Source organism: Euleptes europaea, chromosome 21, assembly GCF_029931775.1.
Source record: "Euleptes europaea isolate rEulEur1 chromosome 21, rEulEur1.hap1, whole genome shotgun sequence".
Lineage (NCBI taxonomy): Eukaryota > Metazoa > Chordata > Lepidosauria > Squamata > Sphaerodactylidae > Euleptes > Euleptes europaea.
The window spans coordinates 2,388,130-2,510,018 of record NC_079332.1 but is presented as its reverse complement, the minus strand read 5'-3'; the positions used below and the strand labels follow the sequence as shown (position 1 = coordinate 2,510,018).

The 121,889-nt window shown below is 47.1% G+C and overlaps 2 protein-coding genes and 1 non-coding gene across 3 annotated transcripts; 1 reads left to right on the top strand and 2 right to left on the bottom strand.

Annotated features, from left to right (window-relative positions):
* Positions 1–4,505: 4,505 nt before the first annotated feature.
* On the bottom strand, positions 4,506–35,160 carry LOC130492776 (ATP-binding cassette sub-family C member 6-like). Its single transcript, XM_056866561.1, has 32 exons — positions 35,113–35,160; positions 33,329–33,505; positions 32,681–32,806; positions 32,164–32,301; positions 30,946–31,068; positions 30,212–30,273; positions 29,980–30,111; positions 29,008–29,208; positions 27,625–27,802; positions 26,797–26,958; positions 25,911–26,003; positions 25,105–25,308; positions 24,879–25,025; positions 23,376–23,463; positions 22,438–22,507; positions 22,076–22,202; positions 20,759–20,935; positions 19,167–19,334; positions 18,357–18,537; positions 15,913–16,173; positions 15,483–15,793; positions 13,652–13,851; positions 12,566–12,692; positions 11,379–11,480; positions 10,482–10,628; positions 9,968–10,126; positions 9,609–9,775; positions 8,500–8,694; positions 7,398–7,500; positions 5,272–5,293; positions 4,793–5,010; positions 4,506–4,592 (listed from the first exon to the last, which is right to left on the bottom strand). The coding sequence occupies exons 1-32, from the start codon at positions 35,158–35,160 to the stop codon at positions 4,506–4,508; spliced, it is 4,701 nt and encodes a 1,566-aa protein (XP_056722539.1).
* Positions 23,150–23,221, bottom strand: TRNAS-UGA (transfer RNA serine (anticodon UGA)). Its single transcript has one exon. It is a non-coding gene; the product is annotated as a tRNA-Ser (tRNA).
* Positions 35,161–38,006: 2,846 nt separating the features above from the next.
* On the top strand, positions 38,007–67,938 carry NOMO1 (NODAL modulator 1). Its single transcript, XM_056866560.1, is given in 32 exon segments — positions 38,007–38,242; positions 38,244–38,328; positions 40,650–40,739; positions 41,224–41,269; positions 41,704–41,804; positions 41,917–42,023; positions 43,563–43,635; positions 44,090–44,242; positions 45,420–45,557; positions 46,812–46,901; positions 47,743–47,848; positions 48,627–48,777; positions 50,197–50,374; positions 50,858–50,999; positions 51,146–51,277; positions 51,663–51,799; positions 52,370–52,457; positions 52,726–52,789; positions 54,010–54,105; positions 54,441–54,650; positions 55,592–55,674; positions 56,789–56,948; positions 57,415–57,541; positions 59,142–59,255; positions 59,885–60,012; positions 60,151–60,292; positions 62,625–62,708; positions 63,629–63,739; positions 64,411–64,512; positions 64,975–65,094; positions 66,001–66,093; positions 67,774–67,938. Coding segments are annotated over 32 exon segments (3,819 nt in total). The 3' UTR covers positions 67,906–67,938.
* Positions 67,939–121,889: the final 53,951 nt, after the last annotated feature.

The window sequence follows — 121,889 nt, the reverse complement described above, 5'->3', positions numbered from 1 at the left end:
AGATTACCATATGAAAATGACCAACTGCCTGTATGGCTATTTAGTCTGGCACCACCCACAGCAGACTTTAAGGTGAGGGAAAATCAGCCACTCCATAAGATTAAAGGAAGCCTGAATTTAGGAAATTGGACTGTACACGTACACTGCCCCATGTAAACACCCACTGCTATATATATTACCAAGGAATCACAAGACAGCTGTTAACACATTTTACAGCCCACAAAGAACACAGTACGCAGCTTGAAAAGCCGATTTGTGCGATCTGATAATATCACAAGAACATGTATGTCCATAAGAATGAACAGCTTCGTTTTTTATTCTGCGGGATGAAGTCCTCTCGATCAAGTGGATCAATTAAAATATCTTTGTAGCTGTACTTTTGTGTGGGTTTTTTTTTTTTTTTTTGGGTCAGTAAGCAGCCTCCAATGAATTCAGAAAGGTATAACTCAGGTTAAGATTAAACACCGTTTTAAAAATTCCTAGTCATCTTCTTCGTCCCTTAACCATTCATTCCCTACTAGTGTTCAGAGAGGAACTGAGCACACTCCTCCTGCAAATTTCAGATGTCCTTCAGGATATTACAGTCCCAATACAACAGTTGAGAGAGGAACTGAGCACACTCCCCCTGCAAATTTCAGATGTCCTTCAGGATATTACAGTCCCAATACAACCACCTAACACTTTAAAAATCCCTCTCCTACACATGTACACACACAGATGTGTGTGTGTAAACTCACAGTTCCAATATGAAAGTGCACACTTTCTAGCTTCTGGACATGTGATGTAGTCAGCTACACCGTGCTTAAACGTTTTTTAACAGCAATTTAGTAAATTCAATTACAGTACAAATATTTGCTCCCCACCCATACATTTTGCTTCCAGGTACCATCTCTCCCTGTTATAAACAACTTTGAAAGTTCATTTGTTCATACTTTTTAACCTCTGCTCTATTTTTAGAAGTGTGCCCTTAAGAATTTAGAAGCCACATCACAATAATAAAAAAAGCTAGTTTTCCCAGCACATTCCAGTGTCTGACCTTGATCTCCAGACTTGTAAAAAACAGAATTTTAAAACAGCATCTTAAAGGCTCTTTCTAATTTTTCTTGGCCCTCTAATCCATACCCTAGTATCACACACCCCTCTCTCTCACCCACTCCCCCTTGCAATCTTCCCCTTAAACAGAATTCCGACTTTAATTTCCCTCCACGTATCTGAGGAAGTAGCAGCGGGTGTGAAAGCTCAGCCTGAAATAAGTCTTGGTCTTTGATGTGTCCCTTAAAAAAAAAAAAACACAACAGTGCAATCCCCAAAAATGTACTGCACAGTCCTAAAAAAACCTTACAGTGCAATCATTTCAATGGGGTTAGACAGGAGTAACTCTGCATAGTATTGCACAGCGCAGTCATAGACAAATATACAGTAAACAGAACGTCAAAAGAAATTTTAAGCATGACAGCAGCTTCCACCCCCCACCCCCCACCTAAACAAAACCTCTTCAAACTCAGGAAAGCAAATGAGCTATTTTCAGCACAATCCTATGCAGAGTTATTCCAGTCTACTGAAATGAACAGGCTTAAGACTGGAGCAACTCTCCCTAGGAATGCACTTCTGGACACCCCACAGTGCAGTCCTATGCAAAGTTATTTCAGTCTAAGTGCACTAAAATGAACAGGTGTAGACTGGAGCAACCCCTCTTAGGACAGCACTGTTGGACACCCCACAGAGCAACCCTATGCAGAGTTACTCCAGTCTAATTCCACTGGAATGAACAGGCTTAGACTGCCTATTGTACTGCTGGACGCCCCACAGCGCAGTCCTATGCAGGGCTACCCTAGTTTAAGTCAACTGGAATAACCAGGCTTAGACTGGTGCAACTCCTCTTAGGACTGTACTGCTGGACACCCCACAGGGCAGTCCTATGCAGAGTTACCCCAGTCTAAGTCCACTAAAATGACCAGGCTCAGACCGGAGCAACTCTCCCTAGGAATGCACTTTTGGACTCAACCACAGGGCAGCCCTATGCAGAGTTACTCCAGTCTAAGTCTACTGGAATGAACAGTCTTAAGACTGCCTATTGTACTGCTGGAAACCCCACAGCGCAGTCCTATGCAGAGGTACTCCAGTTTAGGTCCACTAAAACGACCAGGCTCAGACTGGTGCAACTCTCCCTAGGACCCAGGAACACACTTTTGGATGCCCCACAACGCAGTCCTATGCAGAGTTACCCCAGTCTAAGTCCACTAAAATGAGCAGGCTTAGAGTGGTGCTAACTCTCCCTAGGACCTAGGAATGCACTTCCCCAACGCAGTCCTATGCAGAGTTACCCCAGTCTAAGTCCACTAAAATGAGCAGGCTTAGAGTAGTGCAAACTCTCCCTAGGACCTAGGAATGCACTTCCCACAGCGCAGTCCTATGCAAAGTTACCCTAGTTTAAATCCACTAAAATGAGAAGGCTTAGTTAGAATGGAGCAACTCCCCTTAGGACTGTGTTGGACACCCCATAGGGCCGTCCTATTGCCGTGGTACCCCAGTCTAAGTGCACTGGAATGAACAGGCTCAGACTGGTGCAAACTCTCCCTAGGACCCAGGAACGCACTTCTGGACGCCCCACAACACAGCCCTATGCAGTCGCCCTCGTTTAAACCCACTAAAACGAGCAGGCTTAGACTGGTGCGACTCCTCTTAGGATTGTACTGCTGGACAACCCCACAGTGAAGGTCCTGTGCAGAGTTACTCCAGTCTAAGTCCGCTACAATAGCCAGGCTTGGACTGGAGCAATTCCCCTTAGGACTGTGTTGGACACCCCATAGGGCAGTCCTATGCCGTAGTACCCCAGTGTAAGTCCACTAGAATGAACAGGGTCAGAGTGGTGCAAACTCTCCCTAGGACCCAGGAACACGCCCCACAACGTCCTATGCAGAGTCGCCCTAGTTTAAACCCACTAAAAGGAGCAGGCTTAGACTGGTGTGACTCCTCTTAGGGTTGGTACTGCTGGACAACCCCACAGCGGAGGTCCTGTCTGCTACAATAACCAGGCTTAGGCTAGAGCAATTCCCCTTAGGACTGTGTTGGACACCCCATAGGGCCGTCCTATTGCCGTGGTACCCCAGTCTAAGTGCACTGGAATGAACAGGGTCAGAGTGGTGCAAACTCTCCCTAGGACCCAGGAACACGCCCCACAACGTCCTACGCAGAGTCGCCCTAGTTTAAACCCACTAAAACGAGCAGGCTTAGACTGGTGCGACTCCTCTTAGGGTTGGTACTGCTGGACAACGCCACAGTGGAGGCCCTGTGCAGAGTCACTCCAGTCTAAGTCTGCTACAATAACCAGGCTTGGACTGGAGCAATTCCCCTTAGGACTGTGTTGGACACCCCATAGGGCAGCCCCATGCAGTGGCACCCCAGTCTACTAAAACGAGCAAGCTCAGAGTGGTGCAAACTCTCCCTAGGACCCAGGAACACGCCCCACAACGTCCTATGCAGAGTCGCCCTAGTTTAAACCCACTAAAAGGAGCAGGCTTAGACTGGTGTGACTCCTCTTAGGGTTGGTACTGCTGGACAACCCCACAGCGGAGGTCCTGTCTGCTACAATAACCAGGCTTAGGCTAGAGCAATTCCCCTTAGGACTGTGTTGGACACCCCATAGGGCCGTCCTATTGCCGTGGTACCCCAGTCTAAGTGCACTGGAATGAACAGGGTCAGAGTGGTGCAAACTCTCCCTAGGACCCAGGAACACGCCCCACAACGTCCTACGCAGAGTCGCCCTAGTTTAAACCCACTAAAACGAGCAGGCTTAGACTGGTGCGACTCCTCTTAGGGTTGGTACTGCTGGACAACGCCACAGTGGAGGCCCTGTGCAGAGTCACTCCAGTCTAAGTCTGCTACAATAACCAGGCTTGGACTGGAGCAATTCCCCTTAGGACTGTGTTGGACACCCCATAGGGCAGCCCCATGCAGTGGCACCCCAGTCTACTAAAACGAGCAAGCTCAGAGTGGTGCAAACTCTCCCTAGGACCCAGGAACACGCCCCACAACGTCCTACACAGAGTCGCCCTAGTTTAAACCCACTAAAACGAGCAGGCTTAGACTGGTGTGACTCCTCTTAGGGTTGGTACTGCTGGACAACCCCACAGTGGAGGTCCTGTCTGCTACAATAACCAGGCTTAGGCTAGAGCAATTCCCCTTCGGAAATTGTGGGGGGGGGGGGCTTTCACGACTCCTCTTAGGGTTGGTACTGCTGGACAACCCCACAGTGGAGGCCCTGTGCAGAGTCACTCCAGTCTAAGTCTGCTACAATAACCAGGCGTAGGCTAGAGCAATCCCCCTTAGGTCTGTGTTGGACACCCCATAGGGCAGCCCCATGCAATGGCACCCCAGTCTACTAAAACGAGCAAGCTCAGAGTGGTGCAAACTCTCCCTAGGACCCAGGGACGCACTTCTGGACGCCCCACAACGCAGCCCTAGGCAGAGGCGCCCTCGTTTAAACCCCACTAAAACGAGCAGGCTTAGTTAGGCGGGTGCGGCTCCTCTCGGGGTTGGTACTGCTGGGCAACCCCACAGCGGAGGTCCTGTGCAGAGCCACCCCAGGCCCACTACAACGACCGGGCCCGGGCCCTGGGGGCTGCACAGCCCCCCGGGACCCTTCCCCTTTCCAAGCGCGTCCTTCTTTGCAAGAAAGGTATGGGGTGGGGCGGGGAGCGCATGGCCAAGGGGACCTCCCCACCCCTGGGGGAGGGGGGGACACCCAGTGGGCCTCTGTCCCGCCAACAGGCCCCTCCTCTGCTCTCCTCACCGCTCCGCATCCCGCCGCCGCCCCTTTGTTTTGCGCTCCACGCCCGCCGCCGCCTCCTCCTCCTTCTTCCGCCTCCTGGCTGCCGTCGAGGAGGGCGCCCTGTCGCGAAAGCGTCGTAAAAGAGTCGCAAAAGCGTCGCAAAAGCCCCCCCAAGATGGCGGCGCCCACCTCCCGCCCCTCCTCCTTCCGCCTCCTGGCTGCCGTCGAAGAGGGGGGCCCTGTCGTGAAAGTGTCGTGAAAGCGTCGTGAAAGCCCCCCAAGATGGCGGCGCCCATTTCCCGAGTTTAAAAGGCGGGGTTGTTGTTTGTTTCTTCTCCTTTTTCGGAGGCCGTTTGGCGCACGGGGGGGGGGGAGGTTTTTTTTTTTTGCCTTGCGTTTGCCCCCCTCTCTCTAGAGGGCAGCCGGGAAAGAGGAAGACCCCCCTCCCACAAGAGATGGACGGGCTCCATCTGACGGGCCCAAAACACAGGTATTTTTACCTGTGGCGCTATTAACTGTCCCCTGCGTACATGAACAGGTACAGGTTTCCCCTTTTAGACGTGACGCCCATGTAGATAAACGCGTGTCAAGAACCCCCCCCCCTTCCTCTCACTTTCTATTGACGTGTGGGTGGGTGTAATGAATGGTTTATTGGCATACAGCCTTAGGCGATTACATACATATCAACAATGCCACAAATATATAATAAAAGGAAAAACACTAGTGAACTGCCCGTATTATTGTATTAATCCCCAATGACAATAACACAGTAGGAGGTTGAGAGTTCGAAGCAGTTTGTTTATTAGGCCCAATAGACACACCGGGTGAGAACTGCCCCAAATGCGCAGGACAATTCACACACCCGAACAAAGGATTGCAACAACGTTTATAACTTCTGGTCAGGGGTGTTACAATTACGTAATTTAGTGCGTAGAGACACAAAGACCCAATAATGGACACATTTGGATTAACATAGTCTATCCGTGTGGTTTTGAGGCGTGGATTTAGGTGGCCATATGATCGCTCATGGAGAAACGAAACTTAACATTCTTATCTGACACTCCTAAATCACTGCCTTGGGCCTCATTAGGGCGGCTAGCTGTACCAGGCCTGCAAGGATGATCTCACTGGCACCTGATTCATAATGGCTGCTAGTTTATGCTAACTCAGTGATCACACAGGAGTGAATAGGAACCAAAGAATAATACTTGACCCCTTATACATGGGGTATTGCCATTATATATATGTGCAGAATGTGGTATTGTGCTCGATGCTAACCCTTATACCCCGGGCTTAGCATCTTTATAAGTGTGAGTATGCGGACTGAGTATAAAAGCATACATTTCCAATAATCATGAAGATTGTAGGCATTACACTAGGTTAATAAAATGCTGCGTGTGTGTGTGTTAAATGCCGTCAAGTCGCTTCCGACTCATTGTGACCCTATGAAGAAAGTCCTCCAAAATGTTCTATCTTTGACAGCCTTGCTCAGATCTTGCAGACTGAGGGCTGTGGCTTCCTTTATGGAGTCAGTCCATCTATTGACATAGTCTGCATAAAAGCACACAAACATTTCCTGAGTTTTCAGCATCCCGAAACGCCGCCGGCTTTCCTGTGCTTCGCTAGATTGTTATTTTGGTAACGGGAACTTCACATCTCAGCTACATCAAGGAAGCCGCGCCCCGCCCCCCTCCGTCTGCAAGACTGGAGCGAGGCTGTCCAAGACAGGACATTTTGGAGGACTGATTCATAGGGTTGCCATGAGTCGGAAGCGACTTGTTGGCACTTAACACACACACAACACAACTCTGCATAGGACTGCACTGTGGGGTGTCCAGCAGTCCTCCAAAATGTCCTGTCTTTGACAGCCTTGACCAAAATACGATAGTCATTTTAGCTTCTAGGGTCAGTTCAGGCTTGATTTGATCTATAACCCACTGATTTGTTTGTTTTTGGCAGTCCAGGATATCCGTAACCCTCTCCTCCAACACCACATTTCAAAGGAATCTATTTTCTTCCTATCAGCTTTCTTCACTGTCCAGCTTTCACACCCAAACATAGTAATAGGGAATACGATGGCATGAATTAATCTAGTAGCGCTGAAGCTCTACTGCACAGAAATTTAATGCGGCAGCCATTTTGTCGCTGCGCCCACCATGCCGCTCGAGAATTCCAAATGCACCCGCAGGCTCAAAAAGGCTGGGGACTATCCTGGCCAATGGCCATAACAATAAATGTAAAATGTAAGGCTGGGGTCCCCAACACAGATCTTCCTTTTTGCATGCAGGAATACTCCCACTAGACCTGAGCCCTTGAAATGTGGGCTAACTATCCACAGAAGCATTTGGCAAAGTTCACCCGTGGCCATACGGCACTGAGGGAGGGGCTGTGGCTCAGTGGCAGAGCATCTGCCTGGCATGCAGAAGGTCCCAGGTTCAATCCCCGGCATCTCCAGTTAAAGGGACCAGGCAAGGAGGTGATGTGAAAGACCTTTCTCTGCCTGAGACCCTGGAGAGCCGCTGCCGGTCTGAGTAGACAATACAATACTGGCTTTGATGGACCAAGGGTCTGGTTCAGTAGAAGGCAGCTTCATGTGTTCATGTGTGTGACCGGAGCTTGGTCATACCAGTCCTGATTCTTCAGCCATTCTGTAGAAAAGTCCTTTCTGGGCTATTAATGTCTCTGGCATATCAAATTCTTCCACCTGACCACTTTTCATCACTAGAATCCTGCAAATGTTAAAAAGAGGAATTTCAGTGTCAAGAGACATACCAGTCACTAGCAAGCCAAACATAGTTCTGGGAGCTTCTTCTCCCATAGATTCCCCCTCGGCCATGAGATCAGCCAATCAGGCCCTGCTACGAGTCCCAATTTCTTGTAGATGCTTGTTTATCTGAGGCTAGGAGCACAGGCTTTTTGGTGATGGCTCTAGCGAGGTAGAGTGCCCTCCCGCAGGGAAGCTTGCCTAACTTGATGTCTTGGCTCTTTCCAGAGATGAAGGCGTTTCTGATCTGCCAGACTTTTGAGAGAGCCGAAACGACACATTTTTACTGCCGATTTGTGATACTCGTTTTATTTGTAAGTTACAAGGCCCATTTAACTTTAAGCCGCTTCAGGGCTTTATTATCGTTTTGTTTAAATTTCTGTTAAACTTTAGTGGACTTCAGGATTTGGCTCTCATTTTCTTTTAAGCTGTTGACTGCCTTGGAGAGCCAGAGTGGTGTAGTGGTTAACAATGGTGTTTTGGAGCGGTGGACTCTGATGTGGAGAACTGGGTTTAATTCCCCGCTCCTCCACATGAGTGGCGGAGGCTAATCTGGTGAACTGGATTTGTTTCCCCACTCCTCCACATGAAGCCAGCTGGGTGACCCTGGGCTAGTCACTCTCTCTCAGCCCCACTACCTCACAGGGTGTCTGTTGTGGGGAGGGGAAGGTGATTGTAAGCCGGTTTGAGTCTCCCTTAAGTGGTAGAGAAAGTCGGCATATAAAAACCAACTCTTCTTCTTCTTGTTGTGTTTTATACTTCTTTAAACAAATAAATTGTTATTTTTATTACATATTTACCTGATATCTCCTCAGGACAGCATACATGGCAGTATATGCGTTGCCCCCACCCCAACCGCCATCGTCACAACAAACCTGCCAGGTGGGTTAGGATGACTGATAGTGGGGTTCGTGGCAACATCTCCCAAAAGGAATGCCGCAAACTCCCAATGTTAACATCCTACCTGTCATAGTCCATGAGGGTCTTGACCCGGTGGGCAACGGTCAGGACGGTGCATTCGCTGAACTGAGTCCTGACGGCGGACTGAATCAGCAGGTCCGTCTTGGGATCCACCGCGGCCGTGGCTTCATCGAGAACCAGGATTTGGGCTTTTCGAAGCAACGCCCGCGCCAGACAGATGAGCTGCCGCTGACCAACACTAAAGGGAGGACAGAGAGATGGTTCAAGGCTCCAGCATCGTGTGGATCATCGGCATCTTGCAAGGACTATTTTGACTAGTGAGGAAAGGCTGAGGGAGCTGGGGATGTTTAGTCTAGAAAAGAGGAGGTTGAAGAAGAAGAAGAGTTGGTTTTTATATGCCGACTTTCTCTACCACTTAAGGGAGACTCAAACCGGCTTACAATCACCTTCCCTTCCCCTCCCCACAACAGACACCCTGTGAGGTAGGTGGGGCTGAGAGAATGTGGCTAGCCCAAGGTCACCCAGCTGGCTTCGTGTGTAGGAGTGGGGAATCAAACCTGGTTCTCCAGATCAGACTCCACCGCTCCAAACCACCACTCTTAACCACTACACCACGCTGGCACTACACCACGCTAAGGGGGGACATGATTGATCTCTTTAAGTATTTGAAGGCCTGTCATTTAGAGGAGGGCAGGGAGCTGTTCCTGATGGCAGCAGAGAAGAGGACTCGCAATAATAAGTTTAAATTATGGGTGGAAAGGAACCAGCTGGATATTAGGGGAAAGTTTTTTAACAGTAAGAGTTGTTCAACAGTGGAATTGGCTACCTAGGGAGGTGGTGAGCTCCCCCTCACTGGCAGTCTTTAAGCAGAGGCTGGACAAGCACTTGTCGGGGATGCTCTAGGCTGATCCTGCATTGGGCAGGGGGTTGGAATAGATGGCCTCTATGGCCCCTTCCAACTCTATGATTCTATGAACTTCTATTCTATGGACTAAACACTCCCTTTCCCACTGCGTATCAGTTGTGGGAGGCAACAACAGGGGCATGTACTGGAGAACACTGACTTGGCCGCCCTCCGGAATCTCGATCAGCCCATAAGATCTGAAACCAGGAGACATGGGAGGGTTCCTTTTCTTCCTGCGTTTTGGGTACCTCAGATTTCCACCCCCTTCAGAACACTCATAGGCCAAACGGCCAGGCAGATCCAAAACAAAACTCTTGAGCAGGACCCGTTCCAAAGCCATCCAGATATCTTCGTCAGAGTACTCATTCAGAGGATCAAGGTTCATTCTGAGAGAACCTGGAAACAAGACCGGGTCCTGGAGAGAAGGGGGGAACAGAAAAGAAACTATCTACTGTTGGTTTTGTAAGTATACGAATCGAAAGGTGCTTTCTGAAATTAATTATCTTTGGCCAGGAGACCAACTAATCTCCAGCGTTAAGGGGTAAGATTGTTATCTAGGCAAGAAAGAACCTTTGGTTTCGCTGAACTTAGTAACCCAACTTCCTACCTGGGAGATAATGCTTATCTTGCTTCTCAGATCATGCAAACCTAACTGGGCAATGTTGACGCCATCGATAAAGATATCTCCCTCGGCTGCTTCCACTAGTCGGAGGAGGCCCATGGTCAGAGAGGATTTCCCAGCCCCTGTTCGTCCAGATATGCCAACCTAGGAAGGAAAAAGAAGTCTGAGAAGCAAGATCAGAGATGCTCTCGAGGCCTTTACAGTGGCGGCCCCTCATGTTACGGAATTGCCTTCTTGAGAGGACACGAGGAAAACAGCCATGCATGATTTTTCCAAAGCTGTTTAAGGGTGAACTTTTCAGGAATGCGGATGGTGGTGATGACTGGGATGCTTTTTGGCTAGTTGGCACTGTAGAATGGCTGCTCATATTGTTAATATTGCCTTTTACAAAACTGCTGAAAGTCTCATGGGGCCTGTGTTCGAAAGAAGCAACTTTTTCGACAGCATTTCCCTAGTAAATCTCCCAGAGCATGGTACAAGCCTGTATTACGGTACTTACTTTTTCTCGTCCATTGATCTTTATGCTGATATTCTTCAGAGATAACTCCAAGTCTGGCCTGTAGCGTAAGCTGAAGTCTTTAAATTCAATCGCTCCTTCAGTTGGCCAGTGCTCCATGAGAGAGTTGGTACCCAGAGTCCAAGGAGCCTGGATAATGTACAAAACCACATCTCGTATTCAGGAGACCGGAGGCCCACGTGGCCACAACCACAAAGCAGACAAAGATGGGCCACAGATGCAGGTGAAACTTTTGCTTGGGTCTTTTATCTGGTGGCACATGCGTGGTTTTTCTGCAGACCACAATGAGTCTTAAATATAGAGCGAAATCCTTTTTAATTAGGAACGCACCAGTCATTTCAAGCTGGTAAATTCCTAATTAAGCTGAAATAAAAGTGTGTGGGAGGAGGAGTAAAAGAAGAGTTGGTTTTTATATGCCGATTTTCTCTGCCACTTAAGGGAGACTCAAACCAGCTTACAATTGCCTTCCCTTCCCCTCCCCACAACAGACACCCCTGTGAGGTAGGTGGGGCTGAGAGAGCTCTAAGAGAGCTGTGACTAGCCCAAGGTCAACCAACAGGCTTCATGCGTGCAGAAGTGGGGAACAAAACCAGTTCACCAGATTAGCCTCTGCAGCTCACGTGGAGGAGCAGGGAATCAAACCCGGTTCTCCAGATCAGAGTCCCCAACTCTTTCACCACTTCCAACTACCCCCTCCCCAAAGTAACTTTTTGTGTGTTCAGTTATTATATACAAGCAGCGTCATTTAAAGTTTGGCCTTAATAAAAGCAATTTTGCTAAGCTTTCGATAGGGTAGGAAGTGGCTGCCGGAGGCCGTGCTTGCAAAAGGAGCTTGAATAACACGCTAGGTAGAAGAACTGGAGGTGGACGGCAGCTTACTTCTTTGGGTGTCTCGGCGTAATCTCTCAGCCTCTCCACCGACACAATGTTGTTCTCCATTTCGGCCAGGGAGCGCACCATCCAGTTCAAAATGCCCGTGACCTGGTAAAAGGAACGAGAAGCATAAGATGGGGCTCTAAATCCAGAAGCCACGGGAAGGTATTTTCTTAATGACACCCTCCAACACAGAAACAGACAGGCGACGCACGTATCACCATATGGAGGAGGGTGCCGAGTTGTTTTGCTTCCTCAGGAGGTGGTGGGCTCTCCTTCCCTGGAGGTTTTTAAGCAGAGGCTAGATGGCCATCTGTCAGCAATGCTGATTCTATGACCTTAGGCAGTTCATGAGAGGGAGGGCATCTTGGCCATCTTCTGGGCACTGGGTGTGTGTGTGTGGGAGGTAGTTGTGAAATTCCTGCATTGTGCAGGGGGTTGGACTAGGTGACCCCTGGTGGTACCTTCCAACTCTGTGATTCTATGATTCCATGGTAGATTAGTAGTTGTATTAATTACGAAACAATTAAAAGGCCTCTTGAAAATGGGAAAGATTGGAGGAACAGCTGGAAGCTTGAACACATGAACACGTGAAGTTGCCTTATAGTAGTATACCATGCTGGCTCTCCAGCACACAGGATGCTGGTCAACCATGATTGGATGCCTCAATGTGTAACTCAAGTTCAAAAAGCAGCTGGGGGGCAGGGGGGGCAGGTGGACTGCTGCTGGGACACCTACTTTTATTAGATTCTACAAAGGAATTTTGTTTTTGTTTTTTATTTTATTCAATTTCACACCCTTTCCCTTTCCGAACCAAGATGGGACAAAGGCAAGCTATAACGCATAATTAAAAAGGTAACGGTAGTCTCCTTTGCAAGCACTGGGTCATTCCTGACCCCTGGGGTGACATCACATCCCAACGTTTATTAGGCAGACTCTGTTTTATGGGGTGGTTTGCCGTTGCCTTCCCCAGTCGTCTTCCCCTTTACCCCCAGCAAGCTGGGTACTCATTTTACCAACCTCGGAAGGATGTAAGGCTGAGTCAACCTTGAGCCGGCGACCTGAAACCGACTTCTGTCGGGATCAAACTCAGGTCGTGAGCAGAGCTTTTGACTGCAGTACTGCAGCTGACCCCTCTGCGCCAGGGGGCTCCTAATGCATAATTACATGCAGGTTTTTTTTTTTTAAGTTACCTGAAGAGCGCAAGAAACGGAAAAGCCAACCATTCCCGGGCTGAGGTGCGGCTTGCTAGTCACAGCGAGCAGAGCTGCGAAAAGGATGAGGCCGTTCCCAAGGAACTCCACGTTTGTGGCGAGCCACCTGGAACGCAAGGATCACGGCGTTGGCGCTTTGCTGCCTTCCCAGTTTTTGGCTCTTCATCCTGGGGTCTTGAACGAAGCCGAGGCAGCAAAGAGATGAGGCCGCTCAAGTTCTGTCTAGCGATGGGCGCTCTGGGGGTGACGCCTTCCTGAAGCTTCACGCCATTCCTGAACTCAGGTTGGGCCCCCAGTGCTGAGGTCCGAAGGGGACCGGCGTTTTCAGAGGCCCAGAAACCAGCAACGGGCCCACCGTGCTAGAGTGAGACTACAGAAGGCCAGGAGGAACACAAGTTATGCCAACTCTGTGCCTAGGGTTGCCAACCACTAGGTGCTACCTGGAGATCTCCTGCTATTACAACTGACCTCCAGCCAACAGAGATCAGTGCACCCGGAGAAAATGGCTGCTTTGGCCATTGGTCCCTATGGCATTGAAGTCCCTCCCCTCCCCAAACCCCGCCCTTCTCAGGCTCTGCCCCAAAATCCTCCCGCCGATGGTGAAGAGGGACTTGGCAACCCTATCTATGCCTCTAACCTTTGGCCTCCAAGCACTCCATGCTGTTTCTGTGAAATTGGACACTTGGTCTAGGGTTGCCAGCTCCAGGTTGGGAAATACCTGGAGATGTTGGGGGTGGAGCCTGAAGAGGGTGGGGTTTGGGGAGGAGCCTCACCAGGGTATAATGCCATAGAGTCCACCTTCTGAAGCTGTTATTTCCTCCAGGCAAACTGATTTCTTGTCGCCTGGAAATGAGTTGCAATAGCAGGAGATCTCCAGCCACCACCTGGAGGTTGGCACCCCTGCCCTGGTTTGATCCCACATGGCTGCTCTTATGTTCTAAGGTAAGTGGTAAACATGACCACCAACTGCTCTGTGGAAGGGGGACTAAATAGAGAGATGCCTTCTAGCTGGCACCAACCCTATTCTCAAAAACCATCACCTTCTGAAACCGTGGCTTCGTCTACCTGTCAGCCACCACAGCGGGGAAGGCGGCCCTCTGGTTCTCATCCACCTGGGCATCGTTCCGCAAAATGAACCGCCGCTGGTCTCGGTATGCGCGGATGCTGCTGCTTCCTTGAAAGGTCTCCGCGATGTGGGAATAGACCGGGGAACGGCTGCGGGCTTCCAGGCGCTTGAGCTGGCAGGAGGTGGCGACGAAGAAGCTCTGGCGAAAGAGCGAAGCAAAGAAGCGCGGCCGAAGCTGAGGATCCATTCTTGTCGCAGGGCGGTGGGGCTTGGCTCGCGGGTACATCGGCCCTGGCCCACATTACTCAAACGGGGCACTAGCCCCTTGAAAAATGCAACAGCGTACATAAAGAACACATCTGGGATACTGGGCACAGGAAACAGTTTGTGGTACATTTTGGCCGACCCCCCTCCCTCCCTCCAAATACAACTATTTTAAATAAATAAAAACAATTGGGGTTTTTTGTTTTTTTTCCCATCAAGTCACAGCTGACTTATGGCGACCCCATAAGGTTTTCAAGGCAAGAGACATTCAGAGGTGGTTTGCCATTGCCTGCCTCCGCGTCACGACCCTGGTATTCCTTGGAGGTCTCCCATCCAAATACTAGCCAGGGTCAGGGCTGAGAGCGTGGGACTGGCCCAAGGTCACCCAGCAAGTTTCCACGGCACGAGTGGGGATTCGAACCCGGGCTTCCCAGATCCTAGCCCGACACTTTAACCACTACACCACGCTGGCTTTCTGAAACAATTGTCCTAGTTAACGAATGAGGAACTGAGGCAATGATCCCCACCGGCCCATATTCAAACCCGGGTTTCCACCTAACACAGTTGCTCTAAAATAGACAAATGAAACGACTCAGCTTAGTTCTAAGTTCTCATCTAAATCTTCACATTCCCGTCTTATTTTTTTTTTTTAAGGTTGCGCGGGTCCCAGGGACGCATCTTTACGATACCAATATCGGTACCGATTCCGCTGCCAGGAAAGAGGCCGAAAGCAGCTTTTCAACACCCTCGTCCGCCATCTCCTCAGGCGCCGCAGTCAGACACAGGCCCTGGGAGCTTCACATGAACACATGAAGCTGCCTTATACTGAATCAGACCCTGGGTCCGTCAAAGTCAGTATTGTCTACCCTGACCGGCAGCGGCTCTCCAAGGTCTCAGGTGGAGGCCTTTCACGTCACCCACTAGTCCCTTTAACTGGAGATGCCGGGTATTGAACCTGGGACCTTCTGCATGCCAAGCAGATGCTCTACCACTGAGCCATGGCCCCTCCCCACAGCATTGGCGCCTCACCCCACCGTGAGACAATTTTTGGCCAAACTTGTTCCCTTTTCAGAGGCCTGCCACAACAGTGAACCTGGTAAACCAAACAATAGTGCTGTATGCGTCAGCAATTTAAATCCAAAGAAACAGCACGAGGCTCCAATATACAAAGAATGCAATGCTATATTCCTCTCCTCTCCTACTGCGCATGACCTACCATTCAAGCAATCTGAGCTTCCCACCTCGTCCGTGCTTACTGCGCATGTCTTGTCCAACTGAGAGTTACATGCCTTTAGCTCCAATGGTTTGAACTTGTGTAATTGAACTTATGTAAGACTTGCTTGCTATCTTTCTTCCTTGGTTGAATCATTTGTTTAAGTTTTTGTGAATTAACTCCTGGCCTATGGTACAGTCTGTTTAGATATTACTGTGTAGGTGTCTTTGCATAATAATAACATTTTGTCTGAGTATATAGCATTGCATTCTTTGTATATTGGAGTCTCGTGCTGTTTCTCTGGATATAAACAACGGTGAACCTGGCAGCCTGGCTCTGGTGGTCTCTCGTACCTGGAGCACAGCGTACAAGGCGGTCAGGGGCACGATGGCCACCACAGCGACCGGGGTGGCCACGGTTATTGCGATGTAAATCTCCAGGAGCTGGAACAAAAACCCCAGCAAGGACTTCAGCTTGTCCGGGAGGACAGAATCGATGGCATCCATCTCTTTGGAGAAGCGGTTCAGCAGGTTGCCGGTGGGGGTCACCTCGAAGAACGCCATGGGTGACCGGACGACGTCCCGAAGGAGGTGCGCGAACAGCTTGCGGGATGCCATCGCCCCGGCCAGGAACACGGTGGCTGTCGACCCAAACTTGCCAAGGGCTGCAATGCAGGAGAAGAAGGAGAGTTGGTTTTTATACCCCACTTTTTCTCTACCTTTAAGGAACCTCAAAGTTACTGAAATATGGCGGGGTTTGCAGAGGAGGGAGAGCCACGCAAACCTTGAGCGGCGCCGAGGAAAAAGAAAACTCCCACGCGGAGCTGAGTGTGCCGCTGCGTTCCGTTGCAAACGGGGTCGTTGGCCCAGAGGCTTAGCCAGTAGCCGCGGCAAAATGAGGTGGCTTGCTGGCAGGCGAAGAGAAGCACAACGTAGGCCCACAAGAGGGAGCCCCCGGCTCGCAGGTAGCGGAGGTAGATGGAAGTCCTGACCTGGACCGAAGAAAGGGAGACTAGGATGACACAGACAACCAAAGTGTCCGACACTGTGAGTGAACAAAGCAAGAGACAAGACAGGAACCCCTGGCTCATTAGCAGTCGAACAGAAGTCAGTGTGGCATGTAGTGGCTGAGGAAGGAGAAGAGTTGGTTTTTAGATGCCGACTTTCTCTACCACTTAAGGAAGAATCAAACCAACCTACAGTCACCTTCCCTTCCCCTCCCCTCAACAGACACCCTGTGAGGTAGGTGGGGCTGAGAGAGCTCTAAGAGAGCGGTGACTAGCCCAAGGTCACCCAGCTGGCTTCATGTGTAGGAGTGGGGAAACCAACACCACATTAGCCTCCGCCACTCCTGTGGAGGAGTGGGGAATCGAACCTGGTTCTCCAGATCAGAGTCCACCGTTCCAAACCACCGCTCTTAACCACTACACCATGTGGGAACTAGCTGTGTTAGACTCTTGCCACATAGCAGCTGTTTTCTGCGTATAACTGTTGCGCCATGCTGGCATTCCTGGTACGGAGCAATGCTTAGGGCCTCGTTCCCTGTCCCCCCGAGTCTTGCAAGTGCAAAACACCTGAAGCAAGCTCAAAAACGTTGGGGACCCCTGATGGAGTACATTGTTTATGGCAATAAACAAAGAAAAAATTTCCACCTCCTGTAAGTGGGGGGGAAAGTCTGCAAAGTTACCCTGCCAGTTATTTCTCTCTCTGCTCCTGTCACCGGTTCTGTCATTTCCTCTGTTGGTTTGTATCCACCTCCTTCAAGCCTTCACGGAAACAACAAAAAGTTCGCTTAAGGTTGAAAACATGCATCGCGCTGCAACGCGAGGACCCTTCTTGTCGCACAATATAGTATCCTGCTGCTGGTTGCGCCAATTTATTATTCGGAAAACTTCACCCTTCTACCAAAATAACTCTCGATGCAGTTTACAAAATGTTACAAATGCGACCCCCCCAAAAAAACCCTACAAAACCTCCGCCCCGCCGATGCACACTTTAAAATCAGATGCACCAGACAGTACTACAAGCATCATAAAATTTGATTAAAATAAAGACAGCTTCCTGTTTCTCTGAAGAATGTTTTTTTAAAAGATGACGTTAAGTTTCCTCAGAAGAATACACACAACATTGTTGTATTGCAATATGCAACGTTCAAACCCGTTAATCGGTTAAAAGGCCCTTTTATCACCCCACAACCTAAACCGTAGCTTGTGGTTTTGGATTCAAGCCCCCATTCGCGGAATTCATCAAACCCAAATTCCTTCTCCTTTCCACATTGGACAGTATTTTTCTTCCTTTCTTTCACAGGACTCGTGCTCCTCTGCACCATAAGAATAAAAATATAAACAGGTACAAGGAAATCCCCTTCTGGGGTGCTTCTAGGCTGAGATGTCCTTTGGAGACCCGGTGTAATTTCTACTTACTCTGCAAGCTTTCTTTGATGGGTGACACGCCCCGGTGGGATCATCTCCTGACCGTTTCCTGCACCTGTTGGAATTAAGACCTTTCAAAACCAGCGAAGGGGCATGACTCACATTGGAACAGGTGATATCCAGGGGTTCCCCTCCTTCCACGGGAACGTGCCCATCTGTTGAGATTTTGTTCTCACTGCTTCGTAGCTACTAGAGGGAAGGGCCTTTTCTGCACTGGCACCCCTGTTAATAGAATTTCATCTCTAGACAGGATTGTTATGATAATCTTTTTGACACTAGCAGGGTTCTGGAGGTGGTAGAATGGGTTGTGCCATCCAGGTGAGGGGGGAGGAGGAGGAAGAAGAAGAGGAGGAAGAAGAAGAGGAGGAAGACGAAGACTAAGACAACGAAGAAGACGACGAAGAAGAAGAGTTGGTTTTTATATGCCGACTTTCTCTACCACTTAAGGGAGAATCAAACTGGCTTACCATCACCTTCCTTTCCCCTCCCCACAGCAGACACCCTGTGAGGTAGGTGGGGCTGAGAGAGCTCTAAGAGAGCTGTGACTAGCCCAAGGTCACCCAGCTGGTTTTGTGTGTAGGAATGGGGAAACAAATCCAGTTCGCCAGAGTAGCCACCGCCACTCATGTGGAGGAGTGGGGAATCAAACCCGGTTCTCCAGATCAGACTCCACCGCTCCAAACCACCACTCTTAACCACTACACCACGCTGCTCATCCACCACAAAATCACCCTTAATAAGCAGATCAGTCTCGGTACCTCTGAACCGAGAAGGTACAGAGGGTGACCTGCGATACCTTGCAAAGCCTGGTCCTCTTTCTCCTGGGTACCGTGCAACCTCAGGAATTGTGCAAAAGCTCCTTCTCTTTGCACAAGTTCTTGGTAGGTGCCAGTTTCGGAGATCTGTCCCTTCGCAATCACAATAACGTTATCCACTCGGGGCAAAAGGTGGACTGCATTCGTCACCAGAAGACGAGTCTGGGAGGAGAAGAAACAACCCCGATCGGTTTCATTAGGGCCACCAGAGCCTCCTCTTTAAATCTACTGTTCTATATTCATGGATGCATCTCTTTCAAGCTACCATATCTTCCTGTGTATCCAAAAAATATATATCTAAGGTTTAGCAAGTGGAGTGTCTGACACACCTCTGCTGGAAATAGGATGCTGGACTATTGGTTTGATGCAGCAGATCCATGCAATGTGAGCTCAGTATGGTGAGCAGAATTATGCCTCTTCCTCTAGCCAGGACTTGGATTCATAGAATCATACAGCTGGAAGGGATCACCAGGGTCATCTAGTCCAACCCCCTGCGCAATGCAGGAAACTCACAACTCCCTTCTCACTAGGGAGCACTAGGGATTCCCAAGAGGGAACAGCATGCAATACGACCTGTTGCATAGTTCAAATTGGCACATCAGTGCCCGGTAACCTTTAGCATAAGCAGTGGGCCAGATTCTGCCCAAATGTGATCTTCCGTGTGGCAGTGCCCTTTTCACAAGTCAAGCTCTGCTTTCTGCCTATTTGATTCGTAGGCTATACCGTGGAGCTTTCTGGACCCCTGAGGCAAAGGCAGCCATACTGGGCCACACGGGAGACTGCGTTCATACCTTGTCCTTCAGCAAGCCGTTGGGTCCGATAACCTGCTCGAAAATATGCTGCCCGACCTGGGCGTCCACAGCAGACAGCGAGTCATCCAGAAGGTAAATTGCAGCCTTCTTGTAAACGGCACGGGCCAGCCCCAGCCTCTGCTTCTGCCCGCCGGAAATATTTACGCCCTGAGAAGCCACGAGACGACAACGCATACACTTTGTCACAACATTCAGGTAGAATTAAGAGTTTTTCATACACAAAGCATAGAACCGATGGGTTGAATTTAAATTAATCTGCCTTAGGCAGATGATGAGAGGGAAAGCATCTTGGCCATCTTCTGGTCACTGGGGGTTTGGGGGGGGGAGGTAGTTGTGAATTTCCTGCATTGTGCAGGGGGTTGGACTAGATGACCCTGGTGGTCCCTTGCAACTCTATTTGAATAGTTTTCAGCTAAATATTAGGAAGAACTTCCTGACAGTTGGAGCAGGTCATCAGTGGAACAGGTTTCCTCAGGAGGTGGGGAGGGGCTGTGGCTCAGTGGTAGAGCATCTGCTTGGCATGCAGAAGGTCTCAGGTTCAATCCCCAGCATCTCCAGTTAAAGGGACTAGGCAAGTAGGTGGTGTGAAAGACCCCTGCCTGAGACCCTGGAGAGCCGCTGCCAGTCTGAGCAGACGATACTGGCTTTGATGGACCGAGGCTCTGATTCAGCATAAGGCAGCTTCATGTGTTCGTGGGTTCCTTCTTTGGAGGGTTTTAAGCAGAGGCCAGACGGCCATCTGACAGCAAGGCTGTTTCTGTGAAATTGGACAGATCATGAGAGGGAGGGCAAGAAGGGATGAGTTTGCGCTCAGCTCTTGTGGCCCTTTCTTGCATGCCCAGGGTAACGCCGATCGCCACTTTAGGGTTAGGGAGGAATTTTCCTCCAGGCCACATTGCCCGGGGATCCTGGAGGTTTTTGGCCTTGCCCTGGGCAGACAGTAGGAGTCACTGGGGGAGGAGGGGGATAGGGTTGCCAGGTCCCTCTTCCCCACCGGCAGGAGGTTTTTGGGGCGGAGCCTGAAGAGGGTTTGGGGAGGGGAGGGGCTTCAATGCCTTAGAGTCCAATTGCCAAAGCGGCCATTTTTCTCCAGGGGAACTGATCTCTAACAGTTGTAATAGCAGGAGATCTCCAGCTAGTACCTGGGGGTTGGCAACCCTAGGGGGGGAAGATAGTTGTGAATTTCCTGGGTTGTGCAGGGGGTTGGTCTAGATGACCCTGGAGGTCCCTTCCAGCTTTAGGTTTCTATGAAACTGCTGTTTTTTTCGCATTCCTCGTGTAAGCAAAAAAGAAGAGCTGGGCTGGAGGAGCTCAAAGGCACTTTGAGTGTTTTGTGCAAAAAAACCCCCTCTTTGCCTAGACTTTGTTTCCAGGCCATGCTTGTCCAATGCCTGTAGCACCTAAACGGAGGTAGAGGGAAGAAAGCAAACGTCTTCGGACATGGCAAGCCTCCCGCTTTTAAGAAAAAAAAGAGTCTTGTTCTGGACAAGCACCCAACAATCTGTGAAAGCCCCCCAAAGCACTGTCGAATTGTTTCATCTCCTGGTCAGTACACACAGCAAGCCACAAACCTTCTCTCCTATGACAGTTTGACTCCCGGCTGGGAAGCCCTCCAGGTCAGGAAGCAGGGCACAGGCTGCGATCACTTGGCTGTACCATTTCCTGTCCATCCCTCGTCCAAAAACAACATTGTCTTCCACGGAAGTGTTTTGTATCCAGGGCTCCTGGGGAACAAAAGCCACCGTGCCCTGGGAAAACAAGCAGAGACACGTGAACACATGAAACTACCTTATACTGAATCAGACTCTCAGTCCATCGAAGACAGTATTGTCTGCTCAGACTGGCAGCGGCTCTCCAGGGTCTCAGGCGGAGGTCTTTCACATCACCTACCTGCCTAGTCCCTTTAACTGGAGATGCTGGGAATTAAACCCGGGACCTTCTGTGTGCCAAGCAGTTGCTCTACCACTGAGCCACGGCCCCTCCCCACCAGCAGCAGCTCTCCAGGGTCTCAGGCAGAGGTGCCTGGTCCCTTTAACTGGAGCTGCTGGGGATTGAACCTGGGACCTTCTGCGTGCCAAGCAGATGCTCTACCACTGAGCCACAGCCCCTCCCCAAGATGTCCTCGGATGCAGAGAAGGATCAGCATGGCCAGGCCCAGAGGGAACGTGGATGCCTGCGGCGGGCTAGTCTGAGTTTTTAAACCAAATCTGGAAAAATAAAATCCTACTTGTTATGTGGAGATAGGGATTTAGGGCCAAAAAGACAAATAGATCAAATTGTGTCTGAATCTCCCCAGAAGCTAAAATGACTAAACTGAGGCTGTTGTATGAGAAGACAAGAGTCACTGGAAAAGACAATAATGCTAGGAAAAGTGGAAGGCAGCAGGAAAAGAGGAAGACCCAACAGGAGATGGATCGAATCTATAGGAAGCCACAGCCCTTAGTTTGCAAGACCTGAGCAAGGCTGTTAAAGACAGGATGTTTTGAAGGGCATTGATTCATAGGGTTGCCATAGGTCAGAGGCCACTGGATGGCGCTTAACAGAGACACACACACACTGACCCTCACAGCTAGCACACTAGGCTAATTTTTATCTATCTAGCCATTCAATTCCTATCCGGCCCTTTCCTTACAAAAGTTCGGCTCAGGGCGGATGACAATCCTAAAATCATACCATCGCATTAATTGAATAAATATCATAAAACGTACACAAAAAACACAACAACAAAGTAAAACCTAGGTTGATTGGAGACATGCCTACATTACTTAACAGATGGCGTCCTAGTAATAATTCTTTGATTGCCAATTCCTTGATAGACCAATGATCTGATGCAATGTTGTATGTATTTATGAGTGGGAAAGACTGCCCAGGACAGGAAAAGATTTTACCTTCAGCGCCACAGAGCCTTCTGTTCTCTGCAGCTCACCGAGTAAAGCTGAGAGTAAGGAGGATTTGCCCGCTCCTACTTGGCCAACCACAGCACAGAGGCTACCCTGGGGTACAGTCAAATTTATCCTGCAATAACAGTAACAATCAATATCCAGTGGGATTTTGGCACTTCACACCTATGGAAAGGATAATGGTGACAGACTGAAATTGTTGCCACTGATTTGCACCTTGTGTTGGGACAACTACAGACCTTGCCATTGCCTGGATTCACCCTAGGTGATCACCCATCAGCATGCTTTGATAATCAACGAAAATAGCAGGGAATTGTTTTCAAAGCTCCCCGTTGTACGCAACCATCTACCTTTTAAGGCAGGGAGGGCATTCTGTGCCCCAGCTGAAGGTTCCGTTCCTTACAACAACCGGAGCCTGTACTAAAGAGACAAAAGGCATACCCAGGAGCAGCACAGATTTTATTGTGCCGCTGCAATCATTCATTTACTACCTGTCAGTGTGGCGTAGTACCAAGAGTGTCGGACTAGGATCTGGGACTTCCAGGTTCACATGAACACATGAAGCTGACTTATACTGAATCAGACCCTCGGTCCATCAAAGTCAGTATTGTCTACTCAGATGGGCAGCGGCTCTCCAGGGTCTCAGGCAGAGGTCTTTCACATCACCTACCTACCTAGTCCCTTTAACTGGAGATGCCGGGGATTGAACCCGGGATCTTCTGCATGCCAAGCAGATGCTCTACCACTGAGCCATGGCCCCTCCCCACCAGTAGCAGCTCTCCAGGGTCGCAGGCAGAGGTCTTTCACATCACCTACTTGCCTGGTCCCTTTAACTGGAGATGCCGGGGACTGAACCTGGGACCATCTGCATGCCAAGCAGATGCTCTACCGCTGAGCCAAAGCCCCTTCCCAAAACAATTATAACATGAACACATGACGCTGCCTTATACTGAATCAGACCCCTGGTCCATCAAAGTCAGTATTGTCTGCTCAGACCTGCAGCGGCTCTCCAGGTCTCAGACTGAGGTCTTTCACATCACCTACTTGCCTAGTCCCTTTAACTGGAGATGCCAGGGATTGAACCTGGGACCTTCTGCATTCAAAGCAGATGCTCTACCACTGAGCCACAGCCCCTCCCCTAATCCCCAGTCTGCCATCATTTTGCATTTCTGGCACAGAGCACAAAATATTAGACGGCTACAGATAGACTCGAGAGCCAACAGCGGAATAGCTGGCACAGACGGCCTCTAAAATACAGAAGTCGACTTCTCCCCAAGCTGGTACTTACCGCAGTCTAAAGAATCACAATTCACTGCCGTTTGCTCCAGCTCTTCGAGGCAGAGAAAGGTGGCCAAACGTCTGAGGGAAACCTTGGCCTGGGATTAAATGCACAAAGATAAGCTTCGGCTGAAGGCCTACATATCGGGCTTTGTGGGAGCTTTAAACTCCCAGCGCTTTGTATGAAAATATCTCTCTCTGACTAGGTCAGACTGTCCATTCTTCTAGCTCAGTATTTTCTAGTGCGACTGGCAGTAGCTCTCCAAGGTCTCAGGAAATTTTCTATGCCTGCAAAAAAAATGTTTTCTGCCTTTCCCAACACTGGGACTGAACCGGGGATCTTCTGCGTGCAAAACAGGTTATCTGCTACCAAGCAGTGGCCCCTTTCCTTTCAGAATTAGAGATTCTAACTTTGCAAGCCTGGCCATTGGATCACTTACTGCTGTCTCATCTCCTTGGGCTGGTAGAATCATAGAATCATAGAGTTGGAAGGTACCACCAGGGTCATCTAGTCCAACCCCCTGCACAATGCAGGAAACTCACAACTAACTCCTCCCAACCACCCACCCCGTGAACCCTACTCCATGCCCAGAAGATGGTAGTGGCTCTCCAGAGAGTGTTTCTTGAGACCTCTTGTCTGAGATCCTTTAACTGGAGATCTCAGGCACTGAACCTGGGGGCTTGTTATTGCTTCTGCCACTTTACTTTCCAAAGGCGACCCAAAGCAGCTTCACACACCGCTCTCCTCTCCTCCATTTTATCCTCGCAACAACCTCACAACAAGAGGCTGTGGCTCAGTGGTAGAGCATCTGCTTGGCATGCAGAAGGTCCCAGGTTCAATCCCCAGCATCTCCAGTTGAAGGGACCAGCAAGCAGGTGATGTGAAGGACCTCTGTCTGAGACCCTGGAGAATTGCTGCTGGTCTGAGTGGGCAGTACTGACTTTGATGGACCAAGCTGCCTGATTCAGTAGAAGGCAGCTTTGTGTATTCAACCCTGTGAGGTAGGTTAGGCTGAGAGTGAGTGACTGGCCCAAGGTCATAAGAACAGAAGAAAGGCCCTGCTGGATCAGACCCAGGCCCATCAAGTCCAGCAGTCTGTTCACCCAGTGGCCAACCAGGTGCCTCTAAGAAGCTCACAAGCAAGATGGCTGCAGCAGCACCGTCCTGCCTGTGTTCCACAGCACCCAAGATAATGGGCATGCTCCTCTGATCCTGGAGAGAATAGGCCAAGCCTCCATGGCAGAATAGAGATTTGAATGTGGTTTTCCCATATCCTAGCTTGATACCAGGATCTCTGTGCCGAGGCAGGCAATGGCAAACCACCTCTGTTAGTTTCTTGCCTTAATACCCTACTGGGTTGCTGGAAGTCAGCCGCGACTTGATGCCACTTCACGCGCACACATCCACAGAACTCTCCATAAGACGCAAACAGCTGCCAACCTTTCCTGGCCCAGGATGTGAGGATGCAGCCCAATACAATGCAGCCCGACGAAAGATCGGCCTGGGACTCACCTGCATGACGGCGTTAATGGAAAAGGGAAGGAACGAATGAGCAGTGTTGAGGATGTTGACCAGGGCCAAAGAGACAAAGGCCTTCTGGGTGTTCAAGACATGGTGCTCGTCTGCCAGGGTGTAGACGGCAAACATGACGAAAGCGACCTGCAAGGGGGAAACCGGTGAGTGGCCGGGGATGCCAAGGGTGGGGTGACTTCAGCCGGGCCTGCAGAGCTGGGCTTACCAGAAACGTCGAGGAGTGGAAAGAAGCCAGAGAAGCCGAGAAGAGAAACTGGGAAGTCTTCAGGGCCCGGAGCTCCCGCGTCCGGACGTCTGACACCTGGCCAGCAAAGCGCTCTTCCCAGCCGTGCAACTTGAGGATTTTGATGTTGCAGAGGACCGAGCTGATCAGCTTGGCACGGTGGTCCTTGTGGTGCATTTGGGCTTCCTGAAAGAGAATCCAGTTCAGAGTGCCACCGTTATGAGCAAAGTTCACAGCAAGAATACCTAACTCCAGCCAAAGAGTTAATGGAGAGATTTTCACATGAACACATGAAGCTTCCTTATAATGAATCAGACCCTTAGTCCATCAAAGTCAGTATTGTCTACTCAGACCGGCAGCGGCTCTCCAGGGTCTCAGGCAGCAGTCTTCCACATCACCTAGTCCCTTTAACTGGAGATGCCAGGGATTGAACCTGGGACCTTCTGCATTCCAAGCAGAGGCCCTACCACTGAGCCACGGCCCCTCCCAAAATCATTTAATTCATTGTAGAATGCTGTGTTGCTAACAATGTGTAATATTTTTGTTGGGGGTTTTTTTTTTACTGCTTGCTTTTGCCTTTTGAGAATCTGTATCCTTAATCCTTTAAGAGAAAAACCTAGCCCCTATGTTTAAATAAACTCGGTTCCCAGGACCAAGCTCCATTTGGCCCAGAGAATCTTTCATTTGTAACTACGGTACCATTTCATGACTTTTGCTCGAACAAGATCCGGTATCGTTTTTAACTGGAGGGCTTAAAGCCAGCTAATTCCCTAGCAGTGACTTTATACCTGGAAGTGGCTCCTTTTCTTGGTGATCACAAAGTTCAGAGGCAAGAGAAGCAGGAACACAGCGACGGAAGTCAAAGCAGAGGGCCCAAGGAGCTGTCGGTAGTGCAAATGCAAAAAACGGCACCGGAGGGGGAAAAAACCCAAAACATTACAATACATTTGTATACGATCGCACTGAAATGCATTGTTTTACTAGGGCTTCCTTACACTGAGCACAGCCTGCTAGTTAGGGAAGGGCTTCTCCTGGGAAGGTGCCAGCTGTTAGCTTTGGACTAACCATGCCGATGGAAGAACCAAGGGCTGCCTCTTACAATCCAAGGAATGCTGCCCCACAACACACCTTCTCTTGTTACGAGAGACATCTAGTGGCCAGCTGTCCAACTCTGAATTCAGTTGAGTTTGCAAAAGGATGGCCTTCTACTACCCCAGGCTGCATCCACGGGGAGGGGGGGGAGGTGATGATTCTTTGTTGCGAATTCATTGCAGAGACATTCACAGTGGCAAAGGAAGAGCTGTGGAACTCCCTGCCCCGGGATATGGTGATGGCTACCAACTTGGAAGGCTTTAAGAGGGGAGTGGACTAGTGACCATGAATACCCCTCTCCTCCATGAACTAGTCAAAATGGATACTAGTCATGATGCATACCTATTCTCTCCAGGATCAGAGGAGCATGCCTATTATCTTAGGTGCTGTGGAACACAGGCAGGATGGTGCTGCTGCAGTCGTCTTGTTTGGGGGCTTCCTAGAGCACAGCTCATGTACAGCTCAGTACACTGCAGCCCCTTTGCCACATATTTAGATGAAGAGCTAAGAAGGGAACCCCAAGGTTACGCAAGCTACTCCCCTCTCAATAACCGGCCCCGTTGAAAGAAGCGTGAACTTTACCTGCCAAAGGAAGACAAAACAGACAACGATCCGTACAGGGGCCAGCCAGGTCCCGTTAAAGTAGACAAGGAGGTCTGTTAGCTTTTGAACGTCGACAGACACCAGGTTGACAATTTCCCCAGCCGTTGTCGTTTTCTTGGCTGCAGCTGACAGGACTAAGATCTATGGGAGGAAAACGCAGCGGAACAAATTTTAGATTCATAAAGGACCACAATTTCATCACTGAAGCATATTATCCCGTGAGAATCCTAGCATCCTGAACCAGGGACCCATCTCCTCTTCTTCCATATTTCCCCTCCCCATTCCTTTCCTTCAAAGTCTGTTCTTCCTTTGGAGGTCTTTGGAAACGTACCCGCTATTGCGCTGATTGTCTGAACCTTTTCTTTCGGGGTTTAATGTTTATGACATTATTTGTGTATTTGGAAACGGCTTTGAATCATAGAGCTGGAAGGGACCACCAGGGTCATCCAGTCCAACCCCCTGCACAATGCCGGAAATTCACAACCACCTCCCCTCCACACCCCCAGTGACCGCTACTTCATGCCCAGAAGATGCCCAAGATGCCCACCCTCTAATGATCTGCTTAAGGTCACAGAATCAGCATTGCTGACAGATGGCCACCAAGCCTCTGCTTAAAAACCTCCATGGGAAGGAGAGCTCGCCACCTCCCAAGGAAGCCTGTTCCACTGAGGAACCGCTCTAACTGTTAGAAAATTCTTCCTAAGTATGGCAGAAAAGCCATATATAAACATCTGCAATTTAAAAAAAGCAGTTAAAGGTGGCAGTAAATGGAAGGGGGGGAAACAGATTAGCAAACATCCTGCTTACCTTACGATAAACAAGGCCCGTAACGGCGGTCTTTAACTTCACTCCCAAAGAAAGACACACATACATGTAGCGTTGCTCAAACAGTGTCTGGAGGCAAGCTAGCAGGAACAGCAGCATGGCATAGAAATAACCTTTCCAAGAATGAGCTTCTCGATCAGCGATGAAGTCTAAGAAAAGGCTGAGAGATGAAGAAATCCAGATGACGCTACATGTCCAGCGCAAGTTTAAAACCATCCAATAGCACAATCACGGGGGTGTTCCCTTTCCTTTCTCCCTTAGAAGCTCCTTGATCCATAAATCTTGAGCAGAATAATTCTAAATCTATTGTTTAAGGGATATAAGGACTGAGATAAATTTTGCCACTGCCGATGTAACCTTAGGATCGCTGTCACTTAATAAATAGAGTATTAGCTCAGACACAGAGATACTAGTCCGATCAGTATGGTGGTGTTTCATAGAATCATAGAGTTGGAAGGGACCACCAGGGTCATCTAGTCCAACCCCCTGCACAATGCAGGAAATTCACAACTTCCACCCCCACACCCCAAGTTACCCCTACTCCATGCCCAGATGATGGCCAAGATGCCCTCCCTCTCATCATCTGCCCAAGGTCATAGAATCATAGAGTTGGAAGGGACCACCAGGGTCACCTAGTCCAACCCCCTGCACAATGCAGGAAACTCACAACTACCTGCCCCCCCCAGTGACCAGAAGATGGCCAGGATGCCCTCCCTCTCATCATCTACCTAAGGTCACAGAATCAGCATTGCTGACAGATGGCCATCTATCCTCTGCTTAAAAACCTCCAGGGAAGGAGAGCTCACACCACCTCCAAAGGAAGCCTGTTCCACTGAGGAACCGCTCTAACTTTTCAAAAATTCTTCCTAATATCTAGACGGAAACTCTTTGGATTTAATTTTAATTTTTCAGTACAGGAGCCCAATTCTAATGACACGCTTAAGACTAGTCCGAGGACTCTAGGGGAACAACCGTGCTTCCACAGAAGCTGTACATACATGCATAGGCTCTCTGTGTTGTCTGTATATTTGACGTACAGAATCCAATATGCATATAGCTTTTAGTTACTTGCTTCTGTTCAATGAGGGTGTGTGCGTGCAGGACCAGAAGAACCAATCACGCTTTGCTCCCTATCCATGAGCCAGCTCTGCAAACACGTGTCACCCGAATAAGGATGGAGTGATTTTCTCTGGAGAAAACGGGAACGCCAAAAAGAGGACAGTCGCCTTGGAGACAGCGAAGTCACCCCGGAATTGGATGCTACTCTGGAGCAACCTCACCCAACTAGAAACCCAATTGGTATGTTTCATACATGTGAGTGCATCTGGTATTTCCTTCAGAGCGTCTTTTCCCGTGATCACTTACCTTAGGGTCTTTGGGATCAAAAACAAGAAGATATCACCAACAACCAAACTGAAAGTCCCGAGGAGGAAGGACACCCCGAACACGCTCCAGAAAGCTTTCAGCAGCTGCTTGCTGGGATAATATTCCGTCTGCAGCAGGACAGAGGTCTCTCCGGGCTCTTCCCTCTCTCGCTGGCTTCTAAACTGCACCGATTCTGTGAGTCTTCGCAACAAAAATGAACAGGAGAGCAACGAAGAGGCATCATAAGAAAGCCTCTTTGCACAACTGAAACGATACGTCATAACGTAACGGATAATTGACACATTGATCAGCAATTCATAGAATCATAGAACTGGAAGGGACCCTCCAGGGTCATCTAGTCCACCCCCTGCACAATGCAGGGAATTCATAGAATCATAGAGTTGGAAGGGACCACCAGGGTCATCTAGTCATACCCCCTGCACAATGCAGGAAATTCACACCACCCTCCCCCCCCACACCCCCAGTGCCCAGAAGATGGCCAAGATGCCTCCCTCTCATGGACTGCCTAAGGTCGTAGAATCAGCATTGCTGACAGATGGCCATCTAGCCTCTGCTTCAAAACCTCCAGGGAAGGAGTGCTTACCACCTCCCGAGGAAGCCTGTTCCACTGAGGAACCGCTCTAACCGTTAGGAAATTCTTCCTAATGTCTAGATGGAAACCCTTCTGATTTAATTTTAACCCCTTGGTTCTGGTCTGACCTTCTGGGGCAACAGAAAACAACCTCCCCCCCACACCCCTAGTGACCCCCTAATCCATGCCCAGAAGATGGCAAAAAAAACCCCCAAAACTCCAGGATCCCTGACCAAACTGGCCTGGAGGAAAATTGCTTCCTGACCCCAAAGTGGTGATCAGCACTTTCCTGGGCATGTAAGAAAAAGTCAGCTGCTGAAAACAGGACTGGTAGCCTGCTGAGCCCCTTTTGTGGTGACTTTACATCTTAAGGCACTTACTGTTTGGCTGTCGTGTGATTCTTTCTCCATGCCTTTTCCACCTGAGTCACAATCTCTGCCGAGGTATTTCCTCTCGCTAAGGACCACAGGTCTTCGGTTTGTATCGGCTGCCAGTATCCCTTCCAAAGAAGCCTATAAAACAAGAGTTTTCCCCCCCCCCCACACCTGCACAATCTGCCAAGCAGTAGGGAAGGGCGGGAGGAGGAGGGAAGGACGGTGCTCGCTTTCTTACCCAAGGAACCAACAGAAAGTGATCCGGGAAGCAAACGAGGCCCCGTCTTCTGGACACGGGTTCTGCAGAAAGGGACAGCAAAATCACAACCCTCATTAGATTCATAAACAGATACTTGTATCATGTTAAAGCAACCGTGTTTGCGTTGGAATCGGCAACGTCTGGTGTACAAAGAGAAGACGACCCCGTAGAGCAGGGGTGTCTAACTCCTGTTAAGAAGTGTGGCTAGCAATGGGCAATAAGGACTAGAAACATGAAAGAGAAATGGAAGGGAGAGAGTGGACAAGAGAGAAGCTTTTCTCACAATACCAGAACACGGGGTCATCTGCTGAAGCTGGAGGGTGAGAGTTACAAAACAGATAAAAGGAAGTATTTCTTCACACAATGCACAGTTCAATTGTGGAACTCCCTGGGAGTGGGCATGTTCATAGAGGAGAGGGCTATTCATGGCTACTAGTCAAAATGGATACTAGTCATGATGCATACCTGTTATCTCCAGGATCAGAGGAGCATGCCTATTATATTAGGTGCTGTGAAACATGGTCAGGAGAATGCTGCTGCAGTTGTCTTGTTTGTGGGCTTCCTAGAGGCACCTGGTTGGCCGCTGTGTGAACAGACTGCTGGACTTGATGGGCCTTGGCCTGATCCAGCAGGGCTTTTCTTACATTCTTATATAAGGCAGAATCCTAAGAAAAGGAAGGGCCACCACAAAGACAGAAAGGCCAAATGCTTACATCAGAGGTATCTTGGGAGAAGAAGGGAGGCTGATCTGTGAAACAGCAGAGCGCCAACTCCAATAAGATCAAGGTGAAGTAAGTATATGAGGCAACGTGATGGAAGGGGTCACTTCTGAAGCCCTGAAAAAAGACAGAAGGCCAGCTGGCCCACAAGATGTACCCAGGAAGCCGTTCACCTCCCTATTGTAGGTGCTACATTGGCTTCCAAATGGAAACATATATATATATATATATAGGTTATGTACGGCGATCCTGTCATGTGAAACGTCTCCAGAACTGTTTCTAAAAAGCCAGTTTTACAATCTGCACAGAGGATTCCTAAATATAATTATACCCTTAAAAGCCTGTCGGCCCCTGATCTGGATGGCCCAGGCAAGCCCGATCTCATCCGATTTCGGAAGCTAAGCAGGGTCGGCCCTGGTTAAGTATTGGGATGGGAGACCGCCAAGGAATTCCAAGGTTGCTACGCAGAGGAAGGCAACGGCAAACCACCTCTGCAAGTATCTTGCCTTGAAAACCCCTACTGGCTCGCCGTAATTCAGCTGTGACTTGACGGCACTTTATACACATAGGCCATTTTTGCATGGTCAGTTTTGATGCTTGCTGAAAGTTCTTTTTTAAAATGCGACTTTAAAAATGCCTTTTCACAGCCCCGACGCGAAAGGAGAAATTCCACTCCCCCAACTTGCCTGCTCCTTTGTTCCTGTTTGCATAGACATTAGCATGTGCATAACTAACTCCGCCACTGTTATTTTGCATGGTTCCTTCAGGGAGATTCTTCGCGGCAAACACAAAAGCTTGCGTTAGATGGGTTCTTTAGTAATGCGAAGCAGGTCTGCACCGGCTTCGCAGGCACTTCCAGAATGACGGTTCAGCGTGCAAAATAAAAAAAATATATGGGGGCAATTTAGCCTGGAACTGCTAATTACCATGCAAAAAATGGCCATACACACACCTGTTGGAGTCAAAGGATATAAATCTGCTTAGGACCGTCCTGAGCGTAGCTTACTATGTAGAGAGATGTCCATTTGTCTTGGGTTCCGCATTAGCCGGACCTCAGAAAGCTATAGTTCCTAGAGTGCCTTGCAAGACGGCCATGACAGCTAAACCAATTTATGTTTGTATGTAGCAGGCAGACATCCCTAATAGACATTAACAGACATCCCTAATTTTCTGTTTGGCCCGAGGGCTCCTGCATAATTAACGTCCACTTACGCCTTCCAGGGCATGTTGAATCTTAGAGCTCAAGGCGATGGTAGCAGAGAAGAAACACAGCAACCAATAAACCAGTAAGACGCCTGAAGACCGGACGCCTTTCAACCGTTCCGTCTGGGTGAGAAATACAACAAGGACCTAACCAAAGAAAAAGAAATACTTAATATTATGAACACTCTATCACACAAAATAACAATTTTCAAATTACAAAAAATCGTGACACCACAGGAAGTATTGATAGCCACGGTCTTTAAGAGGAGACTAGACACATTCATGGAGGATAGGCCTATCAGTAGCTATTAAAATACAAAATCACAGAATCCTGGAGTTGGAAGGGACCACCAGGGTCATCTAGTCCAACCCCCTGCATAATGCAGGAAATTCACAACTCCCCCCCACACCACCAGTGACCCCTACTCCATGTCCAGATGATCCTGTTTTGATCCTGTTCTGCAGAGGAAAGGACAGCAAATCAGAGTCTACCATGAAACAGTGTAAGAAAAATAACAGGAATTACCAGTGTAACCATCTGCAAAGCAGGGCTGATGATCGACCCTGGTGCCTGCGGGACCCCCCGGATCGCTTGCCGGAGAACGAAGAAGCAGCTCGCGAGACACAGCGACAGCAAGGCGAAGCTGAGAACCTGAGAAGGAGGAGGGATTGCTCAGTGTGAGAAATCCACCCACAGAAAGACCCAGAAACAGTGACAGAATGAATTCAGTGGGCGAGTTCATGCATGGTTTGCAAAGCATCCCACCTCTGTCTACTGTTCAGTTTTGTTTCTGTGCTATCCTTAGGTCCTGCTGGAATACTTCATAAATAATAACTCCAAAAACAAACGCCCTCTTGGCTTTTTAAAACCGTCACGAGTCCCCCGTGCTCCCGCAGCTGTGATTCTTCTTGCTTCCTTGAGTGGATGCTTCGAGGCAGGGGCGGAGCAAATAAAAAAGGTCGCTTTAAAGGGGCTCTTAAGAAATGCGAAGCAGGGATGTGCGGGCTTTGCAGTGACTTCTGGAATGACAGTTCAGTATGAAGAACTAAAAAAAAAAATGCAGAGCACTTCAGCCTGGAACGCGTTCTAATTACCAAGCATAAACAGCCTGGTACTTCTTGCTGCTTGTAGAACAGGGGAACCCATAACAATAACCTTGGGCCCGAGCCTTACCATTTTGGATTTGAAGGCAGCCGACATCCTGATGTAACCTCTGCCATTTCTCTGGAGATAAAGGTAATAGAAGGGAAAGGAGATCCAAAGGTAGAGGCACGGGATCCAGAGCAGCACAGTGTTCTGAAAGCAAGGGGTGAGGCTCGGGGTCGCCGTGTACCATGTCCGGTTCCAGTCCTGCGACAACACAAAAACAAGGACAGGCCCACCCTAATAAGTCCTTTCCTAGGAGTAAGCACCACTGAATAGATCTGAGTAGAACCTCCAGGTAGTAGCTGGAGATCTCCCGCTGTTACAACTGATCTCCAGCCGATAGAGATCAGTTCACCTGGAGAAAATGGTTGCTCTGGCAATTGGGCTCTATGTCACTGAAGTCCCTCCCCTCCTCAAACCCCCCCTCCTCAGGCTCCCCCCCCAACATCTACTGGTGGCAAAGAGGGACCTGGCAACTCTAGTAGACCTATTTAAGGTTGCTCTTGAATAGGGTTGCCAGCTCCGGGTGGGGAAATACCTAGAGGTTTTGGGGGTGGAACCTGAGGAGGGCGGGGTTTGGCGAGGGACTTCAGTGCCATGGAGTCCAATTGCCCAAGTGGCTATTTTATCCAGGGGAACTGATCTCTATCAGCTGGAGATCGGTTGTAGAATCATAGAATCATAAGGGACCACCAGGGCCATCCAGTCCAATGCAGGAAATTCACAACTACCTCCCCCCTCCACACCCCTATGACCCCTAGTGACCAGAAGATGGCCAAGATGCCCTCCCTCTCATCATCTGCCAAAGGTCACAGAATCAGCATTGCTGACAGATGGCCATCTAACCTCTTCTTAAAAAACCCCAGGGAAGGAGCGCTTACCACCTCCCGAGGAAGCCTGTTCCACTGAGGAACCGCTCTAACGGTTAGAAAATTCTTCCTAATGTCTAGACGGAAACTCTTTTGATTTAATTTCAACCCGTTGTAATAGCGGGAGATCTCCAGCTAGTACCTGGAGGCTGGCAACCCTTCTCTTGAAAAGTAAGTTTTGAAGGATGCCGCTGTGTGATGCAGTGGTACAGTCTCACAGCTGACCTACACCATTGTTTACTCGAGATCTTTGCTGTCTGACTGAATTTTTTTTTGTATTTTGCAATCCACCTTGTCACAGCAAGACAGGTGGGCTATAAATGAAATAAATAAAACAAAACATGGGGGTCAGGGATTTGCTAGGATTCTTATGTTCTTAAGCCTACGTTCCCCCCCCCCAAACTCACATTTCATTCCTTGACTGTGTAACAAGTCAACTTAAAGAATCAGGAAGGGAAGCAATCTCTTTATTTTAGGGGTTTCCTTGCCTGATTTTAGTTACATGGAATTTCGTAAAGTGACAGCGAGCAGGAACATTGTTTTTTTAAAAATATATATTTTATTTATTTTATATTATGGGTACAAAACGGGGGGGGGAAGGGATGGGCAATCATAAAGGGATGTCTGTCTAAGAATAAAAAGAAAAAAAAGCATAAACTCTTCATCTTAAAAGATTAATCTAGCAGACTACATGGTAACTTTTATAACTTTTGTGTTAGCTATTATCCGGGGCAAGAATATAAATGCCTTCAAAGAATAACCATCTTGTATGTTTTGTAACTGTCCAAACAATTTCCTGCTCTACACTGGGAGGCTGTCTTATGATTGTATATCATTTAGGGAGCAGAAACTTTGTACAGCAAAAGGATTATCAGGTATGCTCTCAGGCCGCAGTACATTTCAGAAGACTTTTCCCAAGCGGGACACGTGGCGGTCACTCACCCAAAGCTCAGCCGATTCTTCCCGGGAACTGCACAACCAGCTCGCCATTATCATTTGTCCTGCTTTGGCTTCCAGTCCCGCCTAGGTCTACTCTGATTTGTAATTCTGCAGCCGCTACCTCCTTTGGGACGGGGATTTGATGCCTGCCTCATGTGGGGAGGCAGGGCGAAGGTGAATGGCACCTCGGAGCAGATGGGCAGTTCAAGGAGACAGCCTGGTACACCTCTCCAGGCACTGGGGATGCCAAGACCTGCGTGTAGGTTTCTACAAGGAGAGAAAAGAGGACCTTATTTTAAGAAGAATGACATTTATTTAAATAATTTTTCAAATTCTCCATAAATAATGTGCAAAGGAACTTGGACTAACATAAAAACACATTATGAGCAACTAAAAATAAAACCGATGTAACAACAGAAAGAAGTGAAACGATCCAGTGAAACAGAGCTTTAGCAAGTGAAAACTGCTCCTGACTACGAGGTTACAGCCAGGAGCAAAGTCCACTGAATCTCAAGCGCCAGGTTTGTTGTAAAGTTACTGATACGATGAGGCTGGTAAATTATTCTCCCAGGCAGAAGTGTGACAAGGCAGGCAGGCCAAAATTCGGAGGGGCAACACTGCAAAAGATCGCCACTGGTTCAGTTCTGTGCATCCACCGATTGGTGGCATGGGCCAAAATGCTTTGGTCACATTATGAGAAGACCAGAGTCCCTGGAAAAAAACAACAATGCTAGGAAAAGTGGAAGGCAGCAGGAAAAGAGGAAGACCCAACAAGAGATGGACTGACTCTATAAAGGGAGCCCTGGCCCTCAGTCTGCAAGACCTGAGCAAGGCTGTTAAGAGGAGGACATTTTGGGGGACATTAATTCATAGGGTTGCCATAAATTGACTTGACGGCACTTAACACACACACATTCACCCTCACAGCTAGCATGCTACCCTAATTTTCATCCATCCATCCATCCATCCATCTGTCATACTTTGGTCAAACCATGAGCAGACCGGAATCCCTGAAAAAGACAACCATGCTAGGAAAAGTTGAAGGCAGCAGGAAAAGAGGAAGACCCAACAAGAGATGGATCGACTCGATGAAGGGAGCCACAGCCCTCAGTCTGCAAGACCTGAACAAGGCTGTTAAGAGGAGGACATTTGGGGGGGGGGGACATTAATTCATAAGGTTGCTATAAATTGGAAGCGACTTGATGGCACTTAACACACACACACACACACATTCACCCTCACAGCTAGCCCACTAGCCTAATTTTTTCTATCCATCCATCCATCCATCCATCCATCATACTTTGGTCAAACCATGAGAAGACCAGAGTCACTGGAAAGGACAATCATGCTAGGAAAGTCGAGGGCAGCAGGAAAAGAGGAAGACCCAACAAGAGACGGACGGACTCCATAAAGCGAGCCATGGCCCTCAATTTGCAAGACCTGAGCAAGGCTGATTTTATATATATAAGTATACTTGTGTGTGTGTGTATATATATATATACCTACCTACCTACATGTCATACTTTGGTCAAACCATGAGACGACCAGAGTCACTGGAAAGGACAATCATTCTAGGAAAGTCGAGGGCAGCAGGAAAAGAGGAAGACCCAACAAGAGATGGACGGACTCCATAAAGGGAGCCGCAGCCCTCAATTTGCTACCTACCTACCTACCTACCTACTTGTCATACTTTGGTCAAACCATGAGAAGACCAGAGTCACTGGAAAGGACAATCATGCTAGGAAAGTCGAGGGCAGCAGGAAAAGAGGAAGACCCAACAAGAGACGGACGGACTCCATAAAGCGAGCCATGGCCCTCAATTTGCAAGACCTGAGCAAGGCTGATTTTATATATATAAGTATACTTGTGTGTGTGTATATATATATATATATACCTACCTACCTACATGTCATACTTTGGTCAAACCATGAGACGACCAGAGTCACTGGAAAGGACAATCATTCTAGGAAAGTCGAGGGCAGCAGGAAAAGAGGAAGACCCAACAAGAGATGGACGGACTCCATAAAGGGAGCCGCAGCCCTCAATTTGCTACCTACCTACTTACATGTCATACTTTGGTCAAACCATGAGAAGACCAGAGTCACTGGAAAGGACAATCATGCTAGGAAAGTCGAGGGCAGCAGGAAAAGAGGAAGACCCAACAAGAGACGGACGGACTCCATAAAGCGAGCCATGGCCCTCAATTTGCAAGACCTGAGCAAGGCTGATTTTATATACATAAGTATACTTGTGTGTGTGTGTGTATATATATATATACCTACCTACCTACATGTCATACTTTGGTCAAACCATGAGACGACCAGAGTCACTGGAAAGGACAATCATTCTAGGAAAGTCGAGGGCAGCAGGAAAAGAGGAAGACCCAACAAGAGACGGACGGACTCCATAAAGCGAGCCATGGCCCTCAATTTGCAAGACCTGAGCAAGGCTGATTTTATATATATAAGTATACTTGTGTGTGTGTGTATATATATATATATACCTACCTACCTACATGTCATACTTTGGTCAAACCATGAGACGACCAGAGTCACTGGAAAGGACAATCATTCTAGGAAAGTCGAGGGCAGCAGGAAAAGAGGAAGACCCAACAAGAGATGGACGGACTCCATAAAGGGAGCCGCAGCCCTCAATTTGCTACCTACCTACCTACCTACCTACCTACCTACTTGTCATACTTTGGTCAAACCATGAGAAGACCAGAGTCACTGGAAAGGACAATCATGCTAGGAAAGTCGAGGGCAGCAGGACAAGAGGAAGACCCAACAAGAGATGGACTGACTCAATAAAGGGAGCCATGGCCCTCAATTTGCAAGACCTGAGCAAGGCTGTCAAAGACAGGGACACTTTGGAGGACTTTCATTCATAGGGTCGCCATGCACGGGAAGGCACTGAACGCCCCCTGCAGATCTGCTGGCCGTGTTGGGAGGCGCCGCGCCCTCCCGGCCAGCAGGTGGCAGCAGCGCGCGGGCCTTTGGCCCTCCCCGGCTTCCGTCCGCCTCCTCTCGCCGCTGCGGGGGGAAGCGGCGTCTTCTGGCCACGTGGGCCGCGATGGTGCCGGGCTGGTCGGCGGCGGCGGCTCTCCTCTGCTGGGGCTGCTGCTGGTGGGCCTGCCCGGCTCGGGCCTCCGAGGACATCGTGGTGGGCTGCGGCGGCTTCGTCAAGTCCGACGTGGAGATCAACTACTCCCTCATCGAGGCGAGTTGCCGGCGGCCTGCCTTGCAAGGGGGTCGTAGGGGTCACACAGCTGGGAGGGAACCCACCAGGGTCATGTAGGCCGACCCCCCCCCGCTGCACAATGCAGGGAATTCGCAACTGCCTCCCTCCCCCCACCCCATGCCCAGAAGATTCCCTGCATTGTGCAGGGGGTTGGGCTAGATGACCCTAGTGGGTCCCTTCCAATTCTACGACCTTAAGCAGACCATGAGAAGGAGGACACCTTGGCCATCTTCTGGGCATGGAGTAGGGGGTCACTGGGGATATGTGTGGGGGGAGGCAGTTGTGAGTTTCCTGCATTGTGCAAGGGGTTGGGCTAGATGACCCTGGGGGGTCCCTCCCAACGCTGTGATTCTAAGATGGCCAAGAGGCCCTCTCTCTCATCATCTGCTTCTTCCCATAGAATCACAGAGTTGGGAGGTACCTCCAGGGTCATCTAGTCCAACCCCCTGCACAATGCAGGGAACTCAACTGCCTCCTGGACACATATCCCCAGTGATCCCCTACTCCATGCCCAGAAGATGGCCAAGGTGCCCTCCCTCTCATGGTCTGCTTAAGGCCATAGAATTGGAAGGAATCCACTAGGGTCATCTAGTCCAACCCCCTGTACAATGCAGGGAATTCACGACCACCTCCCCCCCACACCCATAGTGACCCCCTACCCCATGCCCAGTAGTTGGCCAAGGTGCCCTCCCTCTCATGGTCTGCCTAAGGTCACAGAATCATAGAGTTAGGAGGGACCCACCAGGGTCATCTAGTCCAATCCCCTGCACCATGCAAGGAATTCACAACTCCCACACCCACAGTGATCCATACTTCATGCCCAGAAGATGCCCAAGGTGCCCTCCCTCTCATCATCTCACCCCCAGTGACCCCTACTCCATGCCCAGAAGATGCCCAAGATGCCCTCCCTGTCATGGTCTGCTTAAGGTCCTAGAATAATAGAGTTGGAAGGGACAAACAGGGTTCATCTAGTCCAATCCCCCGCACAATGCAGGGAATTGACAACTGCCTCTCCCCACCCCCAGTGATCCCCTACTCCATGCCCAGAAAGTGGCCAAGATGCCCTCCCTTTTGTGATCTGCCTAAGGTCATGGAATCATAGAGTTGGAAGGTACCCACCAGGGGCATCTAGTCCAACCCCCCCCCTGCACAACGCAGGAAAATCACAACTACCTCCCCCACACACACACCCAGTGACCCCTACTCCATGCCCAGAAGATGGCCAAGGTGCCCTCCCTCTTCCAAAGAGGCATTGGCTGGGCGGACCAAGATCAACCAGTTCTTCATATTCAGCTTGCACTGTGGTTGCAAGTCTTTAACATTTAAAAACTGCCAGAGTCTTGTGAAACGTTCTCTGTGGAGCAACATTCAGGCCCAACCTGAAACAGAAACATTACGCTGTTTGTCAGCCGCTTCAGATCTCCCCTCAGGGAGAAAAGTGGGGTGTGTGTGTTTAAATAAAATAAACGCTTCTGCCTCCTCCAAAGCTCAGATACGAGACACCCACCCACACCTCTTCCCTGAGTTTTCTGTGGCTGTGGGGGAGAGGTATCTCGTGTTTCACAGGGCTGTGGAGCAGGCAGAAACTGTGTCATAGTCAGCATCTGATTAGGATCTGAGAGTCCCATGTGCAAATCCCCATGGAAATTTGATGGGCAACCGTGGGCCAGTTGATCTCTTGCAGTCTAACCTACCTTGCAGGAGTGATGTAAAGATAAAAATGGAAGGGGGAAGAACAATATTGTAAGCTGCTTTGGGTCCTCAAATGGAAGGAAAATGGTGTATAAGTGTGGGAACAGAACACATGAACCTGCCTTATACTGAATCAGACTCTTGGTCCATCAAAGTCAGTATTGCCTACTCAGACCGGCAGCGGCTCTCCAGGGTCTCAGGCAGAGGTCTTTCACATCACCTACTTGCCCGGTCCCTATAACTGGAGATGCCAGGGATTGAACCTGGGACCCTTCTGCATGCCAAGCAGAGGCTCTACCACTGAGCCACAGCCCCGCCCCAGAATATCAGTAAAGCCATGAACACACGAAGCTGCCTTCTACTGAATCAGACCCTTGGTCCATCAATGTCAGTATTGTCTACTTGGACCGGCAGCGGCTCTCCAGGGTCTCAGGTATGCCTAATGTGTCTGTGTTGGTTTTCTACACTTATGTTTTAATAGAAGACACTCTTGCATTTCTGGGGTGGAAGCAGGTATTTCTTGCTTTTGTAAATCTGCACGGTCGGTGACTTCATGCTTGGCCAGTGCAACAATATCTTCACTTCCACGGTTTTATTTTGCTTTGCAGATTAAATTGTACACGAAGCACGGGACCCTGAAATACCAAACTGACTGTGCTCCCAATAATGGCTACTTCATGATTCCTCTGTATGACAAGGTAACCGATACTGTACCTGATACAAATGCATCTCTCTTTATATCTTGATTGTGTCACTAATAGCAAAGCCTGAATGCAAAATATATCCTTTTCCTTTTATTATTAAGCTTGTGTGGCCGAATGTCTTAAGCATAAAACCAGTACACCGCAACAAATCAAAACAGACAAAACAAATCAAAACAGACAAACCAGTATAACATGACAAGGCAAAGAGAAAAAAAACACACCAGATCAATAAAATACACGTAACACATAAAGTATGCAACACATTAAAAATAATATGTAACAATGGGTGTCTGTTGTGGGGAGGGGGAGGGAAGGTGAGTGTAAGCCAGTTTGATTCTTCCTTAAGTGATAGAGAAAGTCGGCATATTAAAAACCAACTCTTCTTCTTCTTAAAAATGTCAGTGGCTGATTTTCTGTGAAGAAGGAAATGGCTGGATTTTACAGTAACGGTGACATTCTTTGTGTTCTCTTCTTTTAGGGGGATTTTGTCCTTAAAATTGAACCTCCCCTAGGGTGGAGCTTTGGTATGTACCTGTTGTTAGAAATAATTCTCTGTACTGCTTTACGTTAAGCAGGGCTGTAACAGTTAGAGTGGTTCCTCAGTGGAATAGGCTTCCTTGGGAGGTGGTGAGCGCTCCTTCCCTGGAGGTTTTTAAGCAGAGGTTAGATGGCCATCTGTCAGCAGTGCTGATTCTGTGACCTTAGGCAGATGATGAGAGGGAGGGCATCTTGACCATCTTCTGAGCATGGAGGAGGGGTCACTGGGGGTATGTGGGGGGGAGGTAGTTGTGAATTTCCTGCGTTGTGCAGGGGGGTTGGACTAGATGACCCTGGTGGTCCCTTCCAACTCTGTGTTTCTATGACCTCTTGAAACTTGGAAGCTGCTGTGAGGTTGACGAAGGAGGACGCTGCACACTCTGACCGTTTCCCCCCCATTTGTTTCTGTCCTTTCTTCCAGAGCCAACCAGTGTGGACATCCACGTGGACGGCATCAGTGACATTTGCACTAAAGGAGGCGACATTAATTTTGTGTTCACAGGCTTCTCTGTGAATGGGAAGGTAAGCCACCTTTTCCTCGATTTACTGCCGCTTGCCTGTGGAGGCGGGGCGGCAGTAGGGCGCTGTGCGGCTTGGGCTTGAAGTTGAAACGGTGCCGCCTTAACTCTGGCAGGTTCTCAGCCGAGGTCAAGATCTGGGCCCTGCTGGTGTCCTGGTTGCCCTGAAGAACGCCGGCTCAGAGGTGGCAATTCAAGCGACAGTGACTCATCCAGGAGGGAAGTGAGTATGAATGGTCTAATCAGGGTTACAAGCCCGAAGTCAGCTTTGCATCTGTCGCCATATGTATGAATATATGAAGCTGTCTTATACTGAACCAGACCCCTGGTGCATCAAAGTTAGTATTGTCTACTTAGACCGGCAGCAGCTCTCCAGGGTCTCAGGCAGAGGTCTTTAACGTCAGCTACTTGCCTAGTCCCTTTAACTGGAGATGCCGGGGATTGAACCTGGGACCTTCTACATGCCAAGCAGATGCTTTACCACTGAGCAACGGCCCCTCCCCAGAACATAAGCAAAGCCATGAACACATGAAGCTGCCTTATACTGAACCAGACCCCTGGTGCATCAAAGTTAGTATTGTCTACTTAGACCGGCAGCAGCTCTCCAGGGTCTCAGGCAGAGGTCTTTCACATCATCTACCTGCCTAGTCCCTTTAACTGGAGATGCCAGGGATTGAACCTGGGACCCTTCTTCATGCCAAGCAGAGGCTCTACCACTGAGCCACAGCCCCTCCCCTGTATTTTATTGGTTGGCGTGGTGCTCGTCTGACTTTCTAGACCTAGGGCCCACTGAGCTGTGAGCATGTGACAGGGAAGTCATGCGACACTGGAGTGATGGTGCAGAAAAAAATGGATCCAGGGTATGACATCGGTGATGTTAAGGACGGGACTGTGAATAGCGCTCCAAGAGAATCGGGAACACAGGCCAAGTTCTGAGAGGTGCATTGTAGTGCAGAGCAAGCCAAGCGGTTAGAAGAAGAAGAGTTAGTTTTTGTATGCCGGCTTTCTCTGCCACTTAAGGAAGAATCAAGGCGGCTTACAATCACCTTCCCTTCCCCTCCCCACAACCGAGACTGTCAGGTAGGAGAGGCTGAGAGAGTTCAGAAAGAACTGTGACTTGCCCAAGGTCACCCAGCTGGCTTCATGTGTGGGAGCGCCGAAACCAACCCTGTTCTCCAGATTGGAGTTCACCACTCATGTGAGGAGTGGGGAATCAAACACTGGTCTCCAGATTAGAGTACTCTGTTCTTAACCACTACACCCCGCTGGCTCTCTTAGAGGCTCGGAGGAAATACCTCCACCGCTGAGTGATGTTGCCTCACTGTCCTGCTGTTCTTCTCAGCACGCATGCCAAGAGCAGTCTGAGGCATGGCGCTCTTGCTGTTTGTGCCGCAAGCCCTTCCAAATGGGAAAAAAATGGCACTGCTGTAGGGCAGGGGTGTCAAACTCATTTGTTATGAGGGCCGGATATGACATAAATGTCACTTGGTTGGGCCAGGTCATGCCTCGCCAGCCCAGACTGAGAGGGGTGTGCGTGCGTGGCTGGCTCGCGGGCCGAATAAGAGCTCTCCAGGGGCCGGAGCCGGCCCTTGGGCCTTATGTTTGACACCCCAGCTGTAGGGTTTTTTCCTGCCTCTGGGCTGAAGACCACCGTGCTAGATTACAGAGCTGCAGTTGCATGTGAATAGATTGTCAAGAAAAGATAGGGTGGAAATGCTTAACGACGGTCACTCAGCATCCGAATCCGTTTCCCCTTCTTCAGGTTCATCTTTTTCAAAGTGCTTCCTGGAGAATATGAGATCTTTGCTTCTCATCCGACCTGGACGCTGAAAGAGGTGGGTGCTGGCGCAGGTAGAACTATAAAGGAGGTGTTGTCAAGTGGAAGCTGACGATGCCGTTGTCTGGCTGTCAGACAGTTTCTTTTGGTTCTTGTAGGTTATCCGGGCTGTGTAACCGTGGTCTTTTTATTTTCTTTCCTGACGTTTCGCCAGCAGCTGTGGCAGGCATCTTCAGAGGAGTAACACTGACTCTCAGTGTTACTCCTCTCTGAAGATGCCTGCCACAGCTGCTGGCGAAACGTCAGGAAAGAAAATAACAAGACCACGGTTATACAGCCCGGATAACCTACAGGAACCAATGAACTCTGACCGTGAAAGCCTTCGACAATAGTTTCTTTTGGATTTGTTCTTTTTGTGTGTGCATTTTGCTGTTATTTGGTATATATTCAGACGACCCCACAAGGGTGTTGCAGTTGGGTGCGGTCACACTCACCCTGTTTCTCCGCTCTAGGCAAGCACAACTGTGCGGGTGACCAATTCCAATGCTCATGCCTCCGACCCTCTCGTCGTCGCCGGTTATAACGTCTCAGGGTCCGTCCGAAGCGATGGAGAGCCCATGAAAGGCGTCATGTTCCTTCTTTTCTCCTCTTCGGTAACCAAAGAGGTAGGTAGGGACGTTTTCCAAAAGGATTTTTATTCCTCAGACAGGTGGGAGCAGGTGCGGCTAACCAGTCAGCCTTACTTTTTCTCGTACAAGTTTTTAGATATTTAACTTGACTCGCAGAGGATCAAATTGGGGCGCTGACTTATAATTAAGCCCGTGTTTCAGTGTATGTAAGGTTTCCACCATAATGTTTCCAGGCCTCATACAAGGTGTTTGACCTTTAAACCCCTAAATAGGTGAACTGGGTCCAGAATATCTTGGGAACATATAGCACCCCCTCCTGCCTCGCATTCAGATCTGCCACTTCTCTCTACTTTTGTTATTTATTTTTCATGGATGCTATTTTGCATCCATTATTTTGCTCTGCTCACGACCTGAGTTCGATCCCGACGGAAGTCGGTTCCAGGTAGCCGGCTCAAGGTTTACTCCACCTTGCATCCTTCCGAGGTCGATAAAACGAGTACCCAGCTTGCTGAGGGTAAAGGGAAGACGACTGGGGAAGGCATTGGCAAACCACCCTGTAAACAAAGTCTGCCTGGTAAACATTGGGATGTGATGTGACCAAATGGGTCAGGAATGACCCGGTGCTTGCACAGGGGACCTTTACCTACCTTTTTATTTTGCATTATGTGAAAGCTGCATCGGGGCTGAAAGGCAGCGTGCCCCCATTAATTAAATCAATATAAATCTCGATGTGCAGATTAAAAAAAATCATTGGAGTAGCCAGTTTGTGTGAGCCAGACATGGATTAGTGATTTTTGTGATGCTCGCTGGCTGTGATCTGTGATGACATTCTGTCCTATCTGTTACATTACTCGTGCGAGTGGAGGGCTCTTGTGGATGCCTGTCTCGTTTTAGCCAGCGTAGTGTAGTGGTTAAGAGCGGTGGTTTGGAGCAGTGGACTCTGATCTGGAGAACCGGGCTTCGATTCCCCTCTCCTCCACATGAGCAGCGGAGGCTAATCTGGTGAACCGGGTTGGTTTCCTCACTCCTACACATGAAGCCAGCTGGGTGACCTTGGGCTAGTCACAGTTCTCTTAGAGCTCTCTCAGCCCCACCTACCTCACAGGGTGTCTGTTGTGGGGAGGGGAAGGGAAGGTGATTGTAAGCCGGTTTGAGTCTCCCTTAAGTGGTAGAGAAAGTCGGCATATAAAAACCAACTCTTCTTCTTCTACAGGACATTATGGGATGCAAAACAGCTCCAGTGGATGGCTTCCCACCAAGGGAGGATTCTCTCACCTATCTGTGCAGCGTCATCTCCAGAGAGGATGGCTCCTTCACCTTCCTCTCTTTGCCCAGTGGGAAATACACCGTGGTAGGTAACAGAGATGCTTTCGTTCCTCCATAAGATTCTCCCCTTCAAAGTGGCATATTCAGGGTGGTGTGACTTCGTGGTGGGTGATACTGAGAAGGCAAATGTGTTTTCACACCTGAGGTGACTGTTCTGTTTTGCTTTAGCTAGTTAAGGAATTTGGAATTGCTTAACAAATGGATAATGGTAGGCAAAAGATTGAATGCATGGAGCAGCCTTATATTGTGTTAGACCAAAACTCCCGTCCCTGTTCCTGCTTACTGTATAGTAAGCCTGGTTCATCTTGCTCAGCCGCCTGTCTCCCCTGACCGAGGGTTTTTACATACTTCATTGTTGCCTCTGGACCTGATACTGTGTAACTTGTGGTTTTATTGGAATTTTAAATGGTAATTTATATGTATTGGTATTATTATTAATCAACTGTACAAGATTTTGTTTATACTGGTTGTAAGCTCCCCCGAGCCTGACCTTGGTTGGGGAGGGCTGGGAAATTAATCTAATTAATAATAATAATAGATCTGTCAAGATCAGTCTTCTTTCCTCTGATGGGCACTGGCTCTCCAGGGTCTCAGACAGGGGTCTTTCTCATTGTCTTCTGCCTTGGAGATGCTGGGGCCTGAACCTGGGACCTTTCTTGCAAATCATAGAATCACAGAGTTGGGAGGGACCACCAGGGTCATCTAGTCCAACACCCTCCATAATGCAGGAAATTCCAAACTACCTTCCCCCCCCACACCCCCAGTGACCTCTACCCCATGCCCAGAAGATGCCCAAGATGCCCTCCCCTCCCATGAACTGCCTACTGTCATAGAATCAGCCTTGCTGACAGATGGCCATCTAGCCTCTGCTTAAAATCCTCCAGGGAAGGAGAGCTCACCACCTCCCGAGGAAGCCTGTTCAACTGAGGGACTGCTCTAACTGTTAGGAAATTCTTCCTAATGTCTAGACGGAAAAGGAGATGCCCTCCCACTGAGCCACTGATTGTCGTCGTCCCCATTCCTCCCTCTGGTAACATGTTGGATTATCAGGTTCTTGTTTTTTAAGAAAGAAAATAACACCGGGCATTGCTCTCCCTAAGAATTTTATCTCTGGTCCTTAAAGGACTTCCTTACTGTAAGCCTCATGAAATAATGGATGAACGCTTTCAATGCGGAAATATATGGTCCTTGAAATTGCTTTGAAGTTTCCTGGAAGGGTTTGGTATCTCATTGGGAGAGACGCTTTAAAATCTGTACTTAAAAAAAAAAATCTTTTCAGATACCCTTTTACAGGGGAGAGAGAATTACGTTTGACGTCGCACCAGCCAGGCTGGACTTTACAGTAGAGCACGACAGTTTGAAAATCGAGGTAAGCTTATTTTGTTTTTGTTTTCTTCAAGCCATGTTATGTATGATGGATCAAGGGGGGAGAAAAGCACACGAAGGCTCAGGTGCCTCAGTTACGATCTCTCGGAGTTGGGAAAGGTCTGTACCGAACACATGAGACCCCTTCCAAAAAGGAAAGGCAATTGGGGGATGCTCTGCCAGCTTGGAAGGCTTGAAGAGGGGAGCGGACATGTTCGTGGAGGAGAGGGCTATCCATGGCTGCTAGTCAAAATGGATACCAGTCATGATGAATACTTGTTCTCTCTAGTATCAGAGGAGCAGGCCTGTTATATTAGGTGCTGTGGAACACAGACAGGGTAATGCTGCTGCAGTCGTCTTGTTTGGGGGCTTCCTAGAGGCCCCTGGTTGGCCACTGTGAACAGACTGCTGGACTTGATGGACCTTGGTCTGATCCAGCAGGGCCTGCCTGCCTGCCTGCCTGCCTTCCTTCCTTCCTTCCTTCCTTCCTTCCTTCCTTCCTTCCTTCCTTCCTTCCTTCCTTCCTTCCTTCCTTCCTTCCTTCCTTCCTTCCTTCCTTCCTTCCTTCCTCCCTCCCTCCCTCCCTCCCTCCCTCCCTCCCTCCCTCCCTCCCTCCCTCCCTCCCTCCCTCCCTCCCTTCCCTCCCTCCCTTCCTTCCTTCCTTCTCTTTAGTATCAGAGGAGCATGCCGATGCTATTAGGTGCTGCAGGACACAGGCAGGATAATGCTGCTGCAGTCGTCTTGTTTGTGGGCTTCCTAGAAGCCACTGTATGAACAGACTGCTGAACGGCCTTGGTCTGATCCAGCATGGGTATTATTACGTTCTTATGTTCCTTTTCTTCCAGCCCGTTTTTCATGTCATGGGCTTCTCAGTGACAGGCAGAGTTTTGAACAGCCCTGAAGGTGAAGGAGTTGGGGACGCAACTGTGACGTTGAATAACCAGATAAAAGGTATGTGGCAGTCGTTTTTGGCAGTCCGTGGGCCTGAGGAGGGGCTGGAAGGGGTTTGAGCAATACCTGTCACATGTTATCCCTCCATTTCTCCAAGGAGCTCAGAAGTCGCGTATGCAGCTCTCCCCTTCTCTGTGACATCCTCGCGACAACCCTGTGAAATAAGTTAGGCTGCAGGAAAGCGAGTAACTCAAGGTCACCCAGTGAGCTAACAGAGTAGGGGCGGAAATTCTTGAAGAGCCTCTGGCTGGATTTTTTGAAATGTTATGATTTTATGTTGTGTGTTTTGTTTTTTTGTAAGCTGCCTTGGACAGGTTCTCTGTAGGAAAAAAAAAAAGGTAAAGGTCCCCTGTGCAAGCACCGGGTCATTCCTGACCCAAGGGGTGACGTCAAATCCCGGCGTTTCCTAGGCAGACTTTTGTTTATGGGGTGGTTTGCCAGTGCCTTCCCCAGTCACCTTCCCTTTACCCCCAGCAAGCTGGGGACTCATTTGACCGACCTCGGAAGGATGGAAGGCTGAGTCAACCTTGAGCCGGCTACCTGAAACGGACTTCCGTTGGAATCTAACTCAGGTTGTGAGCAGAGCTTGGACTGCAGTACTGCAGCTTACCACTCTGCGCCATGGGGCTCTCTGTCGAGGCAGCATAGATATTTTCCAAATAGATAAATAATTCAGTGCAATCATCTGTGTATTACAGTTTCATGCCTCCTCTGCACCTTTTAAGCCAACGATGCAAGATATATTCCTGACACCTTCCTTCCTTTTTCTTTATTAAAGTCGCCACCAAGTCCGACGGCTCTTTCCGCCTCGAGAACATCACAACCGGCACCTACACCATTCAAGCGCAGAAAGAGCACCTCTTCTTTGAGACTCTCACGGTGAAGATCGCCCCCAACACTCCCCAGCTAGCCGACATAGTAGCCGCAGAGTGAGTCTCATTTGAGAAGGAGCAAGGTTGAAGGGCAGAGCTTTGGCAGAGCCAAGCGTTTTAGGGTGGATGTGTGTCAAATGCCGTCAAGTCACAGCCAACTTAAGGCAACTCAGTAGGGTTTTCAAGGCAAGAGACTAACAGAGGTAGTTTGCCATTGCCTTCCTCTGCATAACAATCCTGGCATTCCTTTTGAAATGTAGTGTTGGAGGAGAGTGTTATGGATCCCGTGGATGGCCAAAAAAACAAATCATTGTATTATAGATCAAATCAAGCCTGAACTGACCCTAGAAGTAAAAATGACTAAACCGAGGCTGTCGTATTTTGGTCACATGAGAAGACAAGGGTCACTAGAGAAGACAATCGTGATAGGAAAAGTTGAGGGCAGCAGGAAAGGAGGAAGACCCAACAAGAGATGGATTGACTCAATAAAGGAAGCCACAGCCCTCAATTTGCAAGATCTGAGCAAGGCTGTCAAAGATAGGACATTTAGGAAGACTTTGGTTCATAGGGTCGCCATGTGTTGGAAGCGACTTGACGGCACTTAACACAAACACACACATTTCTTGGTGGTCTCCCGTCCAACTACTGATCTGGGCTTCTGAGATCTGACGAGATCAGGCTAGCCTGGGCCATCCGGGCCAGGGCTTTGGGGAGGATACAGTTGGGAATTTGGGACCCAACCATTTTTGTGTATGGAAATGCAACAGGGGACCGAGGGATAATTGGAAATGGGGATTCAGGTGGATGAGCTGAAGAGCTGCAGGAAGGATTTCAGCCAAAGGGCCAGTTTTTATTGACTGTACACTGGACAAACAAAGAATAGTGCTGGAATGTTCAGCCATGAAGAGGCCTGATGGGTTCCTCTGAGTCCCCCAGATACAATCTGGACATAATCCGTGCACCCCATGAAAACAAATTATCGTATTATTCCGTGTATAAGATGCCCCCATGTATAAGATGACCCCTATTTTTTTTAACCCCAAATTAAGAAAAAAAATAGGGATCGTCTTATACATGGGGGCGAAAGAGGCCCATCGCCCTGGCCGGCCAGCGGCCAGCGTTCAAACCGGTTGCGGCCCACTCCGCCCGTCAGCGGTCAGCCAGGGCGACAGGCCTCTTTTGCCGCTAGCTCTCTTGCCCGCATGTCAGCTGATGGGCGGGGAAGAGGGAGTGGCGAAAGAGGCCCGTCGCCCTGTCTGGCCAGCATCCAGTGTTCAAACTGGTCGCCGGCTGGCGGCATTCCTTGTATAAGACAACCCCCAATTTTAAGGCAAATATTTTAAGAAAAAAACATCGTCTTATACACGGGAAAATACAGTACATAACTTGTGTGGCTCGTGGATATCCTTGAAGGTTCTGTGGGTATGACTATACCAAACTCTCCTATCCGTAACCCTCCTCTCCATTTTTCAATAGGTTCAGTGTCTGTGGGCAGATATCGGTAACCCGCTTCCCTGACTCGATCAAGCAGATTAACAAATACAAGGTGACCATGTTGCCCCAAGACAAGGACAAAGCCCTGATGGTGACGACGGAAACTGACCCTCACGGAGCGTTTTGCTTCCGGGCAAAATCAGGCACCTACCTCGTTCAGGTAGGAAGGACTACCTGCACATAGATTCCCTTGCCAAAACAATCCAGTCTGGCTTCTCAGGGATGTCAGTGTTAATTTCTTAGATGGAAACTCTGTTGATATAATTTCAAGCCGTTGGTTCTGGTTCGACCTTCTGGGGCAACAGTAAACAACTCGGCACCCTCCTCTATATGACAGCCCCTCAAGTACTTGAAGATGGTTATTACATCCCCTCTCAGTCTTCTCCTCTTCAGGCTAAACATACCCAGCTCCTTCAGCCTTTCCTCACAGGACTTGGTCTCCAGACCCCTCCCCATCTTTGTTGCCCTCCTCTGGACCCGTTCCAGCTTGTCTACATCTTTCTTAAAGTGGGGTGCCCAAAACTGAACACAATAGAAGGGTCTTGAGCAGCTGAAAAAAAAATGCGTCTCATCTCAGGGAACCTTGTCTGTGGCATTCCCTTTCACATGAAGGTAACCTTTCCTGCCATCCTGTGTCCGGTAGGTCATCGTTCCCGAAGCAGAAAGCCGAGCTGGTCTTTCTTTGAAGCCCAAAACGTTTCCCGTGACTGTTGCTGCCAAACCGGTGATGGATTTAATCTTCTTCCAGTTCCTGGCCTCAGTTTCTGGGAAAATCACTTGCTTGGGTAAGGTGTGTCTCAGTAAACGTGCTCAGGCCCCTTTACGTGTTCTTGTAGCTGGCTGAAGATGTAGGTCTCATAAAGCTGCAGCCTTCTGTTGATGGAATTGGCCTCCGCCTGACACCCACTCATCCCTTTTGTCTCCTCCCCAGATACTTGTGGCGAACTCGTCGTAGCTCTGCAGTCTGTGAACCGGCAGGGAGAAAAACGGAGCCTCCAGCTTACTTCCAAGACCAACTCCGTCAGTTTCGTCTTCGATATGGTGCTTCCGGGCAAATATAAAAGTAAGGGTCCCTTCTTGGGACGCTTCACTCCCTGTCCCGCCCTATGTACTCCCAGTCTTTCTAAGGATGTGGGTGTGAAATCTCAAATTCTACGTGTAATCTCAAGTCTCAGCCGGACCCATGGTGACCTCATTGGGTTTTTAAGGCAAGAGACTAACAGCGGTGGTTTGCCATTGCCAACGCTATGATTCTATGATTCTGAGATCGGGCTAGCCTGAACCGTCCGTGTCAGGGCTTCTCCAGATTAGAAGGGGATTGTCACGTCTGTGTTTAGGTTGTCCTTTATGCTTTGGCCCAGTTTGCTTTGGCCCAGTGCTTTTTTATTATGGTTTATAACGAAATCCAATCGGGCATCATTGAATTCACCACCTTACTGACCTTGTAGTGAGCATCGTCCGCGAAGACTGGTGCTGGAAGAACAAATCCTTGGAACTTGAAGTTCTGGAAGATGACGTGTCAGGAATTGAGTTCCGGCAGACTGGGTACATGCTACGCTGTTCCCTTTCTCATGCGATTACCTTGGTAGGTGCAGCCAATCTGGATGATGTATGTACTTGCCAGTGACAGCTGAGCCCACTTTGTACAGAGGGGTTCTCATCTTGGGTGCCCGTTGCCTCTGAAGACAAGCCAGACTTCTCCAGCGTGGCATAGTGGTTAGGAGCGGCGGAGTCTGATCTGGAGAACCGGGTTTGATTCCCCACTCCTCCACGTGAGCGGCGGAGGCTAATCTGGTGAACTGGGTTGGTTTCCCCGCTCCTGCACAAGAAGCCAGCTGGGTGACCTTGGGCTAGTCACAGCTCTCTTCGAGCTCTCTCAGCCCCACCTACCTCACAGGGTGTCTGTTGTGGGGAGGGGAAGGGAAGGGGCTTGTAAGCCGGTTTGATTCTCCCTTAAGTGGCAGAGAAAGTCGGCATATAAAAACCAACTCTTCTTCCTCCTCCTCTTCCTCCTCCTCCTCCTCCTCCTTCATCATCATGTGAGTGTCTGCAGAAGGTGGAATGTGCATCAGTCCTTTCGCATATTCCTTTGGTTGTTTACTTGATTTCAAGTCCTGCCAGTCATTTTTAAAAAACAATTTTTTTCATTCATCAGGAGTTTTACCAAGACGGAAATGGGCCTGAGAATGTTGGCATTTACAATCTGTCCAAAGGCGTGAACAGGTTCTGCCTTTCAAAACCAGGTAAATGTTTTTCTATGGCTGACGGCGAAGGTGTGTGCGCATGCTGGGAGGAAATTATCAGAGTGGGGAAAACCCAGGGTTTTTTTCCCCTCTGGCTTTCTTCCTTGGGCCTCTACGTGGCTTGCGCGTGTAAAGCGCCATCAAGTCGTTGCCGACTTTTAGCAACCCAGTAGGGTTTTCAAGGCAAGAGACTAACAGGTGGTTTGCCATTGCCTGCCTCTGCATAATGACCCTGGTATCGCTGTGTTGTTGTTTTTTATTCCTCCAGGTGTGTACGAAGTGACGCCCCGTTCCTGTCACAGATTCGAACACGAGTACTACACCTATGACACGTAAGCCGGGGTGGTTGACAATGATGCTTGCGTGAGGAGATTCAGTGGTGATTTGATCCCTTTGCTCCCTGTTCCTCGTCCCCCACGCTGGCGTAACCATACCCGACCTCCCCAGGGCAAGATGGCTGCTCCCTCATCTCAGAAATTGCAGCTCTTCGGCATCCTTTTTCAGTTCAGGCCAAGATCCTGAATACTGATTTAAAGGAAGACTGGAACAGGCTTTTCCCCGTTTCTGTGTACTCTGAAGAAGAAGAGTTGGTTTTTATACGCCGACTTTCTCTACCACTTAAGGGAGACTCAAACCGGCTTACAATCACCTTCCCTTCCCCTCCCCACAACAGACACCCTGTGAGGTAGGTGGGGCTGAGAGAACTGTGACTGGCCCAAGGTCACCCAGCTGACTTCGTGTGGAGGAGCGGGGAAACAAATCCAGTTCGCCAGCTTAGCCTCCGCCGTTCATGTGGAGGCATGGGGGAATCAAACCCAGTTCTCCAGATCAGAGTCCACTGCTCCAAACCACCGCTCTTAACCACTACGCCACGCTGGCTCTTACACCACGCTGGCTCCCATCGCTTCAGACGTTTAGTGCTTGAAAGGATTTCTTCTCACTGCCGTGCTGGAGCAGCTGAACTTCCCAGGCGGCTTGTTCTTTGCCGCTTATCTTTTTGAAAGGACTCTTGAAAAGATCCCTCAACCAGCTGCTTCCTTTCCTGGAACTTCCTTGTTTCCACTCGGTCCCATTCCTCGCTTTCTTATTGCAGCCCATTGCTAAAGATGCGACCCCCCTTTTTGGTGTTCTCTCGAGAACAAAAACAGCTTGTCGTTTCAACATGCAGTGGAAGTTTTCTGTTTTCTGGGGCAAAAACGCACGGTCGCTTTAGCCTCCTTTATTCCGTTTCAGCCAGGATTCAGCCAGGATTGAACGCATGCGTTTCGCCGAACGTGCATTCGATCCTGGCTGAATCCTGGCTGAAACAGGGAATAAAAGAGGCTAAAGCGACCATGCGTTTTTGCTCTTTGTGTTTCCCCACCCCACCCCCTTCTAAACTGCTTTGAAACTGTAGTAGGGGCTCCCAGCAGTTACTCGCCTGCAGTCTCAAATCCTGAAAGCCACTTGAATTTTATGTTGCTTGGAGCTTTGCAGGAGGAAATGGGGGGAAATGAGAGGTTGTTGAGAGCCACCTTTTAAGCATCCCTTTTCTTTTGGCCTTGGTTTCTAGGTCTGCGCCGAGTATCCTGACACTGACTGCCATTCGACATCATGTCTTTGGAATGATAACAACGGACAGACTGATGGACGTGATGGTGACCATTAAGTAAGGACTTAGAGGCTGCCGTGTTTCTCCTGAAATGGGTTTATTCAGCGTTTGACCAGCACGTAGTTGCCCTTGTCAGCTGGTGGGGGAACTGCTTCTGAGGCCAAGATATATTTGCTGTACAACAGCAGTGGGTGGACATTTCTGCAGGTTCCCAGTTTCAAGTGAGTAGCTCAAGTGAGTGACCCAAGTTGCATTTCACAGGGAAAATCCACCTGTTCCAGTCTACAGTCCAGTATTATTTATGATTTCCAACAGTGGCACGTGGCCATTTTCAGCTTTGCTGATGAAAGATTCACTTCCTTCCTTGTACCTTCCCTTTCCCCCATACCCAGGTCTTCAATTGACAGCGAACCGGACTTGGTCCTCGGTCCGCTGAAGTCGCAGCAAGAACTGCGCAGAGAACAGCAGTTGGCTGAAATCAAGACACGCCGGGAGGAGAGAGAAAGGAAGGGTCCCGACGAAGAAGGGTCCAAGCCGCCAGTGCAGGAGATGGTAGAAGAGCTACAGGGGCCGTTCCACTACGAGTTTTCCTACTGGGCCCGGTACGTTGCCTTCCCTCTCAAAGGATGTGTGGGTTTCCCCCCTGCATTTGTGGTTCCGTGTATCAGAGTTGTCAGGCCAGTGGGAGCAGAGGCAGCTGCTGAGCAAGAGTTGTGACCTGGGAAGGTGTGAACTAAATTTTGTAGCCTTGCTGTTTCGATGCGAAAGTCTCCATTTCTTTTTTATTTTCCTCTGCCTGTGTGAAGCAGGCCGAAAGCATTTTTATTCTGCCAGACCTCTGAGGGATGTTTGCTTTATTGATTTTAGTGCGCAGCCCGAGACGACGTGGTGTAGTGGTTAAGAGCGGTGGTTTGGAGCGGTGGAGTCTGATCTGGAGAACCGGGTTTGATTCCCCCACTCCTCCACATGAGTGGCGGAGGCTGATCTGGTGAACCAGGTTGGTTCCCCCACTCCTACACACAGAACCAGCTGGGTGACCTTGGGCAAGTTACAGCTCTGTTAGAGCTCTCTCAGCCCCACTTACCTCACAGGGTGTCTGTTGTGGGGAGGGGAAGGGAAGGTGATTGTAAGCCAGTCTGATTCTTCCTTAAGTGGTAGAGAAAGTCGGCATATAAAAACCAACTCTTTTTCTTTTGCTTTGTTATATTCATGTTTTGGTTTGGTGGTTCTTAGTTTTTAAGTAGTGGTTTTTACTGTTTTTATCCACCCACCTGTTTTTCCTCCCTTGTGACCCAAATTGCTGGCGACCCTTTTTGGATTTCCTGTCCCTCTTTCCCATCACAGTGTGGATGCTTGGTTCTTACCCTTGGACCACTGAAGTTACTCGTTTTAAAAAGAGTTTGAGCTAAGTTCAGTTAAGGAGGCTCTTTCCTTGGGAAATTTGCAAGAAACCTTTAGAAAGCGAATCGCACTTTCCAACTTCAGCATCTCAGGATTATAAGCGAAGAGCCAATTTTTCTATTGTTTATGGTTTTTATTCCAGATCTGGGGAGAAGATAACCGTGACCCCGTCCTCAAAAGAGCTCCTTTTCTATCCACCATTAGTAGAAGCTGTGGTCAGTGGAGGTAAGCCTTGGTGGTAGATTTTCAGTGCAAAGTTATTGATGGGGGCGTGGTTTTGTGGACAGAACAAAAAAGAAACAACTGCAACAGAAATCAAAACCAAAGAATAAGAAGTTGCAGAGAAACGTATATATAAATGTGTAATCAAAAGTGAATACAAATTATCTCTGCCTACATAAAACACCAAGACAAACCAGCAATGCATATTCAACAAAGTATCTCAATATACATAAAATGTCAAAACAGATCAGAAATGCATTGCTGGACGCATTTTGATAATGTCTTTGGCCGTTATCATATATACCACAATGAAACTTTATGTGTCTGGTCATGCATTTCTGATCTGTTTTGATGTTTTATGTATATTGAGATACTTTGTTGATTATGCATTGCTGGTTTGTCTTGGTGTTGTACGTAGACGGAGACAGTTCGTATTCACTTTTGATAATACACATTTATCTATACTGTTTCTCTGCGACTTATTCTTTGGCCATGGTTTTGCGGTACAGCGTCTGCTCTGCATGCAGAAGGTCCCAAGTTCAGTCCCCAGCGTCTGTAGTTGAAGAATCTTAGGGAAACGATGATGCCAAACTTAACTAGCATGCTGAAAGGAAAGATGATGGAGGAATTTCAAAAGAAATGGGGATGTTATTTCGATTATGTTAAATGAAAAAGTATAGGATAAGAGATCTGTAGGGGCCAGGTATACAAGAGAATAGACAATAAATGCATAGAAAATACATAGTTAAAATAAGAAATGAAATCAGATCAAAATAGAAATCGTAGACATAGTTTATAATGTCAGAAATTAAAACTTTGGAATTTGGAATAACAAGAAGACTAGTAGCGCAAAGAATAACGTTTATATGGAGTATAGATTAGACAAACAATGTATTAATTAGCATTAAGCATATATACTAGGCAATGTTTATTCACTGTATTATCTAAAATTGATAACTGATTTCTCTGGAAGAAGCTCAGTCTGTATGTGAATGAGTATGTGTATGTTAAATGTTTGTAAAATGTTAATAAAATATTATCAAAAAATATATATTTTTGCTGTCGCCCTAACATTTTTATTCCTTTCCCCTTCCCCTTCTCTGCCCCACCCATTAAGAAAGCTGCCCTGGGAAGCTGATAGACATCCACGGCAAAGCTGGTTTATTCCTGGAAGGGCAGATCCACCCCGAATTGGAAGGCGTCGAGATCGTCATTGGGGAAAAAGGAGCGCTGTCCCCCCTCATCACAGTTTTCACAGATGACAAAGGCTCTTACAGGTGAAGCCTGGTGGGTGGTTTTTCTGAAATCATCCTTGACCAGGGTTTCAGAAGAAGAAGAAGAAGACGGCTTTCTCTACCACTTAAGGAAGAATCAAATCGGCTGACAATCACCTTCCCCTCCCCACAACCCTGTGACCTAGATGGGGCTGAGAGAGCTGTGACTAGCCCAAGGTCACCCAGCTTGCTTCATGTGGAGGAGTGGAGAAACCAACCTGGTTCACCAGATTAGCCTCCGCCGCTCATGTGGAGGAGTGGGGAATCGAACCCGGTTCTCCAGATCAGACTCCACCACTCCAAACCACCACTCTTAACAGTTACACCACGCTGGTGGTGGTTCATGTGTGCAAATGAGCCGGTGTAAGACCCTGGCCAAGGACTTGGGCGTTGGTTCTCTTTGTTGGATAAAGGGGTTGACTCAGTAATGGCGACTGTCAACCTTTCCTTTCTCTCCTTTTGTTTGAAGTGTGGGGCCGCTTCACAGTAACCTGGAGTACTCGGTCACTGCCCAAAAGGAAGGCTTCGTTTTGAGCGCCGTGGAGGGTACGGTGGGAGACTTCAAAGCCTTTGCTCTTGCTGGAGTAACGTTTGCGGTAAGCATAGTGTTTTTGGATTTCTTCTTTGCAGAACACCCAGCAAACATCAGTGGGCAGGGAAGCCTGGGAATTAATACAGTTCCTTGTATTTTAAGCTCCTGTGTTTGGGTTAGGTATCGTCAAGTCGCTTCCGATTCACAGCGACCCTATGAATCAGTGTCCTCCAAAATGTCCTACTATTAACAGCCTTGCTCAGGTCTTGCAAACTGAGGTCCGTGCCTTCCTTTATATGGTCATTCCCTCTTGTGTTGGGTCTTCCTCTTTTCCCAGTTTGTCTGTACGTACTCTTAGCTCCTTTGGTCACATTATGAGAAGGCAAGAGTCACTGGAAAAGACAGTCATGCTAGGAAAAGTTGAGGGCAGCAGAAAAAGAGGAAGACCCAACAAGAGACGGATAGACTCAGTAAAGGAAGCCACGGCCCTCAATTTGCAAGACCTGAGCAAGGCTGTCAAAGATAGGACATTTTGGAGGACGTTGATTCATAGGGTCGCCGTGAGTCGGAAATGACTTGACGGCACTTAACACACACACACACACACACACTCAACTCCTACCAAAATGCAAATCTAGTCAATACGGGGTTGTGCTTCTCTGGCCACACCTAGCTGCGGACTGTGATTGTTGGAAGAGTTGTGTAGGCAAGTCACATGGCTGGCATGCCAATAAAGGTATTGAAATTGCAAGTCACACGGTTCAGCTTGAGGAGCCTCTGCTTCAAGTGACCTGTCTCAGAGCCTTAACGGAGGTGATGCGTTTAAGGGTATTAGTTGCGAGAATCCTCCCCTAGGCTGTTCGGCAGGCTGGCAACCCCAAAAAAAGATTTTGAGCTCCTGATTTGTCAATGTTTAACAAAACGCTGGGATCGGCTTACCGAAACAAAGCAGATCTCCTTTAAAACCTTTTCTCAGCTTAATTTATGGGTGGGAGCCACAGATGAGTTTCTGTATTCAGTGTTTCCGTAGCTGATGGACCTATATGGGATAGTAAAGCACCTGGGTCACCTGGGCCTTCTAGTGTTTAGTGCCCCAGTATTTTAGCGATTTTTATCTGGTTGTGTAGATGTAGGTGGGGCCTGAACACATACATGAACGCATGAAGCTGCCTTCCACTGAACCAGACCCTCGGTTTGTCCAAGTCAGTATTGTCTACTCAGGCTGGCAGCGGCTCTCCAGAGTCTCAGGCAGAGGTCTTTCACATCACCTACTTGCTTGGTCCCTTTAACTGGAGATGCTGGGGGTTGTACCTGGGATCTTCTGCAGGCCAAGCAGATGCTCTACCACTGAACCATGGCTTCACTCCATGGCTCTCCAGGGTCTCAGGCAGAGGTCTTTCACATCACCTACTTGCCTGGTTCCTTTAAGTGGAGATGCCGGGGATTGAACCTGGGACCTTCCGCATGCCAAGCAGATGCTCTACCACTGAGCCAAGCCCCCTTCCCATTTTTAAGTGCCTGGAAAGAAGGTAGTTCATGTTTGGTAGTTTCCCAGTGGTCGTTTTCTGGTGGATCACCGCATGCTTACCTGGCCAAACCTCCCAAAGGTATGCGGTGCTGTTCCTCTCATTGAGTTGTATGTGTTTTGTTTTCATTTGCCACAGATTAAATCGGAGGAGGGTCATCCCCTTGCTGGCGTTCTCCTTTCGCTCAGTGGGGGAGTGTTCCGCTCTAACCTCCTGACCCAAGACAATGGCATGCTGACCTTTTCCAACCTGGTATGTTGCCTCCGTGTTTGCTGTTCGGTCCTGTTTCAAATCTTTGAGCACGTTTTGATTCTTTACGATGAGGGACAAAATGATCCGTGGTGGGGAAATGATTGGTTAACTTATTGAAAACCTCAGTATCTTGCCTTCTTGCTCAGTTGGGGCCCTCAAGGCCCTGAACACATGAAGCTGCCTTACACTGAATCAGACCCACAGTCCATCAAAGTCAGTATTGTCTACTCAGACCGGCAGCAGCTCTCCAGGGTCTCAGGCAGAGGTCTTTCACATCACCTACTTGCCTAGTCCCTTTAACTGGAGATGCCAGGGATTGAACCTGGGGCCTTCTGCATGCCAAGCAGATGCTCTACCACTGATCGTCACTTGCCTTGAAAACCCCACAAGGGGTTGCCATAAGTCAGATGTGACTTGACGACACACAAAAAAATCTGTTTAAAGGATCAGATGATGTGAAAAACCTGAGACCGTGGAGAGCGGTAGTCAGAGTAGACGATACTGACTTTGATAGGCTGATGGTACAGGGCAAGTCAACGCATCTCAGTGGCGTTACTTTGCAGCTATTTTGTGAATCCAACAGGCGAGAGCAAAGTTAAAATGTTGCCTTCTGCCTTGCTTCCTGGTAGAGCCCCGGGCAGTACTACTTCAAGCCCATGATGAAAGAATTCCGCTTTGAGCCCTCTTCTCAAATGATCGAAGTTCAAGAGGGGCAGAATCTTAAAATCAACATTGTTGGTTACAGAACAGCTTACAGGTCAGTACAGGCCATTTCCAGCTTCATGTCTATTGCAATGAAATATGAATACGAAGTGGCTTCCCTTCTGCCCGACAGGCAATGTTTTAATTAACGAGGGAGTCATTTTGGCTGTTTCTCGCGTGCCCTTTCTCGTAGCTGCTACGGTACTGTTTCCTCTTTGAACGGGGAACCCGAACAAGGCGTTTCGGTGGAGGCTGTGGGCCAGAAAGAGTGCAGCGTGTACGGAGAAGACACCGTCACGGACGACGAGGGCAAATTCCGGCTTAGGGGGCTGCTGGTAAGGATTCATAGAATCATAGAGTTGGAAGGGACCACCAGGGTCATCTAATCCAACCCCCTGCACAATGCAGGAAACTCACTAACTGTCTCCACCACATACCCCCAGTGCCCAGAAGATGGCCAAGGTGCCCTCCCTCTCATCATCTGCCTAAGGTCACAGAATCAGCATTGCTGACAGATGGCCATCTAGCCTCTGCTTGAAAACCTCCAGGGAAGGAGAGTCCACCACCTCCCACTGAGGAACCGCTCTAACTGTTAGGAAATTCTTCCTAATGTCTAGACGGAAACTCTTTTCATTTAATTTCAACCCATTGGTTCTGGTCTGACCTTCTGGGGCTACAGAAAACAATTCGGCACCCTCTTCTATATGACAGCCCTTCAAGGACTTGAAGATGGTTATCATATCCCCTCTCAGTCTTCTCTTCAGGCTAAACATACCCAGCTCCTTCAACCTTTCCTCGTAGGACTTGGTCTCCAGTAGTGTGGAAACTGAAATCCCCCCCCCCCCAATCCTTATTGCACTTCGTGGGATTTTGAATTCTTTCTGTGGCATCCAGTGCCTTATCAAACTGTGCCACATGAACTCATTATTGCCCCTTTCCCAAAAGACAATTTTTTCCTATTGGATAAATGCGCGTTTGTAGTGCGGCCGGCCAGCAAGGCAGTGTTGTACATCAGTTAGAGTGTGTGTGTGTGTGTATGTGTGTCCCAGCCTTTTTGAGCCGGCGGGCATGTTGGGAATTCTGACGTGGCAGGGTGGAGGCAGCCAACCAAATGGCTGCCGCAGGAGGCGGAGCTGGCCACAAAATGTTTGCCACATCTTAACTGCAGTCACAAAGTGTAGATCCGTTTTAAAGCCAGTGTGGTGTAGTGGTTAAGAGCGGTGGTTTGGAGCGGCGGACTCTGATCTGGAGAACCGGATCCAATTCCCTACTCCTCCACATGAGCGGCGGAGGCTGATCTGGTGAACCTGGCTGGTTTCCCCCACTCCTCCACACGAAGCCAGCTGGGTGACCTTGGGAAAGTCACAGCTCTCTTAGAGCTCTCTCAGTCTCACCTACCTCCCAGGGTGTCTGTTGCGGGGAGGGGAAGGGAAGGTGATTGTAAGCCGGTTTGAGTCTCCCTTAAGTGGTACAAAGTACAAAGTACAAAGAGAGTTTAATACGGTCCAAGACCAGCATAAAAACATACCAGATATCCATACATAACATAACACATATAAAAGTGCATCAAGTGTGAGCCCCTATAACATCTTACAATCTCTCACTCATAAAAGCCGTTAAGCGCTTAATTAAAAATATTACATGTTTGGAATTAGTATAAATATAAATATAAAATCGCTCAACCATTAAGTTCGACCCATGCACGCCTGGTCCTCATTGCTTGCCACCCAAATTTGGCCACTTTAAAAGTTATCTCCTTATCTTTGTCTGAGAGCATGTTAGAAAGACTAAAGGCTCTGGATCGCCCTGGGAGGTCCGATAATACAGAAAGAATGGCTTCTCGTATCTTGTAGATTTTGCATTCAAACACAACGTGCTCGAGGGTCTCAGTACTCCCATCAGAGCAGGGGCATAATCGTCCTGCGTATGGTATCTTTTTGTATCTCCCTTCCAAGACGGCTGAAGGGAGTGCGTTACAACGCATCAGGGTGAAAGCCCTCCTGTATTCTGGCCTATCTAAGTGGGAAAGGTAAGACATCGGGACCACGTTGGTAAGAGTGCTGCAATTGTAGCACATTTTTTTGATTCTACTTAGGTCATGCTGCCTTTCCACATCCAGAACTCTTTGCCTGATCAGGGCTCTGGCCTGTGGATAGTCCATTGATAGGAGCAGATATTGTGAGAGACCATAGTAGCCTAGTTTTTTCATCAGATTTTTCAACCAGGGGGAAACAAAAGTGTCATATAAAATTAAATTACCAAGTCCTTTGGGACGTGAAGCTATTTTGAGCCAATAGGAGATCGAGACAATCCACATCCTAGTCACATGGGCTAGTCACACTCTCTCAGCCTCACCTACCCAACGGGGGGTGTCTGTTGTGGGGAGGGGAAGGGAAGGCGATGGTAAGCTGGTTTGATTCTCCCTTAAGTGGTAGAGAAAGTCGGCGTATAAAAACCAACTCTTCTTCTTCTTAAACAATCTGTGCACCCCACCCGCTTCCTGAAAACACTTGGTGGGCACCAAAAAAGGTGTTGGCAGGTGCCATGGGCACCACAGTTGGAGAGACCCAAGAGACGCTGAATTCAAACGAATACCAGTTTCTTGCTGGCTGCCAATAATGGGGAGATAAAAATTTCATACCGCTTTGGTGCTTCTTTTTCAAAAAGCCAGGTTGCGTGTACCACGTCCGGCTGAAAGCGGAAGGCAACGACCACATCGAACGGGCGCTTCCTCAGCATCGGGCCATCGAGGTGAGCGACTCTTTTAAACCCGAGACCTAATGCGCTGGATTTAGTTGGGGGGGAATGCCATAAACGCGAAGCGTGATAGAAAAACATCACAGCGGCGCCTTAAGAACTAAGCAAAGCAGAACTCTCTGTCGTCGTTCCACCGAGTCGGTCAGGGGTCGGGCGAGTTAATGGGCTGCCGTCTAGAATGTGGATCTCCAGAGGAACACATGAACACATGAAGCTGCCTTCTACTGAATCAGACCCTTGGTCCATCAAAGTCAGTATTGGTCTACTCAGACCGGCAGCTGCTCTCCCGGGTCTCAGGCAGGGGTCTTTCACATCACCTACTGGCCTAGTCCCTTTACCTGGAGATGCCGGGGATTGAACCTGGGACCTTCTGCATGCCAAGCAGAGGCTCTGCCGCTGAGCCATGGCCCCACAGGAAGCACCCCCTCTGTTCACCAGATGTTCGGAGGTGACTCACAGAAGACAGTTCCAGAATTGTTTGGCTGGCCCTCACCGCTGGGGGCGGAACTTGGGCTTCGACGGCCCGTGGTCTCATCCAGCAAGCCTGTTCTAATGTCCTCGCAGCCATCCGGCCTCATTTGTTGCCATTTGGCGCCGAGATTCCCCTCTTAAACAGTTTGATGGGGAGGGGTCATTTGCTATCCAGCTCCTTAATTTCAACGTGGAATTTTAAAGTCTGAGGGTTGTATGGTTTTCTTAAACTCTGCCTGGAGTCGTCTTGTTCGAGCCATTTCGTGCATGATATTCCTTTTATGCATCACCCGGTATATTCCTCTGCCTTCGAAATGTGCACGAATGTTCCATTTTTTATTGCTGCGTGAGCTGATCTGAGCCGCTGATACGAAGGGCATGTCTAATCTCCAACTTTCCATCTGGCCAGCATTAAAGATCCTGCGCGCTTTTGCATATTATAGGTTGGCAGCCACGACGTCGGGGACATGAATATCATCGCCTTCCGCCAAATTAACCAATTTGACCTAAGTGGAAATGTGATCACCTCTTCAGAGCACCTCCCCACCTTATGGGTAAGTGCGTTTCCCAGCTCTCTCTGGAAATTGCTCCAAGAGAACGTTTTTTCTTCCTCCCATGGATTTGATTTTTAAGTGATCCTCTTGAGGGCTGTAAATCAGCGGTCCCCAGAAGGTCGGACCAGAACCACTGGGTTGAAATTAAATCAAAAGATTTTCCATCTAGACATTAGGAAGAACTTTCTAACAGTTAGAGCGGTTCCTCAGTGGAACAGGCTTCTTCGGGAGGTGGTGAGCTCTCCTTACCTGGAGGTTTTTAAGCAGAGGCTAGATGGCCATCTGTCAGCAATGCTGATTCTATGACCTTAAGCAGAGGATGAGAGGGAGGGCATCTTGGCCACCTTCTGGGCATGGAGTAGGGGTCACTGGGTGTGTGGAGGGGAGGTAGTTGTTAATTTCCTGCATTGTGTAGGGGGTTGGACTAGATGACCCTGGTGGTCCCTTCCAACTCTATAATTCTGTTATTCTAACATGGTGCCCACCACGTTTCCTCATGCCCAAAGCCTCTCTGTTAGAAAATTCTTCCTAATATCCAGATGTAAACTCTTTTGATTTAGTTTCAACCTGTTGGTTCTGGTCCGACCTGGGTAGCGGCAGCCTTCTGTCCATTAAAAGTAAGACTGCCCATATATGTGTGGTGGTGTTTTTTTCTCTCCCTCCCTCTGCAGGTGAAGCTTTACAAAAGTGAGAACCTGGATAACCCTGTCCACACCGTCTCATTGGGGCAGTCCCTGTTCTTCCACTTTCCACCTCTGCTCCGGGATGGAGAGGTATTGTTCTGGTTCCTTCCCTGGTGTGTTGGCTGTTTTGCGAGCTGCTGCAAAGCAATTGGATTCAATAGGGCTGTAAGCTGTGGCAGTTTTCCTGACGATAGGCCAGTGTGTGTGGTGGTTAAAGAGCAGTGATTTGGAGCTGGTAAATCTGGTAAACCGGGCTGGTTTCCCTGCTCCTCCACACGAAGCCAGCTGGGTGACCGTGGGCTAGTCACAGCTCTCTTAGAGCTCTCTCAGCCCCACCTACCTCACTGGTTGTGGGGAGGGGAAGGGAAAGGGATTCTAAGCCGGTTTGATTCTGCGTTAAGTAGTAGAGAAAGTCGGCATATAAAAACCAGCTCTTCTTCTGGCTGTTGTTAACTGCGACTGAGTGACCACACTCCAGTACCCATGTTCCCTTTCCACTACGGCAAATCTCTGTTGTCTGACATATTTTTCCCCCATTGCCCCCATTTGCAGAATTACATGGTGCTTTTAGACTCCACTCTCTCCAGATCTCAGTACGACTATACCCTGCCTCAAGTTTCGTTCACCACGGCTGGATACAACAAGCACATCACTTTGGTTTTCAATCCCACTGTAAGCATCCCTCTGATTAACTTGATTCTGAGAGTTACACAAATGATTTCTACTTTGGGGAGGTTCTGGATTGTCCAGCAAGTTCCATTTTAGGGGGTTCTTGATCGCCACCTCTTCTACCGTTCTGCTTCTTATGAGGCAGTTCCCCCCCCCTAGCTGTAAAATCATCCGTGCCTTCCAAACCAACCTTTGCAACCCCACTGTGGCCCTCTGGGTGGGATGCCATTTTAAAAGCATGATACGTAGCAAGTATAGTTAGATTGTGGAACTCCCTGCCCCAGGAGGTGGCGATGGCTGCCAACTTGGAAGGCTTTAAGAGGGGGAGTGGACATGTTCATGGAGGAGAGGGCTATCCATGGCTACTAGTCAAAATTGGTAATAGTCATGATGCATGCCTATTCTCTCCAGGGTCAGAGGAGCATGTTTATTATCTCAGGTGCTGTGGAACACAGGCAGGATGGTGCTGCTGCAGTCGTCTTGCTTGTGGGCTTCCTAGAAGCACCTGGTTGGCCACTGTGTGAACAGCTGGACTTGATGGGCCTTGGTCTGATCCAGCAGGGCCTTTCTTATGTTCTAGTCATGATGCATACCTGTTCTCTCCCAGATCAGAGGAGCATGCCCATCATATTAGGTGTTGTGGGACACATGCAGGATAATGCTGCAGTCTTGATTGTGGGCTTCCCGGAGGCACCCGGTTGGCCACTGTGTGAACAGACTGCTGGACTTGATAGACCTTGGTCTGATCCAGCAGGGTTTTTCTTATGTTCTTATCTCCACTGGCCACTGGGTGAACAGACTACTGGACTTGATGGGCCTCGGTCTGATCCAGCGTGGCTTTTCTTGTGTTCTTATGTTCTTAAAGTAAATGCTGTTCACAAAGAAAATAATAACTTTGGCTATTTGCAGAGAAAGTTGCCGGAACAAGATATCGCGCAAGGGTCTTACATTGCCTTGCCGCTAACGCTGCTGCTTCTGTTGGCCGGATATAACCACGATAAGGTAACGGACTCTTCAGTCTCCCCCTCTTTTGGGGGTCTTTCTGTGACGCTGTGATACTTTACTGAAGTCATGCAGGCATGCCTGGAGTCAGAATTGGCGCATAAGCCTTTTAAAAAAAAGGCAATTGGAAGGATAAAAAGAAGAAGGGAGAACAACATGTTCTCCCTGTTATCTCCTTGGATAAAGAGCTTCTACGCATTCTCAGATTACTTGCATCTAACTTCCTGTTTCCTCAGGGATTTTCCTCCTTTTCCTCCCTCCGATGGTTGATTAAACAGCCCTAAATGCTTAGGGCTGTTTAGCTTGGAAAGAAGGCGGCTGAGGGGAGACACGAGAGAGGTCTATAAAATTACGCATGGTTTGGAGAGAGTGGACAGGGAGAAGCTTTGCTCCCTCTCTCATAATACTAGAACGTGGGGGTCATCTGCTGAAGCTGGAGGGTGAGAGATTCAAAACAGATAAAAGGAAGTATTTTTTCACACAACGCATAGTTAAATGGTGGAACTCTCTGCCCCAGGATGTGGTGATGGCTGCCAACTTGCAAGGCTTTAAGAGGGGAGTGGACATGTTCATGGAGGAAAGTGGTACTCATGGCTACTAGTTAAAATGGATACTAGTCATGATGCACACCTATTCTCTCTAGGATCAGAGGAGCAGACCTGTTATATTAGTTGCTGTGGAACACAGGCAGGACAGTGCTGCTGCAGTCGTCTTGCTTGTGGGCTTCCTAGAGGCACCTGGTTGGCCACTGTGTGAACAGATTGCTGGACTTGATGGGCCTTGGTCTGATCCCGCAGGGCTGTTCTTAAGATTCGACGTCACACAGCTCTAAATGAAGCTTTTCTCCCTGCATTTGAGTCAGCAGCATTTTGCGCTTGATAAAAATTGGCATTATATTGAATTGACCACGAGAGGGAGCAAAATGCATGCAGAACTGGGGGAAAAAGGCCTCCCTGAAGAAACAAAGTTAGATGCGAGGAAACTGAGAATGCATAAAAGCCCAGAGTGGGATAAAAATTAGGGTTGCCAACCTCCAGGTACTAGCTGGAGATCTCCTGCTATTACAAGTGATCTCCAGCCGATAGAGATCAGTTCACCTGGAGAAAATAGCTGCTTTGGCCATTGGACTCTATGGCATTGAAGGCCCTCTCCTCTCAGGCTCCCGCCCTCAGGCTCTGCCCCCAAAATCTCCTACTGGTGGCAGAGAGGGACCTGGCAACCCTAGATAAAAATAGATATATTAAATTAATAGTATGTGCCAGAGTTTTGTTATAGGTTAATCTGGTTGACTTTTATGGACTTGTAGCTAATGATTGTACAATCCTAACGATTGTACAATCGAACCTGACGTGATAGTTGCCTTGAGGGCCTATTTGGATAGAAAGGTTGAATATGTGTAGGTGTACCAACCTCCAGGTACTAGCTGGAGATCTCCTGCTATTACCCCTGATCTCCAGCCGATAGAGATCAGTTCCCCTGGAGAAAATGGCCGCTTTGACCATTGGACTCCATGGCATTGAAGCCCCTCCCCTCCCCAAATCCCGCCCTCCTTGGGCTCCGCCCCAAAAAATGTCCCGCCGGTGGCGAAGAGGCAACCCTAAATACTTGTGCTGGATAAGTGAAGAGAAACACTCTTTTGCCTTGGGCCAATGCGCAGACCAGTGTTTTCTGCCCTGGCAGTTGATCCCTTTGCTGCTCCAGCTGACCAGCCGTCTCCAGGGGGTGCGGGCCCTCGGCCAGGCGAGTTCGGACCCGGGCAGCCTGGAAGACATGAAGAGGCAAGCCAAGAAACAGAAGATGAGGAGGACGTGAGGTGGAAGGAACTCCGGCTGCGTCAGATCGAGCCGTGGGAATATCAACAGGCAAAGCTGCTGAGCAGATCTGGGTCCAGGGACCTGGCGAAGATGTAATTTACACTCGAGCCTTTTACTCAGGGTAGCTCCATCACGGGTGGAAGCGTTCCGTTGCATTATTAAAATGTCACAGTTTTTTTTTTTTTTAACAAAACAGTGAACCAACTGGGCTCTTTGACATGGAGAGCGTCTTCCATGCTGAAGGTGTTGATAGGATCATTTTTGTTTGGAGAACATAAATTATTTTGTTTTTTTCTATTCAGCTTGGTTGAAGCAGCTTGCTAATAAAATTTGTTTTACCTCCCAGCCTATGTCATTGATCCTGATTCTGTTTCTTTACTTTGCAGCGCTTTACGTCCATCGCTAGGTAGCAGGGACAGTTCTGTAGAGGTGGGCCTGGACTTTTAAAGTGTCTCTTTTCCCTCTGTGTCTGTCTACTAACCTACCTCACAGGGTTGTTGTTGGGGAAATGGGATAATCTCATTGATAGATGTGTGAGTGATGGTTCAGGTGGCATTTATTCCCCTCACCGAGGTTGCTAAGTAACAACTGTGTCATTATCTGTCACCATTGGTACAACAAAGGTCTTTAAAGCTCAGTGAATTAATAGCCCAAAATAACAATCAGTTTTTATGGAAGTTAGAAACAAACGCTTTTTATTGAGGCTTTGTTACCAGCTCTACAAGACTATCTCCAATTGATGGAGAGGTAAATGTAAATGTTTATTGATACAGCACCAGCCAGACAACAATAAATATATACTCTTATAAAATTGATGGAGAGGTACACTTTTAAAAAAATGTTTTCATTTTAAAGTTTGGGTGTGGTAAATTTGTGCTGGGCTGTAACATCTTCGGGCCAGGAGATCTCAGGGCTGAATGTTCCTTTCCATGAAAATCTTCCATCCACCTGAAAAATGAAATCATGCAGAGAGGTTTTTTAGCCTAGCCTTCTTCCAGACAGGTTTAGAGCCACATATTCTGTCTGGCCTAAGAATCTGCTCCTTTTCACACGGTTAAGGGTGTTTGGGTAAGTATTTCCTCACTTAAAAAAAAAAAAAGATGGTTTAAACGTCCACAGATTCCTGCTTCTCTCTCTAGAATGGGATATCTGGATTTGGAGCCTTGCGGGGTTTTATTCTTTACCAACCGGGGCTCCTGGTGAAAGACCGCTTCCCTCCGTTCTCTGCCTTTGAGGTAGCAGAGATCTCTTAAGTCGGAGACAGAACGACCGGGTGATCGTGTGAACGGAGAAGAGTTTAAAAAAGGAAGTTGAAAGGGAGTGTGAACAGACTTATGTTTTGACAGGAGAAGAGAAAACAAGAGTTTCAGCCTGTGCTGGGTGAAAGATGGAACAAAAATGCCTCAGCCAACCACATGGAAGAAATCCACCGGGAAGAGAGGTATGTGGGGCAGCGAACACAAATGAAAGGACACCGTGTAGTAGGCAGGAATCAAGTTACTGCAGCTGGAATCAACCATGTATCATGGATGTTCCAGCCGAGGCTGATGAGGCCTTAAGTACTCCATCAAGGAGGTAAAGATGGATAGGCGGCTCCCTGCAGCAGCAGGCGGCCAGTAGTTAAAGGTGTCTTGCCCAGTTATAGCTAGGGTTGCCAGCTCCGGGTTGGTAAATTCCTGGAGATCTGGGGGCTGAGGAGGGTGGAGTTTGGGGAGGGGAGGGACTTCAATGCCATAGAGTCCAGTTGCCCAAACGGCCATTTTCTCCAGGGGAACTGATCTCTGCCGCCCAGAGATCAGTTGCAATAGCGAGAGATCTCCAGCAGAAGGCCCTGGGGCGGAGGGGTTGGGATCCAAGTCTGAATCAGAAGGCAGGTTCATTTCCCTGGGTGAGTCTTGTGGTTTCTCCTGCATATCAAAGGATGCTCCTGGAGGTGTCTCAATTTCCTCCTCCTATGGTCGTTTCAGCTTCCTCCTCCTCTGAGCTTTCAGCCTCTTCACCTGAGCGTGGCGTAGTGGTTAAGAGCGGTGGTTTGGAGCAGTGGACTCTGATCTGGAGAACCGGGTTTGATTCCCCCACTCCTCCCCATGAGTGGCAGAGGATAATCTGGTGAACTGGATTTGCTTCCCCGCTCTTACACACGAAGCCAGCTGGGTGACCTTGGGCAAGTCACACTCTCTCAGCCTCATCTACCACACAGAGTGTGTTGTGAGGAGGGGAAGGGTCTGAGTAGACTATACCGACTTTGATGGACCAGGGATCTGATTCAGTATAAGGCAGCTTCATGTGTTCAAGAAGATTGTAAGCCGGTTTGATTCTTTCTTAAGTGGTAGAGAAAGTTGGCATATAAAAAACCGACTCTTCTTCTTCTGATGAGACACAGTCTATACTCTGGTCCATGGCAGATTCTCAGCTGACGGCTTCCTACATTCCTCCTGGCCCAGTTGGTGGAAGATGGAGAGATAAAAGGGCCCTTGTCCACACACAGCAAGGTTTTTTTTTTTACTATTTTCTGCCTTCCCATTCATAGCGGAAGCTGGAGAGTGGGGAAGGGCTCTCCACTGCTGCCCCATCCAGGCACGGCAGACGATCGTATCTCAGGCGGCTCTTCTAACCCCAGCTGGTGTCCCAAAAATATCTTCCGAGTCCTTATCTGGACAATTAGTCATCACGCTTGCCAGTCATATTTTAGATTTGGTGGAAAGTTTTAATATAGCAACTCATGATGTTCAACGTCGGGGTGTGTGCATCAATGTTAAAAATACACGGTGGGGAAAATAGGGTGTGCTAAAATAACGGGCTTTGTGGGGAGAGGAGAGCCCCAAACATGGGTTTAATACGTGCATGGGTGCTTTTGTTCGGGAGTGTGCAGGCTGTGGGAACATACATCGCGTCCTCCCTGGGGTTGTTTTAAAAAACAAGAGTTAAATATAACCATTTATTATCGCAGGTTGATCCAAAGATTGAAAGTAAAAGCTTGTCGGATTTGTTGACTACTACTTAACGGGTTCTCGCCCAGCTTGGTCAGAAAGTGCATTGGCTTGTTTAAAAAATAATAATTCTTGTATGTCAGAAGTAAAGTTTATATAAGCAGTACATCCATCTTCACTGCTGCGCTTTCCCGAGAAGTAAAAGAGCATTTCATTTGCAGGAAATGTAATGACATTTAGAGGAATTTGATCTACTTTTCATCGCACGGGTGAAAAATATGTGCAAAAAATATCAGACTGGGAAGATGTTGGCCCCTCTCCAGAAAAATCAAAACACCTTTCCAGTTGAATAGTGGCTCTCTGGGTGTCTGTGTAACACCTTCCACGCAAGCCAAGAAGATGAATTTAGTGATTAGACTGACCTGGAAAAGTCTTCCTGAATTGCCAGTGGGTGCCTCCGCAGTCTCCCCCAAAAAACACACAAATCAGTGGGTTATAGATCAAACCAAGCCTGAACTGACCCTAAAAGCTAAAATGACTAAACTGAGGCTGTCATATTTTGGTCACATTATGAGAAGACAAGAGTCACTGGAAAAGACAAGTCATGCTAGGAAAGGTTGAGGTCAGCAGGAAAAGAGGAAGACCACGCAAGAGATGGATTGACACAATCAAGGGATCCACGGCCCTCAGTTTGCAAGATCCGAGCAAGGCTGTCAAAGATAGGACATTTTGGAGGACTTTGAGTCATAGGGTCGCCAGGAGTCGGAAGCAACTTGAAGGCACTTAACACGCACACAACCCCTGGGCAAACGGTGGCCCCAGAAGGCCATGAAATGCAAGAGGTTCAGGAACTCTTTGACTCTTTGAACGAGGATGTAATCCACAGAAGCCATTCTCTCCCCCTACCCACCCCTCCATCCCCCGGGCTTGCCTTTTGCCTCTCCTTTTTTGCATATTTCCTGGTTTCCCCCTTTTGCAATCTTATATTGTAGCTCTACTTCCTTAAAAAAAATAAAAAAAGGCCAATTCACAGGATTCCCCAAGCAACTGGAATTGGTGCCGGGGAATGGGTGGATGTCTAACGGCTCCTAATGTGTAAAGAGGCTGAATTTTTTTTGCACAATACGTATATGTTCAGGGCCTCAGGGGCATCCGAGCAGTGCCTCTTGACTACACTCTATATTAGTGGGATTACTTAAGATTCAAGCTGTAAGCCACAGTCCAACGGGGGAAAAGCCTCCAGACATTTCTTAAGATGCTTTCCTTACAGTGTAAGCGGGCTCCTGTGAATTATGGAAAGAAGAAAAATCCCTTTACGGATCGCCCTCTGCCGGCACTCAACGCGAGGCTTAATTTATACGTTCTTAGCAAAAGTCTCTCGGGCAAAGCCGGAAAAATCCATCTAGAGGCCGGCTGTGTGTCTTGTACATTCCAGAACGGAGAGGGAAAAATTACCTTCATAAAAGGCAAAGGTTTAATCTTTGCCAATGCCTACCGCTAGTAATTTTTAAATGTTTAAAGTGACCTTAATGAAAGGTTTGCTTAGCATGTAAGTGGTATAGGAAATGTAGCTGAAAGGAAGGGCTGCGTATACAGCGAGGGTAAGACTACACAGGGTATAATACTGTAGAGTCCACCCTCCAAAGCACCCATTTTCTCCAGGGGAACTGATCATGGTTGTCGGGAGATCAGCTGTAAGAATGGGAGGGCTCCAGGTGGCACCTGGAGGTTGGCAACCTTCCCCTCCTACATGGAACGATCCCATTTACTGTTTTGTGAAAGGAGGACTGTTAATATTTCAACAGGAAAGTCAATGAAATTAGTAAAAGCAGGACCACCCATGTTTTAGCCAGCGTGGTGTAGTGGTTAAGAGCAGTGGTTTGGAGCGGCAGAGTCTGATCTGGAGAACCGGGTTTGATTCCCCCACTCCTCCACATGAGCGGCGGAGGCTAGTCTGGTGAACCGGGTTGGTTTCCCCATTCCTCCACATGAAGCCAGCTGGGTGACCCTGGGCTAGTCACAGCTCTCTTAGAGCTCTCTCAGCCCCACCTGCCTCACAGGGTGCCTGTTGTGGGGAGGGGAAGGGAAGGTGATTGTAAGCCGGTTTGAGTCTTCCTTAAGTGGCAGAGAAAGTTGGCATATAAAAACCAACTCTTCTTCCTCTTCCTCCTCCTCCTCCTCTTCCTCCTCCCATAGAACCATACCTGTGTGTCTGTAGACCAAGTATTGTCTTCATGATCAACGTTGCCTGCTGTTGCATTTTTCATTTCATAAATTGCATTCCTGTCAATTTTACAAGAGTTTTGCAGCGCTGCGAGCCAGCAAGTTACGTCATGCTTTTAGTAGTATCCAGTTGCCGCTAGACCAGAGGGCGTAGCAGGAATATAGCGTTTTGTTGTTTGAGTGGACGGTTTTTGCCCTGAATCTTTTGAGTAGCGTTTTGTAAATGAATCATTCCTAATTCAGCCCAGAGATGTCTTTGATAGCGTGAGCTATTCTCGCATCGCAGCCAGCGATCCAAGAATGCGAAATCACAAGGAAAGATTCATGCTAATGAGCTGCTGGAAAGTAGAAGTCGGTGCTGGTTTGCTTTTCTGTCGGGTGAATTATAATGATAAAGCTCCACATGCATTAAATTGCAGCGTGAAGTCAATTGTCAGTGTGGAGCAAATTAAAATTAGACACCTTCCCTAGCCTGGGAATTTATTCTCCCCGAAAGAGGAGTGAGGTTTGTTTTCAATCCAAACGCGGCCCTTCTCACGGGAAGGAAATCGGCACCTCTCCGTTCTGGAGAGGGATCGATTTGACAGCCATGGAAAACCACAGCCCCCTTCTCTTTGCGATCCAGAGAGAGAACGTATGCTGAAAATAACAGCTATTTAGGCAGCGCTTTTTTCTCCTGCCAAAGACATATGGAAATGTATAGGTACCTGGGACACAAATTGTAATGTGGGTGGCTCATCCAATTTGGGCATTATACTAGGCATTGGCATCTGGATTGGAAGGGTGAGTCACTGGTCAGCTAGGGTTGCCAACTCCACCTAGGGATAATCCCAGAGAGTATGAGTAATTCCAGTTACTTTTCACTACTTACCTACAAGGTCGGAGTAAGCCAGCGCAGATACACACTCCCTTTCTCATAGGGTTACCAGCTCTGGGTTGAGAAACGCCTGAAGATTTGGGGGTGGGGTCCGGGGAGGAGAGGGACCTCAGCGGGGTCCTCCCTCCAAAGCTGCAATTTTTCTCCAGGGGAACTGATCTCTATAGTCTGGTCAGCGGTGGTAATGCCAGAGGAACTCCAGGCCCCCATGGTATATTTGGGATCCTTGCTGCGGATGAATTCCCTGTGGATCTCTCTGACATTTTCTCTCTCACTTATGTCCTATTCTCTGCTCCTATCAACAAGGGGTCAGTTCTGTTCCCACTTCATCATTCAGTATTTCTCTCAAACTTTTGACCCTTTTCTTGTTTTACATGTTCTTCCTCTCTTTGATTTATGAAGGTATTTACACCTTTAGTGATGGAGAAAAGAGGAAGAAGAAGAATTGGTTTCTATATGCCAACTTTCTCTACCGCTTAAGGGAGACTCAAACCAGCTTACAACCACCTTCTCTTCCCCTCCCCACAACAGACACCCTGTGAGGTAGGTGGGGCTGAGAGTGTGTGGCTAGCCCAAGGTCACCCAGCTGGCTTTGTGTGGAGGAGTGGGGAAACATCCAGTTCACCAGATTAGTATCCACCGCTCATGTGGAGGAGTGGGGAATGAAACCCGGTTCTCCAGATCAGAGTCCACCGCTCTTAACCGCTACACCACACTAGCTCCCACATTTCAGCAGAAACCCCAATAGGTAATGAATTAATAATTTAAAAAAAATGAATGTAGTCCCTCTTATGTGTCCTGTTCCAGAAAAAAGTACCCTAATGGAGAAACGGAGTTCTGTGGATATTTCAACAACAGTTCGTTTGGTTTCTTGAATAAAAAATGGGGAAGTAATTACAAAAACACCCTTAAGTGCATGAGGAGAACAGATTAGGTGGAATGACGTAGCTCCTACTTGGAAGCAAGTATAAAAAAGAAGGGGTAGTCTGAATAAGCCCTGACCTGGACTGCCCCAGGCTAGCCTGATCTCGTCAGCTCTCAGAAGCTAAGCCAGGTCGGCCCTGGTTAGCATTTGGATGGGAGACCACCAAGGGAAACCAGGGTGACGCGAAGGCAGGCAGTGGCAAAACCACCTCTGAACGTCGCTTGCCTTGAAAACCCCTGATCTGTGTGTCTTAAGTGCCGTCAAGTCGCTTCCGACTCATGGCGACCCTATGAATCAATGTCCTCCAAAAGTCCTGTCTTTGACAGCCTTGCTCAGGTCTTACAAATTGAGGGCCGCGGCTTCCTTTATAGAGTCAACCCATCTCTTGTTGGGTCTTCCTCTTTTCCTGCTGCCTTCCACTTTTCCTATCCGGATAGTCTTTTCCAGTGACTCTTGCCTTCTCATAATGTGTCCAAAGTATGATAGCTTCAGTTTAGTCATTTTAGCTTCTAGGGTCATTTCAGGCTTGATTTGATCTAGAACCCACTGATTTGGTTTTTTTGGCGGTCCAGGGTATCCGTAACCCTCTCCTCCAACACCACATTTCAAAGGAATCTACTTTCTTCCTATCAGCTTTCTTCCTTGTCCAGCTTTCACACCCATACATAGTTACAGTTATAAACCTCTGATGGCTCACATGCACAAAAAATCTGAATAAATCTGTTTTGGACTGTCGGCAGCGCTGTGGTTAAATTTAACTTATTAAATTTAGGGGCTTTTCAGTATGCTGGAGCTATTTTGTGAAGCTGGCAGCAACGAGAGGCTGACGGGATCCAAGCCCTCCTCTCCGTCATTTCTAAAAAAGGTCTTATAGTGGTAATTGCATATTGACAGAACTTCTGTTACCGAGGCTGGTTTTCATCTGCCTGTTAATATGCTGGCGCTCTCTTGCCCGTTGCGAGGGTGGGCTGGCATAACAATGCTTGTCTGACTCGGAAACCGTCTCCGCTGTCACGTACGCCGTTTTGAAGCTGTGTATTTGAAGGCTGTTCTGCACACGACAGTGGGAAAGACCGGGATTGCAAAATTTGGGGGATCCTGGTTGCCTTGGGAGCCAGGCAAGATGGCAGCGATCCTTGTTCGGGGGCTCCTCCTGGGATGCAGCCATAGACGTACCCCTGAAAGAAAGATGTGAGAATTTGCACCTGGAGCACTAACTTGCAAGAGGTAGAGGGCCTATGCCCCATTGATTTTGATGGGCTTAATCGTACACCTAACTCTGCATAGGATCAGCTAATCAAAATATGGATTTTAACATCAAGGTCTTCCCCTCCTTGATCAGACACTCATCTGCCAAGCAAGATGACCGTTTTCATTCAGCGGGTAGCGGTGGATTTGTGTGTGTGCGTGTGCGTTTGGGCTAAGGTTTTATGCCTCAGCTTTACATCCATCAAATCTTTTCAATTTCCCTAAAGTTGGACATTTCCTGCCTTAGACGTTCCAATCAGTTTCCTTACATTTATCAGCGCTGTTGTGTGCCGGCTGAGTTTTATCAACAGTTTCAATCGTGTGAAGAAATGAATGCTCCTAAATGACCAAAAGAGATATTGCGACCTCTAGCATCATCTACCAAATTATTCGTGGCATTGTGACTGACATGATGTTTTCTTTAGAGTCCCCCGTACTTTCTTAGAGGTCTCAGATAGTGGTTTTAGAGTCCAACCCTGTCATCCTTCTCTGCTAGGCTTCCAGCATTTATACAGAGTTGCATTCAAAGTGGAGTTTGTTTGTGATGGGCATCAACTATTTAATTATTATTTTTTTGACTTTGTTTGACTTCTGGATTTGTTTTAAATTCTGGATTTGGTTGGAACTGCTTTGAGCGATGGGGAAAGGGGCATAGAAGTATTTGAAAAGGTGGCGGTGGGGAATCCAGACCCTTTTGCCAACCTGAGGCTATTCAACCGTCGCTCAAATGCTCCACCATCTTGAATCCTGGGCAGGCGTTCTTTTTGGCCGCATTCGGTTTAAGTCGATGCGTTAACTCTCTCCTGTCAAATGGTTTGCCAAGTCAGGGCATTAATTTCTCTCTCTGCCATTTATCCTGTTTGCAGATTAATCTTTCCCCTCCAACATAACTTTTCTGCTGTCTTGGTTTAATGAAAATAAATGAATTCCTATATCCCTTTTCCATTCACATCCTCTTGTGGATTGGGTGACATTAATCTTATCTTCTCTCCATGCGGGGAGCTTGTTACAAACAAAACACAATGGAAAAGTAATACAAGTTTGTGGAAAAGAAGGGTAAACAGGGATAAGAGAAAGCAAAGATACCATTGTCTGCCACCGGCTAGATCAGTTGGCATGCCCTCTTCTGGACAGTTACTCCAAATCTAACATAGATCAACCATACAAAGTATAGCTCAACAACAGACTGTATTATACCATAACATTTAGAAACACATACAAAAAGTCTTATTTCTTAAGCATACACAAAGTCACAATAGTCCAAGGTTTCTAAAGTTCACTATCCTAAAGACAGACAAAAAGTCCAACAGATACCAGTTCTAGGTTTTTTTCCTTCTTTCAGGTGTGGATTCCAGGTAAGTATTACTCAGTCCCAAAGCAGGGGATTCTTACCTGGAATCCTATCGAAACCTGTGGCTAAAGAACAGCGTGTCGAGATAACGTGTCACTTGCGTTACCCTCCCCTCCCGATCTTGAATTATGCTTTGAAAGGGCACCCACTCGCCTCTGCCGACTGCAGAGGGATGAACTGAGTGCTTTATCTTGGGATTCTTTGCTGATAATGGTGTGATGACCTTGTAGTGAGGATAACAGCCGGATGCAAAGGAGGAAAGAAGGCAGAGAGGTAATTTATATGTTCAAGGACAAAAACACAATATACAAATCATATTGGAGATAAAGAGATCTTTGGGCTGGCCATAACTTTTTTTGGGGGGGGGTGGCCTGTGATGTTTTCACAAGATACCCTAGGCAGTTTATCATTAAGCATGCTTACCAACAAAGCACAGAGACAACCACGTTCAGCCATACGATGGAGGGGGAATTAATTTTGTGGTGGAGGTTCACTGGAACCAGTGGAGAAGGTAAGCTCGCAAATGCAGGATTTGCGTCATCTCTGGCCCCCAAACTGGGCGTATTGCCCTGTCTCCTAAAGGTTATTGTCAAGGGAAGCTTTTGATGTTATCCTGATAGCTGGGACATCATCCTTCCTGGTCCTGGGCAACATTTTAAATTTCAGGTTGTGAGAATAAGGCACAGAATTTTATTTTTTTTATTCATTTTATGGGGTACAAAAAAGAAAAAGGGGGGAAAGACACATAGGAAAAATATGACATTTCGTTCCATTCTTTGTCCGTGCCCGCTTTCCCAATCTTACCCCCAGCAATAATCTCTTATAGGGGTACAAAATATAATTGGTAAGTATGAACTCGTATGATTTCATTTCTTTTCTATACGCCATCATTAATCATCCTGCGTTACTTGACAATTATCACGTACTTAAAAACTATTATATATTTAAACTTCAACTGATATCCGTTTTCTGTAACCCGCCCCAGCAAAAAACGTGCGATCATCAAATCTATCTAATGTAACGTTTCATTCATTTGAATCTGGCGTTTTCCCTCGTTGCATAAACATATTTTATCATACGTATCTATCAAAAAAGAGTTGCCATCTCTGCTTATAATCGTCAGGCGCAGAACTTTAATGCCGCGCGTTGGTTCAAGGGAAGTGCCTTGGAGGACCGGATCTGTTTGGTCAAGTGTGAAGATCCCGTGTGCAAGGAAACGCTGGCAGGACCCTTTTTAGTAGGCCACCTCTGTCCAGGTCTCAGATTAAGGAAGGAAGGAGGTTCTGGGCTTATCCTCCCTAGCCAGTGCTTTAAATCTATCTGCATAGATGTGGTAGGCCCAAGGTCTCAATGGGCTGGCCATTGATAAGAGTCCGGGTGACAGATAGTCAGATGTAAGAAGCCTTGTTCTCTTTCCTTCTCCTTCAATATTTACAATATTGGACTAGTCAAGTAGGTGATGTGAAAGACCTCTGCCTGAGACCCTGGAGCGCCATGGAGAGGGGCCGTGGCTCAGTGGTAGAGCATCTGCTTGGCATGCAGAAGGTCCCAGGTTCAATCCCCGGCATCTCCAGTTAAAAGGACTAGCCAAGTAGGTGATGTGAAAGACCTCCGCCTGAGACCCTGGAGAGCTGCTGCCGGTCTGAGTAGACAAGACTGACTTTGATGGACCAGGGGTCTGATTCAGTATAAGGCAGCTGCATGTGTTCATGTGTTAGAGATGCCAACCTCCAGGTGGGACCTGGGGATCCCCCGGAATCACAGCTCATCTCCGGACTACATAGACCAGTTCCCCTGGAGAAAATGGATGCTTTGGAGGGTGGGCTCCATGGTGTTGTGCGCCTCTGAGGTTGCAGACCTCCATCCCCAAATCTCTAGGCGTTTCCCACCCTGGATCTGACAACTCTACCCCTCCATCACCCGCCGGTAGCCCGGGGGACCTGGTACCCCTCATCTCTCCACACCACCCTTTAGCACCTGCCATCAGTGGCTGAGTAAACATCTAAGGTATATCCTGTGATTTGAGCTCGTGTGATATGTTTTTAATGCTTTGTCCCCAAATCCTTCCTGATTTGAGCCAATTTTCAGGCCCCCTGAACCGGCTAATGTTTTGTTATGGTCCTTTCGAATGTTTACCTACTTAGCGATATTTGTATTGTCTGGTTTATCTTTTAAAATGCAGAATTTGCAATGAGGCTCTAATCCCCACCCTTTCTTTTGTCTCCCTGTAGCGCAGTTATTTGCAAAATGCGCAATTTAGCAGGCTTGATACTTGTTTTGCATTTGGCAACAAACACAAACCCATCTCGTTTTGCTAATGTCAGAGCTGTGAAATTTCCCCCGTCACCTTCCTATAGGCAAACGTTTGTTTTATTAGCCGAGGAAGCGTTTTTGGTATATCATGGAGAAGTTAGTAAGCCCTCTTCTGTCTTCCTCAAGCACATCATTAGTAGATCTCAACTTGAACGCCCTTGGACCAGAGGTGTTGCGCTCAAGTTATTGCTACTGTTCGCTTGAAATACTCTCTGAGCCTGTTGCATATTGCTTTGTTTTCATTAATCAATTATATTTTGAGGGTTTTCGGGCTGGTGTGGCTGGCAGGGAAGCATCCGTTTTGCATTCCTTCTCCAGTTGAACTCAGTCAGTGTAGCTTGTGCTTTCTTTCTTTTTTATTTATTTATTAAATTTTTATTGAGTTTTATAGCATACAAAAAAGTTTCATAACATAAAAAAGATTATAACAATAAAAAAAGAGAAAAAACTAAAGTAACAATAAAAAAGAAACCAGGAGTATCAATATATATTCATTAATACAATTTTAAAGTATAATTATCACATCTTAGAAGATATCCCCTATCCCACCACCCATCACCCCATGTGACTCTTCACCTGACCTCCGCAGAAGTGTCATATCAGTTTTAAACTTATTAATTGTTAATATAATGTATAGATAATAAAAAACAACTAATTTCTATAATTCACTAAGTAACTTAATAAAATCCGTTTTAGCCAGTTTATCCCAATATGTGGCGGCCTTTTTCTGATCAGAAAAAGGGGGACATTTGCGATGATGATTAGGGTATTGTCACTGTGGACCAGTACATATCAACTGTATCTGTGGATTCAAGCGGGATGCACCCTGGAGGGTACAGAGGATGATCAGGGGCCTGGGGACCAAGCCCTATGAGGAAAGGCTCAGGGCGCTGGGAATGTTTAGTCTAAAGAAGAAGAAGAGTTGGTTTTTATATGGCGACTTTCTCTACCACTTAAGGCAGAATCAACCCGGCTTACAATCACCTTCCCCTCCCCACAACAGACACCCTGTGAGGTAGGTTGGGGCTGAAAGAGCGGTGACTAGCCCAAGGTCACCCAGCTGGTTTTAAGTGTAGGAGTGGGGGAACAAATCCAGTCCACCAGATTAGCTTCCGCCGCTCATGTGGAGGAGTGGGGAATCAAGCCCGGTTGTCCAGATCGGAGCCCGCCGCTCCAAACCACTGCTCTTAACCACTACACCACACTGGCGTAGGTTGAAGAGGAGGTTGAGGGGAGACACGATTGCTCTCTTGAAGTATTTGCAGGGCTGTCACTTAGAGGAGGGCAGGGAGCTGTTCCTGTTGGCAGCAGAGGATAGGACTCGCAATAATGGGTTTAAATTACGGGCGGAAAGGTACCGGCTGGATATTAGACTTTATTTTTTTTACTGTAAGAGTTGTTTGACAGTGGGATCAGCTACCTAGGGAGGTGGTGAGCTCCCCCCTCACTGGCAGTCTTTAAGCAGAGGCTGGACAAGCACTTGTCAGGGATGCTCTAGGTTGAGCCTGCATTAAGCAGGAGGTTGGACTAGATGGCCTCTATGGCCCCTTCCAACTCTATGATTCGATTAGCCCCGTGGATCATCAGTATGAAAACTTGGGGGGGGGGGATTCTCCGCTTGGTGCATTTCTTTCCCTTCCTGTTGGATGCAGCAATCAAATTAAAGACTTTAGTTTTCACAACAAGCTGTGACTTGTCATTATATCAGAACCACGCACTGTGTCATTGCTGTCTAATTTACAACGTGGGGTTACAAACTCCGGGTTGGTTTGGTTGGGCAGCTTTGTTTCGACTCGAAAAGAACGGATAAAAATAGTGTCTCCCCGTTACTGAGCGTTATTAAAGAGGCTGCGTCTCTGAATATCTGTAATAAATTAGTGCCCATATCTGTAACAAATTAGTACCCATAAAAACAAATTGCAGGTGTCTTTTAATCGGGAGTTCAGATACTGCCTCTGCAAAGTTGACTTTGGGGTAAAAGAGAATTCTCAGCCAATCTCGGTAAAATACCTTAATGGAACCTGACAGCGGGAATTCGTTTAAATAAAATTAGCCTAACTGCCTTCAAATATCGATAAACAATACACATTCCCATGAACAAGAGTCTCATTTTGCTCCTGTCAAAAATATTGTTAGGCATCCTCTCATGCCTCGGAGAGCCCTTTTTTCGTTGGCATGCTGTGAACGTGTCGAAACAGGAAAGCGACTGTCAAGCGGACTCCACCACCCTCTGTTTAACTGGATCCCTTCCCAGTGGGCGTGAATCAGGGGTCCCGGACCTTTTTGACTGTGCCCACCATGCCATGCCAGATGTGCCCGCCGGCTCAAAAAGGTCCGAGACCCCTGATGTCCAGCACCCTTTTTCCTGAGTGGAAGATGCATGCAGCGTGCGGAAGGGATCCAACTTGAACTACGAGAAAACTTAAATGTTTAGCATCCATTGCCAATAGAGTTATCTTCCTCCCTGCACACACACTTCCGCAACTGTTGTTGGTTACCCCAGGAAAAGTTTGTCATGGCTGGAAATAGAAGCTGTGACCGTAGAAAGGACGAGTGAGAAGTAATTAATACAACTGAGAATAGAATTTGTTCCTGTGAAGTAGGAGTGCCAATGGAGCACCCACGTTTCCACCATCTATTTTGTTTCAGAATGGGTTTTAATAACACCGCAGGCAACGTTCGATGGAAGGCAGCAAACTGCTAAAGTGGAGAAATTTTTTAATGTTTTATTTATAGCGAGATAATAAGGGAGCAGAGCGGGCTGTATACAAAATACCAACTCCGAAATAAATTCAGAAAATGGTCACGTAGCATGCTCAGGTCCCATAGCGCGTCCTCTCGAAGCCGTACATTTAAAAAGTGCGGTGCTTTAAATTTTAACTAACAATCTGAGGCCTGGTGTTTCCAGGCGCTGGTGGCTAGATTTGCATTTGCAGCTGATGGCAATCATTGGCCTTGGCTTTAAATGAAGACAAATAGCAATTTTTTTTTAAGTTTTTTTTTTTAAATTTTGTTAATGGGTTTTGGGGTACAGAGATAAAAAGGGAAATTGGGGACGGGGAAATGAAAAAAAAACGATTAAGTTTCAATATCCAAATACAGTTCATGGAGATTTTACATTATACAAAATTAATCGGTTGTACACCCAGTCAAATAATAGCTCAACTAATAATCGCTGCTTAGTTCTGCACTAATATTTACGCGGATGATATGTATAAATTTTGGTGTCTTATTAAGCCTTCTTGCCTTACTACTGCAGACAGACTAACACGGCTACCCACTGTGAATTGCCCTACTAAATACAATTGGTTGATTTTTTAAATCTTCATGCATATTTATCATTTACGACCAAAATCATCTAATGGTTGCTTATTTATCAACCCGGTCAGTTTAGACATCGTCGGAAATTCAAATAGTTTGCGGATCCGTTCAGTCTTTGTTGAAAGCTTGGAGTTCTCCCAATAGGAGGTGTACAAAATTCCCGCGGCGATAATTGCAGTTTTTTTGAAGGGGGGAAATCCCTTTGAAACCTTGGTGTGATGTCTCCGGTCTGGGCAGGAAGTGTTCCAAAACTAAAGAGAAATACAGATACATTTCACATCAGCCACAACATCAGTCCTCCATCACAATATGGAGAGACAAGGGGTCCTCTCTCTGAACTGATAATAGGGAGGCTTAGAAGCTGGAAACCAGGGTTGCCAGCTCCGGGTTGGGAAATACCTGGAGATTTTTGGGGCGGGGCTTGGGGAGGGGAGGGACTTTGACGCCGTAGAGTCCAATGGCCGAAGCGGGCATTTTCTCCAGGGGAGCTGATCTCTGTTGGCTGGAGATCAGTTGTAATAGCAGAAGAACTCCAGCTAGTGCCTGGAGGTTAGGAAAAAGTACAGGATAATATATATACACAAAGTGCAAATTTTTTGAGCTACTGAGATGAAACAAGGACCATATACATAACACATACAAAGCACAAATATATACAATATATACAATCTGCATAAAGCAGAAATGATTCCAAAGGTCTCAACAGAGTACCAGGTAAGTATTAGTATTGTAATCTTTGTGTATAAAGTCCATATAAAGCCACAATCATCAATGGATACGGCCATTTCAGATCCACAGCAGTGGAAATCTTTCTTCAGTCCTTCCTAAAATTAATATACAATCAGTATATAAATAAAGATTGACTATTACAATATAATTGGATTTAATACAATATACTCACAAGCAAGTGCTGTTATACATTCATAATTCCTTCCCATGCAGGGTAAGTACAATTCACCCACAATGGAACAGCTTAGGGTGAAGGGAGTTTGAACACCCTGAAACAAATGTTTGGAAGAGGGGGGGAAACACAAACCACAAACTTTTATTATGGGTCCACACTTATCAAACCTGTGTGTACTATTGCAATGAATGGGGTAGTGTGTTTATGTGCACTGTTTTCAACTATACAGTTTATATACTTTGTATCTCCAGAGTTCCTCTCTCCCACCCATCTTTATTTACAGCTTTCCCAATTACACAGACAAGATGAATTTGCTTCTCCTGTAGGGTGTGACAGATGGGTATTAAGCTGTCCATAATTCATGAGTAATATGGAGTGAAATTTATGGTAAGGGTGAAGCCTATAAACCCTCTGCCTTGGAAAAAAACCCAAAACTCCTTTCGGCAATAAAAATCGAATCCCTTTGCTTTGCTTTATTAATGCAATATTGCAAAGCGAGGCTCCTTCATCCCTTTCCAGCTATCATGACCTCAGAATTAGTGCCTGACGCTGGATGGCTCGGAGAATCGGAGCCGTTTGCGAAGAGGGTTTCTTCTCCGGCGCCTCTTTTAATGGTCTCCAAGACTGCAAGGCCCGGAGGTTGAAAGATGTCACCCTCTAAAGAGAATTTATAGATCAAGAATGGTGCCCAGATGCCCGCCCGGGAGATGCAATTTTTTTTTTATATGTCGAAGGTTTATCGACCATAAGCCTTTCCCCAAGTCAGCCTCTGTAGACATGTTGGTCACTTTTGCACATCCTGAACCATCCACTTTCAATGAATTTTGCAGCTGGATTTTACTGTGTGAAATGGCAAAATCCACTTGCAAACGATCATTCAAGTGCATTGAAGTGCATTATCAGGATGCATTATTCAGCATGTGTGAAAGCACCCTTTGTGTCTATGGTGTGTCCAATATCCCACCCACCCCCCATTTGTATGATGCCAAGTTATGGTACAGATTCACCTTTTTACTACATCTTCTGGCTTTTTCCTCCCCTCGCAAAACCTTGTACCAGTTATCAGAGTTATTATCTGTGAATATTCACAGTATTGCTTTCAATTGCAGGCAGATGTAATTATGTAAGGGAGGGGCACCATCCTTGGAATATATTTTTAATAATTTTTTTATTATTTTCACCATTTTTTACTGTTGGGTCACTTTTCAGCAACATATTCATTTCACAGATAATACTAATAAAAAATTTAACAATGTTGTCGAAAAGCATTTTCATCTATTAATTAAACAAATTAATTAAAAGACTTCCCCCTCATCTTCCTCCATCTTATTCTAAATGTATCTACTCTTTTGTATAGTATTTCTAATCCAAAAAAATACTTCTAACTTAGTTACAAATTAATTCTTAATTATCTAGTGCATTACAATTATTACATGTTTATTGTTAGTTTAATATAGTAACAGATTGTTATCTCGAAAGTATCCGTAAAATAAATGGATTAGATCAGTGATAGCATAGTTCACTAGTCATCATATAATTCCCTATTTAGCCCTCCGTGTCTATCACCCATGGACTGCATGCTTCCTTCCTTCATTCATTCATAAACCTTTAATGGCATATAAACTGCATGCTTCCTTTTAATTTTATTCTTGCTGTGAGTTTTTGTTTTTCCAACCCTTCTGATATTTTTAGAATCAAGTCTTTTTTTTGTCCAAGTGTCAAGGATGACTCCTTCTTCTCATCCTTGGAAGATTTTTGAGGCATAATGGTGCCCCCCTCTTTCCAAAGCAGCCCTTTTCTCCAGGGGAACTATGCTGGGAGGCATTTGCTACTGCCTTTAATGGGATCGGAGTTAACGTCGCCAACTTCCGGATAGCACCTGGCGCTCTCCCGCTATTACAGGTCATCTCCAGACGACCACGATTAGTTCCCCTGGGGGAAAGGGCTGCTTTGGAGGGTGGGTGCCATCATACCTCACTGAGGTCCCACCCCCAAACCCCCAGCAATTTCTCAACCAGGAGTTGGCAACCCTAATTTGAGTTGATGTGTTTCGATATTTATCTAGGGTTGCCAACCTCCAGACACTAGCTGGAGATCTCCTGCTATCTCCAGCCGATAGAGATCAGTTCCCCTGGAGGAAATGGCCACTTTCTCAATTGGACTCTATGGCATTGAAGCCCCCCCCCAAACCCTGCCCTCCTCAGGGTCCGCCCCAAAAACCTCCCGCCGGTGGCGCAGAGGGTCCTGGCAACCCTATATTTATCCCACGCTCGTCTCAAAGCAACTTCCTTCCACCTTTCTCCCCTGTCGCATTGTATCCTCACAACAGCCCTGCGAGGTAGGTTAAACTGTGTGGCTGGGGTTTTGCTTATTATAGGTTGCTGATGGTTTCAGTCAGGGCTTTTTGTGCGGTTAGGAAAAGCAAAGTGCCAGTGTGCAAGGCTGCACCCATTGCCACCAATTCCCCCCTCAGTAAAAAGCCACCACACACACACAAAAAAGCCCTGGTTTTATTTCAGCATTGTTGGCCACCCTGAGCCACAAGGGGAAAACAGGGGACATCTAAACGGCCAATAAATAATTAAGCGACATTTCCTCAGGCTTTCTTCCCACGTCTTAAACTCTCAGATCTAAACCTTGCTCTTCTTTGCAGCAAAACGGGGGGGGAAAACCTTACGCTGCAATCCTATGCCCATTTATTGCAGCCTAAACCCATTGGTTTCAGTGGGCTTAGGCTGGAGTAACTCTGCATAGGATTGCATCGTTAGCGAACCAAGTTTGTTCCTAACTTTTTTGTGCTTTTTTATTCCTAACTTTCCCCCAAGTCACCTATTTTCAGTCGGGATGTCTTTTGCCCTCTGCCTCAGGCTGTCCCTCACGTTTTCAAGTTTCCCGCCTTTACCCGCCACCGGTTTTGGGTGGGGAAGGAGCTGAAACCGTCTGCTCCCCCTCGAAGGCCTCTGAGCGGGCGCAGAGTGCAAACGAAACGCTTGCCTTCCGAAATGGTAATTTTTTCGCTCTTCCAAATTAGCATCTGATAGTGATAAGTTTAATTCACCCAAAAGCATTGACCAATAAACCCTTGTCAGCAAAGTAGGGTCAGGAGGTTCTCTCTGGTGTTAGGATCCCGGTATTCCCTTACAGAAGGTTTTGGGCAAGGGACATAACCTCTTTGAGTGTATGACAGAAAAACAGTATATAGTCAGTTCAGTTCAGTTTATTCACAGTCATTTGACCAGAATCAGAAAAACAGTATATAAATTTTTAAAATAAATATATAGGGGTAGGAAACCCGCAAGGTATGTATCTGGGGAAGCTGCAATACTGGCATCTGTGGAGAGACATCTTTGGAGCATCCGCTGGGAGGTGTCGCTTAGCAACAGGGAAGTTGGGGACCGGTCTTTTTTTATATATATATAACATTTTTTATTGTTTTTTATATTACAGTAGTTTCCATCGTTCATTAAGATAATTATATGATATTAACAATATTTCTCCATTCTATATAACTAATTAATTCATATATTTACGTTGACTTCCCCTCTCTCCTCCTCTATCTTTTTGATAACTTTATGGTCACCTTTGCATTTAATTTCTAATTCAATACAATACTTCATATATGAATCAGGTTGCAATTCTTAAAACCTAAATCATTCACCTTAATGGTATTTCTACCGTAATCAAATGAATTGGAGCAAAACATAGCCTTCAGTACTTCCCAATTTAAATTCATTTTGACAATATGTTGTCCATGCCTCCCATTCTCCCGCAAATTCTTTATTCTCCTTTTGATTTACTAATGCCGTCAGTGTTGGGGACCGGTCTTGTTCCCTCTCGGGATGGGATGGAGAAGGAAGGTCTGTGCAAAGGATGCAGCAAGGCCCGTCTGAGGAAGAGCTGATTCCCCCATGGAAACCCCCTACAAGTTTTCGCGCTCTCTCTTTTAAACAAGCCCATCAGGGAAAAGGCTTTCTTTGTGCCATGCTAATATTCTACTTGCAGGTAATATTTTTTTAATATAAAGGAGCATTTAAACAAATTCAGTTCTCCTTACAAGCAGGCAGAGGTGGTGCGGTGTGTTTTTCTGCCAGCTCGGAGCCCTACCACCACCTTATTTTGCTAAACTTTAATCATAACTGTTAAACATTAAACTTCGAATAATATTTGAATATATATTTTAATAAGAGAGAACTTTTAATTGGAAATATTAATTTATTATGGGTTTATAACTTTGTTTCGCGGACCTTAATTTAGTTCTCGCAGACCCCTGGGGGTCCACGGACCCCAGTGGAGAACCAGTGGTATACATGAACAAGATTGACAGTCCTTTATATATACCGAAACAATTTGTGTCCCCCCCCCCGCGCCCCTATTTGTCTGCAGCGTTCTTTATATTTTTAATATACTGCCTGACTGGTTTCCTTTGACAAATCGGTCACTGTACGAAATATTTTTTTCTCTCATTCCAGTGCATCTTCAAGGTTGTTATCGTGAATTATAGGAGTTTTTCCTCTCTGTGTCCCACAGTAGGTATGATATTTTTCCCCCCTTTCCTTGAAAGCTATCAAATGAAATTAATTATGGACTTGCTATGCCGCTGTTCAGAGGGGAAAAAAGTTATCACCAAGATATCAATGTCTCGGTCAGAATGAGGAGTTTTCAGAGCTATCGGAGGACATTTCTGGCTCCTGCTTGTGTTACATCTTTCCTTTTTAAAAAAAATATTTTGTTTATTTCAAAAAGGGGAAGGATGGGGAACCGTCTGCTAATAAAGTACATTTGTAAAAAATGATGATAGCATTTTAACATAAAAAGGAAACCCATAATGATTACCACCACTGCTTCTCTAATTGATTAAATAAAACAACTTGTTCCACTAAAAATATTCATTTTGCTATAATCAATAGTTTTACCTTTGTTCTTGTTCTGCTAAAAAAAAATAGGTTCCCTTTACTTCAACCAATATTTTTTCCGCTTTGTAAAGTTTTAGCTACTGGTTTCTATATTCCTATAAAACAAACTCCATTTTTCGTTAAACTGTTAAGAGTTTCTTCATCAGTCATATTCAACATACGGGTCATTTTAGCTTTCTGTCCTTTTAATACTTTAATTATACCATAAATCAAAAAGAACAGTGGGTGCTCTTTTGCACAGAATGTTCCTGAAGAGCAATTTCACACAAGAGCTATTAATTAAAACAAAATAGTCAACAAGATGTATTGGAAGAATCCCATAGGGATCTTATTGTAGGCCATTTTATGGGATGCAAAAGCTGACAAAACTGCACTTAAAATATGAACCATTTCCTTTTTTGGAAACATCTTAGTTTTAGCCCATAGTAGTTTTAGAAGAGGTACTATTAGTTCTGTAGCTAGGGTTGCCAACCTCCAGGTACTAGCTGGAGATCTCCTGCTATTGCAGCTGACCTCCTGCCGATAGAGATCAGTTCCCCTGGAGGAAATGGCCGCTTTGGCAATTAGACTCTATGGCATTGAAGTCACTCCCCTCCCCAAACTTCACCCTTTGAAGAAGAGGAATACTGTACAGTCCACCCTCCAAAGCAGCCGTTTTCTCCAGGGGAACAGATATTGGTCATCTGGAGATCATTGGTAATAGTGGAAGATCTCCAGGTGCCACCTGGATGTTGGCAACCCTAGCCCAGAGTCAGGTGTAAGGTCATGTGACTACAGTGCCTGGGGTTCTGTGGGGGGTAGGGTTCCAACCTCCAGGTAATAGCAGAAGATCTCCCGCTATTACAACTGACTTCCAGCCGATAGAGGTCAGTTCACCTGGTGAAAATGGCCGCGTTGGCAATTGGACTCTATGGCATTGAAGTCCCTCCCCTCCCCAAATCCCACCCTCCTCAGGCTCCGCCCCAAAAATCTCCCGCCAGTGGCAACCCAGTGTGGGGGGAACTATGCTCAGCAAGTGCTTCCAATAGGCTTTTCCACTCATGCATTCTCTCAGCAGCTGGAAGAAGTAGTCCGCACAGTTCATTTCCACTTGCAAAGCCGGCAACTCTGACTTGTGGGGCCAGTGTTACATAAATGCTTTTTATTATTGTTCATTTGCAGGATACTGTACAGCAGCATCGTTCAACAAAACGTTATTCATACGCGTGTCAAATTACTCGTATATAAGATTAGTGAGTACCCGATCCAAATGAATTTTGTTTTCATGTGCGTATGTATGACAAGAACAAATACAGATTTACAGATCCTAGCATGCAGATTTATCATTTTATTTGACTGGGATAAATAAATCACAAATGCAAATCGTGCCTACCAGCACTAGGAGACAACATCAGGGGAAGGACTTGGCCTTCATGCCGTACTTATGAGCCTGCACAGCAACTGCTTGGTCACTGGGGATGCCTGGCCCCCCAGTTTTATTATTTCTAACCTGAGTGCCAGATCACACGCCAAACATGAGCTGGGTTGAGGTTTCCCACAACCCAACTCGTGTTTAACATCTTGTCTAATCAGACCCTCAGTTATCGGACCAAGCAATGTTGAAGAAATCCAGGTTTGGCATGATTTGTGGTTGATTTACTAAGGGCGTAACTACACGATATGCCCGACACTGGTCACGGTGAACGGCCAGATTCCCAGGCAGAGTCCAGTAGCATGCCCATGGCATCGAAGACCTGTCATGTCTCAGGTGTATTGTGTAATTAGGCCTGAGATGGTGAGGGGGTCTGGAGACCAAGTCCTATGAGGAAAGGTTGAAGGAGCTGGGTATGTTTAGCCTGAAGAGGAGAAGGCTGAGAGGGGATAAGATAACCATCTTCAAGTACTTGAAGGGCTGTCAGAGGAGGGTGCCGAGTTGTTTTCTGTTGCCCCAGAAGGTCGGACCAGAACCAACGGGTTGAAATTAAATCAAAAAAGTTTCCGTCTAGACATTAGGAAGCACTTTCTAACAGAGCGGTTCCTCAGTGGAACAGGCTTCCTCAGGAGGTGGTGAGCTCTCCTTCCCTGGAGGTTTTTAAGCAGAGGCTAGATGGCCATCTGTCACAATGTTGATTCTATAACCTTGGGCAGATCATGGGAGGGAGGGCACCTTGACCATCTTCTGGGCATGTAGTAGGGGTCACTGGGGGTGTGGGGTGGAGGTAGTTGTGAATTTCCTGAATTGTGCAGGGGGTTGGACTGGATGACCCTGGTGGTCCCTTCCAATTCTATGATTCTATGAGAAATAGTTTATGAAGTAACTTCTACTCTTATTAAAACTGTTCTCGTAAGACTTTTTGTTTTTTACAAAAAACTTCGTTTTGAAGGCACTGCTGCAACAGATTAAAATATTATTTATTCTTAGTATTACTGAGCCTTGTTAATTCCCTCCCCCCAAATCCCTTCCCACTTGTCAATTCTTCTCTTCAGATACCCCAGGCCCTATCTTATGAACAAGCACATGGTTGAGAAACATGAGTTAACTTGTAGTTTTGCCTTTAGTTATTATAGTGGCTGTTATTGATAAAACTTTTTTTTTTAACTCCTCATTCCTTTAGAAGATCGTCGCTGCAGATCATCGAGAACTAGACAGGAGGAAAAGGGGTAAGCCTGAAAGTTTTAACAAATGCTATGCTTTGAATCCTGGATGTTATCAGAAGCCTGTGGATAAGATAGCGCTCCCAAAAACATGTCACAAGTCACAGCAAAGGCTTATATTTTATTTAGAGCCTGGCGAATCGTTCAATTAGCTTGTCCAAAGCTGGATCTCAAATCGGATTTGGCACTTGATATACAGAAGTAAATTGAAGGCACCAGATGGAGATAAAAAAAAAAACCCTGCCAAGATTTCGATCTAGTTGGAAGACACCAAACGGAGGTGTTCAAAAGGGAGAACATTCTGTAATACTCGTTTAGAGATATCCGCTTTATTAAACGGTTGCAAACCATCCCAAATAACTCCCATGCTAGAACACGGCAGAGCTTCCAGACCAGAACAGTAAAATAAGATTCAGAAAAAACTAAACAACACAGATTTTTTTTTTAAAACTAGCACCAGCTGTGGGTGCTGATCAATGGGATGTGATTAGCCTTATCAATATAACTGTGGTATAGATGTGCACCTGACAAGCATGTGGGATAACACTGTGGGAAAGCGGCTCCCCCATATCTGAACATTTAGTTTCTCCCTTTTTATAGCACATTTCGTTGCTTCTGGAACCAGGGGAATCATGAAGCAGTCATGGAGTAAAGACTCTTTTAAGCAAATGCAGCATACAACGCGTGAAGTAGGACCTTAAGCAATGTATAATAGTAGGAGGCGAGAGGTGGGGTGCACACACTAATCCGATGGTATGGGAACTGGGGTGATACAAGCATGTCCCTGTCTCCAGCCGTGAAACGTTGGTGAGCATGGAAGTACGTGCATTGCCATGCAAACGTACCACAAAAGGAATCTGTGACCTCTTCACTGACATTTATGTGATATTCCTGAATGTGCAATCTGACTCCTGCGTTTGCCAAACCTCGATCCTTATTTTCCACAAAAGTATGAAACGCTTTCAAACTCAAGTGTGGAGTTCCGTGTGTACATGGTGAGGTGTCTGTCATTGGTATGTGAGTGCTGTTTTAATACTGTCATGTGTGTGTGTGTGTGTGTGTGTGTGTGTATATATATATATATATATATATATATATATATATATATATATATATATATATATATATATATATATGCTGCCATAAAAGGTCGGGGATAATTAGCCATTATAAATTGATATTTACTAGCCAGAGATAGCTGGTCCTATTTTCTTGTAAATTGCTCTGGCGTGTATCCAACGTGCAAAGCTTGCAAAGAGCCGATGAGTGTTATAAATCATGGCAAAGACTTCTCAAGGTTTTGCTCAGACAGAAGTAGTGTGTATCTAATTCCTAGGCATTGATGCATATATTACCATGTCAAAACCTGGGTGACTCTACATTACGGGGCTAATCTTTCTTACAGTGTACTCATTAAAATATGTGAAGTGCCGGCATCTATATTGACTGTCACCTCCCCATTCGTTGGTTGATTGTCTGATTTATATGTTAATGCTTGGAGAAGATTTAGAGATTAGATGGAATGCATTGGCACAATCCACAGGGGATCTGAATTGTGAGAACTCAATTGTTTTTGTGTGAGCTGTCAAAATTGGTTCCTCAGGTAAAAACAGAAGTGGGCTGGCAACTATTTTATTCTTCATGGTCTGTGCACTCAAAGGGTCTCTGCCACTTGTGTGACTACACAGAAGAGACTACTCAAAGAACATCCATCACAGGAGGCGATCAACCTATTTTTAGTCTCAGACCCTCGTTTGCACAAATACTCTGTTATCTATAATGCTGAAACTGCACTTGGATATAAATCCTAAAATCAATGGGGCTGGCTCCCAAGTAAGTGTGGACATCCTTATTTTCTTTTGAAGGTGGATTGGTACCTGTTATGACGCTAAATCAGCCTTGAGGATAATTTAATTGACCTCTTTCTGCTGCTGCCTGGTCCAGCCCCTGTCTTATTTCTGGACCCTGTTTTCCGTTGTACCTCTTCAAATCTTAGCTTATCTAGCCTATAAATTGCCTTATCCAGTTGGCCTCTGTATCCAAGAACTGCCTACTCTGGCCAGCATTAGTTTTCTGTTGCCTCCTAGCCCTACTACTTGAGATTCCTGCTACTTGAGATTCTTTTAACTAGAGATGCCAGGGACTGAATGTTGTACCTTCTGCATGCAAAATATTTGTCCTATCTCTGAACCTTTCTCGTCGCTCTTGAGATTGGAAACACAAAGCTGGTCAAAGAAGGGGCGAAGTTGACTGGGTGGGGGGCAGGAAGGGATTTCTGTTTCTATCCAAAACAGTAATATCTCAATTCCATGCCATATGTACTTGTAAATTATTCCTATTGATTTTAATTGGATTTATGACCCAGTATAATTAGCATTGCAGTGTTAGTTAAAAATGCAATTTAAGTTTCTATTCGTTTCTCAATTTAACTTGTTCAGTTTAGTTCTGCACTCTGAGTGCTGCTAAAAATGTACATTGATGGCACTGCATAAATAAATTATTCATCAGAGTCCTAAAATAAATGTTTATCCATGCAATCCCATCAGCATCAAAAGGCAGACATTTGACTGGTGTTACACAAAAGAACGGAAATAGAAGCTGAGCTTTTAATACTGCATTGTTAGTGCAGGGCATGTTATATTTTAAAAAAACAGGATTTGCAAACCACGGTTTGTGCTAACTGTAGTTTGGAATGGCGTTTGACTCGAGCCATGGTTATTATGCCCATCACTTTTCATCCAGAGGCTGCTGGAAACAAACCTTATGTTTTTGATGGGCAGCAGTGTTTCCCCGGCAGCTGAAGCAAGCTCTTGGTAGCCTGACCTAGAACTAACTTCCTAGACAGGCAAAAACATTTTACAACTTGGTTGGTATAGCTATGGAAGTCCAATCTGGAATCTCATATGTGCACTTCAAACATATGTGCAAATTATCATTTAATGTTGGCAATATGAATGTGCAGGTAGGGAACCTACTCAGGCAAGTATCTTCCTTATCTGCAAGCCTTGCTTTGCACATACCTGTCCTACCTCAAGGTGACTGTAGTTCACTGTGAACTCTGTAACAGGGCTCTGGCAAAGAAAGATCTTTCCTATGAGGAAAGGTTGAAGGAGCTGGGTATGTTTAGCCTGAAGAGGAGAAGACTGAGAGGGGACATGATAACCATCTTCAAGTACTTGAAGGGCTGTCATAGAGATGAGGGTGCCGCCGAGTTGTTTCTGTTGCCCCAGAAGGTCGGACCAGAACCAACGGGTTGAAATTAAATCAAAAGAGTTTCTGTCTAGACATTAGGAAGAATTTTCTAACCGTTAGAGCAGTTCCTCAGTGGAAAAGGCTTCCTCGGGAGGTGGTGGGCTCTCCTTCCCTGGAGATTTTTAAGAAGAGATTAGATGGCCATCTGTCAGCAATGCTGATTCTATTAACTTAGGCAGTTCATGAAAGGGAGGGCATCTTGGCCATCTTCTGGGCATGGAGTAGGGGTCACTGAGGGTGTGTGGGGGAGGTAGTTGTGAATTTCCTGCATTGTGCAGGGGGTTGGACTAGATTACCCTTGTGGTCCCTTCCAACTCTATGATTCTATGGCTCTAACATCTGTCGCCTTTAGATTAGGCTTGCTGGTCTCCAGGTGGAGCCTGGAGATCTCGTGGAATTACAACGAGAGACAGGGATCAGTTCCCCTAGAGAAAACGGTTGCTTTGCAGGGTGTATGGCATTATACCCTGGCACTCCCCAAGGCACCACCCCCAAATCGACAGGAATTTCCCAATCCAGAGATGGCAACCCTACAGATCCCTTCACTGGAAATGCTGGGAATTGAACCTGGGGATTGAATTGTTTATTTATTTATTATATCAATCTCATAACCTGCTCTACCCCGGCAAGCCACTGAGCTTGCTTTGTTAGGCTTTTTCAACGCAGCTCCGCTCCCCACTGGAAATCATATTCCAGAAAAGTGTGATTTCTCAGAGAATAGGCCAATAAATTATTAATGCCGCTGTTTATTTTTTACTATCCATTGGAGGGGATACATAGACCAAACTGTACTAGCAATTTAACGAAACATCGCACAAGGGAAATATTAAAAGTTTAGGTTGGGTGATTATGTAGAGAAGGGAAACCATCCAATATCAAAACTAGGAGCGTTTCTATTTGTTTTATAAATGGAGGAGCTGTAACGGAGATGAATTCCCTCGCCAAGTTTGTTGTTCGCCCGAAATCTTTTGCCATTAATCCTTATACGGCTTCAAAGTGTCACCAGGGCTCTGCCTGAATCAGATCAATTTACTGCTATTGTCTCAGTGCAAAAATCGCTCCATTTGGGATGCAGATTTACTTACGATCTTTGCTGCCTGATGTGGCAAAATAAGGTTTTACATTAATTTATGGTCCATGGCGGCAGTGTAAAAGATGACATGCCTTTTCTCTCATGGATAGTATCACTCTGAGCATCCCCCCCCCCCATTTCATTTGAGACCTCTGGAAACATTACAAACATGCCAATGAGGTTTTCGGTCCAAAGAAGAAGTGGGAAGGCACAAGGTTTTATTTGATGATGATGATGATGATGTAAAAATGCTTGCCATGCTGTTTTCTCTTGAGTCAAGCTCTGCCTATGGTCAACGTATAGCACAAGAAGATTATATAGTTAATAAAGAGTTAATATTTGGAGAGAGGTCATCTTCCTTTTGGTGGAGTCTGAAAGGAAGAATCAGTAGTAGCTTTGGCTGCTAGATGCAGTTAAGATCCCTAGGCCGCTTTGGCAATTGGACTCTATGACATTGAAGTCCCTCCCCTCCCCAAACCCCGCATTCCTCAGGCTCCTGGGTCGGCAAGCTAATTATGAGACAGCACATTTAGAAATTGCTCAACTCAGACACACCTGAGAGAAAGCAGTATGAGCAGAGAAACACTTGCCTTATGGATGAGATTATCTGGCAATTAAAAAATCAACCAATTTGAGTTAAGGGTGTAGATTAATTAGATAGTACGCCAGGAAGCCTAATTTACCCAGTAATTTATTTTTAATCCAAGCTGGGCAGATTTTATTAGGATTTCTCGGAAGCTTTTACGAACGAAGTCACATTTAATTATCCGCTGGTGTAATGACCCAGATCTCTCTGGTTTCCTTGTTATAATTTATTTTATGTATAAACAGGTTAATGTCTTTACGTTTAGGAGTTAGAGAATCCGCACCACTTGAACGGGTAGTTTCTTGTATTAAGTACTTCTAAAATGATATAGGAGCCCCGTGGCGCAGAGGGGTAAGCTGCAGTACTGCAGTCAAAAGCTCTGCTCACGACCTGAGTTCGATCCTGATGGAAGTTGGTTTCAGGTAGCCGGCTCAAGGCTGACTCGGCCGTCCATCCTTCCGGGGTCGGTAAAATGAGGACCCAGCTTGCTGGGGGTAAAGGGAAGATGACTGGGGAAGGCACTGGCAAACCGCCCCATAAACAAAGTCTGCCTAGTCAATGTCGAGATTCTTCTTCTTCTTCTTCTTCTTCTCCTCCTCCTCCTCCTCCTCCTCCTCCCCTTCTCCTTTCTTCGGCATTTCAGTTTTTCTCCATGAAACATTGCGTGGAAAGTCACCCAAAAACCCAGCTGTTGAACAGATTGGGTTTCTAAATCCACCACAGAACTGAAATGAATATTCTGACAAATGTCACAAATTTGCAATTGATGATTTCAGACTCTCATTATCTTTGTGGACCTGGGCTTAGGAAGTTTGCAAATTGCCAAGCTTTCTAAAACTTTCTCACAACACCATTCACGACTTTGCAAAAGTAACAGGGCTCCAGCATTTCCATACGAACTGTATAGCATTCTGTTACTGTATTAGGTTGTTAAATAATTTTTGGGTGGCCAGAGTTTGAGCAATGCAGTTTTGATATGGTTTAGCTGCATATAGAAGGCTTTAGAAAGCACATTTGAAGTACTTCTTCCTCTACTACCCCACCCTCCTCAGGCTCAACCCCAAAAACCTCCCGCTGGTGGCAAACAGGGACCTGGCAACCCTACCCAGCACCCATTACCTGAGATTCTTTAAGCAGAGATGTCAGGGGCTGAATCTAGGAGGAATTTCTGCATACCTAGTATTAATTCTGCACAACTCTTCCTACTGATGGATTTCCCATATTTAACATGTCCCATCTGATATCATCTTTTTGAGTCTCGCGGAGGTAGCGCCCTCCTTTCAAACGAGCTTCAAGCAGCACGAGGCCAGAGGTCCTTAAAAAATCAGTAGTGCCTGAGTGAGTAAGTGATGTTGAAAAATTATTAGCAGACAAATGTTGTTTAATCAGCTACACAATGGGGATCACACAGGGGGGTGCTAATCAGATGGAGAGAGGCGATTCTGGTGGCGGTCCCGCGGCTTCAAAGAACAGCAGCTGCTTTGCGAGAAGGTTGATAATAAAATCAAAAGCATTCCGTTTTGCGTAATTTATTCAGTGTAGTGCTTGCTTTTTATCCAATTCACCATATGCCATAGGATATAAATTTTCCTGTTTATGTTCTACGTTTTTTTCCTTATTTTATAACCTGATACCACACACACACACACACACAATTGGTACAAAGGTACATGAGATTCAAAGGGGAATACTTGTAGCTGGGATTAGAAAGACAGCCCCCAGAGTGGAATGACGGCCCCTGGGAGTAGCAGAAGTGTTCTGGGACTGGAATGACAGGTCCCAGGGAGGAGCGACGGCTCTATGATTGAAATCAGGACAAGATTGGTCCCATCTTAGCTGGCCTCCCTACCCTACCCACCTACCCTATTGTTACCTACTTCTGTTCTCCATAGCCAGAATAATGTTTTCTTCATCTGGCTGCCGTGTGCCTCTGCAATGGCAAACCAGAAGCCCAAAAAACAGGCTTGTTTTCCCAACAGCAACAAATCATTCATGCAGACAATGACACAATGGGCCCAGGAAGCAAATATCAAGGAACAAAACTTTAGATATGAAAGAACAAAGCCCACAGTTAAACTGAATATCCAATTAAGCGATCCGCTTGGCTGCAAAGTATCTTTTTGACAGACGATTAGTTTTGGGCAAGTCAAACACTGCAGTTATATGTTCACATAAGGCAATTAAAGAACATTCATTTATATTTGATGCGAGGAAGTTGAAAATTAATTGGAAAGTTTTATGGGGAGGAGGGTCGTCCAAGTGAGGTTGGCTGCCTGCAGTTGTTTTGCTAGATTGGTTGAAGGAGGTCAGCTGACTTTCTTGATGACCCAAATTAATTTTTCCTCTCTGTAGAGTTCATCAAGTCAGAACTCTTCATTGATTCCTGATTAATGGTCTATTTCATCTTTAATTTCTTTCCACAGCCAGGGTTGCCCAGAGAGAGTGCCTTTATGTTTAAGGAACGGTGGCATTGAATGAGACATGGAGGGGCTTCCTGTCTCTCTGCTCTGGGGAGCCAGCATGGTGTAATGGTTAAGAGCGGTGGTTTGGAGCGGTGGACTCTGAGCTGGAGAACCGGGTTTGATTCCCTACTCCTCCTCCACATGAGCGGCGGAGGCTGATCTGGTGAACTGGATTTGTTTCCGCACTCCTACACACGAAGCCAACTGGGTGACCTTGGGCTAGACAACTCTCTCAGCCCCACCTACCTCACAGGGTGTCTGTTGTGGGGAAGGGAAAGGAAGGTGGTTGTAAGCTGGTTTGATTCTTCCTTAAGTGGTAGAGAAAGTATGCATATAAAAATCAACTCTTCTTCTTCTTCCTTTGGCTGATAGTGGCTCCCAGATCTCAGGTATTTCACGTCACCTGTTACATCATCCATTTAACTGAAGATGCTGAGTGTTGAACCAGAGACCTTTGACTGACATGTTGGTTTCAAAAGAACTTGTCCACAGTTCTATTTCTTGCCCAAATGGCCAACGCACTCCTAAAAATCCTACTGTCTATGACCACTATGTAGTTGATTATCCGGTCTCCAACAGCCAGCCAAATGCATCCAGAACACCTTGCCTGTATTATATTATCGAATGCTAATATGTTATAGTGCAATCCAAAGCAGAATTGGGCCCTTCTAAGACCACTGAAGTCAATAGGCTGAGAAGGGTGTAACTCTGCGTAGGATTGCACAGTAGTTATTGCTAGTATTTTATTTCTACCCTGCATTTGGATCCTGAAAGATCCCCAAGGCAGCTTACATGTAACAACAAATTAAACTTGGCCTGCTTCCGTCTTATCCAAGGCAATGCGATCTAATAACCCACCTTATGGTGGAGCCAGGACCATGTAAAGCAGGAGAGGAACCCAGGCGGCAATGCCGTGTCTCTGCATTTTTAACTCAGAGCCATTATAGGAAACCAGCCCTTTCATCATCTTTTTAGGAACTTTTTCTTCAACACCTTACCTTCAGCTCTCCTGGAAGGCAGGTATCTCCTTTCTGCCTTTCGCCAACTATTATGCCTACGCAAAACAGAGAAAGTGGAAACAATAGAACATGTTCTGCTGCAATGTCCCTTCTACAATCGCAGTCCATTCTCCCCATATTGTCATCCTTTCCTGGGAGATCGGAAGAAGCTAAAGTTTGCCTTCTCTTAGCAGACTCCTCTCGGGAGATAACCACTCAAGTAGCCAAATTTTGCCTCTGGTCTAGTGGGATTCGTAAACGACTAATTGAAAACCCTTCCCCCTAGAAGATCTTTCCTCCTCCTCTTCAAATCATCCTTCCCAGAATCACCAACTTTTATTATTTTATCATTTTAAACCCAACTTTGATTTTATTCAGGGCTGATATTGTATCAAAATAAAACTTGATTGATTGATTGATTGATTGATTGGGGAACTTTTTCTAAGGCTCCAACGACACAGTCTATTTGATACACCTCGCTTGGTTTGGTTTCCCTTCCGTGTCTTGATGCAGCCCGATAGTTGCGGATGACTGGGAATAAAGATCTAATAATTTCAGGAATTGGATTCAGTGGCCTCTTCTACCTGCGTCTTTACCTGACTCTGTGTTTGGCAAAGTGTGTCTGACACACGCCTGCACCCCCCCACACACCACCACCATAGGCTCCCTCTCTCTGAAGCCAGCCGGTGAAAATTAAGTTCCTACTGTCTCTCACTGTCAGATGCAGCTGTGTGCCACTAAAATTACCTGGAAGCATTTCAAACAAAGTTGTAAGTAATTCCATTCTCTACCCCCCCTTGTGCATCAAGATACAAAAAGCCAATTTTTAGAGCTTCACATGGGGTTTTAAGCCCAATAATAATCAGAATTTGTTTCCACTGAGGCATCATATTTGGAGAGGGAGTTTGTTCTTTGCTTTGCATCTCGGTTAAATACGGCCTTCAGTCTGTTTGACTTCTCTGTAATCAACCATCCCTGAAATGAATACGTGTGTTGACAGGCTAAATAGCATATTTATTTTAGCAATGAACAAAAGGCCTCTCCTGTGGATTTTGCTTGCCATGAAATGTATTTGTGCTCCTTATTCTTCTGAACTTATGAATTGTTTGTTCTTTTCATCTCTTGGGCGGTGACAGTTTGTGGAGGGGAAATCTTGCATAGTATGGCGGGGGGAGTTGTGGAGGTGGCAAGTGGGAATGACTGGGTGCTTGGTTTTCCATTAGCCTTGTTCAGATATTCAGTGACCTTGTAGAGGAGGAAGATAGCTGTCATCTTCTCTGCCTACCCCTCTTCATGTTCAAAGGTCCCATTGCACACGGAGGCTGAAAATGCATCGGCTCTCCTACATGTGATGCTATTACCTTCTAAAAGGGAGGATGCCTCTTGTTCATGGAGGATCTAATCCAATTCACTCCATGATCCCCGAGAACACGGATGTAAGGCCAGCAGGTATAATTCCAGCTCTCCTCTTGTCACGTGTGTTCATTTACTCTTCGATGAATGATTGAACGGAAGCCTGGTATCATGTGTTGGCCTAGGGTAGCCATCCGCCAGGTACTGCACAAAAAAATAGCATTAGCTTGTTGCAACGTGTATTTGGAAATATACTTTGCTGCCTATATTTCCAAACCTCCAGGAACTAGCTGGAGATCGCCTGCTATTATAACTGATCTCCAGCCGACAGAGATCAGTTCCCCTGGAGAAAATGGCCACTTTGCCAATTGGACTCTATGGCATTGAAGTAGGGTTACCAACCTCCAGGTAGTAGCTGGAGAGCTCCTGCTATTACAACTGATCTCCAGCCGACGGAGATCAGTTCCCCTTCAAGCAGCAGCTGGATGAACATTTTTCAGGGATGCCGTAGGCTGATCCTGTATTGGGCAGGATCAAATTATCATTTAATGTTGGCAATATGAATGTGCAGGTAGGGAACCTACTCAGGCAAGTATCTTCCTCACCTGCAAGCCTTTTCTTTGCACATAACTGTCATACCTCAAGGTGACTGTAGTTCACTGTGACAGACACTGGCAGCATTTCTCAAGGTAAGGGCTCTGGCAAAGAAAGGTCTTTCCTATGAGGAAAGGTTGAAGGAGCTGGGTATGTGTAGCCTGAAGACTGAGAGGGGATATGATAACCATCTTCAAGTACTTGAAGAGCTGTCATAGAGAGGAGGGTGCCGCCAAGTTGTTTTCTGTTGCCCCAGAATGTCGGACCAGAACCAACGGGTTGAAATTAAATCAGAAAAGTTTCCATCTAGACATTAGGAAGAAATTTACAACAGTTAGAGCGGTTCCTCAGTGGAACAGGCTTCCTCGGGAGGTGGTAAGCTCTCCTTCCCTGTAGGTTTTTAAGAAGAGGCTAGATGGTCATCTGTCAGCAATGCTGATTCTGTTACCTTAGGCAGATCACGAGAGGCAGTTCATGAGAAAGAGGGCACCTTGGCCATCTTCTGGGCATGGAGTTGGGGGTCGCTGGGGGTGTGTGGGGGAGGTAGTTGTGAAATTCCTGCATTGTGCAGGGGGTTGGACTAGATGACCCTGGTGGTCCCTTCCAACTTTATGATTCTATGATAGATTGATATTACCAGCCCAGTAATGATTCTGATATCTTTCTTCCTTGGGAGGAAGCCACTCTTAAGGTAACAAAGAAAAAGGCTGGTTTTGTTTTTTTTGTTTTTGGTAAATGAAAAAAGATCATGGTTGATATTGTCTTTCTCTTTGCTCATGAATAAAACAAAGAATGAAATACAGATTAACAGGCAAATGGCATAGCTGGATGCGAACATCAAACATCCGCGGCACCTTCTGCATCCAAACTTGCCGACATTAGCTGGCTGCTGGTTCTGGATGCGCCGTTGGGTCGTCGATATCCATGCAGATCACAAGCCGTTCTCCCTCCGTTTATTCTTAAATATTTGAAATAAAGTCTTTGTAGTAGCTCGGCGTGGGTTATTTTGTTGTTGTTGTTGTTTTTTGTTGTGACACCGATCTTCTCCAGGAGCGTACTGGATGCATTTTGATGAACAATGCCCAAGAATGACGGATTTAGGCTTTAAATGAAATTGTGTTCCATAAACTGTGAAACCGAGATTCATAACTCATCCTCAGCTCTGCGCACATTTCACTGAAAATTATCTTTCATGCTTTGATCTACACTGTATCATCTTCACTGAGAGTCCTCGTCCACAGCATCAATCACGGCTGCAGAAGGTGCAGCAGAAATCTCATTGAAAACCCACGAATACAAATCATGAACCCATCTGCTGGATAGAAAGGAAAATGTGCCGGGAAATGCAGTTTTGGTCTTACCCAATTACAGCTGAATGATTCCTGCAGAAACTCCAGAGAATAAAGTTTTGATCTTGCTGGCATCTACTTTTAAAAAAATTATATTGTCCAGTCTTTCTAAATAGACCTGGACCCCAATCAAGTGATATAGAATCATAGAGTTGGAAGGGACCACCAGGATCATCTAGTCCAACCCCCTGTACAATGCAGGAAACTCACAACTACCTCCCCACACACATACCCAGTGACCCCTATTCCATGCCCAGAAGATGGCCAAGGTGCCCTCCCTCTCATCATCTGCCTAAGGTCATAGAATCAGCATTGCTGACAGATGGCCATCTACCCTCTGCTTAAAAACCTCCAGGGAAGGAGAGCTCACCACCTCCCGAGGAAGCCTGTTCCACTGAGGAACCACTCTGTTAGAAATTTCTTCCTAATGTCTACACGGAAACTCTTTTAATTTAATTTCAACCCGTTGGTTCTGGTCCGACCTTCTGGGGCAACAGAAAACAACTCGGCACCCTCCTCTATATGACAGCCCTTCAAGTACTTGAAGATGGTCATCATATCCCCTCTCAGTCTTCTCCTCTTCAGGCTAAACATACCCAGCTCCTTCAGCCTTTCCTCATAGGACTTGGTCTCCAGACCCCTCACCATCTTTGTTGCCCTCCTCTGGACACGTTCCAGCTTGTCTACCTCTTTCTTAAACTGCAATGCCCAAAACTGGACACAATACTCTAGGTGAGGTCTAACCAGAGCAGAGTAAAGCAATACCATCACTTCACGTGATCTGGACACTACTGTTGATGCAGTCCATGTAAGAGATGTAAGACCCTGTCTCACTTATGGAAATTTCCTCTCCCTCTTTCCTGAAGGAGGAAGAGAGTCTGAAGGTATAGTCAGGGGGTGTCATGTAGAGTCAGTTAGGGTCAGCCTCTCTTACATGCCCAGGGAAATGTCGATCGCCACTTTGGGGTCAGGAAGCGATTTCCGTCCAGGCTCTTCAGTCTGTATGCAGAACATATCATAAGGAAAGCTGGATTAGATTTAGAGGAAGGTGGAGTGAAAACTGGGAGGAGGAACGTTCGTCATCTGAGATACACCGATGATACCACATCACTGGCAGGAAATAGCGAAGACTTGAAGCGACTACTGCTGAAAGTTAAAGGAGAAAGGGCCAAAGCAGGACTACAGCTGAACATCAAACAGACATAAGTAATGACTACTAAGGAATTCTCAACTTTAAGGATGACAATGAGGAAACTGGCCATAGCTACTGCATTCTCAAATTTACAAATCATCTTCTAATGTGACCTATTTTCCACCCTCACGTATTTCGAAATGTGAGATTCGGAGCACAAAAACCCAGCTCTAAGGATAACAAAAGACAACATCTGTGAAAGGAGCAAGCACAATTTTTAAAAACATCTGCCTCCCTAAAATGAAATTGCTAATGCTCTCATTTAACATTAGATAAATCTTTGAACACTGATATGTTTACATGTTTAAATGCTGAGTTGCGATAGGAAAAGATACAGATTTAATTTAGTTCCAGCTCTTAACTTCATTGATTTTAATTTTAGCCGGGTGTTTTATTTGCTGAGTTCCAGAATGTTTTGCTTGCTTTAGAGAAAGCATGGGATAAAAAAAGAGAGGCAAATTCCCAAAGTGGAGTGGGGATGCCCTATAAGGACCCATATTCTAGCCTTTTGCATTTTACTAACCTCTGTGAAAACACTCTTGGATTGCTTACCTGATCAACCCCTTAATCAATTAATGAAATATCTGTTTTGTTTGTGCATTCAAGAAGCTCAGGTGTGCTGAGAATGCTCTCCTGGATAACTGGAGGCTGTAGTCTCACTCCTTCCTTTATCCCAGAGCAAGTGATCAGATGAAAAATGGAGCAGATGTTACACACAAGGGTGTTTTTTTCCTGTAGACCCCAGTGACCTATGAAGGATTCTCAAGGTTAGTTATGAAGGTAGGAGAGAAATTAAGGATGTCTGAATCACCTGAATAAGTCCTGCACTGAGCATTGCCCCTCCCCTTTCTTGGGGGTAACTTAAACCTGATATTGGCCAAAGATGCTCTTGAACTTTGGCTCCTAGCTTGTGTGCTGGTGTGAGGTATGCTGGAGGAACTAGCGCTTGCTCAGGACATTTTCGTGGCTCATCACCTAGGGATGAGCCAGCGTGGTGTAGTGGTTAAGAGCGGTGGTTTGGAGCGGTGGACTCTGATCTGGAGAACCGGGTTTGATTGCCCCACTCCTCCACATGAGCGGTGGATGCTACACTCCACTTCTGTCTGCATCTTTTTCCTTGGCCTGCTTTATTCCAGCATGGTGTAGTGGTTAAGAGCGGTGGACTCTAACCTGGAGAATTGTAAGCTGGTTTGATTTTTCCTTAAGTGGTAGAGAAAGTCAGCATATAAAAACCAACTCCTCCTACTCCTCCTCCTCTTCTTCTTCTTCTTCTTCTTCCTCTTCCTCCTCTTCTTCCTCTTCCTCCTCTTCCTCCTCTTCCTCCTCTTCTTCCTCTTCCTCCTCTTCTTCTTCCTCTTCTCCTCCTCCTCCTCCTCCTCCTCTTTCTAAATGGGTTTAGGTTTTGAGTAGCTCTGAAAAGGGTTGTGCTATGATTCTCCTCCCTTTGACGTCCCATCTGGAAACGTGGCTGCCCATCTAGCCAGGCCCCTGCCCAGGGAGGAAAAATTATGTCAGCCCTTCTCACTATCGCCCTGGAGTTATTCCTTGCTTTCTCGAACTCTGATCCTGCAGACATCACAAGTATCTAGGGTTGCCAACCTCCAGGTGGTAGCTGGAGATCTCCTGCTATTACAACTGATCTCCAGCCAATAGAGATCAGTTCATCTAGAGAAAGTGGCCGCTTTGGCCATTGGACTCTATGACATTGAAGTCCCTCCCCTCCCCAAACCCCGCCCTCCTCAGGCTCCACCCCCAAAACCTCCCGCCGGTGGCAAAGAGGAACCTGGCAACCCTACAAGTTGCAACCCTACAAGACACCCTTTTCCTCCCCGTCACTGCCTATAACCGGCATGACTCGGTTTGTGGCGAAGAGCTGTTTGCTATAATGGCATGTCAGGAAGACTGAGCCGAACTTTGCTGCAGAAAAATAGTGAATGTGGAAAACAGACGCTGACAGATTCACATCATGATCAAAAGCAACATCATTTCTGCTCAAGCGGACAATTTTGATTTAGAGGCCTATCCGCCGGTGGTTTGCTTTCTCACCGGCTGTCAATCAAGGGAGACAAAAGAGCCGCAGAGAGCCCCGCTCCAGTACATTAGGGATCACCCTTTGCAACAGACAACTCTGTCAGTTTGACTCGCCTTGCGCTCTCCGGAAATCCCTGTGGGGAAAACGCTGGGGAGGTTGAAAAAAAGAAGAAAAGAAATAAATAAAAGAAGTTGAGGCCTTGCCGTAGAGAGAAATGCACACCTGCCCAAATAATAAAACGGGGGAGGGTATTTGCTTTTCATTTTTTAAGTTTCTGGAGAAATGTGATTGCTGCAATCATTATATATCAACGAGCAATGGGACAAATAGACTCTAAGGGTGCATCTGAGAAAACGGAGCTATCCGTGTGTCTTGCCGGCATATTTTCTCCCAGCAACTTCTTGGTGAGCTCTGACACTTTTAAGAGTGCTTCATGACAAGCATCATTCGAAGACGAAGACAGCTGATTTAGGGTTGCCAGCTTCAAGGTAGTTAATGCAAACAAGGTAATAGCTGGAGATCTCCTGCTATTACAACTGATCTCCAGCCGATAAGAGATCGGTTCCCCTGGAGAAAATGGCCGCTTTGGCAATTGGACTCTATGGCATTGAAGTCCCTCCTTCCCCAAAAACCTCCTCCCGGTGGTGAAGAGGGACCTGGCAACCCTAGCGGCATTCTACCTAGTGTAGTCCTACATAAATGCCTTTCTCCTTTCAGCTTCAAAGCCACTTGGGTTTTGTTGAGTGCTCTGACCATTGTAAGGTCTGGCGAAGAGGGACCTGGATACTCTTACCTTCATTCTCCCTACTGATTAATTCTGAGCAATTTGAAATCTTGTATAGTTCTACACCTTCACCGATTGCTCTGATAGAATAAACCACTTTGCAGATTTTTCTCTCTCTTCTTTAGCAGCAAGCCATAATTATGCATTTATTTTCAGCCCGTCAGTTCTTACTCTGCTGGACGGATGGCAGCTAACTTGCCCAATATCTAGAGATGGAAATCGACATACATTCTTAGCATGAAAAAAGTGACGTTTTTAAAGGTTATTTGCTCCAGGCAATCGTGTAAGTCTTGTCCCTTTTTCACTCCTATTTTGGGGCTGATTTTTTTTTTTAAAAAAACCTGGTGATCATTCATCTCCGGCAGTGAGAATCCCTCCTTTTCTCGATTAGCAGCCAGGATACAGAGCCAGATGAAATTACTTGCCTGTGCCTTTGTCTTTCCATCTTTCCTGGGGTTCCACCAAGAGTTTTTATAATGAGCAAAGTGAGATGGAGCCTCATCATGATTACTGCTTCATTTCCAGAAGCTCTTTGGGTAAAAATAAAAGGCAGTGACGTAAGTAAGAAAAGTGAGAAAGTAAGATTTCAAAGACCTTATAGGCTAATGGACTTTTGGTCACTGAACTTTGATTTTTTTTGGTTGAGTGCAAAATGCACGCAATTGATAAGGAAAAAAAGGCATCCCTTAATGGCATAATTTGTTACTATGGACTGGAAGGAGGACGGCTGCAGTTTCACCCCAAGTGTGGGGACACCGTGAAAGCGACTTGAGCTTCCAAACGGAAACAGAGATATCATATAAATGGCTAACCTCTTTAATAATAATTTGCCTTTCTTGGAGCATCTGGTTGCCCGGCCCTCCTTGGTGGGGGACGAGGGGGGTTAGGGTTGCCTGATCCAGGTTGCGAATCTCCTGGAGATTTGGGGATGGAGCCTGGGGAGGACAAGGACCTCAGTGGGGTACGATGCCAGAGAGTCCACCCTCCAAAGCATCCATTTTCTCCAAGGGAACTGATCTCTGTAGTCTGGAGATGAGTTGTAATTCTGGGGGATCTCCAGGTCCCACCTGGAGGCTGGCATCCATAGGATGGAGGGACCTCAGTGGGGTATGATGCCATAGAGTCCACCCTCCAAAGCATCCATTTTCTCTAGGGGAACTGATCTCTGTATTCTGGAGATGAGCTGTAATTCTGGGGGATCTCCAAGTCCCAAATGGAGGTAGGCATCCCTATTTTGGATCTTCAAAAATGGTTATCAGAAGACCCCCATCGTACAGGGGAAGCGGTCTTGAATGTAGCATTGTGGACTATAATTCCTTTGTCTCGATGTTGATGTGGTGTTTTCACACACGCCCAGCGTTGGCCCCCAAAGTGTCCAAGAAGTAGCAAGTAAACAATGCTGATTCTGTGACCTTAGGCAGATGATGAGAGGGAGGGCATCTTGGCCATCTTCTGATCACTAGGTGTGGGGGGGAGGTAGTTGTGAATTTCCTGCATTGCGCAGGGGGTTGGACTAGATGACCCTGGTGGTCCCTTCCAACTATTATTCTATGAATTTCATTTCCTGTTTCTTTCCCCTTAAAAGGACAAAGGAACCTCCAGCTCAGATTTGTTAAGCTTCTTCTGTTCTCTATATTCCTTGCATACGGGGTAGCCCCCAACTACTTTATTTGGGGGGGGGATTCTATTTCCTCCAGATGCAGTGTACCACAACAGGCTGCAGGACCCTCATCTCCTCCAGAGAACGCTAAGTTCTTCAAGTAACAATTTGGGGAGGGGCCTTGGCTCAGCGGTAGAGCTTCTGCTTGACATGCAGGAGGTCCCAGGTTCAATCCCTGGCATCTCCAGTTAAGGGGACCAGGCAAGTAGGTGATGTGAAAGACCCCTGCCTGAGACCCTGGAGAGCCGCTGCCGGTCTGCGCAGACAAGACTGACTTTGATGGACCGAGGGTCTGATTCAATATAAGGAAGCTTCATGTGTTCATCTACTGTTGGTCCCTGGCCCAAAGAGTTTCCTGCTGCCCTCGACCAGGGCCGGGACGTTCTCTGTCCTGGCCCCTGCCTGGTGGAATAGCCTCCCAAATGAGATCCCCGCGGGACCTCAAGGAGTCCTTCCAGATGGCGGCAAGAGATCTCCGGCTATTACAACTATTCTGCAGCCAATAGAGATTGCCTGGAGGTTGGCAACCCTAAACAGGTACTTCTAATGGGTAGGGTTGCCAGTTCCGGGTTGGGAAATACCTGGAGATTCTGGGGGTGGAGCTTGAGGAGAGTGGGGTTTAGGGAGGGGAGGGGCTTAAATAGGGTATAATGCCATAGAGTCCACCTTCCAAAGTGGCCGTTTTCTCTAGGTGAACTGATCTGTGTTGCCTGGAGATCAGTTGTAATAGCAGGAGACGGGCAACCATAAACTGGGGAGTTCAACAAGAGAGCTCAAGGGGGAACAGGAGATCCCCTACAGTCTGAATTTCCTGGAAAAGGACATAAAAGCTCCGCTTCAGCAAGGACGGCCCGTGTGCCACGTCATCCTTCCTGCTACAGAAATTTGCACAGATTCAGAAAATATCAGCCGTGCTGGTATTCCGACCATCAACCCAGCTAAGCCTGGAATAGTTCTACAATCAATTATTTGTTTCTGTGCAAAGACGGCTTTTTGAAATTCTTCCTGCAGCAATGTTATTGTGGCGTGCCATAAATTGCATCCCACCAAGCTCCTGCAACGGCCACCGAGCGTGCTTTTAAAACAGCCAAGCGATCCCGAAGAGAAGCTAGGAGGATGTAATAGGCATATAGTAAAAATGGTTTATTGGTGGCACCACAGGCCTTTGCAGATCAAAAAGAACATCGTAAAAAGCGCCAATGACCTGCCCAGGTCTGCAGAGGGAATCCAGCGTGGCAACAAACAACCTGGACCTATTTCGGGCTCAGCAAAGTAAGAAGGAAGCCCCAAATGCTAATTCATGGTCAGCATTTCTCCCAAACAGCAAAATTTACTTGAGAGTACCGTTTAAGTAAGTAAATAAGTATTTGAGAGTAAGGTTACTTCTACATGGTGATGGTTCTCTTTGTTGCTGCATTTGTGGATAGGGTTGCCAACCTCCAGGTACTAGCTGGGGATCTCCTGCTGTTACAACTGATCTCCAGCCGACAGAGATCAGTTCACCTGGAGAAAACGGCCGCTTTGGCAATTGGGATCTATGGCATTGAAGTCCCTCCCCTCTCCAAACCCCGCCCTCCTCTGGCTCCTCCCACCGGTGGCAAAGAGGGACCTGGCATGCAACCCCAGTCACACCCCAAACAGCTCAGGAACTACACCGCCTCAAGGAAATACATATACCGCCCTCTTCGCCTTCTGCACCAACTCCAGGCTCAACTCAGATTTTATGGCAGAAATAAATGGATGCTTGTACTGTCTTCAGTGCATGCATTATTCACGCGGCTGGACTGTTGCTTTGTGCCTTCCCCTCTGGCCAACTGCAGCCCTAACAAACTAGTACACAAGCGGATAAGTCATTTTAATGAATCCATCACGGTGCAGATGGCGAGTGAAAATAAGTGCCAGTGGTACCAAACTGTGAAGACTTATGGGTGGCATTTAGGGGGCTTTATAACTTACACTTTGGAGGGCTAATTGCCCCCCCCCTTAATTAAGGAAAGTGGGTGGACAGTTTTGCAACTTAACGAAGTCCCTCCCAATTAAAAGAATCGATAACATCCTGCATAAGGATTGGGATACATTCTATACATAGAGATGGTAAACATGTATTAATGATTTATATTCAGTGCTTGTTCTACTGTACTTCATTAGGATATGATGCTAAACTTGTCTCTGACAAGTTGCTGTTGGCATGATTCAGATGCCGACCATGGTGAACAATACTAGAGGATCCACAGGCGAGCATTCACCCTTCCTTCCATTTCCCTGTTCCTCCTCCTCTTTACGTAAAGGCTGCCACTTTTGCTGCCAACCATGGTTTGTAACCTTGTCCAAACTACGGTTTGCTCTTCCCTCTTGAAACCAGGATTAAGCCAAAGTTTGGAATCGTCTTCCCCGCTAGGGTGGGCCAGGTCCCTCTTCGCCACCGGCGGGAGGTTTTTGGGGCAGAGCCTGAGGAGGGCAGGGTTTGGGGTAGGGTTGCCAGGTCCCTCTTCACCATTGGCAGGAGGTTTTTGGGCGGAGCCTGAGGAGGGTTGGGTTTGGGGAGGGGAGGGACTTCAGTGCCATAGAGTCCAATGGCCAAAGTGGCCATTTTCTCTAGATGAACTGATCTCTATTGGCTGGAGATCAGTTGTAATAGCAGGAGATCTCCAGCTACTACCTGAGACGAAATCCTCAGTTCTGGCCAATGCGATCATTGGTGTTGTGTATCTACCATGCCAGGCCACTAAAGGGCATCAGCATACATGCTAGTTCAGAACTTGTAGAGTTCTAGGTCATACAGCAATTACCTGTATGCCAAAGGAAGGTTTAAAGACCGGGAAGCAAATATTTCATAATTTTGTTTCTTTTTTTCAATCCTAGTATTTCTGAGGACTCTATTTGGCCCTACGTGACAATGCTTAAAATAAGAAATTCAACAACAATTTCTCTGTATTGCCTCCCCCTCCCCCCGTAAGCTGTTCGGCTTAGCGTTGCCAGTTCCGGGTTGGGAAATACCTGGAGATTTGGGGGGGCAGAGCCTTCAGTGCCATAGAGTCCAATGGCCAAAGCGGCCATTTCCTCCAGGGGAGCTGATCTCTGTCGGCTGGAGATCAGTTGTAATAGCGGGAGATCGCCAGCCGCCACCTGGAGGTTGGCAACCCTAGTTCGGCTAATTAAGGCACTGTCCACTCTTCTTTTCAAACTGGACTAAAATTCTCTTTAACATAACAGAAGCGAGTCCTCATCTTCAGCGAGTCAAAAAAAGGTTTCTTCATCTTTGCTTTTCATTCTGTCTGTAATCGGGACTACCAGAGGGGGGAAAATATTTACAAGGTCATTTTAGACAGGCTTCAGAGGAGAATGGGTATTTTAACCATAATTTGGTGGTCCCTCTCCTCCCCCCCCCGTATCTTCTTCCTGGCTTTTGCAAAAGCATAGCTATTTTTGTGAAAGCATTTCTGAAATTAAACATGTCAGATGTTTGATATTGCCAAGAGAGGAATCCCTTTGGTCCTGTGTATAGTGCTGAGAGAATGGGAGTTGTTTTTTATTATTGTCTCCCAAAAGCCTACCATTATGCAAATATCTTCACCACCTTGACTCTGAAAAGCAGCAACTTACCATTTATGAAGACAGAAGCCTTAGGTTGTTGCCATGGGAACTGTTACTTTTACAGGAATATATTGAATCCCCCCCCCATGCTTTAGTCTTGAGATTCCTGTGTCTTCATCACTGACAGTTTCCAATCAAGCACAGCCAAATGTACAAAAATTCTCATTTTTGTAAGTGAATGTGGGCAGCCAGAAGGGGTAGAGAATCCTAACAGGCCCCAGAATCTAGCTGGTGGCTTCTATAATGCATCAGCCCTACAAACTCCTGGTCTTCAGCAAGCTCATAGAGTTGGAAGGGGCCATAGAGGCCATCTAGTCCAACCTCCTGCACCGTGCAGGATCAGCCCAGAGCATCCCTGACAAGGTTTCGTCCAGCCACTGAAGTGAGGGGGAGCTCACCACCTCCCTAGGCAGCCGATTCCACTGCTGAACTACTCTCACTGTAAACCCCCCCCCCAAATATCCAGCTGGTACCTTTCCACCAGTAATTTTAACCTATTATTGTGAGACATATCTGCTGCTGCCAACAGGAACAGCTCCCTGCCCTCCTTTAAGTGACAGCCTTTCAAATACTTAAAGGAGAGCAGTCGTGTCCCCCCTCAACCTCCTCTTCTCCAGACTGAGCATTCCCAAGTCCCTCAGCCTTTCCTCGTAGGGCTTGGTCAACCAGCCCCTGATGGTCCTCGTCGCTCTCCTCTGCACCCGCTCCATTCTGTCCATGTCCTTTTTGAAGCAAGGCCTCCAGAGCTGCACACAGTTCTCCAGGTGCAGCCTGACCAATGACGTGAACAGCGGGACGATGACATCTTGCAATTTGGATGCGTTGCCCCAAGATTGCATTAGCCTTTTTTTTTGCAGCTGCCTCATACTGACCGTTCATATTTAGCTTGCAGTCCACCCATACTCCAAGATCTGCTTCCCAGAAGTGCATCCTCTATCCAGTATGTGTACGTCTCGTTTTTTGTTACCCGGATGTAGAGCTCAGCGCTTATCCTAGTTGAATGGCACCTTTCCCAGTGTGCTTTTCCGGATCTCGTTTAATTTTATCGCTATCTGGCTGCTGGCGCTATGCAACTGGGCCAGACTTTTCCTGGGGAGGTTCTGCTGGGGGAGGGAGGGAAGAAGGGAACGCTGAAGACCGAAGGGCGGAGAAGGGTAGGTTAGCTGACTGATGGGTGGGAAGGAGAGAAGGAAGCAGGAAATGTGTAGAGGCGATGGGGGCTTTCAAGAAAGGAAATAATGGTGGAGGGGAAAATGAGATACCTCCTGCAAGTCCTTGCAGGTCCCCTGTTTCTATGGTATAATTTGGAACGAGGGTTCTTCTGTTCATTTGAAGGGAAATGAAACCCTTTTGTTTGCTTCCTGTCCTCAGCTGTATTTCCCTCCAGCCTTTATTCACACCGATGGTTTTTGCACCTCGGTATTAGGCTGTAATGAAACAATCTCTGTTGCTTCGGAAATCGGAACAGCTGCACACGAAAGGATAAAAATGTTTTGCCAAGTTAATCTCGTATGATTTACTGCCTACGCCTAATCTGTTTGGAGGCTGCTATGAATATTCTAATACCTTTTTGGAAATTACTGACGGGGGTGACAGCAGCTGAAGAGACGGAAGCGGCTAGAACTTTCTGGAGCCGGTGAATCGTACGTCTGCCCAGGACAGTTGAAAAACAGACATGGCAAGCCATTAAAAAGCCCATTGTGATTTTGCTGCAGAAATGGGAAGGGGAAAAGGACACATGGTTTGTCCATTACTGGTGGAGACATCAGAGGAGGAAGCACAGATGGCACCTGTAACCTATTAGTAGGGTTGCCAGCTCCGGGTTGGGAAATACCTGGAGATGTTTGGGGCGGAGCATGAGGAGGGCGGGGTTTGGGGAGGGGAGGGACTTCCATGCCATAGAGTCCAATTGCCAAAGCGGCCCGGCAGAGCTCCAGGAGGTGTGAGGAGTGGGGCTGGCTGGTTCTGTCCTTTCTTCCCGCCTTTGTAGGGTGGGGCCTGGGCAGGCTGGGGAGCAGGGCCCTCACTCCTCTTCTGGCCTGATGGTTGTCCAATGAAATTAATTCAGATTCATTTATTTACAGTCATTTGACCAGCAGAAATAGAATCATAGAATCATAGAGTTGGAAGGGACCACCAGGGTCATCTAGTCCAACCCCCTGCACAATGCAGGAAATTCACAACTACCTCCTCCCCCACATACCCCCAGTGCCCAGAAGATGGCCAAGATGCCCTCCCTCTCATCATCTGCCTAAGGTCACAGAATCAGCGTTGCTGACAGATGGCCATCTAGCCTCTGCTTAAAAGCCTCCAGGGAAGGAGAGCTCACCAGCTCCCGAGGAAGCCTGTTCCACTGAGGAAACGCTCGAACTGTTAAATTAAATTGATGAATTCAGAAGAGAGGGGTGGGGGAATACTTCTGGACACCACCCACAATTCATTTGTGGAATTTACCATCATGCAATGTGGTGATGGACCCTAGTCTTTAAAAGGGGATTGTAAAAACCCAAGGAGGGCTACCAGTGGCCATCAACCACAATGGCTCAATGGAACCTCCACATTTAAATGCAGTGGACTTCTGAATACCAGTTGCTTGGAGTTGTACCGGCAGGGTGGCTCTGTCCTTCATGCCCTACCTGTGGACTTCCTGAAAGCATCCAACGATTGCTATTTAATTTATTGACGTCATTACTAGCTTGCCTTTCTGCCTACCAGACTCGCTGTGGCATATAGGATGCTGAGCCAGATGGAACCTTTGGTCTGGTCCAGTGGCAAGCATCTGACGCTCAAGGCGTTATGAATTGTCTAGAGCTGCTCTTTGGATCACCGTTCATCCCTTCGAAGACAGGTAGGCTTCTGCGGCCATTTAGTTCAGGCTGAAACACTGATCAAAGTCATTTTCTCAGGACCAAAAGAAGAACAGAAATCTCTCCAAAAGTTTTTTCCCCCCCCTCTCTCTCTCTCTTCCTTTTGAAAAAGTAGAATGATACAAAACCCCTTGGAACCGATAAATCCTCTAAGGCAATAGAGAGCTTTCTCCATTTTTCAAGTAGTGCTGGTAATGTCTGGCAAGTCATTCTCGCCTTAAATAAATCTCGCTTTTGGCAGTGAAGGTTATTTATTGCACAGGAGGGTTTTTTGTTAGTTTTTTTTTTTTTAGTGTTGCAAAGCTGGCAATCACTTAGAAACAATTCTCTGAGCGCTCTGAGCTTCTGTGTACCATAATTTCTCATTTTCCTTGATCTCGGCACTCTGAGAAGGATCCCCAAGAATACAGGGAATCATCAGTTTTTGTCGAGGTCAAGGGAACTTTGATTGTTCTGACCTAATCTAATTTTGTTTTGACAATCAGGATCTTGAGTCTCTCTAGCAGGAACTGTGTGAAACCTTCTGCATACAGGGGCTGAGCAGATTTCCCCTCTTGCATTATTTGTGTGTGTGTGTGTTAAGTGCCGTCAAGTCGCTTCCGACTCATGGCGACCCTATGAAGGAAAGTCCTCCAAAATGTCCTATCTTTGACAGCCTTGCTCAGATCTTGCAAAATGAGGGCTGTGGCTTCCTTTATTGAGTAAGTCCATCTCTTGTTGGGTCTTCCTCTTTTCCTGCTGCCCTCAACTTTTCCTAGCATGACTGTTATGCGCATTGATAAAACACTGCAAAAAAAGCAATCTCGATGCGCATGTGTGATGGGTAATTTAGACGGTTCAATAAAACAGAAGTCCAGTGGCACCTAATAAAATGTATTCAAGCACGAGCTTTCATGAGTCAGAGCTCACTTTTTCAGATGCACATGAGAAGAACATGGCCATCAGTTAGAGGGGCAATGGCACCCTAATTTATGAGAGGGTTGGATGACATATAGGCTTTCTGATTGCAGGGCCTTCTCTCTCTCCATCACTATAGATGCATGACCCTTCTACCACTAGTTTGGATATTTACTATTCAGATATTTCTGTATAAATGGCATGCTTTGCTTTCACATTGTACTGTGGTTTAAAGGATGTAGCTTTATAGCAGACCAAAGGTTGCATCCCAATCAAGCTGGGGTGCTGTAAGCTTGGGACAGGCGGGATAATGTACTGTATGGCCAGAATTAAGATAGGACATTTTGAGATAGGACATGTCAAAGATAGGACATTTTGGAGGACTTTCATTCATAGGGTCGCCATGAGTCGGAAGCGACTTGACGGCACTTAACACACACACACACACATGGCCAGAATTAAAAAAAAATCTGGTCTGAGCCATCACTGTAGGCAATCTGAAACATTGGGGACTCTATCATATCAAAAAACCTTAGTTTAAGGTTCAAGTTAGATCCTGTCTCTTGTTAGCCTTCTCGATGTGAACTGAGAAGAAGAAGAGTTGGTTTTTATATGCTGACTTTCTCTACCATTTAAGGAAGAATCAAACCGGCGTACAATCACCTTCCCTTCCCCTCCCCACGACAGACACCCTGTGAGGTAGGTGGGGCTGAGAGAATGTGACTAGCCCAAGGTCACCCGGCAGGCTTCGTGTGTAGGAGTGGGGAAACCAACCCAGTTCACCAGATTAGCCTCCGGATTAGTTCACCAGAGTTAGGAAACCTGCTTGTAGTGGATTCGAATCCTCAGGTTTCTCTTGCGTGGGCCAGATTTCTGGCTGCAGCTGCTAGGATCCGTAAAGAAGTCAAGAAGGAAGAAGATTAATGGGTTCTAGGTTTTCTGGGTCTGTGTTTATGTATTCTGTCTTATAGGGGTTATTTTTTAGGTATATAGTGCAAAGAATTGTTTTGTATTGATGGCTGCGTATTCTGTGTGTGGGGCGATAATGGTCTCCCTTGACTTATGCTGGTTTGGTACCACAATAATAAAGTGACTGACTGACTGAATCAAACCCGGTTCTCCAGATTAGAGTCCACCGCTCCAAACCACTCCAATGCTGTACGCATTGATTGAAATTAGTGGGCCGGTCCTTCCTCACTCATCTGTTGGAGAAATCGCTATCGGTGTCTCAGGGTCTCCAGTCTGAATCCCAAAGTTTGGCTGTCAACAATGCAGCAACACGATTTAATTATTAATCTTGGCGGTTATCTGCTAATTTGCCTCTGAGAGCCAGGGGAGGGACAGTATCTTCACAGTTCACGCGCCTACGACGTTGGGAGGAAGGAACAGATCCAAACGGAAACGACACCCCCCCCCGCCCCGCCGCCTGGGTTGGGGGGGGGTTCTCGTTAATTTTTAATCAACCTTTATTCGCTGTGGCTTTGGAAATGAACTGTTGCTAATGGCTAGTCATATGTCAGTCTAATGAATGGGATGCAGACTCCCATTAAAATAATGGAATTAGCTTGTTTGGACTGCTTGCTTGCATGCATCCGAGCCCTGTTTGTTTATTTAAGGTTTTCAGGCATGGTATTTCAATTGAGTTTGGTCAAATGTTAAGATTTCACTTTTTTTTTTTTTTGGCCTTGTCTTTACAAACGGGCCAAAAGGCGCTTGTCTTACAAGTAGAGACACTGCTGAACTTCGAACTTTGCCACTTGGGCGCTGAGCTCCGTCACACTTCTTGTTAGGGTTGCCAACCTCCAGGTACTAGCTGGAGGTCTCCTGCCATGACAACTGATCTCCAGCCTATAGAGATCAGTTCCCCTGGAGGAAATGGCCGCTTTGGCAATTGGACTCTATGGCATTGAAGTCCTTCCCCTCCCCAAACCCCGCCCAACTCCCATTGCATGTGTGATACAAAGTGATACACGGGGAGTGGCCGTGGCTCAGTGGTAGAGCCTCTGATTGGCATGCAGAAGGTCCCAGGTTCAATCCCCGGCATCTCCAGTTAAAGGGAATAGGCAAATAGGTGATGTGAAAGACCCCTGCCTGAGACCCTGGAGAGCCGCTGCCGGTCTGAGTCGACAATACTGATTTTGATGGACCAAGGGTCTGATTCAGAATAAGACAGCTTCATGTGTTCGAGTCCTTGTGTTGCTCCCCAACTAACACAAAAGACATTATATTGTGTACACGGAGCCTAGGACTGCTTGAACAAGCTCCCCCGTTTTAAGCTGATTCCCAGATTTTGCACAACTAATAGCTGGGATCATGCCATGCTCCAGAATTGCAGTGTTTGTTTGTTTAATTAGGGAGTGAAGTTTAACTGAGTCCTGCAGCAGATGTTGTCGTGTGTAATGCAATACATAAGAGCCTTTACGGGCCCCAGCAGGGCAAGCGGAGCTCTCATTTAGCAGATGGCGGAATATTAAAGTGGCAGAGTGATAATTTAGCTGATGGGGGTCCTCTGGACCTTGACCAGGTAGGACAGAAGCATGAATCATCTTTGTCCAGGAAGTGTCAAGCAGCTCCGGCTCCTGGCCGCTTGTGCTATTTCCAATACAGTGTTGGGTTAAATAGGGTTGCCAACCTCCAGGTACTAGCTGGAGATCTCCTGCTATTACAACTGATCTCCAGCCGATAGAGATCCGTTCCCCTGGAGAAAACGGCAATTGGCAATTGTCCTCTATGGCATTGAAGTCCCTCCCCTCTCCAAACCCCACTGTCCTCAGGCTTTGTCCCAAAAACCTCCCACCAGTGGCAAAGAGGGACCTGGCAACCTCTGAGGAGGGCAACAAAGACGGTGAGGGGTCTGGAGACCAAGTCCTATGAGGAAAGGTTGAAGGAGCTGGGTATGTTTAGCCTGAAAAGGTGAAGACTCAGAGGGGATATGATAACCATCTTCAAGTACTTGAAGGGCTGTCAGAGGAGGGTGCCGAATTGTTTTCTGTTGCCCCAGAAGGTCGGACCAGAGCCAATGGGTTGAAATTAAATAAGAGTTTCCATCTAGACATTAGGAAGAATTTTCTAACAGTCAGAGCGGTTCCTCAGTGGAAGAGGCTTCCTCGGGAGATGGTAAGTTCTCCTTCCCTGGAGGTTTTTAAGCAGAGGCTAGATGACCATCTGTCAGCAATGCTGATCCTATGAACTTAGGCAGTTCATGAGCGGGAAGGCATCTTGGCCAACTCCTGGGCACTGGGGGTGTGTGGGGGAGGTAGTTGTAAATTTCCTATATTGTGCAGTGGGTTGGACTAGACGACCCTGGTGGTCCCTTCCAACTCTATGATTGTATGATTCTGTGAACCCTGAGCTCAGCAGTTATGTGATTCCACAGAGCTGCCATTTCCTTCAAGGAAACTGATTTCTGTAGTCTGGAGATCATTTGTAATTCCGGAAGGATTCCATCTGTGTGTGATCTTCCTTGCTGGAGGTTTTCAAGGTGAGACTAGATAGCCATCCCTGTGGAACGGGCTAGCTTTGGACTTCTTTCATTGCACAGGGGGTTGGAATCGATGGCCTACATAAGGTCCCTTCCATCTCTACGACTAGGGTTGCCCAACCTCCAGGTACTAGCCGGAGATCTCCTGCTATTACAACTGATCTCCAGCCGATAGAGATCACCTGGAGAAAATGGCCGCTTTGGCAATTGGACTCTATGGCATTGAAGTCCCTCCCCGCCTCAAACCCTGCCCTTTTCAGGCTCCACCCCAAAAATCTCACGCTGGTAGTGAAGAGGGACCTGGCAACCCTATCCATGAGTCTATGATCAGTTTCATTTTGAGATAATTGGGAACTGGGCAGTTTTCTTCAGCATATCAGGTACTGCATTCTGATTGGTACAGTGGTCATTAATGCTGATGGTTGATCTCTGTGGATCTCTGTGGAAGTGATGGTCTTCGTAAGGATGCAAACCCTATAACTAAACAAGCGATGTGTCAAGGAGGTAATTGAACCATGAATCTAGCCTAGCTTGTTTAGAAGAAAAATGAGGAATCTGTTGGTGATAGGCTAGCAGACTGCCCTGGACAAGTGCATCAATTTTTGTGATTTGGCAGATCCTGTGTATGTAATAAAACCAAAAAGAAAAAGAAAAAAAGTTGAGGTCAGCATTTGCTAGAAAATACTCTTCTGTGCACAAGCACACTTGTGGGTCAGCAATAATATCTATTAGAAGAAGAGGTAGAGGAAGAAGAAGAAGAGGAAGAAGAGCTGGTTTTTATGCCCTGATTTTCTCCACCTTTAAGGAGTCTCAAACCGGCGTGGTGTAGTGGTTAAGGGCAGTGGTTTGGAGCGGTGGACTCTGATCTGGAGAACCGGGTTTCATTCCTCACTCCTCCACATGAGCAGAGGAGGCTAATCTGGTGAACTAGATTTGTTTCCCCACTCCTACACACGAAGGCAGCTAGGTGACCTTGGGCAAGTCACACTTCTCTCAGCCCCACCTACCTCACAGGGTGTCTGTTGTGGGGAGGGGAAGGGAAGGTGATTGTAGGCTGGTTTGAGTCTCCCTTAAGTGGTAGAGAAAGTATGCATATACAAACCAACTTCTTCTTCTTCTTCTTCTTCTTCTTCTTCTTCTTCTTCCAATCACCTTCCCTTCCCCTCCCCACAACAGATACCTTGTGAGGTAGGTGGGGCTGAGAGAACTCTAAGAGAGCTGTGACTAACCCAAGGTCACCCAGCTGGCTTCATGTGTAGGAGTGAAGAAACCAACCCGGTTCATCAGATTAGTGTCCGCCGCTCATGTGGAGGAGTGGGGAATCGAACCCGGTTCTCCAGATTAGAGTCCAAACCAAGGTCACCCAGCTGGCTTCATGTGTAGGAGTGGGGAAACCAACCCGGTTCACCAGATTAGAGTCTGCCGCTCATGTGTAGGAGTGGGGAATCAAACCCACTTCTTCAAATTAGAGTGCGCTGCTTTTTAACCACTATGCCTGGAGATGAGCTGTTATTCTGGGGGATCCCCAAGTCCCACCTGGAGGCTGGCATCCCTGTTGTGAGGCTAAAATAGAGGAGAGGAGGACAGTGTTAAAATTCGCTTTCAGTCCCCATTGGGGAGAAAGGCAGGGTATAAACATATAAATAAAACAAGCAAGCTATCTGTTCCTGACTCTTATCTTCTTATGTTCTTTTGACCCTGATTCTGGAAACCTCCAGGAACGGTCCCACTTGCGTTGCGCATTGTGTTCATTTCTGAAAAACCATGATCATGTTTACCCTGATCCCTCTGCCTCCCGCCCCCAGCAGAAGTTATTCTGGAACAGACCTTGGAGGAATCAGTAGGTATGATGATGTGTCAAACTGGCGATCATCCCACGTTCTTTTCGTCGCAAGGCAAACGTGACGGGATTTCATAAAGGCGGGCATTTCTTACGGCTTTAATGTGCCACTCTACTCTGTCTCGAACTGGCCCGGCCATCTGCATTCAACTGCCCTTGCCCAGAAGATTAATGAGATGGGACAGGTGTTCTCCCCCAGACTTGCCAAGCCTCTTTTTCGAAGCCCGCCCGAGGGGGACTGTGTGTACCCTAGCTGGAGCCAAACCATTATCCAAATTCAGCGGTAATCCAAGCTGTGGCCCAGTTCTCACTGCTCAGCTACCGGGTTCA

Coding starts and splice junctions, on each gene's coding strand:
- LOC130492776 (XM_056866561.1), bottom strand. CDS start 35,160: ATGGCGAGCTGGTTGTGCAGTTCCCGGGAAGAATCGGCTGAGCTTTGG. Junction 25,309..25,910: donor AGAAAAGGAGCCACTTCCAG/GTATAAAGTCAC, acceptor ATTCTCTTTCAG/GAAGCCCAAATGCACCACAA. Junction 25,026..25,104: donor TCCACTCCTCGACGTTTCTG/GTAAGCCCAGCT, acceptor TCCCCCTTGCAG/GTCGCTTTCGTCATGTTTGC.